Genomic DNA, 144,179 nt, shown 5'->3' on the forward strand with positions numbered 1-144,179 from the left:
CTTGTGTTATTATATGACTATTGTCACTATTACCCCCCTTCTACCTGGATAATGATATATGGCTACCAAGACCAATGAACACTGCAGGTTTTGGCACATTATACTTTTATTAAAGAGATTACTAGGGTTACACTATTCCTCTTATGTGCTTTCAAAGACTGAAATATGTAGATATATTCAAGTAGGCTCTTTTGACACTTAGTATTCTCTCTTGAAGTTCTTACAAGCATGGAACAGGATGTCCCAGATCCATCTAATTTCATTTCTGCCTCAAGCCATGGAACTAGTCTCCAAAGATTAGTTTTAGTAGTTTACAAATTGACATTACATATTGTTTTTTAATTGTTGCATTCCTAAATCATACTAAAAGCAAATGGATACTTGCCAACTTATTAAATTTTCCTGAATATATTTTATATTTTTAAAATATGAACTAATATTGGCAATTTTAATCAACACATACACACACAGAATGTTCCAAATTTTACTCATCCTTCATATTAAGAAGAAAAAAAATCCCTAGATTCAGAGAGAGAGGGAGAGAAAGAGAGAGAGAGAAAAAATTTGATATATTAATTCTAACTCTGGGAGAAAAAATTTACAAAGTAGATATAATGAAACTTACATCCTGCACATTGTAAATAACCAATTCACCAGGAAAAATCTTTGGATGACTGGCATCATGCTAAAGCAGACAAACAAAATACCAGACAGGAAGGGAAAGAGGAAAGGCGGGGGGAAGGAAGGAAAAGGAGGAAGGAAGAGGATGAAGCGGAGCACTAACTTTTTGCATAAAGCAAGAGGAATCTGCAGATAATAAGCAAGATATAAAAAACAATAAATAAAAGGCAGCTGTGGTGCTGATAGCAGCCGAGATTGTTAATGACTATAGGATGGTAAGCAGCAGACACAATTATAGAGTGGAAAATAGTTCAAGATAATGAGACAATAATCAGTTTCTCAGCCTGAGAATGGGGACACAATACTGTATTCTCAAATGTTCCCAGAACTCATATTGTCAATCAGAGAAGAGTGATGAGATAAGGCCCATCAGTTACTTGAGTCTTAACACTCAGTAAGGGTACAAATCTATCATCCTGGATGGACTTTGTCTAGTGATGCTTAGCCTGGAGATTAGGAATCAGTCCTATGAAAATTACCACAATGGTCAGCTGATTGTTCAATCCTATATTGCACATCATCTCCATCTACTTCAATGTTATATCGACAAATGTGGCATAAGAAAAGAAGAAGCAAATGTTATATGGTTCTATTTAATATTTTAGTGTGAAATATTAAAACATTTTAAAAGTTTTAAAAAAGTAATATGCTAACACTTAAATTTACCAAACTCTAATATCTTGTAATCCATCATATTTTCCTTTTTTGAACACACTTTTAATTGAAATATTGTATTCATACAAAGAGGTACATGAAATATAAGAATGCAGCTCAATGAAATTTTACAAAGTTGAATAGCCCCTCTATCACCTCCCATCCCCGCCCTCAAAGGAAACAACTTTTCAAAACATAGGTTAGTTTGAGTTGTTTATGAACATTAAATAAGTGCAAACATTAAATAAGTACAAACATAAAATATAAACGATTTTTTGGCTTATTTAATTCAACATTGTGTTTGAAGGAGTGATCCTTGCTATTGAGCATATCAATAGTTTACTCATTTTCATTACTATATTGAAATCTGATTGTCTTGTTTAAATTTTTATGCATGTGGTGATAATAACTGAATTTGGTACCCCAGATGAGGTTCAATAATGTGAAAGTATAGTTTAATGTTACTCAGTAGCATATTTAACTGATAATTAAATTTGATTTAACTGATAATTAAATCAAATGCAGGATTCTGGACACAGCACTTAATATTTCATGTATTTTATCTAATAAAATAACCCTTGGGTCCTGTATTATTGACTAATTTATTTGCTGTGTCTTTTTTAAAAAAATCATGTAAATTTTTTGAGAAAGAGGTAAATGAAATAATCAGTATACTTTTTATAAGTAAGATACTTGAATCTGAAATAGATCCAGTGAATCTGTGTTTTATGATATTCCTTAGAACAGTTTCTGCAAACGAATAGAAACAATAAGTGGGGGATTACGGAAGATGGACTGCAAATCATGGATTGGGCATGGAAGAAGCCAAAGGATTTAGTAATTTAAAATTGCTACAATAGGTATAGTTTAAATGATTGTGGTACCTGGTTGATAAGTCTGGACTTACAAGGGAAATAGAATGCATGACTCTGTCAACAGAAAAACCAAACTCTGTAAAATATTTCAAAGAGGTTTATTCTGAGCCAATCTGAGTGACCATAGCTCAGGGAAAACACAAATCCAAGAAGCCTTGAATAAGTGGTCTTGACCTGGTCAGGTTGCAATTCTGTTTTACACATTTCAGGGAAGCAGGAGTTACAGGCAAAGTCATAAATCAATACACAGATGTTGTACATTGGTTTGGCCCCCAAATGCATAATATCCTAAATGGGGTTTTACAGGTCATACATAGGTAGATTCAGAGATTCTTTAATTTGCAATCGGTTGAAGGAGTAGTGCTTTGTTTCACAACTTGGAGTCAGCGGAACAGAATTTTTCAGTTCAACATTAACATGTCAGTCAAGATAGTCAAGATAAGGAAGTCTAATCACCATGTGATGTTAGGCCAGCATCAGTTTGTGAGAGCAAGACACAATATACTGGATCAGAGGGACCTGCTGAGCAAAACTGATCTGCAGATATGACTTAACCTTTCCCTGACATGGCCTTAGGTCATGTTCATAATTTGATATCCTATTGCCACAAAGAGTCTGTTCTGTCTTATGATTTCTGTTTTAAATTCAATGCTGATCAATTCTTGTGTTTTAACTGCTGAAGGGAGGAGGTATAATGAGATTTGTCTGACCTCCCATCCTTTCATGGCTGGGGACTCAGTTTTTCAGGTTTTTCTGGGGTCCCTTTGGCCATTCAATCAGTTGTGGGGCTTAGGATTTTATTTTTAGTTTACAAATCAATCAGAAGGCTAAAGTCATAATAGAGAAAAATGAAAAAGTGAGGGGTGCACATGGTAAACTCATTGAAGCTAACAATGGGAAACTGAGACAAAACAGTCCTTAAATTTCAAAATTTTCCACAGTATCTGAAATGGTCTCAAAGGAAAAATACATACCGTGATGCATGCATATATCCACATATGCATATATACATGCATACATACACTGACACATGAATGCAGGGTGGTAGTCAATGCAGTGATTTAGGGGGTAAGATCTGTAATTAGAATGAGTTTGGATCCTAGCACAGGCATTTCAACAGCAATAGTTCTAATCTCATTCAGCTTAATCTGCTTAAAGCATGACAAATTATCAATAAATGGTTAATTATTATTGCTTTTATTAGTATTTATTATTTCATTGTCAATATAGTTATAGAAAATTATTAATATATTTCAAAATTCTTATTCTTATGATTTTTTAAAATGAAAAATCTTGATAATGTCATTGATGATGACAGCCCGGATAAGGGTGGAGATTAAAATTCATCTGATAACAATTTGGCAGTTAAAAGCCTTCATTACATGAATAGTCCAGGGACCAGTAGGAGTCAGCAGGGTTGGTTCTTCCTCAGGGCTGTAAAAAAGAATCTGCTCTATGACTCTCACCTAGCTTCCTGTGGTTTGTTGTCAATTTTTCGTGTTTCTTGGCTTATAGAAGCATCACCTTGAACTGTACCTTCATTTTCACATGAAATTCTCCGAATGTGCTTGTCTCTGTGTCCAAATTTTCCCCTTTTATATGAACACCACTCATATAGGATTAGGGATCATCCTAAGGACCACATCTTCACTTAACTAATTGCATCTGTACCAATTTCCAGATAGGGTTCCATTCTGCAGTATGGGTGGTTAGGATTTCAATACATGAATTGCGGGGGAACACAAGTCAATCTGTAACACTAGGTTTTAAATAACCCTAAGAAAGCGAGAGGACCAGTAATTGCACTTAAAATTTGAAATTGTTATCAGCGGTTGCTAAAAGAAATTGGAATCCTGAAAATATTTTTTTAATAACTTTCATTTCTCATTAAAAATAGATTAAGAAAATGATTATTACAAGACTTGTTAAAACATATCTCTTATCCTTAAAATATCTTTGTTTATATATGTTAAAGAACAACATATAATCAAGCAAATGCAAAGCAATTGTTACATGAACATTAAAATGTTAATGTTTATAACATTCTAAATATATTTTTTAATCTGAAGCTTCAAAATTGATTGCTTTGAAATGTCTTCTTTCTACAATAACTACAATAAGAAGAACATTCACTTCTCTAGCTAATACCTTATTAAATCAAATTTGACATATTTTGTGAGAAACAGAGAAAATACTTGCTTATTTATAATCAATGAATAGAGGGATAATTATGCACATAGTTTCCCAAGGGGTTTTAGAGGCCATACCTACCCTCTTTTCACTTTCTCTCCACCAATATCTAATCAAAATAAAAATCCATACTAATTCTACTTTGTCAATATCTCTCCACTCATCCACTCTAGACCAGTCTTCCTTTTTTTTTATTTTCTTTTTTGAGACAGAGTCTTGGTTTGTTGCCCGGGCTAGAGTGAGTGCCATGGTGTCAGCCTAGCTCATAGCAACCTCAAACTCCTGGGCTTAAGCAATCCTACTGCCTCAGCCTCCCGAGTATAGACCTGTCTTCCTTACTGCAACATTTTTCTAATTGCTTTCTCTGTATCAGTTCTTTACACTAAAAGTTTTTCCCTACATTAGAACTACATTGATTCTCAAAAATAGAAATGTGATTATGTCACCTTCTCAATAACAGTTCTTTAAGAGCCTATGCTTTGCTCGTTAAGAATGTGGGCTATTTAGAGGGGGTAAGATGGCTGACTAGAGACATTGCTTGCCAGACTGTCCCAGAGAGAAGGAAACGTTTTTGACAGGGAGAGGGGATTCAGCACAGGTAAATTTCAGTGAGAGAAGTGCCAGAGACTGCCCAGGACTTCATGGAGGAAAATTATGAAGCACAGAAGGAAGAGGATAAAGGAAAAAAAGATATCTGTGAGGACCAAACCCAGGGAGGATGGGAGCACAGTGAAGGTGTAAAGGGAGATCACTTTCTCCCTCTCATAATCCTTCAGTGATTAGCAGACTACAGAATTCCTGGGAAGCTTTTCCATCCCCACAGACCCAAGCACTGTGGCAACCGCAGAACTGTGGAGAAAACTTGCATAATCCCAGAGCTTGAAAACTCCATGTGGGGTTCCCCTCCAAGGAGAGTGAGGGGAGAGGCCAGAGAGCAGGCTTTCTTCCATTCATACTCTTATCTCTCCACACTCCTCCCCGACACACTGCAACCAAGAGAGTAGTTTGACCCAAGAATTTGTTGAGAAGGCCCCTCCTTCCAGCTTGTGTGTCCTGCAGTCTAAAGTTTCCACAGAGACTGGGGTCCATACCTCTCACCTTAGGGACCTTCAGGGGACCCAGGACACCTGATCTGGGAGCTCCCTGACTGCAAGCATTTAGCAGAGACACATGCCAGCGGGTCAGAGATACAGGACAGATCTTGTGCCCTCAGGAATCAAATGTGTCACTGGGGGATATGGGGAGAGAGTTAGGAACTGGACTTGGGAGGTGAGGGAGCCCAAGTGGGTGGAACTGACAAGAGAAAACTGTGGGGGTACGAGACATGGCAAACTGGGGACACACCAGTCCACCTCACAGGAAAGCCCCATTGTCACAGACTAGGGCAAATAAATCCTCCAGAGGGGAATATCCCAGCCTGTGGCACCATAGCAATGGAGTGCAGTTTGTGCTCAGGTGGGGAGGATCCCAGCCCATGAGGGGCACCATAGTAACTGAGCACAGGGAGTTCAGAGCCTGAGGGCAGGGACAAGCAAAAGGGGTGGAGCTCACTCTCCACAGCCAGTATGGGAAGTACAGCCTCTCCCTCACAGTCAGCCTTTCTGGCTTGGAGAGCTACCATGACCCTCATCCCAGCAGCTCCCCCTAGATCCCAGGAAGACAACCTCTGAGCCCTGCTGAGGCTTTGCAGAGCTTTCCAGACTCACGCAAACTAACCATGCCCAGCTTCACCCTTCCCACCTACCGCTGCTGTGCAGGAGATCAGGCAACTTGCTAGATGCTACAAGGCCCCTCCCACAGCCTGGAACATTCAAGTGCTCCACCTGAGGGACTAGAGCTTATTACAAGCATAAAAGAACATCTCTGCAATTGGCTCTCTCCTGCAAGCGTCAACCACTGACAGGGAGAACAACTCTATAGCTCATTACAGCATCTATCAACTAAATCGAAGAGGGTGTGGCTGATTGTTACTCACAAACATCACCCACCATCTCAGAGATTAATCTGAGGGGTCTCAAAACAATTCATACTGCATTGAAGAGGGAAGACAACAAGATAGAATCAACCCAAGGGGACACTGCTTTTTAGTAGAGACACAGAAGTTACAGGCAGCTCAATCTGTGAGGGGTCTCTGTCCTCCACCTCAGACCTCTGGGCTGAATGGGGAACTGGTCAGTCTGTACAGAGACATTTGCTGGGAAGCAGGTGCAGTAGCATGGTGGTGCCTGCCAATCCCAAGTTTATGCAACCTATGCCACCCTGATCATTCTGGAACATAGATCCATGTCTGCATGGGACCCAGCCTCACAGCAATAGCTTTTGCATCAACCCTGCTGACCCAGGGAGGGAACAGATGCTCCCCTGTGTAGTGCTCTGTCCACTTGGTAATCCTGGGGCAACTGCAACAGTGGGTCCTAGTAGTAGGGGATGAAACTGGGCCAAACAGCAGCTCCAGCCCAACTATGCAGACCCGAGGCCACTGAGACTCCATGACAGGGCATCAGCAGTGCCCATGCTGGTAGAACAGCCCCCTCTAAGGGTGGCTCTGTCCCTGAAATCCCGAGAGCCATCTCTAAAGCTCTCACTGTGGCCCAGTCCGAGCCTCTGCCCCTGTAGCTCCAGGGCCCCCACCAGGACTGTGACTCTGCCCCTGAGACTCCAGAATTGTGCTTGGACCCCAAGACCCCACCACTGAGTCCCCACCACTACCACTGGGTCAGCCGAACTTCCCCAAAGTCCAACACTTCACTCAGGAACCTCCAGCCCTGAGCAGCCATCACTCCTGGACTTGGTTCAAGAGAGTCCTCAGTAAAGGAGAACAGGTGCCCTTCAATCCTATTAACCCAGAGCTGAGAGAAGGGGAGCCAAAGCCAAATGAGAAGAAACCAGTTTAAAAAAAAAACAAAAAAACAAAAAAAAACAGCCCTGGCTTTACCCTGGCAACATGAAAAAAACAAAATACTTTGACACCCTCAAGGGAACACAATAGAGCTACAATAGTGGACTGCACCCACAAAGAAATAGTCGAAATGACAGAATGGAATTCAGAATATAGATGGCAAATAAGATGCATGAAATTGAAGAGGAAGTTGAAGACAAACAAAAAGAAGTCAAAAAAAATTCAGGAAATCAATGAAAAAAATGAAAAAGTCACTAGAGAGCTAGACAATGTAAGAAAGGATATAATAGAACTTAAAGAAATGAAAGAAATCATTTAAGGCTGTGATCCCCAACCCCTGGGCCATGGAGGCTTGAGGCCTCCAGTCTGAGGTACCAGTCTGAGGCCTGTTAAGAAACGGGCCACACAGCAGGAGGTGAGTGGCAGGTAGGAGAGCCAATGAAGCTTCATCTGTATTTACAGCCACTTCCCATCACTTGCATCACCACATAAGTTCTGCCTCCTACTGGATCATTGGTGGCATTAGATTCCCATAGGAGTGCAAACCTGCCTGTAAACTGCGCATGCGAGGGATCTGGGTTGTGTGCTCCCTATGAGAATGTAATGTCTGGTGATCTGAGGTGAAGCTGAAGTGGTGATGCTAGCACTGGGGAGCAGTTGTAAATATAGATTATGATTAGCGGAGAAGTTTGACACCACAATAAATGTAATGCACTTGAATCATCCTGAAACCACACTCCGCCCTGGTCTGTGGAAAAATTTTCTTCCATGAAATCAGTCCCTTGTGCCAAAAAGTTTGGGGACCACTGATTTAGGGAGTTTCAAAATGCAGCAGAAAGCTGTGCTGTCCTTGCAGTACAATTCACAATTGCAAAGATGTAGAATCAATCCAAGTGCCCATCAATTAATAAGTGGATTAAGAAAATGTGGTATATGTATACCATGGAGTACTGCTCAGCCATAAAAAAAGATGAATTAATACTTTTTGCAACAATCTGGATGGAACTAGAGACCATTCTCCTAAGTGAAGTGTGTCAAGAATGGAAAAACAAACACCACATGTACTCACTATTAAATTGGAACTAACCAGTGAGCACAAATGTTCATAGAGAGAAGTAAAACCCAGTGGAAATCAACCGAGGGTATTGAGGAGAAGGGCAGGAGCAAAAATCTACCTAATGGGTACTAGGAACACTATTTGGGTGATGGGCACACCTTTAGCTGGGATTCAAGCATTACAAAAGTGATCCATGTAATCTAAAACATTTGTACCCCCTTAATATTTTGAAATAAAAAAATTATAATAAAAATAGAAAGAAAAAAAAAAGAACATGGTCTATGATACCAAAATGCCAGCACTGGAATCTTGCCTTTAATGCTAATTAGCTGAGTGAACTTTACTTTAAAGAAATATGTTTATATTTACTACATATCAATTTCCTCACCTGTGAAGCAGTGATAATTAAAAATATTACTTGATTTATGGGGTTATTGTGAGGAATAAAATATGTGATATGTATAAAGCATTAAAGGACTACATAAATGTCATCAAACATTATTGTCATTCTTGAAAATGCCATGTAAAAGTTTACTTAAAAAGATGTGAGCAAATAATTTTTGTCTCTGAGAGCAAGAATATTAACATCAAACCCGGTACAGAGGGTGCAAGTTTCCTGCTTACTGAGGATAGTTCTAGTGTGCTTTATTCTTCAGCTAAAATTATCAATAACACTCATTTTCAATCTCAAAAGTGTTTCTGTTTGGGTAATGAAATATATAGTAGCCTTATTTATATACTCAGTTCTCATCTCACAAAGGTTACATGTACTTCCAAGTTTAAGCAAATTCATTAGCTAGGGGATGACATATGACAAATAATTTCAAAGTGAATCCCCTAATCTACCCTACTGCACCCCCAGATCCAGAAATAATAGTATTAATAGCAAACAAAATTCAGGTAGAGTCTGCTACTCCCTGTGCTTTACATACTATTTAAGGTCTTTACAGATGATAATCAATTTAATTATCACAATAACCCTGCGATGAAATATATGCTACTATTATCTCCATTCAAAAGAACACTGAGATCTGAAATATCTCAGGTCATATAGATAGTTTTTTGCAAAGCCAGCTATTTGATCCCGGGAAATTTACCCTTATGTCCATGCAGACAGTTTTCTCCTTAATACACTGTCTCTGTAAATGGCTTACCACTTAATGCTCTCTACCTAAAATCAGCGGCCATGGGTGTCAGGGTAGATACTTTCCAATAGCTGTGGCCTTGCCAAGCTCTTCTCTTTTTTGACCCTAGTTCCAGAGAAGATTTACTCAGGTGTCAAGAAACTTCTGTATGGCTTACCTCTTCTGTTGCTAGAAACTATTGATTCCATTTTCCTTTTAAAATTTAGGTATAATTTATTGAATTACTCAGAAATATAAAATATACATTTAATTTGATAATTTATAAATAAATACCAGTTTGCTATGTTTACCTGCAAACACCACATCTGGTAGGTATGTAATTTCTTCTTTGACTGCCTTAGGATATTCAAGACCTGATCACTTTTACCAATTGGCATCATGTATTGCTTTCTACTAAATAGGAACAGTTATGTACACCAGTGATCTGAGAATATTTTTTTTTCATTTACAGGACTTCCAAAATAACTCATATTTGGTTCTTACTTGCATTTCACCCTCTTTTCTTGCAATTACTTTTCCTCATGCCCCCCACTGAGATCTCTTTTTTAGTTCCTTGATGGTTGTGCTTATTTCTCTAACCACTGAAAGCTTGAACTCAGTTTTCTATCCTCAAAAATTCTCTATGACCTTCTTTGACTGGCTAACTTCTTTTCTTAAGTGTACAATGTACGTGTAATTTATTTTGTGAATTCCATTGGGTCTCAGTCAATTGGCTCCGTCCCTACTACCTAAGTCAACAGAAACACACATAACATGACTCTCCTATGTGATTTCTTCTTCCCAAACACTTATCACCTTGAGCAATTGCCCACTAACTTGTTGCTTTATTCTCTTTTAAGTATGTTATGCTTCATTAGGAAGTAACTATGCCATATTTACCACTGTTATAACTCCTATTAGCATGTTAATTAGTGGTCAACAGATGTGTAGCTGACTTATTCTAATTCTTTGTCAAACAGAAACATATTGCCAATGGTCCCTATATTTTTTTTCTTTGCTACTGAAGTATAAATTTTAATTTTTCCATTTTATTTTCGATCTGGATTTTTCCTCATTTTAGCATCTCCAAAAGATCCCCTTTTGTGGGACCTATGTCTTCTCTCAATTCTATTGAAGTAGCTAAGTTTTTTTTTCTTTCTCTCTTTTTTTTAATTTCAGCTTATTATGGAGGTGCAAAAGCTCAGGTTATATATATTGCCCATGTCCCGCCCATCCCCCTGAGTCAGAGCCTCAAGCATGTTTTTTTGTGTCCATTCTCCAGACAGTGTGCCTGGTATTCACCATGTAGTCATACCTCCATCCCCTCCCCCCACCCCCCACCTCCCCAAGTCAGCACCTTCAAACATGGCCATTCCCCAGACAGTGTGCAACGCACTCATCATGTAGGCATACACCCATCCCCTCCCCCACCCCCCCCACCTCAGTCTGATATCCAGTTGGTATCATTCCCCAATGTGCATTTAGGTGATGATCAGGGAAACCAATTTTCTGATGAGTATATGTGATGCTTGTTTTTCCATTCTTGGGATACTTCACTTAATACAATCGGTTCCAACTCTCTCCAGGAGAACCAAAGAGATGTCATATCACCGTTATTTCTTATACCTGAGTAATACTCCATGGTATACATATACCACAATTTACTAATTCATTCATGAGTTGATGGGCATTTGGGTTGTTTCCACATCTTTGCAATTGTGAATTGTGCTGCTATAAACATTCGGGTGCAGGTGTCTTTGTTATAGAATGACTTTTGTTCTTCTAGGTAGATGCCTAATAATGGGATTGCTGGATCGAATGGTAGGTCTACTTGAATCTGTTTAAGTTATCCCCATATTGTTTTCCACAGGAGTTGCACTAGTTTACAGTCCCACCAGCAGTGTATGAGTGTTCCTGTCTCTCTGCATTCATGCCAACATGTATTGTTTTGGGACTTTTTGATAAAGGCCATTCTCACTGGGGTTAAGTGATATCTCATTGTGGTTTTGATTTGCATTTCCCTGATGATTAGAGATGCTGAACATTTTTTCATATGTTTGTTAGCCATTTTTATATCTTCTTTTGAAAAATTTCTATTCATTTGTACATAACAGCATTACAATAATCAAGAAAAAGTAGATATTCAGGTAAAATTTAATGTTAAAATGAAATACAGTATAAATTTAATCTAAAATATCATTAAAAATGATTAATAATGTGCTGCATAATAGTCATTATAAAATGCAATGCTAACATAAACATGTGTGATCTCTGTTACTTTCATTTATTTGATAAAGAAAAGAGAGAAGATTATCAAGTGAAAATATGCTCTAAAGATTCCTATTTTCCTTTCATAAAGCCTCCTCTAACTGAAAACTGTCAGTTTGTTGAGCTTAGTACTTAAAGCAATCCAAAAAGTGGCAATGAGGCAATGAAATAATAAATGCATTATTCTAAATCCAGGAAAAGTTATACAAGAAAGAAAGATTTACAAATAGCAGAAAATAGCTCAAGACTCTGCCTCTTGTTATATCTGTGCTTTTAATCCAGTTTTTTTTTTTTTTTTTTTTGGAGACAAGAGTCTCACTTTGTTGCCTGGGCTAGAGTGAGTGCCGTGGCATCAGCCTAGCTCACAACAACCTCAAACTCCTGGGCTTAAGCGATCCTACTGCCTCAGCCTCCCGAGTAGCTGGGATTACAGGCATGCGCCACCATGCCCGGCTAATTTTTTCTATATGTATATTTTAGTTGGCCAGATAATTTCTTTCTATTTTTAGTAGAGACGAGGTCTTGTTCTTGCTCAGGCTGGTCTCGAACTTCTGACCTTGAGCAATCCACCCACCTCGGCCTCCCAGAGGCCGAGGATTACAGGCATGAGCCACCGCACCCGGCCAATCCAGTTTTGATTTTAATAGAAAAGTGAACACACAGAGAATTGGAGATGAATAAAAAGAGAAACTGATTCATAGTAAAAGAATGACAAATTGATAATGAAAAATGTGTGTGAAAAATAGAATATAATTCTCTACTTATTTTTGTTGATCTGGAAAATATTTGTTAGAAGATTAATATGAAAGTCATTATATAATATCTCATTAATTACTCTATATAACTACTATTTATTCATCAATATCAACATTTATACTGATTTTTAATATTAGATAAAACTGTCTACTAATCTCACTCTTAAGAAGGAGAATAATCCTTGCTGTTTCAGTCTTTGGAAATTTATCAGGAACCAGAAATCAGTAAAAATTTAAACTATGAATAATAATTTTTCAAATCTAGAAAATGTCTTATTGTAATCAAATTACATTTAAAAAACCACTTAACTTGGACTTTTAACTTTTTTAAACAGTATAATCAATGTATTTTAGGAGACACATTTTTAACATTTCACTTTATTCAGGATAAAATCAATTTTGCTTAAGTCAAATCTACAAAATGCATGAATTTATATAGAAAAGGGTATATCTCATTTTCATTAAAAATAATCCAAATTAAAAAATCAGGTTTTATATTCACTTTTTTAAGAAAAACTAGATAATGGGAATTTATAAATCACAAGATTAAATTTCAGCCATTACTAACAAATGTAGCTAATTATATTATGCCCATTAAACTAATTCATGAAAATTATGAAAAAGCTACCTTCTTCTACATTAGTAAACACCTGCACCACATTATTTAACTATCAGTAATCATACCGCTATTTTTTTCAATTAAAAGGGATAATTTGTTGGCCTGCATTGCTATCAGGAAAATCAATATCTCTGTGTATTTGTGACTTTAATAGTCTGAATTAGTGACTTAAATTTCAAGTAGAAAAATTACATCACAAGAAATAGTGTATTTTACATTTTTATAAGTATGTGGTATATGAGGTAATTTTAATATGCTAAAGTGATAGCATAAATTTGTTTAATCCTGTGACAGATATGCAATAGCTAGTTTATCTTTTCAGTGAGATGCTTACAGTGACTTCCTTCCCAAAGCATGAGAAAAAGAAGTATGAAAAGTTTGGGGGAGTAACTACGTTGGAGAAACTTGACAAACACTACCACAGCCACGTGATCAAGGTTAACACAAACAGAGAAAAGTCATGTTGACAGTATGTACCCCTGATATGATGTGATGAGAATCTCACTTTGCCTCTGTGGTCTTCCTCACCTAAATCCATAAACCTCATCTAATCATGAGAAAAATATCAGCTAAATCCCAACTGAGAAGCATCTATAAATGTTTGGCTAGTAACTCTCCAAACTGTTAAGGTCATCAAAAAGAAAATGAGGCCAAGAGAAAACCTGACTAGGCTTGGCAAACTTTAACCTGCCTTGCTTACTTACAACTTTTGTTAAAAATTACATACCAGCTAAATGTCACATAGCTAAGCAATATATCACAAGACTCCCTCCAGCTTCCCTATAGATAACATCTCTGACATGTGGTTCACAGTGCTAATGGTTGCCTAAGTTGTTTTTCAGGAACTTAAAGACAGCTCCTTGTTCAGTTCAAGCTGGTTGAGATGACCAACTGCATCTGTGAGAATGTCTAGTCGGTGATCCTTTTTTTTTTTCCTGTGCGACAGGGTCTCTCTTTGTTGCCTAGGCAAGAGTACACTGGTCTCATCATAGTTCACTGCAACTCCAAACTCCTGGGCTCAAGCAAGCCTCCTGTCTTAGCCTACCCAGTAGCTGGAACTGCAGGTGTGCACCATACCAGGCTAATTTTTAATTGTCTTTTTTTTTTTTTTTTTTTCAGAGACAGGATCTCTGTATGTTGCTCAGGCTGGTCTGAGATGCTGGCCTTAAGAGATCCTCCTGCTTGGGCTTCCCAAAATCCAAAATGCTAGGATTACAGGCGTGAGCCACCGCAAAAGCCCAGTGCGTGACCTTTTGATGTCAGAGGGCTGAAAACTGTACCCTCAGAGCATGCTAACACAGCTATTTTCTAAACTTGCATCCTAAGAAGAGACATAGAACTTGAGTAGGCTTACCCAGATCACCAATTATCTCGCTTATCTCAGAATGCTTTCCCCCATGCCCCAGACCACCCTATGTCTTCATCCCACTAATATTCCTAATGCCCATTTTCTGGGAGACAGAATTGAGACCTGTTCTCCCATCTCCTCACTTTTCTGCCATATGAATAAACACTCTCCCTGTTGTAAACATCATCTTTCAGTGTTTAGAATATTGCTCAGTGACCAAAAGGGGCCTGGTTTGCTAACAAAAATTATCTCTGAGAAAATTCCACATTTAAGGAGACATGATAAGTAAATGTAACATGGTATCTTGGATGGGATTCTTTTTTTTTTTAATTTCAGGTATCATGGGGGTACAAACATTTTGGTTACATGTTATGACTTTGCCTCACTCAAGCCAGTATTAGAGGCATGCCATTCCCCTGTATAATGCTCCCCCATCTATTAGTTGTGAGTTTACCCGCCCACCCCCAATGGATGGGATTCTTATAGATAAAAGAATATTCAGTAAAAAAATAAGGAAATATGAATAAAGTATAAATGTCAGGTAATAATAATGTATTAATATTGGTTACTAATTATGACAAATAAACCATACTAATATACTATATTAATGAGAATTGGGTATAACATATATTAGAAATTATCTGTACTATCTTTACAATATTTCTGTAAACCTAAAATTATTCTAAAATAAAAATGTCATTAGAAATATTATGTAAACTGCTTAGAATCCTGAATGGTAACTAGTAACCATTCAATAGCCATTATCTATTTGTTTTATTCTTATTAGTGTTCTCTTTTGAAAATACAAGTATATTGAGGCTTAGAGAGATTATGTGAAAGGTAATAAGAACAAGTAGTAAAATCAGGATTCGAATCCTGTCCTCTTAACCATTAAACCAAAATGTGTCTCTAACTATAATTATAAGGTTTTTATTCTTTCTCAAAACTAAATATAAATATTGATGCATAAATATTGAGACAAAAGTATGGTAATATTAAATTCCTAGGACCTGAGTTTTAGTAAAGGTTTAAAATGTGATGTCTACTTCTGGAATTATTTTAAACATAACTATGACAATGCTCCAAACCTAATTGTGTTAAAAAAGTAAAGGGAAATTATTATGAGTATTTTATTATCTTGAAGAAACTTTCAAATTCTCTATAACAAAAAATACATTCAAATAAATGTTTACTGGAGAAATTTGTTATAAAATGCCTAGACTAATATGTCCTTTTCTATCCATCTTCAAGTTTGATGATAAGCACTTAAGGTCCAATATAAGACGTTCAACCTATTTTTGATAATTTCTATGCTATTTTTGATGACTGAAACTTCACTGGTGTGTTGCTAACCAGTGGAATTATTTAATCATCTTTTAAACTCAAATACTTCCAAAATAAGAAAATTAGCCACTGGCACAAAATTAAATTATTTTAACATTAGTTAATTATACATTATACCTACCCCAGTCCCCAACTTACTTTCATCTAAAAGAATACACAAATGATTTTACATTACTAACTTCTAGCTTAGTGATAACAAAAAGGGATGGTGCTATTGAGAGAATATGCGTAAGCAAATCTTCTTGGATATCTCTAGAGAAATAGCTGTGGGACACAATCAACCCAGAGAAGCTCAGTCTCTAGGGTCTCAATCACTTCCTAAAGCAATCTACCTTTGAGCCATCAGAGTCAATTACACAGACATTTCATTGTCACAACTTGACTTGCAAAGCAGAAAAAAAAAAAAGAAAGAGAGAGAGAGAGAGGAAAGAAAAGAAAGAAAAATATGTTCATCTACTTTTCGCTTTGTTTTTCTTTCTCCGTCTCTCCATTCTTTTCTTGTTTTCTTCTTTTTTTTTCATTCTAGTTTTTCCTCTTTTATTTTTTTTCCCTCTTTCATTTCTCTTTTCCTTTACATTTCCCTTTGGCCTGTAAGTTGCCAAATATTTTCTTTTGCTTTTTGACATAGATTGGTCAGAAATCTGGTTATGAATTATATTTAACAAGATAATCAACTGAATGCTATACAGACAAGGAGAAAAAAAGATTTAAATTGAAACACACACACAGTCTCTGCCTTTAAAATTTCTTTTTTCTTTATTTTTCTCATGTATAGCCTCACACTGCAAACAGATCAAAATCAGTGTTTTTGGTCTTGAAATATATTTAACCTGTGTTATTTTTCTCACATGCTAGTATCTGAACTGACTCTGAGATCACAGCATTTTTGGTTGCACCCCCAAAACTACAAAAAATGCTATTGTAATAGAGGGAATGGTCTGAAAAAATAGCAAGGACATTTTCTGTCTCTTTAAAACTTCCCCCATTCTTTTTTGGGAGCTGTAGCCTGGCCTGTATCCCTGCCTCAGGCAGGGAGAATGTCTTTTGTTCTCTGTGTTACAGGAGATAGCTCAGCCATCCCAAGCCAGCAGCCAGCCTCCCAGGTGGGCCCAGGTGGGCAGAGGTCACAGGCTTTGTCTATGGCAGACATGGGATGATTAGAATCCTTAACAATAGCTTGGAACTGAGGGCAAACCCTTGAAAAGTTCTGTATTTCTGCTTATGTTCAGGAAAATTTGGATTTAGAGATGAGAAAGTCTACCATTTTTCTCCTTTACTGGCAAAGTAATAAACTTCTCTTCCTTCTCCTCAAACCACTCGTTCTTGTTCTTCTGATGTGGCCTTGAGGACAAGTGCCAAGCTTTCAGTAACACTGTTGTTGACATTCTAGGCCTTGTGACTCAGGATGTTTTTTTTTTTTTTTGAGACAGAGTCTCACTGTGTTGCCCAGGCTACAATGAGTGCCGTGGCATCAGCCTAGCTCACAGCAACCTCAAACTCCTGGGCTCAAGCAATCCTTCTGCCTCAGCCTCCCGAGTAGCTGGGACTACAGGCATGTGCCACCATGCCCGGCTAATTTTTTCTATATATATTTTTAGCTGTCCATATAATTTCTTTCTAATTTTTAGTAAAGACAGGGTCTCGCTCTTGCTCAGGCTGGTCTCGAACTCCTGAGCTCCAACGATCTGCCCGCCTCGGCCTCCCAGAGTGCTAGGATTACAGGCGTGAGCCACCGCGCCTAGCCGACTCAGGATGTTTATTGTATTATTTTTAACCTGAAATGGGTGGATCAAGTTTGATTTATATATGATGATAAAGATAGGCTTTTTTATGTATGGGTTATAAGTATCAATTTAAACAGATATTAAATGAATTATAGAACATTTATTCTATTTCACACCATCAGTTAATATGGAGTGAAATAATATTCACTCTAATATTCCAGCATTAATATTCCAATAATGTTATTATCATTGATGAAAATTACATTTTCTCTATAATATTATGTTGTTTTTTCAAAATGTGTTGAGATTAAGATAATATACTCTGGAAAAGGTCTTTTACAAATCTATTTCTTAGAAAAATATTCTAGTTACCCTGCAAAGGGTGTTTTTTAGTGAGGAAATAATTAAGCAAATGTGTTTCTATACCTCCCTGAAAATAGATTTGTTGTTATTGTTTGATTGACTTTATATTGGCCCTTGTACTCATGAAAAAAAAATTAAGTGAGAGAGAAACAGAGGGAACAAGCATATGACATAAAAAATTTATGTAAAAATGTTTACTTTTAATTCACAGGCTAGATAACATTTTCCCAGATAAAAGTGGGAAATCAGACATCTCCTATAGCTCTTTTCAGAAATGTATTCTGCCAGGAAGTTGAAGCAAAATATTCATATTGGTGAGATTAATTTGAATGCAGACAGACATTTCAAGAATTTGGAGGTAAATAAAAACTATTTTAAGAAGGTAACATTGCGGTATACCCTATTTTCCAAACTTGTAGAAATAATTGTTTTCCTACTAATAGCTTTCTAAAGACAACTTTGTATGTACTGTAGATTTTGAAAATACTATTAATAATTTTGATTATTTTGTTGTTGTTTTTTAATAGACAGGGCCTGAAATTAGAGGTACATATGGAAGACTCTATCATCTAAATTCAGTGGAAAACAATCTTCCCTTTCTGGTTTTAATTGTAATTTCACTTTCTCCCAGGATTGACTAAATATTCCTTTTTTTTTTTAAAGCACACTTCTTTGCTTCATTAGCTAAATTTTAAAAACATTCTTCTATGTTTTATTTCTCCATGTGGGAACACAGTTATCTTTTAGAAGCTGTGGATTTGCTCTACAGACTACCAAAAAATAAGAGTGATACTGTTCTATTTTTGGAAAAACACCATATGAATCAAATAGAATATAAGCCCAGTGATGGGTTTACAACAAAAGAATGGTGTTTTAGGAGGTTATGAACTATAATCCATAATTAGCTGAGATTTTGTTGAAAATGTAACAGAGTTCTGAAAAAGGGAAAACTGTTTTACAAGTTGTCTCTTTAAAACTCCCTACCCTTTTTGCAAATTAAAACCTGAATTCCCACCCAAGGCCAGAAATCAAAGGGGCAGGAAAATGTTTTTTGCAGTTTGTTTTCTAGTATATTAAGCCACAGGAGATGACTCAACAGAATTGTACAGACAAAGGTCACTAAATCATCTTCACTGGAGGTAAGGTCAACAGAAACCGCCAAGTATAGTTAAACAACAGTAGCCCAAAGTTATGACAAGTCACATAGACCTGAGCCCAACTGCCAGTCTCCACCCACTTTAAAAAGGCCTGTATTTCTGCTTAAAGGTGGTACAGTGGCTTTTCAAGATGCTAGTCTGCCATCCTCTTCATTTGCTAGCAAATTAATAGACTTCTCTTTCCTTTTCCTCAAATTACTTGTCCTCATTCTTCATTTTCACTGATTTAGACTTGGGGACAAGTTCTGAACTTATGGTAACAAAAGTAACTACTACATTTCATTGTCTTCTGTATTTGGGCTTTCTTTTGTGTAGTAATGATATATACAAGATAAGGTGATATACAGCATATGTTCACATACACTTATAAATAAATAACTAAATATTCTCAATAAAAATAAATATGTTAAAGTCTTACAGTCAATAAAATTTAAGCATCTTCATAAAAATATATAATCCAAAAAGTAAAAACGTATCAAGCGATTGAACTCTTATGTAAGATGTGAAGAGTTTTACTGACCTACTTCCCAGGGAAACTGGTGAAAATTAAAATAAAGCAACCATTTAATACCTCTGGAAAATGGTCCTAAGAGTAAAATAGAAAATTTAAAAACAAATCTATGTAAGAAAGTCTCCAAAAATATGATAAGAAGCTTGAGAGTTTGCAGTATTTTCACCAAGTGACTGCTGCATCTGTTGAAATAATTACTTGGGAGGCTATTAGACTGAGACAGCTTCAGTGCCCTGGGTTTCTATGTAAGCAAATTAAATCCAACTCAGTGTAAATGATAAAATGGAACTTAAACTTGACCAATCACAAACCACCAACTAACCTATAACTAGAGGCATTCCACTAGAATGATCCAAATAATGCTACTGATTCGCTTTAATCAATCAGATATTTTCTCTTCCTTGCTCCTGCATCTACCTTATAAAAGCTTTCCCTTCAAGCCTTTTTGGTCACTTAAGCTCTGGAGCACCCAGTTCACAAATAATTGAATGCTCAAATAAGGTCTTTAATATTCCAATATGCCTCAGTTTATGTTTTAACATAGCCATGAATACAGCATCCTCTCTTTCCTCAGCTTCCAAGTAAAGGCTTCTTCTTGGGAAAAGCAGGAAGTCAGTGTTTACTGTCCAGCCCCTAGTTTAGTATAGCTGAATGGTGGGGACTTCCTTCTTTTGACAAGTCCCTTCATGGAATGGTGCTCTACCTTGGACCCAGCGTGCTGAGAATTCTGGGACCCTGATCACCCTTGCCAGTGCATGCACTGCTGGTTCCACTACAGGAGAAGCAAGCTGAGTAAAACTTTCTGCCCACTTTCACTTGCTGAACACCCAGCCTTTAGATCTGGGGTGTTACTCAGAGAAAAGCTTACTGTTGTCTCTACTCAGAGCTCCAGATCCCTGGATGGAAATTTTGCCTGGGGAACATACAGACCATAAGACCACTTCTAATCTCTTCCCAAAACACCTGACTTCATTTGTAACAGAGCATGAACAGTTTAAGACCAACAGTACTCTCAAGAACAGTGGTTGTGTGATGAGAGGCATTTGGAGGAGAAAAAAGATGCAGGCTAAAGTGTAGGTCAGCTAGTTTGCAGAAGAGAACCTGGGAATAGACAGCTAAAAGAAATCTTCCTGGGGTCAGAACAAATATCAAACACTGACCTCAAAAGCCCCTATTTCAAAGGAGACAGAATTTGATTGGACTAGTGTGTAGAGCAACTCATATCTAGGGGATTGTTGAAAACAATAAAGAAATCACCAAGTAATTAGTGGAGTTTAACAGCTGGGTGTGGTCAAGAAAAGAGAAGAAAGCACTGACAAAACCACTGCCACCCAAGAGTGTAGGGTGAGTTTGGGATACCCAAAGCACTGCCTCACTTAGGAGCAAAAGAAGAATGAATATTGTCTGCGTTTGTTGAGCGGATAAGTTTCATTAATTTAAATTATCCAGGCACTAGGCAAATAAAAATGTAAATAAAAGTTAGAAGCTCAGACGATGGGGAGGAGAGAGAGTTGAATTTAACTTCTATATGTCTGTGTCCAAATTTCCCTCTTTTATAAGAGACCAGTCATATCAGATTTAGGGTGACTCAAATCTAGTGTGACTTCATCTTAATTTGATTACATCTGAAAAGACCTGATTTCCAATAAGGACATATTCACAAGTTGCAGATAAAACTGAATTTTTACAAGGAAACTATTTAACTGAATACGTTGGATAGGCTAGGCCATAAAATAAATCTCAGTAATGGATCAAAGTCCTAAATGTATAAGAAAAAAAAAAAAACCTTTTAAACTCTTGTAAGAAAACATAGGGGTAAATCATCATGAACTTGATATGGCATCAAAAGCACACGTAACAAAAGAGAAAACAGACAAAAGGGATTTTATCGAAATTATTATTTTTTTTTTTTTTGAGAAGAGTTCTCAGTCTATCTCCCAAGCTGGAGTTTAGTGGTGTGATCAGAACTTACTGTAGCCTTGACCTCCTGGCCTCATGTGATCCTCCTGCCTCAGCCTCCCAAGAAGCTGTGACTATAGGAACATGCCACCACATGGCTTTTAAAAATTTTTTTGTATAGATGAAGTCACAGTATTTCCCCAGGTTAGTCTTAAAGTGCCTTCTAGCAATCCATCTATCTCGGCCTCCCAAAATTCTGGATTGCAGGTGTGAGCCGCCACGTCTGGACAAAATTAAAAACTTTTATGCTTCAAAAGACACTATCATAAAAGTTAAAAGAAAACACATGGAAATGGAGAATGTATCTGCAAATGTTAGGTCTCATAAGGGCCTTGTATTCACTATTCACAATATGTAACGAACCCTTACATCTCAATAATAAAAAGAAACCCAATTATAAAATTGGCTGAATTTCTTTCTCCTATAAGGCTGAATAATATTCCATGTATATATACACCATATATTTTACCCATTCTTTTGTTGATGAACATATAGGTTGATTCCATATCTTAGCTATTGTGAATAATGCTTCAATGAACGCGGGAGTCCACCTATCTCTTCAACATACTGATTTCATTTTCTTTGGAATTATACCCAGAAATGAGATTGCTGTATGATGTGGGAGTCCTTTGCAGTACAAACTTACTGTTGTTTTCTATTTTTCTAGGTGAAATTGCAAGCGAATAGTCCTCATAAAATTTTATCCATATTTGGACCAGACTACCCATGCTAGGGCCAGGTTTACCATTTCACAGTTCTATGTGAAATTAAATCACCTAAACCGCTGCTGCTAAATTTATTGAATGAACTCTCATTCATATGGAATTAGTAAGCTTTTGCAAAGATAAACTTGATTTTTTTTCAGCTTGTCATGCTCTAAACTTCTGAGTATGCTTTACAGACACGCTTCCATTTAGTCTCTCTTTTTTTTTTTAAGTAGAAGGGTAATATATAAATAATTACAATGACATCTTGGAGTCATTTTAAACACTTGGTTATATAAACTATTGTGTTAAATTACATACCTAAAATCAAGAAAATACAGAGAAAATATCATAGAAACAATGAAATAGTTGTTTTCTCATATTCTTTCCTAAAAATAACTTTTTAAAAATTCAGAAAACAAATAAACCTATTAATGTGAAAGGAATAGGACATTCAAATGTTTGTTAAAATTTTTAGGCTATTATGTCAGTTACAAATTCATCCTCTGCTCTTACTTCTAGAACCAGCTTTACCACGTCCTATCTCCATCACGTTGATACCAACAGCATCTGGCCAGTAACTCCTTATAAATCTGTGTCACAGTTCCCTTAGGCTATTCCTCTAAACTTTTAGTTTCTGATAATTCCAACCTTTTCTCTTTCTTATTCCAGGCCTAGAATGGGTAGCTGCTTCCTGCAGTTATTATTGTCATATTACTTCAGCGTCCCATGTTACTGTTAGTCTTCTAGCACCTAAAATTTAAGAAATTCAATGATTCTCTATAATTAAACCTCCTTAGCCAAAAAAACAAAAGAAAAAGTATAGCTTTTTCCTAACTCTGGCTGATATAGTCAATATATTTAAATTATATTCTGAAATTAAATAAAACTAAATATTTCTAAAAATGTATTCTACATGTTTAATATAAACATTTGATGCAGTCATGTCACACAGTAGAGACAATGACAAAAGACTCTCATTAGAGGTCATAAATCACACCATTGTTTAGAATCATAGTACCAAATGATCATTTATTACATGAGATATAGAATTGCATTATAATTATATTTTGTGAAGATTTTTCTAAATATTCTCTTATTTACTGAAATAGAGGAGATCTTTTAGGTTTTTATGGTTTCTATATTCTATAGGACCAAAGTGGAAGATTAGAGGCATATGTATACTGCCATGATATGTATGTCAGCAGAGCTAAATGTATTCAGTTTGTCTTTCTGTAAGTCATTTGCATTTACACCAATAAAATGAAACTTCACTATGTCACTTTCTATTATCAAATCTCACTAATAGATATAGTCCAAAAGGTATCTGATTACATATTTCTAAGGACCAAAAGAGGTGTATTAGTTTTCCAGGACTGCCATTAACAAAATATCACAGACTGAGTGGCTTAAACAACAAAAATTTATTTTTTCACAGTTCTGGAAGCTAGAAGTACAAGATTAAGGTGTTGGCAGATTTGATTTCTTCTGAGTTCTCTCTCCTTAACTCACAGATGGCCTCCTTCTTGCTCTGTGTTCACATGATGGTCTCTCTGTGCATGCATGTGTCTGATGTCTCTCTCTCCCTCTCCCTCTCCCTCTCTCTCTCTCACTGTCCTAATCTCCTCTTCTTGTAAGCACACCAATAATATTGAATTAGGGCCCACCATAAGGATGCCATCTTAATTTAATTACCTCTTTAGAGAACCTATCTCCAAATATAGTCGCATTTTGAGGTACTTGGGGTTAGAGTTTTAGTAATGAATTTTGGGGGAGGAGAGAGCAAGTCAACCCATAATTAGAGAGACTCTGTCCAAGAAATAATTTAACTAATCTTTAAAAATGAAAAGGCTTTGAGATTAAGTAACTTAGTCAAATTCATTGAGATCATTAGTTGGCCAAGCTCAGCTAAGACCCCAGATCCCTGCACGTCCATTTTAACTGTGGTCCCCAACCCCGGGTGGCGGACTGGTACCTGTCGTGGCCTGCTAGAAATCCAGCCGCACAGCAGGAGGAGAGCAGCAGGCAAGTGAGCAAAGCTTCATCTGTATTTACAGCCACTCGCCATTGCTCGCATCACCGCATAAGCTCCGCCTCCTGTCAGATCCATGGCAGCATTAGATTCTCATAGGGGCACGAACCCTACTGTAAACTGCACATGCGAGGGATCTAGGTTGCATGATCCTTATGAGAATCTAATGCCTGATGATCTGTGGTGGAGCTGAGGCAGTGATACTAGCACTGGGGAGCGGGTGGAAATGCAGATTATCAATAACAGAGAGGTTGGACTGCACAATAAATGTAATGCACTTGAATCATCCTGAGACCACCCTCACCCCGCCAGTCCCTGGAAAAATTTCCTTCTACGAAACTGCTCCCTGATGCCAAAAATGTTGGGAACCGCTGCAATTTTAGGTTCTTTACATTTCACTATTTTTCTTTTTGTCCTTGTATCAAATGCACTGCTGTGAATTAGAAAGTTAAAACTAATATACATAGTTGACATCCCAAAAGTATTTCCTAGTTTCTTAGTATATATTATTGGTGTAACATTATTGTTAACTTCATAAAATTCATATATGGAAGTTTGTTGCACAGGTATGACACTTGTGAAGAACTCAATATATTGGTGTTTAGTAAATATTTTATCCTACATGATATTTAAAGATTCCTGTGCATTTCCAAAGAGCTCCACGTGTATTTTAAAAACGTTCACATCAGAATATTGCTAAAAGTCTCTACATATATATCTATTATCAGGAAACAAAAGTAAGGAAAAAAATGTATATTTTAAAAGCATATTTGTAAACCAGGAACAGTTCACCCTAGATTTGTAATATTATGAAAATAAGCATGAAGCAGAAAACAAGTATAAAATCTGTAATTTCTGAAAAACTGATTATATGAGAAAGGACCTAAACCATGATGTATGCCAGTAGAATATAAAATTCCTAGTAAATCATGCAAATGACAAATTCTTAAACATAAATACAATCAAGAGTAAATGAAAAGTGCTTAAAGCCAAAATGGAAAGAGCCAATGAAAATAAATCCAAATTAGCTATGTATGTTTTAGGTCTTGAGTTGGAAATAGTAAGCATTCTGTGATTCAGAATATTTATAAATAAGTGTTATCCCACATCATATTTAATTATACAAGTCATGTTTTCAATTGTACTTTCTTTAGATTCCAAAAGTTATTCTAATCAGCTGATAATCTCTACCATACCAATTTATTGGCCAATAAAACAAATCCTTGCCAGTTGAATGTTACTGAATCTGTGATGCTTTTATTCTGTACATCTGTAAATAGTTCTCTCAACAAACATATTCTGAAACAAAGACATATAAACCCAATTACATGCCTACTTTTCTATAGATTCTTGATTTTTCACAAAATGCCTGTCTCTTCACTTGGAATAAGCCTCTTGAATTAATAAATATTAGGAAACTCTATGCCATATCTGCTTGAATGTACAGCATAGAGTTTAATGGCAGTTGGTAGATAGACTAAAATAAGAATGTAGACTTATGCAGGGATCTGATTTGAGAATAAGGTAAAGGTTTTAGAGAGAGGACATAGGGTCACACTTACAAATAGAGCTTTGAGAGTAAAAAATGATTTACTGGTATAAAGAAGAAATCTGGCATTATTACCAAAACCGAAAGTTCCAAGTCAAAATCCAATACCCATAGATCTATATGACCAGGACCAAGCAAAGCAAGTATGACAATTCTAAAATATTGAGTCATTATTCCAGATTGGCAGTTAGCATCACTGAAGTCAGATAGTTGGTATTGTGATATAATTAAAATAAGAATGGATTTCAATGGAGAAACCTAAACAGTAAATCTTAAGAACAGAAAAATATCTCTTCGGACATGAGTGCAAAGGCAGAAACTCAGTTACAATCAGACCTATGGTGTGTTTATTCCTCAGCAAGGTGAATGGGCTTGTGTCTCAAGGAATACATACAATTTTATTTCACAGAGAACTTCTTGGATACTCTACTGACTGAGATGTCACAGATTCTGTAAAGGCTCTGAAGCATGACAATGGACACTGATCTCTTAATAAGTTATTCCCTTTGATCTTATCACCACAGAGAGAACAAAAAAAAAAATTATCTTTCTTGTTTTTGAGGCCAAATGTGTTGTTACACCAAGCAGATACAGGGTGAGAAATTTCTTTCCATTAGGGAATATTCAGATAATACATTTTCTTTCAGGTTGTCTTAATTTTGCAAAGATGCTGCAAGAGCGTATCAGAAAAATACCGAACAATGGTCAGCCACTTCTACTTGATATATCTTGATATGACTACTTACTACATGATCCCAATCACATGACTAAGTCTCATTTTTCACAGATTCTATAGCTGGGAAACCAAAGGCATCCGGTGGCTAAGTTAAATTGTTATGCTAACAACCTCTAATGCTTATGCATTTAGAGAACTCCACTAAGGGCTAATTTCTGGACTACACTTTTCTTGATATTTCTAACTATAAACATTGTTATAACTTATGTACACTGTAAAGTATGAGTAAAAAAAAATTCTTGATATTACAAAACTTAGGCTCTAATCAATAAGATAAGCATATTTCAGAGTAAAACAAGGGACGTAAGCCAGGGATTCAAGCAAAGAGAAAAATAAACATGAGATCTCAAAGTTATTTCTAGCTATCTCTTCTATCACTTTCTATTTAATCCTCACTTTTTTAATCCAATTCAATCTATACATTTTCTTTGATCAATTTGAATCACACAATTTAATCAAAGTTGCATAAATTGGTGATCTGAATTTTGAGCTCTTGCTAGACATCTATATCTGAATGCAGCATAAATACAAGTTGACTACGTCCCAGACTGAACTCATCATGTCTACTTTCCATTTCTCAAACCAGGTTTTCTTCTAAATCCCCCATCTCTGTCAATACTTCTTCATGTTTTTCCACAAATTTAAGACATTACAGCTGGGATGGAGAACCTGTGGTTTTAAGGTCACATGTAGTCTTCAAGGTCCTTAAGTGCAGCATTTTAACTGAATCCAAAGTTTACAGAACAAATTCTTTTATTTCTATTAATACATTTATATTTATCTTTTATACTTTTATTTTGTTTTGAAAATGAACATATTTAAAATGCCAAATAATAAAGTAAGTTTCAATGAAATAATCTTCACAGATTGACTAGCACAATTAGAATATTAGTAACTCATAAGGGCTAAATTAACAGCTGCTACACTCATGCTTTATTTCCAACTTCTCTCACCTGACTAGCACCACTACCACACAAGTCTGGTTGGCAAGAGTTTATGGGGGTCAAGTACGCCAATCTATTATCAGCATCTGATAACAGTGCACTGTGTATTTGTTTGAAGTAGAATTTGTGAATAGTTGCACAGTTCGACAGTATTTTTTAATCCTGTCTACTTGACAGCCCATCAAATCAAAGAAGACCAGGAGAACACCAGAGGAAGAAGACAGATTTTTAATAAAGATTGGAAATTGAAATATTATCTTCTTTCTGCTAAAGATAAGAGGATTTGCTTGCTTTGTGATCAATATCAATATTAAAGAAATTAAGTGCTCATCAGCATTATAACACTCTTAAGAACCACAAATATTTTAAATTAGAGGGAGAGGCATGAAAGTTTGTATTGCAGAAAATAAAACATGAAAAACAAAAGCAAAGGCCATTCTTTCAAGCAGTAATAAGACCTGGAAATAATGACACTGAAGCAAATTATAAAGTAGCTAATATAATTGGGACAAAAGGTAAGCCATTCAGAGGTATAGAGCTTGTAAAAGAATGCATTGTGGAAGTTGTAGGATGGTTAGACCCTGATAACATTTCAAAGTACAAACAACTTCCTCTTTAAAGGAGAATCATAGCTTATCAGCAGCATGAATTAGTCTTCAACTTAACAACTTCATACAATACTTCAAAAGGAAAATATACATTATGCAATTGCTTTAGATGAGTCAACTGATATTACTGATTCAGTGAAGGTTTTATACTTCATTCCAGTCATAATGGAAGATTTTCTTTTCTATGAAGCGTTACTCGCTTTGTACACTCTTATAAACAGAACACAGGGAATAGATATTTTCAACAATTTTCAAGATAAATATAGTGAGGTTGGACTGAATTTGGTAAGTTTAGTGAGTGTATGTACAGACAGTGCATCTTCCATGACAGGAAAATATGAAGAATCTATGTTGATCAGGGATATTGATCTGTGGTTTTATTTTTTTGTTGTTATTGTTGCACCCTTTCTTGCTTTTGATATCAGGGTGAAACTACTTTCATTGAACGGATTAAGAAAGATTCCTCCTTAATCTTTTGAACATTTTCAGTAAGATTTGTACCAGTTCTTCTTTGAATGTTTGGTACAATTTGGCTGTGGATTTGTCTGGTCCTGGAATATTTTTGTTGAGAGATGCTTTTATTACTGATACAATCTCACTACTTATTATTGGTTGGTTCGGGATTTCTATGTCTTGCTCATTCAAGCTTGGGAGGTTTTATGTCTCCTGAACTTTATCCATTTCCTCTAGGCTTTCTAGTCTGTGGGCATAGCAATAGATAGATGTTCATAGTTGTTTTAGATGATCTTTTGCATTTCAGTGGAATCACTTGTAATATCCCCTTTTTCATATCTGATTGAGCATATTTTGAATCTCTTCTTTTCTTGGTTGATCTAGTTAGAAATCTATCAATTTTGTTTATCTTTTCAAAGAACCAAATTTTAATTTTGTCAATTCTTTGTATATTTTTTTGTCTCAATTTCATTTAGTTCTGCTCTATTCTTTATTGTTTCCTTCCTTCTGCTATCTTTGGGTTTGATTTGTTCTTGTTTTTCTAGACCCTTGAGGTGAGATGTTAGATTGTTAATTTGTGATCTTTCAATCTTTTTGATGTAGGCATTAAACAATATAAGCTGCCTTCTTAGCACTACTTTTGCTGTTTCCCAGAGGTTTCAATATGTTGTATCATTAGTTTCATATTTTTTTACAAAAAATTTCATTTTTATTTTGTCATTGACCCCAAAATCAATCAGAAGCAGGTTTTCTTTAATGTTCATGTATTTGTATAGTTTTGAGAGTTCCTCTTTTAATTGATTTTTAGTTTTACTTCACTGTGTCTGAGAAGATACTTGACATGATTTTGATTTCTTAAAATTTATTGAGAGTTGTTTTATGTCCTAATATATGGTCTATCTTGAAAAAATGTTCCATGAGCTAATAAGAAGAATGTATATTCTACAGTTGTTGGATAGAATGTTCTGTAAATGTCTTTTACATACATTTGTTCTAGAGTACAGTTCAAGTTCAGTGTTTCTTTTTTAATTTTCTGCCTTGATTCTTTTTCTAGTGCTATCAGTGGGGTGTTGAAGTCCCCCACTATTATTGTATTGTTGCCTATCTCTTTTCCTACGCCTGGTAGTATTTTTATTTTCTATGAATCAAGGTGTTCCAGTGTTGGGTGCATATATATTGAGGACTATTATATCTTCTTTTTAAATTCATCCCTTGATAGTTACATAATGACCTTCTTTGTCTTTTTTTACTGTTGTTAATTTTAGATCTGTTGTATCTGATATAAGAATAACTACTCTTGCTCACTTTTGGTCTCAATTTAGGTGGAATATCTTTTTCACACCTTTACTTTGAGTCATAAGGGTCTCTATCACTCAAGTGCATTTCTTGTAGTCGGCATATGTTTGTGTTCTGTTTTTTAATCCATTTTACCAATCTATATCTTTTCAAGTAGGGCATTTTGTTCATTTACATAAAAGTTAGTGCTGATATGTGAGGTTTTGTTCCTGTCATAATGTTTATTATATCTAATTGCTTTGAAATCTTAATTGTGGCATCTGTAATTTTTATGATTTCAAGTGTTCTTATTGTGGCAATTGTTGACCTTTTGTTCCCATGGTTAGTACTTCCTTGAATATTTCTTTAAGAGCTGATCCAGTGGTAATGAATTCCATTAGCATTTGCTTGTCCTGGAAAGAATTTATTTCTCCTTCATTTATGAAGTTTACCTTAGCAGGATTCAAAATTTGTGGCTGGCAGTTCTTTTCTTTGAGAATATGGAAAATAGGACCCCAATCTATGCTGGCTTGTAAAATTTCTGCTGACAAGGCTTCCCTTAGTCTGATGGGATTTTCTTTATAGATAATTAGATGTCTTTGTCTTGCTGCTTTTTATTTTTTTTCCTTTATTTTGATTTTAGATAGTCTGATGACTATATGCCTTGCTGAAGACTTTCTTCAATATATCTTCCTGGTGTTTGCTGAGCCTCTTGTGTCTGGATGTCTGTATCTTTTACAAGACTAAAGAAATTTTCCTCAATTATTTCCACAAATAGGTTTTCCACAATTTTACTTTTTCTTCATCTTCCTTAGGAATGCCTATAATTCATAGATTTAAACACTCTACATAATTCAATATTTCTTGAATGCTTTATTTTTTAAATTGTTTTTTATTTCTGTTTGACTGATTTAATTCAAAAGACTTGTCTTCAAGTTCTGAAATTCTTTCTTCTGTTTGGTGTATTCTATTGTTTGAGATTTGAACTGCATTTTATAATTCCTTTAATGAGTCTTTCATTTCCAGAAGTTCTGTAATTCTGTTTGTTTGTTTGTTTTTAAGATATCTATCTCTTTAGTAAATTTTCATTCATATCCTATATTGTATTTCCAATTTGTTTTATTGGCTTTCCACTTTCTATTGGATGTCACTGAGCTTCTTTACAATCCATATTTTGAATGCTTTTTATTTCATTTTTGTATTTTTATTTTGGTTAGGATTTATTGGTAGAGAGCTGGAGTGATTTTGGTTTGGATGGGGGGGCATGTTACACTCTATTTTTTCCACTACCAGAGTTATTATGCCAATTTCTTATCAACTGGAGAGGCTGTCACCTATTTTTAAATTTGTTTGGATGGGATTTTTTTTTTCCTTCTTAAAGGTGTGACTGCAGCATATTTTAGCTTTGCTTTGACTTTGCTTATGTGTGCTTTCAGGAGGCCAAGGCTTTGTATGAATTCCTTAGTTATAGATAGCCTTATTGTAGTGGTTTTCTCAAACTCTAGTTATTTGTAGTTTGTAGTTGTGGTGTACTAGTCATGTGATCATGTTCCCTGCCTCCTACTAGGAAGAGGAGATGGAGGTCTCTGGAAGATTGTCTTGTTCCCTGGCACTTTGCATGTCTATCAGCATAAATTATATTGGCATGTGCAATTCACCCTCTAGTCTAGTGGGTGGCATTTGTGGGTAACAGTGGACCAAACACTGTACAATTGTGTTAGCAAATGTTGTAATGGGAACTTGACTTCCCATCCAGTAGGTGACACTAGAGCATAGTTGGAGAGAGCCAGCTGTGGTGGTATTTGTGGGATTTATGTTTGGCCTATTTCATTAGGAGAAGTATTCAGAAAATCCAGGCAATGAGTGGAGATTTGGAACTTCTAGGAGTCCCCATCCTGTGTTTCATCACCACCAAGGCAGTTGGGGGTCACAAAGCCAGGTGGGGCTGTGTCAGGCAAGTCTGCATTTAGGCTTTCCAATAGCAGGTACAAACTCTGACCCTACAAGGAGTCATGGGGCTATTCCCAGGCCACTGAGGCAAGCTTTCAGGGAGAGACAGGGCATCTCCACTGTGTCAAAGAGTCTGTATACGAGGAAGGAATCCACAGTACACCAAGTGGTAGTGGGACCTACTCAGCTCTCACTTCCCTGATGCGGCACATCAACCTTTGGCATCTGGCCATTAGTGTCTAACTAAACCAGCTAGGGCAATCTCAAGCAGTCTGTGTTCAGGTTGCAGATTCACCCCAGATTATGAGCTTCCCTGCCCAGGACAGAAACTGCAGATCTCAGACTACATCATTCCCAAGCTGCTCCTGGGAAGAAAGGGTTACTACCTTCCCTTGCTGCAGCAAGAACTTACTCTCCTCTCAGATATGACCATGGGATCTCCTTCCCCACTTGAAATCAGATCACAAAGCTCATCCCCATGACCCTGAATGACATGATTGAGTCCCAGGGGGTGGGATCAGGCCAGAAAACCAGTCCTCAGGCTCCCTGAGTTCAATTTCTGGCTATGATGGGGAGAGGTAGGCTTGTCCCAGCCTTCCAGTGCAATACTCACTTGGATCAATGGTGGTTGTACTGTGGTTCTGTCACTGAAAGGGTGGGGTCCTTTCTATGGGAGCAGCCAGCTGGGCAGCTTTGGGAGAGGCTGAGAGGCATGGGATGTGTGCTCCAAATGCTCACAGTAGCCCTCACTTGTGGTGGTGGAACTTGTCTTTGGGTCATGTGAAAGTATGGAGGTTCCCATCTCCCTTCCAGACCTGGCAGCCTGCCTTGGCAGAAGTGGCCTCTGGGCAAGGCTCAGGGCTTTGGGGGATGCGCTTCCAGATGACTCCACTGTGTAGCTGCCCAATGTTCACAAGCCTGTGGAATTCCAAGTGTGTTTGAGCAGTGCCTCTGCATGGTATCATGGAAGCTCCCTATCCTAGTCTGCTGGCCTGTAGGAGTCGAGAAGCTCTTCTGTAGCTAGAATTGTAAAGGTCCATGGCAGAAGTTTGGAACCCTAGGGGTCTCTCCTTTTCCAGATCTGGGTCTAGGAGCAACTCAAATCTCTCAGCGACCCTGAGCAGGCAGCCCAGCTTACCTTTCCTTCACTCTTGCCATCTCCTGTGGCCTCTCTGTTATATTCCAGAATTCTTTCCCAGACAATCCATTTGAAGTATTGGCAATCAACATTTTGGTTCTTCTCCAAGGAAGAGGCATGTACCATCTGCCTCCACTTAACCATCTTGCTCTCCTCTCAGTGCTTTTTTTTTTCCCTAAAATGTAAACTGATCATTTCAATTCTTGTTCCAAGTTCTTCCAAAAATTTTCATTCATAAATGTATAAAGACCTTCACATGGACTTTATGACTCATTGTCACATGGCCAGGTCCAATTGTCTAATTTTATCTACCGTGATGTCTTCTCTATTCTGTACTTAGCAATATTTGACCACAAACTTGTCCTGAGCTCATACGTCATCAAGCCTTTGCATATGCTATTCCCTTTAACTAGAATATGCTCACTGTGTTCAGCTACTAAATATATTCTTCTTCTGCAAAGGTTTCCTTAACTCTCTCAGGCAGAAGTACAATTTTTTTTTTCTGTCACTTTCACTGTTTTCTTATGTATTTCCATTGGAGCAATGATTGTATTTTATTGAAACAGTTCATTTGTATTTTTGTTGGTCTTGTCTCTAAAACATATGCTCTTTGAGAAAAAGGACTGATTGTATCATCACTGTGAACAAATACCTTAGCATTAAGTCTGTCAGTTGAGTGATGTTCACCAAAGCAATAAGTGCAGCTTGATATTTTTGGAAGGTTTTAATACCTCCTATGTGTAGAAATAATTTCAAACATGTAAAGTTAGGCAGTGGAGTAGGTAGGGAACCATATCATCTAGTTGTGGGAATTAGGGAAAAGAAAGTTCTATTAATCAGGATAAGCTAGGCTGTACTGGGCTAACATACCTTTCCCACCCACAACTCTGCAGTTTAATAATTAATATTTACTTCTCACTCACCACATCAGCTATGAATGAGAGTGTCTTTTCAGGGCAATTTTCCTCTATGTGACATCTCAGCAATCCATATTGATGGAGTCTCCACTATACAGATTTCTCTGTTTTCATAGTCAGTATGATAAGGAGATAGAGAATGGAAAATCTCCTATTAATTCATACATATTTCTGCCAGGAATTGACTCACTTTTCACTGGTTTATTTTTCATTGGCAGAAGTAAGTCACATAGCCACACTTAATTTTAAGGAGTCAAAGAAGTATAATTATCCTGTATGTCTAGGAGGAGAGAGGGCAAAAATATTGCTTTCTACCACAAAGATACAGGACCTAAGTAACAAATAGTGATTATTACAAAATAGATTTTAATGTCAAATATTTACATGCAAATTTAAATTAAACGGTGAAACTATTTCATACTGATATTAACAGTGATATGATTTTTTAAAAATGTATGGTAGACTCTTGTGATTCTAACTACTATAGATAATGTCTATTAGGATTAACTAATATTAATGAAATACTGTGATTTAACATGGTAGGATAGCTGTCTTTTTAAATAACTGACATAAAAATAGGTGACCGCACACTGATATGTGCGCATTAAGAAAATTCCATATTTGAACATTATTAAATATATTAAATATTAGTATTTGTTTATTTAATCATTAATTATACATTTTGAGTTACTCCCAATTTCTAAAACTCAATTTGAACATGTATTTGTATGGTTGTATCATATAACTGCTATTGAGAAGAGTTTAATCACTATATCAAGCCACAAAAGCATAATTTATTCTGTAAACATTATATGAATGTTACTATATTTATGATGCGTATTTTGAAGTAGTTATGGTTGCTACATAAGTATGCCAGTCATGTATACCTTCTTGTATGTGGAGTTGTCTTTCTACTGTCCAATAAGTATTTGTGATCTTACTGATTACAATTTTAAGACCTACTCTTGGCATCTTTTTGACTCTAATGAAACTACTCTTTTGACCATTTGAAAAACCAAATTTTTTTCCATTAACATCTCTCTGGACTGCCAGCAGTCAATCTTTGGAGTTTTTTTTGTTTTTTTTTATTTGATATTAATTCATTTGAATACCTGTTAAAGTATTCCATGCCCCCAAATGTTTGATTTGTAAAGATGACAGCAGATGTTCTGTTGAGTAGAAAATCCCTTTAGTTTTACTTCTGACTCCCTTCTCTATTTCCATCACATATCAAATACTCATGACAGTTAACTTTCTTTTTTAGACGGTAACTTGAGTTTTTTTCTTGCTAGCTGCATTTAAACAATTATTTCTTCCCCAAGATGAGGGTATTAGCAATTTTCTCTTTCTTTGTTCTTTATTTTCTGATTTAAGATATTCACAGATAAGTGCCATCGCACATCGTAATTCAACTTTGCATTTCAAGCTGAGGGAGAATTAAAGCAAGAGGTAAAGAATCTCTCCTTTAGGACCACTGAGAATGTAAAATGTCTCTGGAGACACAAGATCATAAAACTCTTTTAGAGTGATTCTCTGCATGATTCTCTTATTCTGCCTATTATTTATTTATATTATGCAATTTTCCCCTTAGTTAGCATTTAATTTTGAGTGTGTTACTAGGCTACAAAATGGTAACTTTATAGGCCCCTAGCCAGCTCTAAATTTAGTGAAATGTTTGATGTGTAGATAATCTAGTTCTTATTTAATATTAGCAGAATTTACTGGTAGCCTGAGAAACATGAGACAGATTTGCAATGTATTCAGCAAAGTAGTATTATCAGAGCTCTATCAATGAACTTTCACACTTCATTGTAGAAGGATCCCTCATTTTGAAACATAGTTATAAAGGAAAGACTAGAATCATGAAATATTTAATAGTTGTTTAGAAATTTATTTAACTTATAATTAAAATTTTACATTTATCTCTTGTGTTGTCTAAACATAGGTTTAATATAAATAATTTTAAAATTGGCCTTGGTAATTTAAAAGGAGATGCTGCAAGACTTTTGCACGTTTACTTATTCTTTAATTAAATACGTTTATATATGTGTATGTATATAACATCTATATAAAATATATGTACATATATGTGTGTGTTTTAAAATACCAGAGAATGGAAATATATAAATAAAAATAAAAATAGAAAATACCAGAGAATATAAATATGTATTTTTTGCAAAGAAATTAATATATGGATGTATGTATGTGTAATATACACATATTTATTCATAAATATACTATTCTTATTGAAAGTTGATAATTTTGCTCCTTTCTTTTGCTAATATTAACTAAGAGAAATGGTCAACTTTTGGGTCCTATGATTATCATCAGTGTTGAATTCTATCCACTGAATGTCTAAAAAGTAGTGCTATAAAACTTACATCTAATTATTAAAAATATTAACTTAAAAATTATCTCTCCTGATGTCCACGTAATAATGCAATGTTGTTCATTGCAGACCATCATGTTACTGATTATTTTAATACTAGCAAATGGAAACCAAAAAGGGGCATATCCTTATGGAAATACAACTGGAAAATAATCTAAGATTTTATATATATATACAATTTAAAATTTTTATTTAACATACAGAAAATGTTTCAACTTCCCACTTTATCTGTGAATTTTAAGATGGTTAAAGTAACTTGGATTAGGTCACGCCGGTGATCTGTATTCATTATCAAAAGTTAACGACATTCCATTGCAACAAATTTGACTAGTAAAAGAAAACATTCATTTTTTAGTGACGTTCAATGTTACCCTTTAAAATAATAAACCACAATTACCATTTACTCAACCTTTACTCTGAACTATTACACAAAATATGCTAACACTTTCTTTACATTATTCCTTTGAGTTAATTATTGTTGTACACAATTTTCATCTATGGAAATATTTTTAAAATAATTCCATAATGTTTACCTGAAAATGTCTGTAAAATCTTCAGAAAGGAGAGAATACAGCAAGTAAGTCTCGACTGAGGGAAATGATAGAGGGTGCATTATCTTCTGTAATAAATTTTTTATTTTATTATAGCAGCACACAAATAGACAACAAGGCACAATATGAGTAGTATAATAATTTGTGGTTTCCAATTCTGAAATGTTTCATGCTTACCAGAGAATCAAATTAATATTTTGATTTTCTATTTTCTTCATGATTCGCTTTTTAAACTTCTGAAATATTATCATTTTAATTAATATTTTCTATTGAATTTTTTTCTAGGTGACAAGATTGGGATACATACAATACACGTTTTGTAACAAAGCTTTGTTCTATTTTTATAGTTTGCTCATTTCCCTAAGAAAACTAATATGACATAGCTGGCAATGATTGCTGAGTAAAATTTTGTTATAATTAGTTCAAGATAAGACGTATTTTATAAGGCATCCACAGCATTTTTCTTTTGATAGATCCTTGAATTTTGTTGTGATCTTCTTAAATTTATTTAGGAAATCAAAAAATCTATTACAGCACTTGCTTCAATTTATCAAGCTTACTTCATTCTGACATTCCCTGCTACTGCCATAGAAACTGCATCTATCCAGTTAGTGTGACCAGTGAGGCTTAATTCACTTATTACCACCCAGCTAATAATTTTTCAATAGCTCAAATATTTGTATTGCTTGCATGTGTGCAAATTAAGTTACTATGTACTATAGTCTCTTGCCAGAAAAAGTTTGATAAATAATTATGTTTGAATGAATGAGATCCAACTTTCCAAAGATTATGAGATTTTTGTGGTCTAGAAGCTGCAAAATGGCAAATATGATCTCAGCAAGGACATTCATTTTGTGATTTTTTTTCTATACAGTTAATATCTTTTTCAAAAGCAATATTATGAAGAAACAGAATGTCTGATTTTCTTTCCAAAATAAAAATCTACTGAATTTGGAGTTTTTAAACACAATTCCAACTAGATTTGAATCAGCATCAGGCAACTTCCCCACAGTTTGGCACCGGCTACCAGAGTTGGCACCCTTTGCTCTTCAAAGGCCCAGAACTTGACAAGTGGTTTTGGACGAAGGTGCAGTGGCACAGCTGTTTGGGGGACCTGACGGAGCATGTGTCTAAAATATTTTTCAAGCCAATATTAGCCACTGCTCCTCTTTTTCTTTTTCATGAATATTCATCAAATTAGAAATAAACACCAAAGATAGAGAAAGAAAGTGATATTGTTGGAATTGATTACATCTCATTATCATTACAATTAAAAAGAACATTATGAATATTAATACAAGAAAAAGGGTAAAGACCAATATCAATAAAATAATGTAAAATAACTAGGAGTGTGTGTGTTTGTGTGTGTGTGTGTGTGTGTGTTTGAAACTTTAAGTTTTCTAGCATTCAGTTTTTTCCCCTTTTTGTTCTGGCTCAAGTTAAGGTCACTCTCAGGATATTTCTATTCATTTTCTATAAAACCAAAGGAAAAGAAAGTCAAAATAATGTCTAATCTTTCCACAGCATTCCAGAGTTATTAAAAATGTTAAAAAAATAAATTAGCTACAAAATATTAATAATTTATAAACTAGAACATCAAATATTTTGAAAACATTCTTTCAATAATAGGTAAATGTTTAAATGAGTATATGTGGGCAAAGACACCTTAGTGAAGCTTCTTGGAAAAGTAAGTAGAAGAATGATAGAAAATATGAGCTGAAAAATAAATTAATAATCTTTGTCCATTAAATTTGAATATAGTTATATGGCAAATACTGCTACCTTACTGAATGCTTTTTAAATGCTAACTAAAATTAGTCAACTTCAACTTTTAATGCTATTTATAATATATGACATGAAAATAAAGGTACATAAATCTAGTTGCATGAAGAAAAACTACTATCAAATCTGTTTAAAATCTCTTGAAAATAAGAATAAACCCTAATATTGGCTTCTTGGTGCATTAGTAGAATGTCTAATGTAGCAGACTACAATTCGTGTGCTAATGAAATTAGCATATTTTGAACATGCTCTATGTCTAAGTTTCTGCATTAGTTACTGGAGATACAAAGATGACAAAGACTGCATGCTTGCTCCCACCATGCCTGCAGTCTATGCAGTCATGTGAAATGAACATTTTGAGAATATTACTATAATAATGAAAGTATAAATAAACTTGTACCATAATACCTAAGCCATTATGAAAGGACAATATCTGAAAATGAGTGAGATTTAGTTTGAGTTAGAGACAAAGGTAATAAATTAAGAGAAAATAAACCTATGGTTGGATGGTAGATTGCAAAAATGGCCCTGATTCTTCATTTTACCTTGTGTCTACATCTTTCGCTGTACAAATTTACAGTTCCCTCACAGTATGACTCTGGGCCAGTCGGCCTCCTGAGTTACTTTTTCTGGTCGACTCAAACTAGACGCAAGCAGAGATTTGTTAAAGCCCTGATCATTTCTGACTTTGCTTTTGATTCTGCTTCTGAAATTGCCATGAAAATAAGCCCATGGTAGAATGCTAGAGGATGAAAGAAACATAGAGAAAAAACTATTTATTCCAGTGTATGACTGTAATTTCCTGTGGATGCTGTAATAAATTACCACAGACTGTGTGGTTTAAAACAGAAGAAATGTATTTATTCACAGTCCTGGTATCCAGAAGTCTGAAATTAGTATCACTGGACCCAAATCAAAGTGTTGCCAGGGCCACACTCCCTCCAAACGCTCTAGGGATCAGTCTATTCCTTGCCTCTTCCAGTTTCTGGTGGCTGCCAGCATTCCTTGGCTTGTGGCCATATCACTCCAATTTCTGCCTCCAGGTTTACATTGTCTTCTGTCCTGTGTGTATCTCTGTATGATCTTCCTCTGGCTCTCTCTTATAAGGACACTTGCGATTGCATTGAGGTACAATTCAAATAATTTAGGATAATTCTCCCATCTCAAAATCCTTAACTCAGTCAAATCTGCAAAGATCCATTTTCCAAGAAAGGCAACATGTACAAGTTCTTGGGATTATTACCTGATATCTTTGTAGTGTAAGTTTTTTTTTTTTGGTTTACCATAGTCTCACCTTTGGTTCAAAAGATTCACATCTGTTATGCAGGCAAAATACATTTCCCCCCATCCCAAGGTTATCAAATGTCTTAATTGATTATAGCATCAAGTTCAAAATCTCATCAAAATATCATTAATTTGGATGGACATGCTTCAAGCTCTGACTCGGGTGGGGCAAAGGCAATATATGTAACCTAAACATTTCTACCCCTGTAATATGCTAAAATAAAAAATAAAGTATGAAATCTCATGTTCAAAATCGTCTCAATAAAATATGTATGCAATGATGTATGATTTCTTCCTGGGGGAAAATTCATTTCCATCTATGTATTTGTGAAACTAAAAGACTGGTTGTCTTCTTCTAAAATAAACTTGTGGGACTAGTGGAGGATAAATTATATACATTCCCATTCTAAAAGGGAGACAATGAAAGGAAGAAAAAGGTCACCAATTCCAAGCAATTTCCAAATCCAGCAGGGAACATTCCATTTGATTTCAAGGCCTAGGAATAATCCTCTGAGGCTGGAGGTTCAAGCCTCTGGGCTTATGACTTTGCCCTCTGGGCCCATGGCTCTGGCTTCTCTTTTGTGAGGATGTTTGTGATTACTTTTTAAGCCCACCTGGATAGTGTACGATTATAACCCCATCACAAGACCCACAGCTTAATTATATCTGCAAAGAGTCTGTTTCCCAATAAATTGACTTACAGTTTCCTGGGATTAAAACCTAAAATCATGCAATATTCTCAGCCAAGGCCATTATAGAACAGTAAGTGCATCCAAAGGAGACCAGCCTAAATCACAGACCCACAGACTCAAGCACTAAAGTAGTGTTTAGCATGGATGCCATAAGGAGATTGAGATTGTGTGGTACGGCATTACTGTGGACATTGATATCTGTTACACAATGAAAGACTCAAAGTTTAGTGAGACCACCTTATGTTTCAGGAACTTGAGGAGATGCAATGTAATTAAAAAGTAAAATTTATGGGGTGGGGATGGGAATAGAACTTGGGGTGTGTGGCAAAAGATGAAGCAGGAAAGTAAACAGGAGCTAGATGTTAAAGGTGCCATATAAGCCATATTAAAAGATTTAAAATTATAATTATTACAAGGGCAATAAGAAAGCATTGAGGCATTTAAGCAGAAGAGGCATCTTCTCAAATATCATTTTAAAAAACAGATTGGTTTCAGTGCTAGCCAAACCTCATTATCTATTTATACTAGCTCTAGAAAAATAGTAACTTGATACCCTTGTAACATAAGAGAAGTCACAATGTATAGTTGAGAAGCCAGCTAGTATACCCGCTTATTTCTTGACTGCCCTAAGCAGAAAGTGCCTTTTAGGATCTATTTCTGAAGGTTTTTAAACATATGTCTGATTCTCAATGCCAATATTTTAATGAAAATATAAATAAAATGCTACATTCTACCTTTAAAGAAAACAGATTGGAGAAAAAAAAGACTGAAATTGGGGAAACCAATTTGCAAGATATTACAATAATGTAGGTCAGATATATTGGAGGCCATAATAAAGGGCATATTAGATGGATTCTGTTATCTAGGCCATGAAGTTGACTAAATGTGGTGATTAAGAAAGAAAATGAACCCTAGAGATGTATCTTCAATTAAAATTTGAAAACATTTAACCTATGGAATGAGGTATTAAGGATGAGAGAAACGAAGTTTTCTTCTAAAGCCATAAAATACTTCGTTAAATTTCAGATGTGCTGTTTTTCAGGCACCTGTGATATTTCCAAATAGTGATGGCCAATAGACTATTGGGTATGTGACCATATGTTTAAGAAAGAGAAATGGGCTGCAAAAAGGGTTTGGGGATTCACCAGTATATAGAGAGAAATTGAAGCAATGGAATAAATAAGCCTATTCAGGAAAATGTGTGAAGTGAATCCAGGACAGACTCTGAAAAACATTAAATTTAACTGGATAAGTAAGGATAAGAAAAAGGATCATTAGAGGAGATTGAGAGGAAGTGAGAGACATATAAAAGGAAAGCCATAAATGTATGTTTTCAAAATAGCAAAGAGAAGATATTTTTTTAAAACGGAAGGAATGTTCACAGTTGTCTTGGTCTATGACTTCAATTTGGCTACCAAGACAGCCTGACAATGCTTGTTTCCTTAGACTATTCTTAGTCCTATTTTTCCTAGCAACTATTTCAAACATTTACATCCACTTTGAACTTACCATGCTTACACCCACATGCATCTCATAACTCATTCTCAGAGATGGCTTTGTCTCCTAACTCAAGCGGAAAAAAAAAAATCTATTGGAGAAGAAACATTTTCAGTTTCCTGACTGTCACTGATTAGTTTCCTTGTGACAGAGTTTGCCTTGCTGGATATATTTCAGAGCTCAACATCTGTTAAAGGAGAGAGGAGGAAGTGAGATGGGGCAGAGGGAGAAGTAGAACTGTGTCCCTGGGCAGCCCCATGGAGAGCTCTGGAACATGTGTGCCTCATCAGGGTTGTCCTGTGTTGAGCCAAAATATACCCCAGCCTCAACTAGTCATTGATGTGGGCTGTTCTGGAAAGGTCATTCCTTTGAGCAAAGCGGCTTCTGTTGCTGAGCAAATGCTGAACCAGATGGCAGCTGTGACAATCAATGCTTCCTTGAAGGGAGATGTGGGTGGTGCATCTCGGTGAGCATATTAACAAATACACCATCGCAATTCTATACAGATGGATTTTCTTTTCTTTTCATTATATAGGAGAGATCTCCTCTCCTAGCCTAATTTCCTTTTCACCCATTTAGCACTTTCAAGTTTCTTAAGTTCTCCTTCTGTATTAGCTCTTTCCTAAATATATTTGTTTCCTACAATAAAAAAATGAATAAATAAAAACCTCACTTTCTACATTTCTCCTCCCAGCCACAACTCTATTTCTTGGATAAAGTACAAACACTTACATGACCTGTAAAGTCATATGTGACCATGTTTCATGGTTCTCTAATCCTGTGCACCTCTTTATCTGGTGCTCATTTCTGCAGCAGTCTTATTTGATTGTCATTTTTATGTTTCTTTTTCTTTCTTTATTTTTCTTATAGGACTTTTTATTTTTTGTTTCCTTTGCTAAAATATCTTTCTCACAGATATTTGTATATTAATATTTTTTTCTTTTCTTTCAAGATCAAAAGAGAACCTCATCACTTGCCCCCAGGATCTCTTTATTCTGTTTTATTTTTTTCAAAGAATGACAATCTACCTGAAATTATATATTCTTCACTTGTTTATGTATTTATTTTCTTATTCCTCACTGAGGAAGTTCCATGAGAAAATAGTCTTATTCAAAATGTATCACCAGGAATAACACATAAAGTAATAAGTTTATAAGACATTTTTATGTTAAAATGATGTCTTTGTTTTGCTATTTTTTCAGTAGTATATCATATTTTAAATGTGTAAAGGGAAATTAATGAATATAATAGATTTATCCAACAACCATATACTAAGTATATACTCTGTGGCAAGATTGTGTATTATTATACAAAGGCATTTACAATGTAGACTTCATCAGAGAATTCATAATCTCATGGATACAGATATATAAAAGGAAATGGCATCACAGCATGTCATTGAAAATATTCACAATTTTACATTAGGCACAATGGTGAAAGAAATCATCTCTCCACCAATGATCTGTGGTATTTTAATGTGTCCTAAGGTCATATTTCTAACCAACCACCTTTGTAGTAGAGTAAAAACTTTAAAAAAAAAAAAGCAAGGACTTTGAGACACATGAATAATTCTCACAAAGCCCTGCCTCTAATCTACCTACAATTATAACTCATTTAGAGACTTGTTGAATTGTTTAGCCTACACTTCATGATGGTGTGTCCTTCAGATAGGAAAACACAGGGCTGAAGGGGAGAAGCAGACCATGGTGCTGCATCTCTTGAAAAGAACATGTAAGCACCTGATGTCATGCTGAACGTTAAGCTAACAGTACATGTTCTCATCTCATGTCTGTAGCCTTCAGATGGGGCTGAGTGAGAATGACCATGAGGGTTGATAGCATTTAACAAAGGAGCTGTAGCACACCTGCCAACAAAATGGAGCTAGACTGATACTGTGAACAGAAATAGTAGAATGATACAGAAAATTATCACAAGATATTTATGGTAGGTAGCACACTATCTCCAAGCTTTAAGGTAAGAAGAGACTCGGGTTATTGCCTCACATAATTAAAGGGAGCTAAAAAAAGAACGTTTGTTTTCTCCTTCTCCCCCCATAACTGCCACTAACACTTCTGGAAAACAGGGAAAATTAGGGGAGATAAATTTCCAATGTATATGTTCAGGAGAAATATTTGTTCTGAAGTCCCACTGATGATCTCTATTCAGGCAAGAGGTGACAAATATATATGACGTGAAATCACCCTAATTCCAAACTCACGTCCAGAGAGAAGGTACCAATTAGGATAATGTTCCTGAGTTGACTCAACTAGACAATCTTCTGAGTAACTTTAGAAAAAGTATTAAAAACTGGCCCATGCTAATCTTACTAATGGTAAATTTTGATTATGGGGTAAATGAATATGTACTTTAAAAATCTTTATGGTGATCTGGTGATCAAAAAAATTGGGGACTTTCAAAGGTGTTGAAGGACTAAGAAGATCTTACAGACATGAAAACATACTTGTCTAACATGGAATAAAGAGAAAAATGAAGCCTAATCAGGGCTATCCAAGTATAGCCAAGCAGTTCAAAACATTTTATTATTTCTTGATGGCATCAGTTCTTCACGTTTTGTCAAAAGAATGCTCCAAATTATATAAGAATTCAACTAAGTGGGGATATAAGTTATATAAATACTCTGGTTAAGGAAGCAATGTGTTGTATGTTATATTTGAAAAATATTTCCATAAAATCAGTGGATGAAATTATTTCAAAGTTTGAAGAATTACTTACAAAATATGCTTCAGTAAAAGGCATTTTTCCCTGAAAATTTCAAATACATTATTCTAATCTTTATAATTTGTCCAATATTTAAAATTATTTTACTTGTAAAGCATTAAAAACATGTGCTTTAAAATTATGACATCATTATTATTTTTCAATTTTGGTGACAATAATATTCTTTAAAATTTATTGGGAGCACATTTTTATTTCATTTTAAAATGTTTTGTCACAGAACTAAAATATGTTGATTAACAACTTTTGTACATATTTCCTCAAGCCTCTGCCTTATGGGCAAATGGAGAAATAGCTTTTGAAAGTGTAAACTTTTTAAATAAAGCTGTTTTATTTTTTTCATTCTTCCCTGGTTGCATGGGAACCATTTTTATACGCTTCATTTCTAATAGCACAGAGTAACATTTCTTAAAAATTCTAATTAATCACTCTTAAGAATTATTATAATTTTTTGCTTAATGTTAGAATGTATTAAAAAGAAAATACAGGGAGAAATCACATTTTATAGAAAACTAGAGAGAATCAGATGCAATAATGCCTTCATCCGATCTTCTCACAGTTTAAATCATGACAAACTACGTATTGTGGCCAGATGTGAAATTTGATAATTAGGTAACAAAATTTTAAAGGGAGAAATGTATCCTCTTAAAAACCTGTTTTGAAGAACATTAGGAAACCAAAATGGTAAACCTACAAGTTTGAGGCAAGGAATATTGGACAATTGGGAATACATCAAAAACCAGCGCAAAGAGTTAGCAGAATGGAGAAACATTTGCCCAGACAGCAGCCCAGGATTGCCTAGGGGTTTGGTTGTGATAACAAAATGCACTAATTTTGATGAATATTTGTGAAAAAGATGATGGAAAAGAATAGTTTATCAGTATATAGCAGTGCAACTTTAAATAACATGTATTTGTGAGCCATAATTTACCATCCATCCCATGTCTATCGGTCTCAAGTCTATATACACTCAAGTAAAAGAGTGAGAGAGTAAAAAGAGCAAAGCAAAGCAAAACAAACAAATAAAAGAATACATATTTTAATGTGTCAAAGTTCTCAAAAATTGAAACACATTTTCTTGAACTATGTTTCTACTTTTTGAGACATTTTTGATTCAAAAGTTGTCATACTTTCTTTTCATCTTTTGCAGGAAAATCTTTTTCAAATGAATCTTAGCAGGAGTGATAAAAGGAAAAAAAAAGAATTGCTACGTGTTGGTTTTCTGTGAAAGATTTTTACTCTGTTCTTGATCTGAAAGAACAATTTTAAGTAACCCAGGGTTCATAAGAAAAAAGGTGAAAAAAATCTTGGAGCTATCACTATAGCTGTATATTCAAATATATGAAAGTAAAGAAATGCATATGGCCATGACTGAGAGACCTCAGAGTGGAGCACTTAAGGAAATCAGCATGAAAAATAAAGTGCCCATTACCAAGTGATGATTTAGTGTATAATTTATGGGAGGGTAGAGTATGCTTGAAACTGCACTTAGCACCTGGATGCCATGACATATAAATTGAGATGAAATGTGTTCATGAAATTCCATTAATAAGAAGTATGATGTTGGTTTTCTTTCTGTTTTGTTTGTGGTTTAACAGAAAGCAGATGCAAACCTAGGCAATATTCAGTAGCTTTTATTTGATTATTTCTTGGACCCATGAGATCTTGGTTATCAAAGAGAGTTTATAGATTATCTGATGTATTTTCTCTCTCTCTTTTTCTCTCTCTCATTCAACATCTTTGACAAGATGCAAACCTAAAATATCGAACTATATTCTAGAAAGTTTGTTATTCATTTATTCAACCACTATTGAACATTGCTATGTGCTGTGTACCAGACTCAATATTTACCACTTGGGATATATCAGTGCTATGGTCTGAATGTTTGTGTCCCCTCAAAATTCATATGTTGAAACCTGCAAAGTGATAGTATTAAGATGTGGGGCTTTGGGGAGATGAGTAGAACATGACAGTGGGGTCCCAATGAATGGAATTGTGTGTATGTGGGCATGCATGCACATGTATGCAGAAAAAGAGAGAGAAATAGATAGATTTATTAATATTTAAAGGAATTAGTTCATGTGCTTATGGAGGCTGGCAAGTCCAAATTGTCAGGGCAGGCTGAGAAGCTGAAGGCCCAGGGAAGAGCTGATACTGCAATTCAAGTCCGAAGGCTATCTACTGGATGAATTCTTTCTTTTCTTTCTTTCTTATTTATTTATTTATTTATTTATTTATTTTTGAGACAGAGTCGTGCTCTGTTGTTTGGGCTAGAGTGCAGTGGCATCGTCATAGCTCACTGCAACCTCAAACTCCTGGGTTCAAGCTATCCTCCTGCCTCAGCCTCCCAATTAACTGGGACTACAGGTGCACTATGACACCTGGTTAATTTTTTCTATTTTTTGTAGAGACAGGGGGTCTTTCTCTTGCTCAGGTTGGTCTTGAATTCCCAGTCTCAAGCAGTCCTCCTGTCTCAGCCTCCCAAAGTGCTGCGATTATATACATGAGCCACAGCATCCAGCCTTAAAATTATTTCTTGCTCAGGGACACATGAGACATTGTTCTTATTAGGGCCTTTAACTGATTGAATAAGGCCCACCCATGTTATGGAGGGCAATCTGCTTTATTCAGAGTCCACTGATTTAATGTTAATCTCATCTAAAAAACACCCTTACAAAACATCCAGAGTAATGTTTGACTAGTTAATATTTGGGCACTATGGCCCAGCCAAATTGGCACATAAAATTAACCATTGCATTCAGAAAATGGGGAGATTCAGGGTAAGGATACTGTGGAAATAAATGAAGACCAACCAAATAAAAATGATCAAACCTTACTTATTCAGAGCTTGCTGTACCAAAAGAGTCAGTCACTGTCAAGGGCAGTTTGGCAAAAACTCAAAAGCAGACTGAAGATTGGGAAAGCATTATAGGAGAAAACATAGCAGGCTTCAGATATTCTGATGGGAGGTTTATGGCCTGGGGAAGTGGAGGTAGGCTAACTAGGAGCAAGGGTCCTAAGTGCTTGGTTAGGGGTGCATAGCTGGCTTTTTTGGTTGGTCCTAGTTGGAAGCAGCATAAATATTAGGGAAGCCATCAGTTAGTAATTAAGTCCTGACTATTTTCGACTATTTGTTAAAAAAAATATTAGTTTCATTTCCTGTATTATTACTAGAGATAGTAGTCTTCTTAACCGGTCTGACTTACTACAGCAGGTGGGCTTCCTGGGCTGTTTATTATAGGTAAGGGGTTGAGTTCCTGGACAGGTTGCTGCAGATTGTCTGTCAGTGTTCTATTTTTATATTTGGTCTTGCCATTGTCTGTTTGTATATTCAGTCTTCAAATATAATCTAGAACAATAAATGAAAGATTGGGAGTACAAAATGGGGAAAGGCATGAGAAAGATTGCAATATTAAATTGACCCTTAAAAGCAAGATTCATTCACAAGGTGAGATTTAAGCAAAAACCTGGAGAAGGTGATGGAATTAGCCAAGCAATGATCTGGAGGAAGATAAGCCTAAGTGTATTAAAAACATAATGCTAAGTTTCTAATGTGGGTTGATATACTCGGTGTTTACAACATAGTTTAAATAATCACAGTGCCTCTCCCCTATTATCTTGAACTCAGCCTCTTTGACATGATATTTTTCAAAATCAGTTATACTTTGAATTATTACTTATTTAAGGGAGGAGATATTTGAAAAAATCAAAAATAGGAAAAAAAAACCAGAGAGAGGGAGAGTGACAGAAAGAACCAGAACAGAAATAAAGTCAGCAGTCAGAGATCACTGGCTTGCACTCAAATAAGGCTCATCTTTGGAATCTAGATAATTCTTATGTGGAAAAAAAATGAAGGAGAGAATTTTCAGACATTTTAAGTATCTCCTACATCATGAGGATAAGGCAGTGGAAGGCTCTAGCCCAGCCAAATGTATTAGGATAAAATCCTCAATGTGGATGTTTTGATCTGGGTTTCAAACTTAAATAGACATTATTACATGATTACACTTAAATGCACAATTTCATGACTGTTGGCCCCTGTATATTATAATAGATTGAGACTGTCTAGAGTCTAGAATGTGAAATGGGAGAGGACATTTTGAGGACACTTTGGAGGGTCTTTTCAGATTTCTACAAATCTAAATAAGATTAAAGTTTCAAAGAGGTGGAGATGTCTTTCTGCTCCTTCCCACAAGTCTAGTGAGGGGTGCTCAAGGGGTTTACTCAGAGGACTTCAGAAATATTTTCTGGAGTCTGAGTCCCATCCAGGAGGTCTGAGGAGGCAGCCTAGGAAAGATGAATTGCTTTTCCATTAGAGAAATAACTACCTTCATTATTACAAGATAATGGGCTTAAATCATGTTTGAATTTTTAATGTGGAATCCATGTGCACCACACAAGACAGGGAGCTGGTCTGAGCTATTTTAAATTGCATCCAAGAGGCTTTCATGGAAGAGTTAATTGAACTACTTTGAAGGGATCATACAAGTTTGAATGAAAGAGAGTCAGATTTCAACGTCTCCCCATCTTGCAAGAGTGTCACTTCAGCAAAGAACATCCCTGTCCTCCTACTATTCATTCTTGCTGTGCTCCAACTGCAGGTAAATGAGTAACAGAAGTTAATAATCAGAAGAAGGAACAAAAAAGAAGAAAGTCATTCTGTCCACATCTACCTTCCCTATGCCCCCCACCTCAGATGTCACAAGTAGTTAAACTGCATTGGTCACTAGCTAAGAAAGGGAAAACATCATATTTGCTATTTAAGGGTAACATAAAACTTTCTGTCATTTATATATTATATCAGAAATGACATTAAAAAGTGACCAAATTTTTAGCCACAGGAAGGTTAATATATTTCTTACTGGATAAATTTAAAAAGATCAGCAGAAAACAAAAATAAGGCTACATATTGATTAGAAGCCATAAGATGTGTGTTCATTTCTTTTACTAGTTATATATTCCATGCTTTTAAAATTGCATCTACTGGAACTCCTCAAGTTGAGCGGCTTAGAACTAGTATCTCCTTAAGTCTGTGGGCTAGAATTTCCACACCACATAGATAGCTCCAGTGTCAATCTTATTATCTACCCAAGACAACAAACCAGTTTGGGTGCTGTGCTGGCAGCCTCCAGGCTGAGCTCTCATGGCAAATTGCCTCCTTGCATTCACGTGACACCATGTGTAACTCTCCTCCCACGGAGGTCTCACCCCAAATGTTGCCCGAAAGGATATTGTGGGAATGATTTCATGCAACTTCTAATGACAGGTCATAGACATCATGGCTTCTACTCTGTTTCTCTTGGGTCACCTTCTCTAGAGGAAGCCAGCCAACATGTCAAAAGGCCTATGGAGACATCCACACGGTGAGGAACTGAGGCTCCCTGCCAATAATGAACCTAACATCTATGGATTAGAAGTGAATTTCTCACTCTAATGAAGCCTTCAGATAATTGTACTTTGACTTGTTACCAAGTAAGAAACGCGGGGCAAGGATCACTCAGCTGAGCCATTGCTGAGACTTTGACCCTCAGCTTATTATTCTTTTAAGCCAATTTTTCATGTGATCTGGTATGTAGCTATAGAAAATAAGATAAGTTCTAATCTTATCCATAGCACTCTTAAGGTTGTCCAGACAAAGGTAGGTTCCTATTTTTACAGATGATAGAACAATGTATTTCAGCTCCTACTTTATGCAAATAACCTCCTCTACCTCCCTGCCTTACATGAAACCTATGTTCTCAAGCATGGATTTAAAAATCTGGTTTCTAAGATCTAGAATTCCTAGTAATTTATAGTTGCCTCTCCAGTAGCAGATCCTTTTCATAACTGGAGTACAATAATTTCCATGTTTGTGCAAATATAACAGTCTGACATCTTGAAAAGGAAAGCCATATTTTGTAAGAATATTAGAAACATTTGTAGCCCCATAATATGCAGAAATAAAAAAAAGAATATTAGAGAAATTTTTAAAATTTTCATCAAGCCAAAGTTAGGTAGAAGCTTAAAACTGTTTATGCATCTACCCTCTGTTAATGAAATTTTCCAAGTCCAAGTATCCATCTTTTTAGTGGCAAAGTAATCTAATGCTAACATCACATATGACATTCCATCCAGGCTAACATTATCACTCCATGAAGGCTATTTTCCTACATTACTGTTCATTTCAAAAACTGGGATTCTGTCAGTCCTGTGATTCCAATGGAGAGTATTAGAAAAAGTGTTTGTAAAATAAATAACTTAATTAAAATAAGTGATTGTGTGTTTGAAATGCAGGTTCGTGGGCTCTCTTCCAAATCTATCAAATTGGGTTATTAAATTTTCTGTGTGTCAACAACAATGGTGTTTTAACTTAAATGTTAATATATTCTGGTGCTGTAGCTTAGAGAATCTGATTTAATAGATCCTAGTTAAAGCCTGGAAATCTGCATTTTAACAATCAAAACAAGGAATTCTGATAAAAGTGGAACTAGTGACCACACTTTGAAAAATATTGTTAGTGTTGTGTCTCCTATTCTTTGATCATTTTTTTTTCACATCTTACCATTGTTCTTTAAAAGCATTTTTATTTATTTGTGTGTGTGTGTGTGTGTGTGTGTGTGTGTGTGTTGTTTTTTCTTTGCTTGTTTGTTTGGTTTGCATTTTTATGGCTTCCATGATTGTGATAAAAAGTGGCATGGCCATTAGGAGTGAGCATAAATGCAAGAAGCAGCAGTAATCATCTATGCGTGGAGGCAATAGTAAATCAGGTTTTGATAAGTCAGAACCAGCTATAAAAAATTTCTAAAATAATATAAAATTTCTGGTGCAACTAAAATGAGTATAACACAACAATGCAAAATATTCTAGAATAAATGGTAATATAAACAGCAGCAGACATTTACATTTGTCTCTAGTTAACTGCATAATGCTAACTAGATTATAAATACTACCTTTAAAAGTCTGATATCAGGATTAGGAGTATTGGAACTGTTTCAGGTAAAGATAGAGATTTTTGATTGAGGTTTGGAGTTGGAAATATCATTTCAATTTATAAATGCAATTATGCCCCTTAGTTCACAGCAGGGTATAACAGGTTCACTGTAAGGAAAGTTATGCATTTGATAAGCAACTGAAAGTACATCACAGCTAATTTGATATGATGCTCTTAAAGAGATACACACATTAGATTTTCCCTTATCCCATTGATATAAATTGGTTCCTGGTCAAAATAAAGAGAAAGAAGATTTATATTCAGGGTAAGAGAATGTTTAACGTTTTTTTCCAGAGAAACATTTAAAAAATAATAAATCATAAACACATGTATACAAAGTTAAAAAACATATTCAAATGTCCTGATATAAGCAAGTCTTTGGGAAAATTACAGTAGGAAAAAATCAGTGAATATTTTGATGTGTTGGTGTTTGCTATTTTTTTATGAGCTACAATGAAGCTCTTAAAAATAATATTGTTATTGAGGAGTCTGCTTATGCACTAATACGTAGAGATACTAAGTAATTGATTAATAAAATTGGATTTCTCTTTGCTTTTATTATCCTGAGAAGATAGAATTTGGAATGTGGGATTGTCATTTAAAGATTGCACAGTGGTAGTTTCAGCTATCTGTGGGTAACCCAGAAAATTTCCGACTTTTCCTAATAGTTTGTGACTTTGCTGAGGTGAGGTAAAAACTTAATTGCTTGTGTTTCAAAGCTGGTGTGCAGGAGGAAACCACACAGGAAGAGAATGAACTTATCCCACAGGGTATATCACCATCTCAACCTGCTCTTTTGGCCTCTATTAATTATGAAGTACACATTACATGGGGGTAATGAGTTTGAATATTCTCAAAGGTTTTGGAAACATATCTTGGTTAATAGTCCTTCCATTCTGTTAGAATCTGCCTGAGACTCAGTTTCCTGTGTTAAAATAATGTGAATATTAATAAGATCTAATTTCAGAATACTCATGTGAGGTGGAAAAAGATAATGTATATGAAAAAATAACTCATAATGTCTAATTGCTTTACAAATCCCTATCATAATACTATGATTTGGAAATATACTCATAATGACTCATCAGTGATGCAATTGCAAAATATGCTCATATTTTCAATTATTTTACAAACTATTTATATACAAGTATTGATTCCAAGCAATAGAACAATATATTCTAATTAATTAATTGTCCTCATAGAACACTAATGGAAGGCTGGAAATTGAAATTAGATCAAATAAAACAGTATAATAAAATCATTATTTTATTAAAGCTAGAATCAAAATATAAGTATAAATAATTAATTGTTTTATAAATAAGTCCTTTGTCCATATAAATATTGATTTAAGATGTCAGTAGAAAGAGTTTCTCAATTATCTTACATATAAATATATTTAAAATTTTATAGAAAAAGCATCCTTAACTGTAGAGCTAATTATAAATATCAATCGATCTCAGGATAACAAAAATCTTTTAATAGATATTTTTACCTTTCATTCATTTTTCAAGAACCTGTTATTATATCTGGAATAAATGGTATATTTTTAAAAACTTCAGACTAATATATAGCAATACATTTCTGAGTAAAAGTAAACATTTTTAAAGTACCTACTATGTGTAAAGTTTTAAGCAGATAATGGGGATGTTTTGAAAAAGTTTTTTGCACCTAGATGAAAAAGATAAAAAGTCATGAAAAACACAACCTATCAAAAATGACACAACCTACCAAAACTGACACAAGAATAAATATAAATTCAGTATAATCCTATATCCAAGAAACAAAATAAACTTTCAATTCACAACTTTTTCACAAAGAAATCTCCAGGCCCAGATAGTTTTGTTGGTTGACTACATCCATTCATTTAAAAAAGAAATTGTAGCAGCTTTTAATAATTCTTCCATTTATTAGCCATTTCTCAACTATTTTATGAAACCAGTATAATCTCGGTAACAAAACTTTAATAAGGGTACACGATAAAAGATGATTACAGGACCATCTCTCTCACAAACAAAGAATCTGAAATTTAAATAGTAATAATAAAGAATCAGACCAAGCAAATTATAAGATATCCAATATTTCATAAACAAGTTGGACTTAACTGGGGAATATGATATTACTTTCAATAAAATCAGCCAAATAAATCTACACATTAATAGAATAAAAGAAAAAACACGGCTATCTGATGTAGAAAAGCATTTTATAAAATTCAAAACAAACTTAATGACCAAGATAACATACAGTTGACTCTTAAACAACATGGGTTTGAACTGTATGGATCCACTTTACATGGCTTTACTCCTCAGACAGCAAGACCAACACCTCCTCTCCCTCCACCTCCTCAGACAATGAGGATGAAGAGTTTTATGATGATCCACTTTCACTTAATAAATAATAAATGTATTTTCTCTTCCTTATTATTTTCTTAATAATATTTCCTTTTCTCTACTGACTTTACTGTGAGAACTTAGTATATAATAATATAACATACAAAATATGTAAATCTACTATTTATGTTATCAGTAAGGCTTCAGGTCAACAGTAGGCTATTAGTAGTTAAGTTTTGGGGGAGTCAAAAGTTATATGGAAATTTTCAACTGCTCAGGGATTTGGTGCCCCTATTCCCTGCATTGTTCAATGGTCAGCTGTATTTGCAAACTGCGAAGAGAAGGAGGCATTCTTAATCGGATAAAATTTTATAATCCTTCCCCGTTGAAGAATAGGAATGAGACAAAGATACTTGCTATCACTATTTCACTTTAAAGTCATACTTGGAGTTAAAGTGTCCAAAATGCAAGAAAAGAAAATGGATGAGATTGAATAAAATTTGTCATTTTATGATCAAGTGATTGTGCAAGTACATAATAGAGAAAAGCCTACAAAAGGAGTATTAAAATTAAAAACTGATTTCACCAACTTCATGTGATGTAAGATAATTAAAATTAATGACATTTTTAAATAGCATCAATATAAAGTAACAAAAAAATTTAAATTATATTTAAAATAGCATAAAACACATCAAGTAGACTCAATTTCCAGCTATAGTGAAGTGAAGAGATTGGCAAGTTGCTTCCCCAGAATATAAGAAAAGCTAAAAACTGGAAAATATCACCAACAAAATCTCCATAATTTCCCATCCCTGGAAATTGAGTTACATATTGATGTGTTTATTTAAGAAAAACTGTTAAATAATGAGTAAAAACAGTGGGAATCTGTAGCCTTCTTGCCTGGGGCCATTCTTTTCTATCCTTCTGCTGACCCCCAACCACTGCCCGGCCAAGCTTGATTTGGTAAATTTACTACAGTGAGGCTGAATAAAGAAACAAAGCTTTATTGCCAGAGGGGCAGATTTGATGTGGAGCAGAAGAGAGTATGCAAATATGCCTGCATGTCTACATTGTCAGTAAATAAAGCAAACGGTAGGAAACAATAAGGAAACTCATGACTCTAGTGGCATGGGAATAGCATCTTGTTGGCATCATAGATAATCCAGTCAGAAAATTAGTGGGCTCTTTGAATTAGACAGACATAGAAATCTGTATAACTCTCTGACTGAGAAGTTATACACATGGGCAAGAAAGACTCAAGTGGGCCCCAGGGGAGACTCAGGTGGGGCCCAGAAGAAAGCAATTGCTGAGAAAGAGGTAAAAATGGCCTGAATTTTGAATACTCTCTTTAACTCACATACAGATTTATTGGCAGAGACTGCAAAAGACCTTCATCCTAGGAAGTATGAAGAACACTTAAAGCTCAGTAAGAAAAAGACACACATTCCTCTTAGAAAATGTACAAAAGAATTGTAAAGACACTCGTTACAAAAGAAGATGTATGAATAGCCAATAGGCAACGAAAGATGGGCAACATCATTACTCATCAAGGAACTACATTCCAGCTAGAATTTCTAGAATTACTGAGTTTTCCAGACATCTAGAAAAGCTAGAATCCTCATGTAATGCTGGTGGGAATGTGAAATACTGGGATTATTTTGGAGAACTTTAGGAGATTTCTTATACATTTAAAAATGTAGTACATTTATTGTATGACTCAACTATTTTACAATTTCATCACCCAAGAGTAACGAAATATGTGTGCACACAAAGATTTGTTGATATACATTTATAGCAGCTTTATTCTTAATATCCATGAACTGTAAACAACCCAAATGTCCACCAAACAAAAGAAACCCACTAAATAAAAGCTAAATAAATGGGATTCTAATACTATGTCACTATAACGGATTTATCATGCACTTAAAATAAATTCTGAACGTTCAAAGAAAGCCAAGAACAAACTGATACTGTAGATATACCACCTGTCCAGTCAGCAATCTTCTTCTCTGTTCTTGGTGTGCTCTTGGCTGAAGAAAGACCAGACACATTGAAAGCAAGGAAAGTGTGAAAATGAGGTTTATTGAGGAAGGACAAGATAGGTTTATAGAGCAAGAGCAAAATACACTCACCACAGATGATGAGGGAGCCCCCTGTCATAACAAAAGGGTCTGGTTATGGTCTGGGGTCTTGTTTTATATTGTCCAGATTGGGACCTCATCATCCTTCCAATGTCACCATGGAACCACTTTGATGCACAGTTAATGATATGATAATTAGCCTTAGGTTACTCTAGGTCACTTTTCAGATCCTGCTGTGCCTGGGATGCCTGACCTACAGGCTGGGGAATTCCCTGCATTCTTTTATAGATAGGCAGGGTGCCCCTCCATGCCCCAGGTGGGGCAATTGCTTGAGGCAGTGCCAAGGGGGGCACTTACCTTTGTCCCTAGGAGAGCCAGAGGTCCGTTGGTATGTACCTACCCCATTCTCTATTCTAGAGGCCCAAATCATTGGGTAGGAGCATTGACTCATCTGGTTGCTTACTGCTGAATAGGGACAATGATTTCTATTAGGGTGGCCTTTTGCAGGTTCTCTGGGCGTCTCTCCAGGGAACTTCAGTATATGTATTTGGTAGATAGTTGTAGTTGTAGGTGCCTGGAGGAGATAGGCTCTGGGCCTGGTAGAGAATGTAGACCCATTTGTAGGTTGATGGCCTCTACATGGGATAAAATAAATTTAGTTTGAAAATTTATAAGGATTAGTCTCAATAAATTTGGGTCCTCACATTATGACAAACTCCCAGGATGCAAAGTAACAGAGTGACCAAGGAAATTACCAAGGACATCCACCAGGGCCTAGAGGTCTTGCCTCGTACCTGGAGATTGGAGGTGGACTCTAGAGTGACATTGATGTTGTCCTGAACCTGCCCAGACTTGTTAACAAAAAAGCAACACTGTTCTTTTAAGAATAAGCAGGTACCCTCTTCTAACTACTTATCTGAAGGAGCCATAGTAGGAGAAGTTTGCTTGAACAGGTACCAGAGATCCTCCAAGGGAGTACATGAGTATTTGCCTCTGGTATTGAAGTCCTCATCTGTGGGGGCCGGATAAATTTCATTTTGGTCCTTCCACGGTTTCACCCAAGAACGATGAATCCAAGTAGGTATCCCTGGGACCTTCACAGTGGTTGGGGTAGAAAGTAAGACTGGATAAGGACCTTTCCATACCGGGGTTAGCTGGGTTGTAGGGGATCCATCCTTCCACTGTTTGATAAGCACTAAGTCCCCCAGCTGACAGAGAGGACTAGGGCAAGGAGGGTCTCTGGGTGGTAGCTTGTGTTCTTGTAATGTCTGCAGTAACTGAGCTACTTGAAGAGGGTGTTGATGTCCAGCTATTTCCTAAAAATCAAAATCCAAAGTAATCAGAGAAAAAGTTCGGCCATACAGCATTTCAAAAACACTCAAAAAAGGTGGCTTCAGCCACAATACATAAGTGCAAAAGAACAACTGGGAGAAATCGTAACCAACTGAATCTGGTCTCCTGGGTCATCTTGTGGAGGGTGAGCTTGAGGCTCTGGTTAACTTGCTCCACCTGGCCTGATGACTGAGGCCTCCAGGAACAATGCAGATAGTAAGAGATCTACAAGGAATTAGAGACTCCCCACACTACCTGTGAGGCAAAGGCAGGACGTTGTCACTCTGTAAGGACAGGGGAAGGCCAAAATGAGGTATGATATCCTCCAGAAATCTTTGGGAAACTTCAGTGGCCGTGTTAGTCCTGCAAGGGAAAGTTTGAACCCCAAAAGTAAAAGTGTCAACAAACCCTAATAAGTACTTGAATTCTCTATAGGGAAGCATTTGAGTGAAATCTACCTGCTAGTCCTCCCTGGGTAGGTCCCCTTTCATTGAGCTGGAGAGGCAAGTTTTGTCCTCAAAGCCCCTTGAGGATTATTGGTTTGGCAAATAGTACAAAGTGAAGTGAACTGTCTAATAGTGGAAGCTAGTAAAGAAGAAACAAAATGTTGTTCCAGGAGATGTATAAGTGGCTTTGGGCCAAAGTGGGTAGCAATATGGGTGGCTTCTAACAAGTTTTTGATTTCTTTAGCTGCTAATAGGTAAAGGTTTCCTTTAACCCAGTGGGGCTCAAGTGGTATCCTTTATTCAACCTGTCAGATATTTCTGAGGTGGAATAAACTGTAATGGGAGAGTGGAATTACAGGGGACTAGGGCTTCAACTAGGTTAGTAAACACTTTGCCTGTTTTGTAGCCATATCTGCAGCCTGATTTCCTTGTGCTATTAGATCAGCTCCCTTTTTATGTCCCTTAAAATGGACAACTGCCACCTCAGCTGGTTCCTGAACAGGCTCTGAAAGCACATGAATCTATTTCCCATATTTAGTAGGCATTCCTTAAGTGGTGAGGAATCCTCACCCTCCAAACAGATGCATGGCATGTAGCACCAAGAAAGCATATTTAGAATCTGTATAGATGGTCATTCTCTTTTCTTTGGCCAACTGGAGAGCTCAGGTTAGGGATATGAGTTTGGGTAATTGGGTAGATGTATTTGCTGATAAAGCCTGGACCTCCACCACTTCTAGACTCTTGGTCACTATTCTGTAGCCTGTATACCATTCCCCATCCTTAACAAAACTGTTGCCATCAGTAAACCACTGATGGGCTTCAGGGATGGGGCCTGAGGATGGATCTTCCCAGGGAAGGTAGAAGTGGAGTATAATTTCTTCACAATTATGCACTAGCCTGCTTGGTTCCCTTATCCCCTCTTCTGGAAGAAGAGTGGCAGGGTTAAGTCCTGGGCAGGTTTCAATCTTAAAGTCAGGAGTTTCTATAAACATAGCCTGGAATTTTAACAGGCAACTATCTGAAATCCATTTTGTTGCCCCCTCCCTGGAGGAGCTCAGAGGCCCTGTGGGAGATTCTAACAGTAAGGGAAGCTCCAGTGGTGAATTTAGTAGCCTCTGGTAACAGTAAAGATATGGCTGCTATTGCCCTAAAATAAGCAGGTGATCCTATAGCCTTGGGTCCAATTTCTTTTACAAATAGGCCACTGGTTTTAACTGTGGCCCCAAAAGCTGTGTTAACACCCCCAGAGCAATTCCCTGTCTCTCATGGACCTATAAAAAGAAGGTTCTCTGAGGATGGGATAGGCTCAGGGTGGGGGATTGGATTAAAGCCTTTTTCAATACCTGAACAGCCTCTTTTTGTTCAGGCATGCATATTAGAGGTTCCTTAGTGGTGTTTCCCTTTAGGCTTTTGTAAAAGAGCTTAGCCAGAAGCCCATAATTAGGTACCCAAATTTGTAAAAACTCCATAAGCCCAAGAAAAGAGTGCAGAAGGGGCTGAGTGGTGGCATAGTCTTACTTTGGTCTGAGCACCCCTCACACCACCAAGAATTTTCTTGTTAACAATAGAAAGCCTGTACGTACGTACAGTATTTCATCCCATTTTCCTTCTGTTTTGCAAAGAGGTCCAATTGTATGATGGTGAGGTGATTTAGAGTCCCGTCTGGTAGCCATTGTTCTCTGCTGTTCAGCTTATACTACTACAAAGTTACATATTAAGTTTTCCATTCCCAATAATGAATTACTTATAACTCATTAAATAGTATCTTTCAATCAATAGGGGTAAAGTAAGTGGGGTTTCAACAAATGCTCAAATGGCATCAGATCATCATTGTAATAAATTATACAAATGAGGATGATGGGATTGCATTATATGCAGGGCATAAAAACATTGAAAAGTATATTTCAATGGTGTATTATGACTCTCTCTTTTAAATACAGCAGGCTAAATGGCATTTTAGAATGAAATTAGATTTTGATGACCAATGGAATATAATATCAAATATTTTCAGAGGTACTACTAAATATTAGATACTTGCCTAAGCAATGAATAGAGATAAACTTATTTTAATCTTACAAGACAAGAGCACTGCTCACATTTTGCAGTTGAAGAAACTGAGGAACAGAAACTTTAGAAAACGTGTCAAAGTTCTCATCATTAGTTGACGGCGAAAACGGCGAAAACAAATTTTGAAACCAAGCCACAGGATTCCAGAGTCCACAGTTTTTATTGCAGCTTCTGCTCCTATTATCAGATTTGGTTTTTTCTCTACAACAATTACCTATTTACTATGTGAATGAAGATATTGTATTTAAATTCTGCAACCATACATGGTGTTTTGTTAAATTAAATGAAAGTATTTACTAAATTCACCAAACATAATGCCTGATCCTGGGATTTCTTAGTTCCTCACTCCTCTTTTTTAAACTCAAGGATGAGAGCTCCTGTTATTTCACATTCTGTTTCTGTCTGGATCACGTTTCCTGTGGACTGTCAGAGCTGCTAAGTCAGGTATCTCTTCATACATGCCACTTAGAAGAGGCAGGAACACTGTCTTCCTGCAGCTCCTGGGGCCCTTTAAATACAGACTGAAAGGCTCTTGCCGGTCTCCTTGTGCAGTGCCTCACTGTCAGCGTTTCACTGTGGTCTGACCAGCACAGAAGCCTGGAGCTGGTTGATAATACAAAGAGAGAAATGTCTGCTCCCTGACAGACACTGATGGCAGGGGCCGCCAGTCCCAGCAGGCTGCGACTTGGGCCACAACCACACACAGCATGCAATAGGCTGAATGCACTTTGATGAAATCGGATTCTTTCCTCTATAGAAAGGTTGACTGGACTCATTTAAATTAGGTTGTAATTCTCACTGGAGCAGACAGATTTTGGTAACTGCTCTAACAATATTTTTTGTTATTCCTTTGAAATGCAGTAGGTTGTATAGAAATTTTATCCACAACTAACCATAACTGCAAATTGACTCTCGGCCAGAGATATATTCTGCAATATTTTATTCTGATTTCCAAAACCATTGTTTTACCTACAGTCTTACTGCTGATTTAAAGAAATATTTTAAAATGTCGTTTTCTTCCTCATCTCATCATTTCATACTTCTGTATAGTGGGTTTCCTTGAAAATATTTCAGATTCGCCAATATGATATTGTATTGAGTATATATATTTTTTTGTTTTCTTCAGAAACTCTAGTTAGGCTTAGAGATACACAGAACACATAGAGCAGAGACAAGTAATATTTAATGTTATTGCTCATTTCATAGATTAAAAAATGGAGGCTTGCCCTAGTTTGAGCTATTTGTTAATTCAGGGTAAAAATGAGGATATTCATGGCCTTCCCTTCAATAGGGTGTACTTTGCAACTTGTCACACATTTACATACCAGTAAAACAAAGGAAAAATTTCTGATGCCAAGCCAGTATAGTAACCAATACTTATGTAACTATTTCTGTAGTTCTGTAATCAAATCATAACATCTTTTGTTTATATACTAGTCAAGCTTTTTGTTTTGTTTTGTTTTTGAGATAGAGTTTTACTCTGCCTGGGGCTACCGTGCAGTGGCATCGTCATCATCATAGCTCACTGCAACCTCAAACTGACAGTCTCAAGGGATCCTCCTGCGTTAGCTTCCTGAGTAGGTGTGATTACTGGTGCATGCTACAGAGCTAAATACAGTGAGAGAAATTCTTTAGTTATGGAAGGAAAGACTTAATATCAGAATGGTGTCATTTTTTCCATTAAAATCTGTAACATCCAAGCTAATGAAATTAATAGTTGTACATGGATTTGATGGTTAGAATTGGTAAGCCAATTTTAAAATTTGCATGGCACACCAATGGTCCAACGATACTGCTTCAATAATTTTGAAGAAAGAAAGCAAAGATGTGGTAATAGTGGATAGTTCTAACTAAATACTAGATATTAAGTCAACAGCATGGTAATGGCAAAGCAATAGATAAGTTGACTAGTGGACAGAATGGGTAGAACACAGATCCATGTTCATACCTGTATTGCTACACTTCAAAAAAACCTCTGAATTAGCTCCATTTAAAAAAACTCTCTATATCTACTAATATAAGATAATTGATATTATAATATAACAGCACATTGTAATTTCAGTTGTAACAGAAAAAAAAAACCTGTTGCATTCATCCTTTTTTTCCTTATTATCTTTCAGTCCAAAAACTTTTTCCAGTGACTACATATATTTGATGATTTAAAACATGGCAGACTGAATGACTGAAAGATTCAAGCTTACAGAGTAGAAGAGCACAATAGGTTTATTTTTAATTACAGGTTCACCAGGTAATTTAACCTCCTTCATATGCAGTTTTGTCAACTTTGAAATGGATATAATAATACAGGTCCTATAAGAGATTACTATGAATTAAATAAGTATCTAGCACAATGCCAAGCTCATAAGGTAGTTAAATAATAAAAGTATATAGAAGTAGCAATTGACCAAGGCAATCTAAAATCAACATCAAGTTATTAACACTATATGTAGATATATTCTCTTGTTCTTTGATTATTAATTTTCCACTATTCAGTATCAAAGGTAAAATTGCTACATTGTCTGAGTTAACCAATAGGATATTGTGCACACATATATTTTCATGACATTTTCATCTTTATATAGACAGTGTTTCCTACAATCTTCATCAGATTCACACTAAATGCTAAATAAAATACAACACTGTGTAACATAACTTAATCAAATGTTTTGAGATGTGGTTCTCAAAGTTTAGACTAAAATAAGAATTATCTGAAGAATTTGTGAAACAAACGTTTCTGTGTTTCATCTCCAGGGATCATGATTCAGTTGGCCTAGAGTCAAGCTCAAGTATTTGCATTTCTCATTAATAGCCCTTTATCAGATGTATAGCATGCAAATATTTTCTCCCATTCTGTAGGTTGTCTATTTGCTCTATTGATTATCTCCTTAGCTGTGCAGAAGCTTTTCAATTTAATCAGGTCCCATTTATTTATTTTTGTTGTTGCTGTGATTGCCTTTGGGGTCTTCTTCATAAATTCTTTGCCTAGGCTTGTGTCTATAAGAGTTTTTCAAAACTCTTCTTCTAGAATTCTCATAGTTTCATGCCTTAGGTTGAAGTCTGTTATCCATTGTGAATTAATTTTTGTGAGTGGTGAGAGGGGCAGATCTTGTTTCAGTCTTCTACATGTGACTATACAATTTTCCCAGCACCATTTATTGAACAGGGATTCTTTTCCCCAGTGTATGTTTTTGTCTGCTTTGTCAAAGATCAGATGGCAATATGAGGATAGTTTTATATCTGGGTTCTCTGTTCTGATCCATTGGTCTATGTCTCTGTTCTTGTACCAGTATCATACTGTTTTGGTTACTATAGCCTTGTAATATAGCTTCAAGTCTGGTAGAATGAAGCTTTCTGATTTGTTCTTTTTGTTTAAGTTTGCTTTGGATATTTGGGGTCTTTTCTTGTTCCCCACAAAATGTACAAAGAATTCAAGCAAATCATCAAGAAAACATCAAATAACCCTATTAAAAAGTGGACAAAAGACATGAACAGAAGTTTTTCAAAAGAAGAGAGATTAAAGGCCAATAAGCATCTGAAAAAAATGCTCAACGTCTAATCATCAGGGAAATATAAATCAAAACCACAGTGAGATATATCATTTGACTCGAGTGAGAATGTCTTTTAGCAAAAAGTCCCAGAAAAAGAGATCTTGTGTGGATGTGGAGAGAAAGGAACACTTATATATTGTTCATGGGACTGCAAACTAGTACATCTATGGAAAGCAGTATGGAGATACCTCAAAGAACTGAAAGTAGACCTACCATTTGATCCAGCAATTCCACAACTGGGTATTTACCCAAAGGAAAAGAAGACATTTTATAAAAAAGACACTTGTACTTGAATGTTTATAGCAGCACCATTCACAATTGCAAAGATATGGAAAGAATTCAAGTGCCCAACAATACATGAGTAGATTAATAAATGTGATATATGTCTACCATGGAGTATTACTCAGCCATAAAAATAAATGGCCAACTAATGCCTTCCATAAAAACCTGGATGGAATTAGAGACCATCCCTTTAGCAAAGTACCACAAGAATGGAAAAACAAAAGCCACATGAACTCACTACTAAATTGGAACTAATAGATCGACACTCATGTGCACATATGGTAGTAAAATTCAATGGAAATCAAGCAGGTGGAGGGCAGGAGGAGTTGGGTAAATTCACACCTAACAGGTACAATGCATACTATCTGAGTATGCATTATACATACACTTGTAACTTTGACTCAGTCTGTACATAAGCAGTTCATGTAACCAAAACGTTTGAACCCTGTAATATTCTGAAATTAATTAATTAATTAATTAAGTCAAGGAAAAAAAAAGAATATGCATTTCTCCAAAATCCCCAATGATGTTAATACTACTAGTAATGAGACCCCACTTTGAGAAATATTGCCCTAGGGAATCTGTGTTTTTAACAAATTTTCAGACAATTCTGGTGATATGCCAATATATGGAAATATTATTATGACTTAACTCTAGCTAACCTCCTGATTCTCAAGCTTTTATATCTGCTGTCATCTGAACCTGTCCTGCCCTATTCCTACTTATATTCCTGCCATACTTCCACTCATATCAGAAAATGATCTTTCTGGAAAGAGTAATTCAATACAATCAGAAAAACAGAATTTGAAGATGTTAATTGTTTCTTTATTCACATGTCATCAAACCTTTTATGGTTTTTATAATGCTGTGTTTTATTTATTATTTTACTTCAATTTTGTTTAATATACTAAATTTCTACCAAGATTATGGTTTCAAATGTAAATGCCTATAAGGAGTAGAAAAACAAAATAAATCAGATAAATGGTTTGGGTGGGAACTCTGGTGAACTGGATAACGCCTGTCATGTCTAAAAGGAAAGCCATAATCATTTCTAAATAATTATTATTATAAAAGATATGGGCTTAATATGAATAAACAATAATTTTTTTAGAGAGAAAGGTCAAATATAGATGTGTGTGTATGTAAATATAAGTATTCAAAGGTAGTTGACTGAATGAATACTTAAAATAATTATAATTCTTACCTAAATAATATATGATTTTCCTAAACTTTTAATTTAAAAATAGGTTTAGATTTATAGAAAAGTTGCAGAGATAGTACGAAATTCCCATATTTCCCTTACCATTCTCCCATATTTTTAACATCTTATAATTTTCTCATATATTTGTCATAACTAAAGAGCCAGCTTTGGTATATTACTGTTAACTAAATTCCACATTTTTTTAAATTTTGTTAGTTTTTTTCTAATGTGTTTGGTTAGTTCCAGGGGCCCATCCAGAACTCATTATGTTTTATCATTATGTCTTCTTCTTTGGCTTCTCTTGGCTGTAGCAGTTTCTTAGTATTTTCTTGTCCTTGGTTACCTTGACAGTTTTAAGGCATACTGGCCAAGTATTCTGTACAATGTCATTCATTTGGGATTTGTCTGATATTTTTCTTGTAATTATATTTGGGTTATATGGTTTGGGAAAAAGACCACAGAGATCAAGGATCAAATTCATCACATTACGTGGGCTATCAACAAGGCTCATCCTTGATGATTTTAACAATTACCTGACCTAGGCAGTGTTTGACTGCTTTCTCCACTGCCCCCTTTTTATATGCTGCTCTTTCAAAGTCAGTCACTAAGAAGAACACATCTTCAAAAGAGGGTGGAATGGTTCCACCTTCTTGAAGGGAGAATATCTTCACCTCAGATAAGGGAATTCATCTGTAGGAGAGATGTGTCTATTATCCCTTATAATAATATCTTTTAATGAAAAATTAATAAGAAAGAATTCTTTGATTTGATATAATGTGACACTTTAAGAGAAAGTATACTATTCTTCATTTTATTCTAAGTGAGCAATCTTGATAATTAAAATCTCACTTTCTAAATTCAGCTACATTGTAACACCTTTTGCAAACTCGCCTGCTAAAATTGGCTGTGTATTGATGAAATATCATAACCAGAAATGATCTGGATATTACAGAGGAGCAGAAGCCTGAATGAGTTAGGAAAGCAAATCTTCTCTGAGATAAAGCTGGATAATGAAAGGATTTGAATAGTATCTACTACACAAGGTTCAAGAATAAACAATACATATTGTACTTGATTGTCTCAGACCTCTTTAATATACTGAAGACTACAACGACTCACATATTTTTAGATTTTCTTTGCTTATGATCAAAAAGAAAGAAAGAATAATAATAAAGAGAATAACAGAATTTTAGGCCAGGGAAGAATCTCAGCCATCATTAATTTAACAGGCTCATGTCATATACAGGAAAATGTTTAACCTGAAAATGTTGAAAGGCTTGCATTGTGTTATACAGCTATGAGAAGAATAAATATCATTATCCCCCATTTTTCTAATTCTCAAGCCAGTATTTTATTACTATGCTCTATTTTACTGTGAAGAATCAGAGGAGAAAATTAACCTTTACCTGGAGAGAATGCTGAATTGTCGTTTTCTTTGTTTGTTCTGTGCTGGTTTGTGTTTTTCTGATTTTGCTGAGGCTGTGAGTGACGTTTCCCTGAATCCCCTTCCCTAGGTTTTGGATTACAGTTAGGTAAGAGTAAAACCTACATAAGATTTGAAAGACAAAACTGAAGCAGCAGGCTGTAATCTTGGAAGATTTTCATAGTTGAACTCAGTCACAGACATCTGGTGAGGTGTCTTTGGGTGATCTCAACTCCATCTAGACAGGGAGCTGGCCTTGACTGCAGGTCCTGCTAATCCCAGTAGTCCTAGGCCAGCCATAGGTGCTTGGCTGGAGACTCACAGAAGAGGTAGTTACATAGAGGCAAAAACTTCCCAAGAGGTGGAAACTTCCATGGTCCTCTGTCTGAATTCCTCTGTACTGACTGTTCTTCAGTAGCCAGATGTGCTTGACTTAGATTTTCCTCCAAGCTCTGATTTGTGCACCAATATTATACGAGAACTGGCTAGTGACTCTTTCTCTGATTTGCTGACTTCCTCCATTCCAGACGTTTTTTAAACTCCCCCTGCCCCGTAGATTTGAATAAGGTATAATTCATATAACAGAGCTCTAATTCCCATTAATGATTCTATTTTCTTGGCTGACATCTAACTGATGCATTGTTTTTCCATTTTGTTTTGTTTTGTTTATGCTTCATCTCTCCAGACTACCAAATGAAAGAAAAAAGTAAGTATACCTTTGGAAATAAGGAAAAGCTTTACTATAAATACGGTGGTTTATAAAACAAAAAATAATGGAAAAAATTGCTGTCTGATTTATTGCTTGTGTTAATCTGCTTGGCCTGCCATAAAAAAATTTATGCCACAGAAATTTATTTTTTCACAGTTCTGAAGGCTAGAAATCCAAGATCATGGTTGGTTTCTGTTGAGAGCTCTTTTTCTAGCTAGCACAAAGCCACCTTCTCGCCATGTTCTTACATGGCCCATCCTCCCATGTGTGTGTCTGTGGGAGTGAGTGAGCTCTCTGATGTCTCTTCTTATAAGGAAACTAATCCTAGTTGATCAGGGCCCCAGCCTCATGAACTCCTGTGACCTTAATTATTACACTTCCTTAGAAGCCCCATCTCCAAGGGTTTCAACGTATGAATCTTGGGGAGATATAAAAATTTAGCCCATAACATTAAGCAAATAAAAACAAATAATAAATCAAATAAAGGTATAACTATATCAATAAATAAGTAAACAAAGGAGAGGGCCATTGATTTAAATATTTCAGACCAGCTATTTCTAAGTGTTGATCTTAAATGTGTATCAATTTGCCTTCTTAAATCTATTGGAGATTCTTATTAAAATGAAGATTCTCATTCATATGAAATCAAAATTTTAAAGGAGTAGACCTAGAAATTTATATAGATTATGACAAAACTCTCCAAATAATTCCTTAGAAAACTGATTTATAAGCAAATGGTTTAAAATATAAAATCTAACTCTTTGGTTATCTCTTTTTAGTTACAGGAAAGAGTTTAAGGCCAACCTTGGTCCTAATCTGAAAGTATTGAATGTGATCATCAGCACCTGGGCTTAGAAAGTTGCAGTGATAGCAAATATGGAATATGTGGGTCACCCTTGTTAAACGTTGAAAGAAGAAGATGGATAAGATTAATGTCTGCAATGTGCCACTCTAACTGAATATGATTTGTCCTTTAAATTTACCTAAAGGTAAATAAAAATGTTTGAAATCTATTGTGAACATTTATAGCAAAAGCTAAACCAAATATTCTATAAATGTCAAATGTACCTAAAGTTTTATTATACATAAGAGGAAAAAGATCAAGAATGTAATAAAGGTTAAATAATGGGAGATTTTTTTGAATAACACAAGAAACTATGAAAATTAAATTCCTTCAGTATTTAGGTATTCTTTTTTTAATAGAAGAAAAAGAAATGTAGCTTATTTATGGAAAAATTGTAGCTCCTAGAGTTAATAACTATTGGCAAAATGCAACCACACCTGTTTTTAAATGAAGTTTTAAAAGCACAACTAAATTGGGCAGAATAATTTGTCTTAGAAAAGAGCACTCAAGAAAGTGAATTAATGGTTTAAAAGCACATGAAGGATATTACAGAGAGAACATTGAACAGTTGTTTCTGTCTCAACTCTCAACTAACGTTATGACATAACCAGGTGATCCATTAAAGGAGAAATCTGAATGCTCACTGTGTGCCCAGTACTAAACTGGCTACTTTGGGGGATGATACAAAGGAAGATACAATGTGGCTTCTGACTTAAAAAATATACTAGTTATGTTAGGATAAGACAGTAGAAATAAACTAGACATAAATAATATGGTTAGAGCTGGAAGAAAATGATTTAAAGAAAAAGGTTAAAGTAGAGCAATACTAGGAGCAATTTATGAAAAATAGAATTTTATTGAAGCAAACGACTCTTCATCCAAACTAATCTATTTTTTTACCAAAGTATTATAATCTTCTTTTATATGACTAGTGTTAATATTTGACAACAAACAATGTAAATAAATGCGATGAAGATGCTTCAGGATTATCAGAACGGGGACCAGGTGTGGAAGTTAATATTATGCCATTAAGACAACAGCCTGGTCCAGTGGTTTAGAATTTTTAAATGCATTGCTTTGTTCATTATTTACACATGTCCATTGGCAGCTTGCCAATCATAATGTATGCATAAAGACAAAAGCCATATAATTAGCTGTGGGTGACCTGTTTTGGCTTGAAATCTCTCCTCAATGCGTCAGAAATGCTTATTTCAAAACAAATATTTTGTTAACATTTTTGCTGGAACGAATAAAACTATATATATATTAAACTGATGTCCATATCAAAATGCACCCATGTATTCTTTCTAAAATTATTAGTTTGCTGTTATGAAGTCATTGGCTGACGTGGAACATGTACATTACTATCTATTAAGTGTTCGCTAATATTGTGGGGAAAATATTTGCTATTGGCATCCAGATGGAGAGTAACAGTGCTGACTTTCAGTAACTTACAGTTGACTATATTTTCCCATTTTATTTTATGTGTATTTTGAATTGCATATGTACTATATTTTATAGTTGATTTTAGCACAAGACCCAGATGTTCCTCACACATCAGTTTTGGTATCTCCTTATAAATGAACTTGAAAATGATACTGGCAATTCTGGTAACTGCATTAGTCACAATAAAAGGTACATATTTTTGTCTTGTCTACATGAGGATCATCTATATATAAATAACTGTAGAGTAACTAGTCATTTTTCATGTATCTTTGGAATGCTGTTATTTACATATTACTGATTTGCTATGCCTGGCCATCTGGTTATGGATGAAATGCTGCAGTTACTTTTTTTTCTTTTGCCTTTGTTTAAAAGGACTTTCTAAATATTATCGATACCAAATGTTCTATGATTGTTTATGCTAAAAGCCTACAAAATATTATATATTTATTCCAGATTGTGGAAGAATACATTTCTAAATTTATATACCACTAGATTTTTAGCTGAATTTGTAAAATGGTAGAATTAAATATAATGTCTTGGGTGTTTTTATAGATGTTGTATGACACACATTGTTTATTAATAATGGCATGAAACTGTAGATTCACACCACCTGTTCTTTTACCAGTAATGATGCAGCCTGGTAGTTAAAATCTCAGGCAGAGTAGTCAGAGTATTTTGTGGCAAGAATAGTTATTGAATTTGCCTACTATGTGAATTTGTGCAAGGTACACTGTATACATACCTCTAAATCTCAGTTTCTTTATCTGTAAAGTAGGGATAATTGTAGTAACAATTCATATCATTGTGTGGATTAAATTAGATAATACATTTAGAGAATTTAGCACACCATCAAGCATGTAACAAGTACTCTCTGAAGGACAGTCATTTGGAGTTAATATGACTAAATGGACAGTAATTCACATATTGTATATGAATTTGAAGAAGTTGACTTTATCACTGCTTACATTAACTATTTTGCTAATTTAATATCGGAGATAAACTATTAATACATATATTCCTTTTGCAAAAAAATGTGCATGATCTCTGCACTCAGTAGCAATCTCATCTCATCTACATGTGAGGCCCAAAGAATAATTGGGACATCTCTTAAGGTTGCCTCTTTTTCAGGGGATTTTAAGATGAGATGGATCTCCTTTAGAGAAAGTAGGAAATTGCAGGTGTAGTCTGAGGGCAGAGGGAAAAAAAAAAGTCTCCTTCATTACAATGTACAGTGGTATTAAATTTATATCTTAAATCTCTACTTAAAATATTTGCTGGTAAGGAGTCAAAAATTAAAACGGCATTATGGGTGTTAAGAGGTCCTGAGGATATTGGGGTGGGCTGAGATATGGCCAACAAAATATGTTTGCTCAGAGAATTCCACAGCTTAAATAGAATTAGGGGTGACAGGTAGAGAGAAATCCTCTGAAGTGATGGTAGAGAAAGTCACACCAGTGTTGATAAAGAAGTCCAGTTCGGCCGGGCGCGGTGGCTCACGCCTGTAATCCTAGCACTCTGGGAGGCCGAGGCGGGTGGATCGCTCGAGGTCAGGAGTTCGAGACCAGCCTGAGCAAGAGCGAGACCCCGTCTCTACTAAAAATAGAAAGAAATTATCTGGCCAACTAAAATATATATAGAAAAAATGAGCCGGGCATGGTGGCTCATGCCTGTAGTCCCAGCTACTCAGGAGGCTGAGGCAGTAGGATCACTTAAGCCCAGGAGTTTGAGGTTGCTGTGAGCTAGGCTGACGCCTCGGCACTCACTCTAGCCCGGGCAACACAGTGAGACTCTGTCACAAAAAAAAAAAAGAAGTCCAGTTCTTGATATTCTATTTTAAGTTTAATGGTTGGTGAGTATCAAGTAAAGGATCAGCTGACCACATCATTTAATGGGGAATTATCTCACAAAGGGGGAAAGCAGGATCCTCTGGGGGCTCTTATGGTCTAGAGAGATTGTTATTTAATTTTGTTTAAGTGCAAGACAATTGTTTCTCTAATTTCCTGGCTTTTTATAGCATCTGCAAACATTTGGACACAAATAAGGGAGGCTTTGTGGTTGGCAAGAAAAATGAGTGGACTTTGAGTTACGGAGTCATACTTCTATTTTCGTAAAGACTCGATTTTCAAGGTGAGGACTGTGGATTTTCTTTAACAACAACAACAAAAAAAACATTTCAGTAGTTTTGTTTATGTTTTCCATGCTCCTGGACTTTTTACTCTGATACACATTTCTTTTTTTTTTTTTTTTTTTTTTGTGAGACAGAGTCTCACTTTGTTGCCCAGGCTAGAGTGAGTGCCGTGGCGTCAGCCTAGCTCACAGCAACCTCAAACTCCTGGGCTTCAGCGATCCTACTGCCTCAGCCTCCCGAGTAGCTGGGACTACAGGCATGCACCACCATGCCCGGCTAATATTTTCTATATATATTTTTAGTTGGCCAGATAATTTCTTTCTATTTTTAGTAGAGACAGGGTCTCGCTCTTGCTCAGGCTGATCTCACACTTCTGACCTCGAGCAATCCACCCGCCTCGGCCTCCCAGAGTGCTAGGATTACAGGCGTGAGCCACCGCGCCCGGCCCACATTTCTTTCTTTCTACTACTGACTTCAATGTAGGAACTTATTCTTTGTAACTGCTGCATTTATGAAATAAGAGAAGATATTACTATATGTATAGAATAATGTTACTATTGCCAAACCCTCTCAATATGAAGGTTTATTTTTTTTATTTCAGTAGGACTATGGATTTTAATTTCTTTTTCCTCCTGCTTTCCTGCAAGCTTTTTCCAAAGAATTGAGTAGCAGCTTCAATAATAACACTGAAAGATTGCCTTCAGCTAAAAATAATCAATATAAGAAAGGGGCATATTTTGGGGTGGCAAGTTCTGAACTCTTTCAATACCTTTTAAATTTACAGATGGCTGCCGTATTTATGACAGGATAATTGATATATGTTAAGCCAATAAAATGATCATGCATTTTAGCATGCAAGCATTATACAAAATTAATTTCTGCTAACTAGTATAATTTTCAATAATTAAATTTTTCCATTAACAAAATAGAAGAGTATAATTTTATATCATTCTAAGTTTAAATATTATTGTAATTATTTGAAATGGAAAAACATTAAGAATTAAGAAACATGTAAGTTCTTGAGAAATTTTATAAATATAAATGGATTTTAAATATATATATTAATTTGAATAAACCTAGTTAAATGTGAATCTTTTTAACTTATATTGGTGGTTTTGATTCATTAATGTTTTTCAATTTGGAAATAAACATAGATTTTCGAGACACTATCATAAGCAATTGTAATTGGATGCTGCTAATGAGGACTCTAGCAGCTTGAGAAGCAATGCTTGCAGTGGGCTTTCTAGTACTGTCTCCTCCCTGCCATTTGAAAGGAGAATTAGACCACTTTAGATTAGACTACACACGAGACACAAGACAAGATGCTTTGAGCAAAACAGTGAGAAGACAGGAAAAAGGAGACAACTTTCTACTAATGAGAATATGGAGAATATTGCAATTCATTAGTAAAAATTAAAAGGCATATGTGACAATATTTCTTATTTAAAGCTAAACATATGAGTTATTCTGGTTGTAATTCTACTGCACAAATGCTATTTGCTCAATGCAGGATTTGTAGTGTCCAGTGGGTTTCTCCTAGCTGGTTTTTATAACTCTTTCTTCACCACATTAATGTGGCATGAGAAATACAATTAAATTGATAGTATTGTCTGTATTTGCACATTTCTTCTTGGTGGTTAAACCTTGGAATATTTATTTCCAATGAAAGTATACTTTTAAAAAATAACCTGAGAAGCGTGCTGTCTGTAGGTTTCTACTTGAAGAATAATAATTATTCCTGTTTCCAAAATGGGAAAACAGTTAAACTGATAATTTGACTATTTAGGGGAAACAAACAATACCAAACAATGTCAACCACTTTCCTCACTATCCCTGTCCTTATTGTCTTCTTTAACCAACGGTTTTAAAAGTTTTCTATCTTTGATTTTTGTATTTCTCTTAGAATAATACTAGATTTGTTTTCATTCTCCCTATACTGATAAACAGGTTTTGCTCTTTTTTTCCCTAAAAAAAACGGTCCTAAAGATTGTCTTGTTATGATGTTTAACAGCAGTGAGGCTCTTTTGCATTCATCTTTGCCTTTGTGTCATTGTGAAGGTCAAAATCTGTCGGGCTGCAGCACATGTACTCTTAATAAGGCTGTCTTTCTTGTACTTCTTCACCCTCAGGCATAGCACATAATTCCTCATGAGTGTCTTCTGTCACAAAGAAATACCCAGACTCAAAAATACTTGAAATGAGGGGTTTGGTGGCTTAGTGGATAAAACCTCTGACCCTTTACCTCAGAGAACATAGCTTAAATTCAAACTTTCAATGTAAGCTAAAAGAGATTTATAGAGTTACTGATATTACCTGTGCAGAGTGTTCTAGAGTAAAACATAAAATTCCTGTAACAAAAAAAACTCAAGACTAAATTTATTTGAAACACCACTCATCTCCAGAGTGCAGGGTTTTGGAATTGAAAATTAGGATTTCTACTTAATCCTGAGTTATTTATTATCAATTCTGCATTTCAAATTGAGTGTATTTGCCTCTGAGCCCTTGTTAATTTCTTCAGCATCCCTGGAAAATATGAGATCCTTAATTACAACCAAGGCCTCCATCCATTTTAAAAAGAAAATCACCATTTCAATGACCAGTATTTGTCAAGTGTGTCACTCTTAGAACACCCTCCTTTACTCAAGGTCAGGAGAAGGGGTATATTCATCATAGGAACTGGACATCTGCCAACACATAATATAAAAGTTTTCCTGTGAGAAAAAGAGTCTATAATTGATTTTTTTGGTGGTGCCTGCGTTTTCTCAACTTCATTTTAGGCTATGTATGTGTTCTGATAGAGACTAAAAATAATTATATTAGAGTACTATGCATAGTACAACTTATTCAGCACAGTATGAGAGAATCTGTGTATCTGCAGATTATGAAAATAATATAGCAAGGATGAAATTAGCATATGAAATTGGTTATGGATTCTTGAAAATAGGTCAGACTTCTATTAATAGGGGAATGATAACAAAGAAGCCTGGAGTAATATGGAAAGATAGATTAACATGGTGACGTCATGTGCATGTATCAGCAACAAATATTAAACACTTTTTTCTTTGCAACTACTTTACATGCATTTGTAGTAACCTTAGATTACAACTGCAAATGAAGTAAATATATCTTTTACAGAATAATTGATGTAAAATAAGTGACATATTATTGTGTAAATAATTTTTAAAATATCAAGGTTCTGCATAGCTTAGAGTCATTTTATGAGATTAAACAAAATATTTTTGTCTGCTAGTTTCTCATTTAAAGTATCCTTCTTTATCAGCAAAAGATGTAAGACATAGCCATGTAGATAGCAAATATATTTTACCTACTTCTTTTTGAAGAGATAATATTATATTTATCTAAAAAGTTATATTTAGTTAAACACTGGAGACAGAGTAAATAAGATAAATAAGGAAAATGAGAACAATTTTTAGTGACAGTGTTGCGTTGCAACTGTTTTCACATTTTAATAAATCAATAATATTGAAAAATATATTTCAAGTTGTAAGAATGGATTCATTGAAAAAGTCATTCAGGTAAGTTGAAGGTTATCTGATACCATCCATTTCAAATCATCCCAAAATAACAATCTCATATAGTCAGTCTACCTCTAGCTACAGGCAAACCTTGTTTCATTGTGCTTCACTTACTGTATTTTTTACAAATTGAAGGTTTGTGGCAACCCTGCATTAAGCAAGTCTATGGGATTCCTTTTGCCAACAGCATGTCCTTACTTTGAGTATCTGTGTCATATTTTGGAAATTCTCATAATATTTCAGACTTTTCCATTGTTATTATATCTGTTATGGTGGACCATGATCAGAGATTCTTAATGTTACTATAGTAAAAATTTTGAGGATCCATAAACAGAGCCCATGAAAGAGGGTGAACTTAATACATGTTGTGTGTGTTCTGACTGTTCCATCAACTGGACATTCCTTGCTAAAGGCTAAAATGATTGTTAGCATTTTTTAGCAATAAAGTATTTTTAATTAAGCATGTACATTTTTTCTTTTAGATGTAATTATATTGCATACTTAATAGACTACAGAATAGTGAAAGCATACTTTTTATATGCATTGGGTAACCAAAAAATCTGTGTGATTCACTTTATTGCAGTATTTGCTTTACTGTGGTGATCTGGAACCAAACCCTTAATATCTCTGAGGTATGCCTGTGTTAGTGTTCTCTACAGAAACAGAATCTATAAGAGATATTTATATATACACACACATAAATATATAGTATATATAGAGATATTATATTAAAACATATACTACATAGTTATATATCCTATTATGCAATATATACATATAATTTCTATGTATTATATAATAGAACATAGTCTTATTTTATATGTATATATAATTTATTAAAAAGAATTAGCTCACATAATTCTGGAGGTTGGAATCCTATGATGTGCAGTCAATAAACCAGAGACTCAGGAAAGTAGATGGTGTAGTTCCAGTCTGAGTCTGAAGACCTGAGAACAAGGAGATTGGATAGTGTAAGTTCTAGTTCCAGGGCAGGAGAAGACTGATTTCCCAGTTTAAGCAGTCAGGCAGGAGAATTTCTCTCTTACTCAGCCTTTTGATTCCATTCAGGTATTCAATTGATAGGGAAGACAATCTGCTTCTCTCAGTCTACCATTTCAAATGTTAATCTCATCTAGAAACACCCTCACAGACTTACTCAGAACAATATATCATTTCATGAAATGTGGCCTGGTCAAGTTGTTGACACCTAAAATTAATCATCACAACAATTTAGAAATAAAAATGTTTCCCTCTCAATTTTGATTGGGTAATTATAAACTTATTTTCACTACATAAATGGTGAATAGCCTTTCTCAGGCTCAAGTTTCTATTTCTTGGAGATCTATCTCTTCTTTCCTTGCAATTTAACCTAAATTCAGGACCAATTTAAATGCTTTATTTCCTTTTATTATTTGTAAAATATTAATGTAGATATACCTTCTCCTTATATGTACAAATGCTAATGAATATCTCAAATTCTTTAAATATTTATTGAATAAAAAACCAAAAAACCCAAATCACTTATTGCAAACAGAAAAACAGATTACGACATAGTTCCATAAGAATGGTAATATATTGTTCTATAGCCAGAACAGCATCCCTTTTTTATGTATATAATGATTTCAAATGACATTATACACAATAAATTTATGGTGAAACAAGTATAGGTCAGGATTTCAGAAGACATTACTCTATCCTTAAGCACTAAAAATGTATTTTTGATGGTATGTAAGTCATTTTATGTATCTTAGCACAGCTAATCTCTGCTTTTACTTTGTTCCTATAGTTCTTATTAGTGAATTTTTTACATGGAATAATATTTGATTGTTCCCTCATTTAAAGCCTTATCTTGTGAGTGATGTTCAGGTCATATTTTCCCATTTATCTCTTTCATTGAATAGAGAGCACTGGCAACTAAAAAGTTCTCACCTGATGTTTGAGGAGGTGTGAAAGAATGATTATTTAAATTTAATAAATGTTTTGAATTATTTCAGTAGGTATCAAATTATTTTCAAGAAAACACTGATGACTTATTAATTTATAAATTGTTAAATGATATAGTCTGATGAAATTCAAAAATTGAGGTCTGTAACATATTTATAGGAAAGAAATCAACTAAACCATAGAATTAATTTAGTTTTTGGTTTGTTTGTGTTTGTTATAGCACTGCATTAAAGTTTACATATACCTGCAAAATGTTTACAATTTTCTGCTAAAAAAGTGTTTCTTATTTATATGTTGAAATTACTTACATATTGTAACTTTAAAGTATTCTAAAAGATCACATAATTCTCAGAGAACATTCTGGCTTCACAATATGTCCCTCATGCTCAAGGAAAACCAGAGTTCCCTACACACTGCCACTCCCCATCATAATTTTACAACAATAATTGGTGCTTTCCTCACACCATCAGGCTGAATTCCAAACTTTGATTCTTCCCTGAACATTTACTTCAAGATTTCTCATTGCTCTTTGAATGGATGCCAAGATACACTCCAGTTCTTCCTTTCAGGATGAAGGCAGTCCTTTATCCAGCTGCTAAAAGTGTGCTTTTTGCGAATGACTGTCAAGAACCCTGAAGGATCTGAGATTTTACTCTACTTTCAATCTACCAAGTTAGCCTGCCACAGTATCATAGATGCTGATAGAAGACACAAGACTGCTGGTTCACATACAAAGAACATGTTATTACCCATTGCAATAGCAGTAATCAAAATATTAATACCAATTCCCAAAGTGTGACATAAAGCAGGAGAGATTATATGTGTACAAGTATGAGATTGCATCACCTAAGAGAATCCTTAACTTTTGAATCTTGTGTAATAGGAAATAGTATGCCTGCTCTTGGCTGTAGTTGAAGGTATTATTTTATACTGGACAGTAAGCATCCTTGTATTTTGCTTCAGAAGGAGCTATAATCTCTATCTTCAAAGTGTATTCACTGTAAAAATAACTTTAAAAAATAGTCCAGAAAAAAATAGGAGTTAATGTCTCATTTACAAAACATGCAAAAACATCAGATACCCATAGAATTTTGAATTGCACATGGATAAAAACAGCTGCCTCGTCCAACCTTACCCACCTCACCAGGTACAGCCTATATCCAAAGTGCGGTTGATGGGGCAATTCAAAGATTCAACCTTGCCTCTCTTACCTCAACTGGAACAACTTTACAGTTAGTTACTGTGAGGGTGTTTGTGTGAAAATTTAGTAATTATATGGTTAAAAATGTTTAACTCAATCTCATCTTAGTTATAAACTTCTACAAATTTTCTTCAAACTCAAAAAAAGGTAAATAGATTTAAAGTTTTAAGTAGATTTTGACTGAGAAAAAAGATATGATGTGCATATGAAAACTGAAGATTTTATCTCAGTAGCGTAGCTACAGAATATAAAATGAGATGAAGTGAAGAGCTTTTCCAACTTTTCACAAATTTATAGCATATCATCCTTATCAGGTAAAAAATTGTTGGAACCATCATATTTCAGTGAAGTAACATCTTATGTTTCATCATCAGAGAAAAGACTAAGGAGCACAAACAAGTTACCAGTAAAACTGTCTATATTTAATGACTTTACAGATGGTATTGGACACATTTCTAACTTTAAAAATATTTTCACAGATATTGCAGAATATCACTGTAACCATGGTAATGGTTACTTTAAAAAATGATTTAGGTGGGGCACAGTGGCTCACACCTGCAATCCCAGTACTTTGGGAGGTCAAGGCAGGAGGATTGCTTGAGGCCAGAAGTTCAAGACCAGCCTGAACATAGTGAGACCCTGACTCAATAAATAAATAAATAAATAAACAAACAAATAAATGAAATAAGCCAGGTGTTGTGGCAGGTACTTGTAGTCCTGGATGCTTGGGAGGCTGAGGTAGGAGGATCTCTTGAATCCAGGAATTTGAGGTTTCAGTGAGCTACGAACATGCCATTGCACTCTAATCTGGATGACAGAGTGAGATCCTGTCTCTAAAAAAAAAAAATTAAATAATAAAGGCAAAGGAGAAGGAGACAATAATCCTCCAACACATGATATTTAAATAGAGTAGAATCTTCTGCTGATTGATTGTCAAAAATTTATTTAACACAAATAAAATACTTATCTAAAATTAGATCTAATAGAATTTGAACATTTCAAATTGTTTAATCAAACATGTTGCAATTATAACACTTGGTGTTCAGAAAAATGTTATTGATTTAATGTATATAAGTTTATCTTCAAGTATAGGAGAAGCTTTATTATGAAATGATTTTCAGATAAAAATTCTTCTTCACATTGCTATACTTCTTAAATTCCTGAATAGAAACTTTTATTTCCTTTACTTAAAAAAATGTGTTGTCCTCTGGAAAATGGTAAATGATGATGTACTGAGGAGATGTTGCAATAAGATGAACTGCATCATAACATGATAAGTAAGGAACAAAATATCCATTCACTTAACTTGCTGGGTATCTTTATATCCAGATTATTGAAAAAACTTGTGGAAATCTTGCTCAGTTAGCCAGCCATGAGTTGCAGCTTTCAACTATTACATTCAAATCAGGCCAGATCCTGCCTCCTGTTTATGCACCCTGTTGGCCCACTAAATGGAGTTTTATTGCCATGTGTGGTTATGAGGATGGTAGATACCAAGTCAAACTTTCTCCAGTTTAGTTTGGTGAGCCCTTTAAACACGTATTGTCCGTACTTCTTTGAATCTCTAGGAAGCTTGGGCTTTTGTACATTTTGCAATATGAATGAATCAAAAGACATACAATTTAGCAATACTAACACAAAATGTTTTAGAGAATTTCTTTGTGTAACTTCATAAATTTAAAAAAAGTCTTTATGTATCTACAATAATGAAGAGTTAAACCCAAGAATTGTGTCCATTGGCTTCATTTACATTTTTCATTAAACAAAAATCACTCAATATTTGATATCTCAGTTTATCTCCATTAAGGACCATTAACTAGAATCGAATAAACTCATTTCTCTTATTTCTTTGTTATTAATATTGCTACTGAAAAATTAAAAATTTCTTAGCACTGTATATAATAATTGTGTTGTGTGTTGAGATTTTATTTTCACAGCTACATTTTAAGATGTTTATGAGAGAATTTGTATTTTGTAATTCTTAGGTATGACCTAAGTGCTTAGTATAATTCTTGGAATATAATAGTTGATTAGTAAATATCTGTTGGATCATTTATTTATGTTAGATCTTAAATATGTATTCTGTGTATCTTTTTTTTGGTATTTGAGTATTTTACTTTTTAATTTTAATTTTTTTTGTAGATCTTCTTGGTATCCTCCACACCCCCAGCTTTATTGATGTATATTTAAAAAATAAAAATTATTTACATTTATAGTATACAACATGATGTTTTTATGTATGTGTACATTGTGAAATGGCTATCACAGTTAAGCCAATATATCCATAACCTCATTATCATTATAATTTTCTGCATATCTTCCTAAAATAGATAACTGCTAAAACCTAAATACGTCTAGAGTTTACTACTGTGAATTTAAAAATCTTATTACTTGAAAAGTGCAAATAGTGAAATTTAGCATTTCAATAATATTAATTATTGTAATAAACTTTCAAAGATTTGGTGTCATTTTAGAATATTAAGCAATAAAATGCTTATCTGACAAAAAGATTTTTCAAAAAATAAATTTATGTGAAGTTAGATGAAGAACAATTCTATTGTTGTCACAATGATTAGTACCAAAATTGTAATCTAAGACAAACATGTTCTGTATGAAAATAAGAGATCAGCATCGATTGTACTAAAGTAATCTAAATTACACAGTTACTTCAAATTAATTTTTTTTAGAAATTAGCATTTCTAAAAAATATTTTTATCTTGTACCTTATTATATGTGAAAGGAAGCGCCTATTTTCCCCAGAGTACATGTTTCAAGAGTTCTAAAGTGAAAATGCTATGTGTGAAGTTAGGGATGCATTGCTGTGATAAATACAGGAATATTTAAGAAAACATAATTATATAATGTGGATGTGACAAAATAACAGAAATAAATCAAGAATTTGTTTAGCAAAAAATAACATTTCTGATAAAGTAATATACTGAAAAAAATTCATTCAGAATGTGAGATTTTTCTCTCTTCTGATAAATAATAATCCCCATCACGGTACTAGAATGGCTAGCTTGAGTTGTATTAATTTTCCTCTTTCTCATTTTTGTTTTATAATATGCATATTTTATTTTGGTAATACATTTATATTGCATCTTTATTTATGTGCTGTTTGTACAATTAAAACATATTTATACATTTAAAAAATTTTTTGAACATACATGTATAGCCTTTTCTTATGATCTGAGGCATGACTGATATTAAATATTGTCAGCGATATAAATTAGGAGTCTATGAATATCAAGTTCAATAATGAAGTTTAATATCTATATTATTTTAAAGTTTTTCTTTATGTTGGTGCACACTTTTTTCACATATGTGAATGAGAAAGATATAGTGTTTCGAAGTTAATGGATTTAGATAATTATAACACAGTCGAATAAAATATTAATTATTTTTAACTTGGCTTTTGTAATTTTAATTATTTTTCCCTATATTTTCTTGTTCTGCTTTGGTTTTGATGCCCCATATTGAGAGACATGAATATTATTTATGATTACTCAGCATTCCTTCCCTCTCCCTTTTTTATTCCCTCCCTTACAACAAGGCAAATATATTTAAAAAAATCACATTTATCAGACCCTCTGTAGCTAAAAAGTAGCCTAAACTAAGTTAGGCTTTGATAATAAGTACTTGAGTGAGTTATGGAAAATAGAAGTGATGGAGAGGCCTCCTTCCTATGGCTGTGAAGGCTGGAAAGAAAGTTCTGAGGACGTATTATAGTTGTTTGTGGCTGTGAAATCCTTGTTCCAGGACCTGGTCTTCAAATTTATGACTATTAGGAAGCTGTGGCCAGAGAAGTGGTTTCTGATGTCTGGCATTCTGGTACAGAAGATTTATCTTGAAACTAATAGTCATACATTAGTCCAGAGATTTCCACTCAGGCTACCCTATTAATGATGCTGCAGGAACTTTACTATCTGTATTAAATAATTTCTAGGTTAAAACAACAAGATTGATTTCTATTTCTTTTACTAAGTCAGAGTGGTTTGGAATATTTAGTATGGCATCAATTTCTCCATTTATTCCTAAGATATAGATAGTCTCCTGATCATAGAACCAAACTTGCCTTTAACTATGATCTGAAGTAGTTATTTTTTAAAACTCTTTTTACAACCAAGGTTTATTTCCACTTTATGTTGAAAAAATCACTTCTTAGTACTGTAATCAATATATCTGTACTGAGGCAGAGTCTCAAGGGAGTCTTGCATTGAAAAATGTGACCATGTAATTAATCAGTATTATAAAGAATACTGAAACTACAATATCAAATCTTTTTTCCTGGTCATTTCTTTAAGTATAACTAAAACTTACCTTCCCCTCTCTAGGCTTCAGATTCTTCATGTGAAAACAAGGTGATTAGACTAGGTAATACTTACGGTCATGGTTAACTCTAGTATTCCATATACTGACAAGCTTCTAGTTGGGAGATACAAGGCTAGACCAGCTTAAAGTTAATAAGATTACATATTCATATAACAGTTCGAAAAAGAAAGGAAAACATATTTCTCTCATGTTTTATTTGTTTCTTTTATTGTTAATTTACTCACCTCCTAAGACTGTCCCTTAATAATTACACTGTGAATAAACTATTATAAAATATGTTATAAAAGATACTATATCATCCTCAAATGATGAAATCAAGAGTAAATTAAACAATACCTTTAAAAATGTTTAACTGCTGAAAAGGTTTTAATAGATAAAATAAAATAAAATCAAAATCAAAATTTTGATAAAATCAAAATAAAAATATGTAAAATTTATATAATATAAGAATTTGCCAGATTCTGTGTTGGCAAACAAAGTAATAGTGAGCAAAAATTGAAAAGTCACTGACTTAGGGAAGGAGGCATATACATAGCCATCTAGAAGTCTAGATTACAGTTTTAGCTCTAGCATCTATTTAGGTATTTAATTTTGGGTATGTTAGTTCATCCTTCTGAATCTGAATTTCTTCATGTAAAAAGTAACACTATTAAAATCATCCTGCAGGTGTTCTGTGAAAGTCACATAAGTATGCTGGCATATTCTACAACCATTAAAATTAAAGTAATATGAAAATGATGTGATTTTATATACATTGTCATTATTAGACTATTTAAAAATAATCAGGTAAGCTTTACTGTTACCTGAATTTCTATTTTGAAGTCTGTTTAAAACAGTATCCTCTCATCCTTGCCAGTCTGTTTATATTTATTAATGCTGTAGTTGTGTTGCGTCAGTATGGGAAAGGTTAAAAACAGCAATATCATTTACCTGCCATATTGGAATTAGAGAAAAAAAGTCAGACATAAATTAACCACAGAATTATATAGGAGTAGGCCATGGCTGAGAAGAAAGAAAAGACGCAAAAAAAAAAAAAAAAAAAAAGGTCTAGAAATGCTTACTATTGAGCTACATGGAGAATAGAAGTAAAAAAGAAAAAAAAAAATTGGTAGGGAACAGAAGGAAATACATTAGTTTTCTATTGTTACATAACAAAATAGCCTAAGCTTAAAACAACACGTATTTATTGTCTTACAGTTTCTTCAGGTCAAGAGTCAGGTATGCCTTTGCTTGGTTCTTTGCTTTGGGATCCCATCAGGCTGTAGCAAACTTATCAGCCATACTGCTTTCTCATTTATGGTCTTGACAGGAGGAGAATCCACTTGCAGAGTCACTCATGTTGCTGAAAAAATTTAGTTCATTTGCTGGATGTTGACTGGAAGAGTTCATTTTCTAGGTACAGTCTCCACCAGAACCAGTTCACAACCCATCAGCCTCTGTTTCCAGGACCAGGGGGGTAAGCAATACAGAATCCAGAGGAAGTTTGCTGAAAATTTAATTTTCCTTAACCTTCATATTCATATTTTTATTCTTGTATGTCATGAGTTATTTTTTAAGACATGGTCAGATATAATAAAGTAAATAATTAAAAAAATAAAATTACACATGTATCGTCATTGAAATTGTAGCTGTATATCAATATTTTAATTATTTTATCCTAAAAATAAATATTATATATTTTATATATACATAAAACTACTCAGTAAATACTCACTAGATAATTATTCAATTAGATATTTTACAGATATCTACAGAATGTGTTATTCATTTAATTCTCATGGCAACCTACACTGTAAGGTTGTTGTTGTTGCTTGTTTGTTCCACTTAACACATTAGAAAACTTAGGCTCATGGTGCTAAAATTAACTCATCCCAGATTAAAGCTTTTGTTTGAGTTAATCATCTTGGATTTAAACCTAAATACTTTTTTCATGGCTTATTCTTATAACTAATATGTGACACTCCCTATCTAGCTCTGTGCATAATTTAAACATTGGACTATTCTTTTCATTAAAAATTGATTTCTTTATAAATGTTCATGAAAGCCCTCTCTATCAATTCTTAGCATTTCTTTTGACTGCAATTTGCTTCAAAAACAGGGGAACAGTATCAAAACACCACTTTAAATCCTATTATACCCCATCACACACCACCTATTATCATATATGTACCATTATTCTAGCCACCACATTGAGTAGCAGAAATTTCAAGTCTGGGATATATACTTTGTTGACAGAAACATTTATATCTTTTGTTAATACACAACACTCAATCAATTCTATTAGTGGCTAGGGCTAGGCTTTGCTGTTTAATTTGTAAGAAAAGCTGGCATCAATTTTTTTAAATAGTCATATAAACAAACTAAAGATGACAAAAATATTAACACCAGAAGCTCAAGTACTGTGCATGGACACTGCAATATTGTGTCTAAATCAAGATTATCTTACCTTTACCCTTAATGCTAAAATTTCTTGAAAACCTTTTCTTTCACTTTTCTTTTTCTAAAAGATTTCTCTCTTTGATAGCAGGCACCCATCTCATGATCTTCCAACTATATGACAGGTAAATTCAGTAGTAAAACTCAAAGTTGATATTGTTATTATTGCCCTTTGCTGAAAATTTGGGAGAAGATAAACTTTCTAATACAATATTTTATAAATACTGATACATAGTTCTCACTTTATGAGTGGAAAAAAAAAAGAAGAGAGAGAAATGCTAGCACAAGAGTTAATATAAGGGATGTTGGGGCAGTTTAGCTCCCTTAATTCATGAGGAAATATTGCTTTTACTGTCACTGGAAGAAGAAAAAATCTTTTTTCTTCTCTGCTTGAATATATTCTCTGGCAGAATTAAGCCATACAAAGATGCATGTGAATATTTACTTTGAGTCTTCTTTTTAATAGAATGCAGAAAATCTTTCTCCAGTCTGGTCATTGTTTCATTTATCCTAATAAGAATGGTATATACTTTTTGAAAGAAAAATAATAAACTATAATGTTCAAATGATGCTCTAATCAAAACTTTGACAGGCACATTGGCAAATATAAACCACAGAAAAATCTTGAAGCAGTTATAAATATTTTCTTTGCCTACATATCACCTGGGTATGTATACAGAATTTGTACTCAATAATATAATTGATAAAAGTTAATATTTTTGAACATGTACTATATTCCAGAAACTTCACAAAGTATTTTATACTCTCTATTTGGAAATATACATTTCAGTAACCAAAAAATATTATTTGGGTACCATAAGATATTTATTTAAAAATAAATATTTGAAACTCAATTGTATTTATTTTTATTGTTACTTGCTTATATGCTGGTTTCACATGAGTCCCATTTGGGATATTTTCTACAATATTCATGTATTTGTTGTATAATTAAATACCACAGATGTTTTTATAGTAGGCATGCATATAAGAAATCTGAAATCTGAAATGTTTCACTGTGAATTTATTTGTACTAAATACAACTATTTAAAACTTATATTTGGTCATAATGCTTTTTTATAACAAAAGTACCACTGCAAATGTTTAACATTGTTAGTTTGAGTATAAAAGATTTTCTGTATTATCCAATTTAGTAATATTCTTAAGCAAGTTGGAAATTTTGAGAAAGATGGAAATTGTCTGAAAAATATTGATACATTGGTCCCTTTGAAGCATGTTCAGATCTATCTTCTTGCTATCCTAATGAATATGGAAGCATACCCAATGTGATTGTTTTTTTCTTCTTCTTTGTGTATGTGTGTGATTGGTTTTTAATTACTACAGAGTCAGAGGCTTTGTAAAGTATAAACCTGTTTGTAGTTCGCTAGTGGTAACTACAGTATGAATCTGAAAAAGAAAAATACAACAACAAAGCACTGTGTGTATGTTATGTAAGTACATATGTGTGTGTATTGTTTCTCTCTGTGTGTGTATATATACATGTGTGCATATTGTATATACATATATATCCAGGTATGTATATTGTGTGTGCCTATATATTCATGTATGTATATTGTATATGTGTAGGTATGTACATACATTCACATGGAAAATTCAAAAAAAAGGATTAACAAGAAAATTCAAAAGAAAGGCTTACAATACTATGTTTGAATGTTAAACATGAACTGTAAGATTTTATGCATTATCTTTCATTATATACAGCACAAAAATTGTAAATTACAAGTTATTTAGCATGTAGGGATTGTTTTGTTATAATAGGTTCCTGGGTTTTACAAAAGCTTGCATTGTAAGTATGTAAGTCATTTTTCTCAATGAAAGTGGATCCAAATATGTATCCATTAAAATAAAACAGGAAAAATTATCTGGTCCAGAATGTTTTGGTGTAAAAAAAAGTTGTACCATTCATAGATAAAACAATATGTTAAAAACTCACCAGCTTAAAAATGAGTGATCAATAGTTCATTTCTTTTTCAGCCCATAGGTAATGCTCATTGGTGAATAATTAGGAAGTTTACATAGCAAAAAAATAAAAGCATGTTACTTCTCAAGTGAGATTTGAGATTTGACTTATTTAATCATACCTTTAATAATGTATGAGGAAAAGAAATAGTATGTTAATGAAAAGAAATGTGGAATTTGAAAAATTTTATCCTAAATACAATGAATTGGGTCAATATTAGCTACAAGAGTTCAATAAGACATGCCATCTATGTTGTTTTTACTTAGACTTAATTCATTATACTAATAAACTAATTCTTGAAGAAATTGCATCTTTAATTTCCATGATGCTATTCATTAAGAAAATGAGTAGGTATTTAATGAAAAGAAGACAGGTCAATTTTAAATAGTAATTATCTAGTTAGTAGAATAAAAACACTTGATAGTTGTTTTCTATAAGCAGTGTTGAATGAAAATAATACTTTAAATGATGAGCAAAACTATATATATAACACTAGAATAGTGTGAAAGGAATTTCCGGTAATTTAAAATTCCAGTATTTCACATCTAAAAATGGCATAGACGGCATGTTGAGAAAATAATTGTAACTCATGAAATCCAGTCAGAATCAAATTCTTTAAATTTTATACAAAAAGTAGTGTGTATATAAAATAATTTTTCAATTCTCATTTTATACATCAAATTACAGGCCAGTCAGATTTTTTACCATACCATTTTTTGCCAAATTCTAAGGAAGTTAGTACTTTATTCTGTAAAAATAAGAAGGTATGGTAAAGTAATTTTCTAAGAATAAGAATAGTAAATATTCTTATTCTTAGAAAGTCAAAATACACATAAGTATGAAAGATTCTAGGAATAACTCGTGGGAGAAAAAAGGAACCTAAATAACAGAAGATCTTAAAGCCCTTCCAACATCATGATTTTAACATGGCTACTGTATTAGTCAGTGTTCTCCAGAGATACAGAACCAATAGGATATAGACACTAATACATGTATTAATAGATAGATGATATAGATATAGATGGATATATAAGAGAGGATTTATTAGGGGAATTGGTGCACATGATTACAGAAGCTGAGACGTCCCACAATAAGCCATCTGCAAGCTGGCAACCCAGGGATGCTGTCAGCATGGCTCAATCCAAGTCTGAAAGCCTCAGAACGAGAGAAGTCGGTGGTGGAACTCTCAGTTCAAAGCTGTAGGTCTAAGAATTAGGCGGATAGCTGGTGTAAGTCCTGAAGTCCAAAGATCAGAAAGCCTGGAGTTCTGGTGTTCAAGGGCAAGAGAAGAAGAGTGTAGCAGCTCTAGGAGAGAGAGAAAGAGAATTGCCTTTCCTCTGCCTTTTTCTTGTGTTTGGGCTCCCAGCTGATTGGATGGTGCCAGCTCACAATGAAGGCGGCTCTTTTTCTCTCAGTTCATCAATCTCTGGAAACAGCCCCACAGACACACTCAGAAATAATGCTCTACCAGTTCTCTAAGTATTTCTTAATCCAGTCAAACTGACAACTAAAATTAGCCATGATAGGTGTGTAACTCAATCAGAGCCAATAGAAATAAGGAGTTGTTTGCTGAAGTCTCTGGAGAACAAGTGTGATATAAGAATGTGGAGGAATCTTAAGTCATGTTGTAGGAATCAACATGAGTATAAAGATAAGACAAGGAAACCCAAAAGGCAGAGAAAGTGAACCCTGATGGCATAACTGGTGTTTGATCTTTCAGGTATAATATAATTTTAGATAAATTCCTTTTATTCAGCCTATTACAGTTGGACTTTCTGTTACCTCCAACATAAATCCTCTTTTGTTCAATTGTGTGCAAAAGAATATGACTAGATTACATGTCTAGAAAATATGTATGGAAAACCAAGCTGAAAATTGCAGATTCTAAATCAGTTTGTCACTTGTTTTTTGTCTTCATAATAGAGTTTTCAAAAGCAAAGCTATCTTTTCTATAAAACAATTAAATGATTCAAAATAATAATGAAGTTAGTGATAATTAAGACACAACTATACTATAATAGAATAATCTCAGGTACCCCATTTTTCTGTTTATCTTCCTCAGTATTTTATAAATTTTGATAAGGCAATTTTACAGCCCTGACCACAATCACATATTCTGGTTAAAATATGAATGAACCTTTATCACTTGTTTGGTACTTTAAGCCTCTTGCTCTCTATACCATATTATATAATTTTCTTAGTTAAAATTCTGTTTTATAAACATCTCCTAACAGTGTGTTCACTACTCATGGCATGTTATAGTTTAATCACTATTTTATTGTATACTTCTGAAGAACACTATAGTTGACAACCATTGCTCTAAACTGTAACTTAGTTTTGAAATTTTGCTTTGTATTGTGTTCCACAAATTGGTAATATTTCACCGACATCATGCATTTTTGTGCAATATTTTCTTTAATGTTTTCATTTTTAAAATGTATCTCTATATCTTCATGTAATGTCACAAATTGAGTTCTTAGTGACGATCAATGGCAAGCTCTATAATATTTTATGAGCTATTCTCTAGGCGTGTTAGAAATTTACCTGGAGAAAGTAAGAGTAATAAGGAAAAAATGTTTAGTTAAAATGAATGAAAACAACTAACGCTTTTAATTTCATTTGTAATTATACTTTATGTCCTCATTAGTATAAAAATTTTTAAGCATTGTTAGGAGAAAAAATAAAGACTGTTTTCTTTCTCACAGCCAGGATCATGATGTTGTGTATGGTCAAGGAATCCTGATTTTTAATGTGGAACACATATTAGATCCAATGTTCCATATTATTTCAATTCTAATATCTCATTTAAAATTATAGGGATAAATAAGAACATTAATCTTTTTAATTTATAACAAGAAATCTAGATATTTAGATCTTTTAACTGTAACTCAGAATATGCAATCGTGAAGAGCCTGCTAATTTTAAAGACATGATCCTTTACATATAACTTATTGACTATCTCTCACCAGAGCAATGAAATAGCTTTGGCAGCCAAAATCAGATATTACAATAAAAAATGGAATATTTTACATTATTTTTATTTTCATGAGCCTTCTTATTTTCTTGCTTTGCATTTATGTTTTTTTCTGTTTCATTTGAAGAAAATCAGAGTATGTCATCCCAAAATATGCTTCTTTGACATAAAAATTATTAAGAGCTGAAGGCAATTAAGCAGCAGTAAATACAGGAAAAGTCCTCTCTCCCCTGGCTTTTCTGCCTAAAGCAAAGTTATAGATCCTCCTTTACTGAAGATGACTTTAGTCTCTTATCAGCCCAAAGACCACAGGAATCTGCAAACAAACTTGCATTAGTTCCCCTATTTACCTTCCCAAAGTTTCCAGCCTGTGAAAGCCTTAAACTGTTTTCTTCTGTCCTGTCATTTCTCTACAAATTTTTTTTTCTTTGTTAAAGAGTTTACATAAGTTGGAGTTCTAAGCCAGCTCTTCGAGTTACTCTTCCTTGAGTTGAGATTTCTTCTGCACAATGTGTGCCCTATGTGTTAATAAACTTTTCCTCTTGTTTATGTCTTTTGTTAAAGAGCCCCCAGTGAGAACCTAAAATGAATAGAAGTAAAAATTTTGCCTGCTTTACACATTTAAACTTTAGATAAATGGAATTACTCTGAAGATGAAATTTTAATAAGTCCTAGTTATATGTACTTTTTATTGCATTTAGTTCTTAAAGTCACTGAAATCACTCCTTATTGGGGAAAAGAGAATAAAATTATTGCTTAACTTCTGTGCACTTTCATATATGAAACAAAAGGAATTTCCCAAAGAATAATTTTTTTATTTATTCTGCTTAAAATTTGTAAACAATTGTTAGAGTAACAATGCATGACACTCTATCCTAGACTGTTGTAACTTGCTTTCCATTAGATTATTAACCTTTTCATTAAATGTTAGATTTGTAAGAAATAAAGTATTTCTGATTATTTGAGAATAGCATGACAGGAATATAAGAATCTAGATATGCCATTACCTGTGGTAATATGATCCTAACAGACTACTTAAAAAGGAAAGGAATTTTATCAACCCCTTCCTGATTTTTAGACTCTCTTCTACTCTTGATAAGAACTCTTGACAGTAGTTAACCATGGTTTATAAGATGCTTGGCAAACTAAGTTAATGATATTCACATTTGCAACTTGATTATTTTCCCTAAATGCCACTTAAATAATCACTGGCAGCCCACCTCAAAAATTTTTTTTTCTAGAGTTGTGCATTAGAGTCAAGGCAAATTCTGGAGACATTTACAAATACAAAGTGTGTTCTAGGGATAATCAAATGCAGGTTTAAGGAGCACAGCTTTTACTTATATTTGTTTTATTTTCACTGTCAATTGAGAGGAAATATAATCATAATTACCTGAGTATAAACTAGGAAAGTAATATTTTATTCCCAGAAGACAAGAAACAGATATTGTCATAAATGGACAAATTGCTTAAGCAATTTTCTATAGTGCATGAATCCAGCCAATAGAAAACTAAGAACAGGAAAACGTCATATGAATTACCATATTTTCACAGTTTTAAGATGCTACAGCATGTGAGCAATATTAATGATTTGATAACAGCTTTTATTATCTATTTTATTAATATGGCATGTGGAGATGGTAATGCTAACATGGTAACTCACCAAACACATTGATTAAACAATGTCTTCTAATTATTAAGACATTAATAGATGAAAAAAATAACACATCAAAGGCAAGGTGTTATCCCAAACTCAGTGTAGGGGCTCAGCATAATCTATCAGTCATTGAAAGAAATACTGAAGTAGATATTTGTATAAATTTGATGACACACTGAAGGTGAATTGATAATAAAGATAAATTAATAATCTTATTTCTCTTTAGCAGTTACTATGTTATATTTTTCATCATTAATAGTTATTATTAATAATCAACAGTAAATACTATTCTAAATGTGGTCTAAGACATTAATAAAAATAAGGAGAGGTGAATGAAAAACTTACATTTTTAATTCTAGATACTTGATGTGTATACGTAATGAAACAATTTTCCTTTTCTAATTCTTAGCTTCCTGATCAAGAAAATTGATACAATGGTACCTGTGCAATTGACTTAAGGCTATTGTTACTGTTACATAATAAGTGACAAACATGCTTTACAATGTGATAGCAACATCCCATTCTAAAAAATAATATTAATACATACTTCATCAAGTTATTGAAAAGTGAAAAGAAGGCAATGTTTCTTTCTAGCACATTGTCAAATTTCTAGCACAGTGATTAACACAGTATTTTATAAGCATTATAAAACACATACACTTGTGCTATTGTGATTTTAAATGCTGAACACTTTCATGTATTAGACTACTGATTTGTAAATACATTTATAAACAAAACAATATCTTGTTGTTTTTTTAAAAATAATTTATAGTGCTATCATATTAATTTTTTAAGTTGTACCCATATTGTCCCCGTGCCTTTGACTTTGCAAACAAATAAATTATGAAATTATCAAGTAATGTATTAACAATACTGTTTGTTTAATATTTCTCAACTTGGTACAATTTTTGAGCTTCAAATGAGTAACTTTTCAAATTTTAACCTAAATATTTTAAAGTTCCAGGCTGCTGGAGGATATATTTTTTTTAAAAGCTACATTCTAAATTGCAATTAATTTTTCTACCCCTTTGAGCACATTTAAGTCTGAATTTGTTACTTTAATTAAACTGAATAATTCAAATATTAAATGAAACCTTGTAACCTCAACTAATCGAAAAGCAAGTGGGCTGATTACTGAATATGAAGTCAGACTTGAAAATGTAGAGTTCTGTACTAAACCCATATTTATTTTAAAATATCATTAAAAATTATATTTGTATGAATCTAAAATAAAAGAGAAAATCTACTTTTGGGGTAGAGATTGCATGTGTGTGTGTGCATGTGTATTAAACAAAATTAAGATATTACATCAGGTTTTCTGATTGTTATGTATATCACTTATGTGGATCCCCTTAAAAACATTCTTCAAATATATTCTGCCTTGCTTGATCAAAATGTGTAAGTTTCAGTCTTGATAAGCATCATTGATTAAAATATGATTCTAATAGTTAAGGTGAATTTGATCAAATTAGGATTTTTACATTTAGGAAACTTTTACTGAATTAATGAATATATATGGAGGAGCAAAATGTCAGACAAACGTCCATGTTGCTTTGTTTTTAATTGCAGTGACATTAGAATAGTTTGCCTAAATATGAAAGTGTCTTACTGAAAAGTTGCTGTCTAAAGTATATATAGTTAGACACAATAAGTATTATACTTCCTGTTATACAAATATATTAAAATATAAAAACATTACCTTTTACTTTTTTAATAAGCAAAATAACACATGTTAATTATTTATAATTTCAATAAAAACAACAAAATTTGTTTTTATTCTCACAAGGAAATTTCACAATGACATTAAAAAGTTGTTAAATTATTCCCTTCAATTTAGTATATGGCCCAATTGATCTTGTTTTCTCATAAAAGTAGTGCTGACCTTAGATATTTTGAGTTGCCTTTAATAGAAATGTAACACCTTAGCTACTTCTATTTCCTTGCTCATTACTCTAAAATGATTTGTCTTAATATAAACTCACTTCTATATGACCAAGTTCAGTCAAAGAATAGCTAAGAATTTTCAAATTCTACTTTGTTCCATTATTTTTCTAATTTCTTTTAATGCTGTTAATCAGATAGATGGAGAAATGTCAATATGCTATATCTATATGTAGAACCACTGTAGGCTTAGAAAAGCTCTAATTACTTACCTTGTTTACAATTTGACAAGGATTGCTCAAATCTAATTATGAATGCAAACCGGCTGTTCCTGAATATTGATTGTTGAGTACGAATTTATTTCTCTGTGCATATCAAAGTTGCCTCCTAATCACCAACAATCATTCACCCAAGGGCTTACAAGGTTTTCTTAAGTCTCTTGGACAATATCAATGGATATTCAACTATCATTTCTTCCTTTTGGTCCCATCACCAATGAAAGCCATTCAGTTATTTATGGTAATCTGGCATCTGTTTTTCATGTTCTAGTAAGAAAGAAAAAAATAAAGATTAAATGGCCTGAATAAAATTTGTATACTCTTCTAGCTTAATGATTTTTCAATAACATAATTGAATAGATTATTGAAGACTATTTTATACAATGAGATGATAAATTTTTACACAGATGGAGTAAACCCATTCATTAGCACCTTCATATATTGGTTTTCTATATTGTATATAGCATATTTTAACATTTTTAAATTTATTTTCTTAATTGGAAAATCCTGACACTTCTTTGAGATATATAAAAACAGATATTATTGGCATAGAGAGTAGAGAACAAACAGAAGACATGCTTAAATTTGCTAAATAATATTGCAAAACTTCAGAACACACCACCCTAACGTAGGCTTCTTTGGCATATGATTTTCAGATAAAAGCACTTGAAAAACAGCACATTCAAGAAGAACATGGGCTTTCTCTCTTCTTAAAAGCAACAGATGCAATTCCCATCTGAATTCCCTATCCCAAAAGGAAAGCATGGGTATCATTCTTATCATCAAAGACAGAAAGTTGAGGCTGATGGGGAATCTGTAGAAACAAACGTTGTTAAACTAACCCTTACCTTCCTAGTTGCTTCTCCATCCATTTAACTACCATAGTCCAAGCTCCTTTGCCTTGTCACATTTCTACAATTTACTACTCTTTGTCCAATTTGACATATAAGTGTTCAAATCTGATTGTGTCCTTGGGGCTTCATTTTCTTATGAAGGCTCCCATGCCATATAAAACTTATGTTAAATAAATTTGTATGCTTTTCTCCTGTTAATTTGTCTGATGTAAATTTAATTCTCAGGTCTAGGCAAAAAACCTAAGAGGGTAGAGGTAAAATTTTGCCTTCCTTGCAATATCTAACAGAGAAAGATTAATTTTAAATTTCTAGTCCTAGAACCCTATATTTTCTGTACTATGCACTCTTACCACTCTTAGTCAATGAAATACTGGAAGTCCTAGTCAGATCAATCAGGCCAGAGAAAATAAAAGGCAGACAAATTGGAAAAAAAGTCAAATTATCCCTGTTTGCTGACAATATGATTTAGCTAAAAAACCCTAAGGACTCCACCAAAAATTCTTAAATTTGAAAAATTAATTTATTAAAGTTTTGCGATACAAAATCAACATACAAAAAATCAGTAGCATTTCTATATAGTAATAATGATCTAGCTGAGAATAAAATCAAGAAAGCAATCCCATTTTCTATAACCAAACACAAAAAAGTAAAATTTGTAGGAATAAATTTAACCAAAGGGGTCAAATACCTCTACAAAAAAAGTACAAAACACTCATGAAGGAATTTGTAGATGACACTAACAAATGGAAAAATATCCTATTTTCATGGATCAAAATAATTATTTTTTAAAATTATTAAATTGCCAAAACCAATCTAGAAATTCAATGCAATCTTTATCAAAATACTAACATCATTTTTAACAGAGTTAGAAAAAAAATTCCTAAAATTTATATGGGACCATAAAAGACCCTGAATTGCCAAAGCGATCCTAAGGAAAAAGAAGCAGCTGAAGACATCATATTACCTGACCTGAAATTATACTAGAAGATATAATAACTCAAACAGCATGGTACTGTAATCAAAATAGACACACAATTCAATGGGAGAAAATAGAGAACCTAGAAAAAGGCCACATATTTACAGTGAACTGTTCTGTAAATATGTTCAGTAAATAAAACTAACAAGAACATACAAAGGGAAAAGGATGCGTGCTTCTGCAAAAATTGAATTGCCATATACAGAAGAACAAAACTGAACCCTGTCTCTCACCATATATAAAAATTAACTCCAGATGGATTAAAGACTTAACTGTAAGACCCCAAAGTATAAAAGTTCTAGAAGAAAACCTCAGAAAAACTCTACTGGACATTGCTCTAAGCAAAGAATTTATGACAAAGATCTCAAAAGCACAGGAAACAAAAACAAAAATAGACAAATGGGACTTAATTAAACTTAAAATTTTTTGCATAGCAAAATAAATAATAAACAGTGAACAGACCACTTGCAGAATGGGAGAAAATATTTGCAAATTATTCATCTGGCAGGATACTGATATCCAGAATATACAAGGATCTCAACAACAACAAATAATTCCATTAAAAAGTGTATAAAGGACATGAATAGACATTTTTCAAAGGAAGACACAAAAATGGACAACAGGTATATGAAAAACTGTTCAACATAACTAATCACCAGAGAATTGCGAATTAAAACTACAATTAGGTATTATCTTACCCCTGTAAGAATGGCTATAATTAAAAGGAGAAGAAGGAGGTAAACCTCACAAAAGTGTGCACCCCTTCTTATTACTTGGTCCCCTTGGAATTCCTAACCCTTAGACTTGCCCACACTGAGTCTCCAGAAATTATTAATAATCAATTACACTGCAGATTTTCATACCCTGGCACTTGTTCTCACAGATATTTTTGCTCTGGTAAGTTGTGATTTTCTATACTTGGCTGTCTATTTCTCTAATTTTAGGGGCAGCAATTTGCCCTATGACTTTATTTCTCTGATGGATCTGAGAAGAGTTGTTGATTTTTCAGTTTGTTTAGCTTTTTACTTATTGCTAGAATAGAGTGGTGACTTTCAAGCTTCTTACATGTGACACTAGAATTCCATATTTTTTAAAAATATGAAAAAGTTGTCACAGTAAACATTCTTTTATATAAATTTTCCAATGACATATGCAAGAAGATAGCTCAGATGTATAGCCAGGAGTAAAATTTTAGAGTGGTAGTGTATGAGCATTTTTATACAGCATAAAGGAATTGTCATTGCATCTCAATTCAAGATAATTGTTGACTTACATCATGATTTATTTTTAAAATAGTTATGAGTATTTTTAAATTGTCTATTGAAATGTCTATTTATTACTTCTTGCCATTGATTTTAATAGTATTGTATCGTATCCAGAGAATTTACATCCTTTAACTTCTAGACTATTAATGTATAGGCATCAAATTGTGTCCAGATATTTACTGATGTTGTTCAAATCTTTTCATCCTATATTTTTCTACTTGTTCTAGAGGTTACACATCAAAAAAATTTTAATGTGAAATGTTCTAAAATCTATCAGTATTGCTATCAATTTTTTCTTGAAATTCTGACATATACATATTTTTTCATATTTTAGGGTATTTTCCTAGTTTCATTTGAGTTCAGTATTTTTCATTTTGCCATCATAGTATTATCTTCTTTATCTTGATTAAAGCCTTTTGGCCTCATAATCTACTTTTTCTAATGCTAGCCTAGCTAAAAATTATCTTTATTGTCAATTCTCTGAATTTTTTTAATTACTTCACATTCAATCCTTCTTGTTTTTATTTACTGTGAGAAAGTGCTTCCAAATAGCAATAAATGCTATTTAATTTTATTTCAGTGTTCTAATAAGCACTGTGGATGGAAATGGCACAAGTACACAGGAAATGAATTGAAGCTATTAAAACCAGTACCCTATTGATTTTAAAATATAAAAGTAAGAATAAATTGGAACTCTTTCCAATTTTTCAATTCACATGAGGAACTCAAATAAGAAGTAAATATAGTTGATGGTTGTAAAAAAAAAAAAAAATATATATATATATATATATACTTACCATAAATTTGATGGCTTAAAATAGTAGAAATGTACTCTCTCAAAGTTCTGGATATAAGAAGTTCAAAATCAATGTGTCAAGAAGGCCACACTTTCACTAGAGGCTTTGGAGGAAAATCTGTTCCATGCCTCTCTCCCTAGCTTCTGGTTGCTGCTGAAATTCTTGGTGTTTCTTGGCTGGTAGCTTTATTATTATACTTCATTCTTTGTTTCTTGCTTCACATCTGCACTTTCTGTGTGAACATGTGTTTCCATCTGCTATTTGCCTATGTACCTTTCACTCACTCTTAGAAGAACATATGTTGTTGAATTTAGGGCACATAAAGATAATCTGGGATTATCTCATCATCATAGGATTCTTAATAAATTATATATGCAAAGACCCATTTTTCAAAAGGGTAACAATCACAGCTCCTAGATAATAGGGCTTTGACATTTTTAGGACCTAACATTCAAACTACAACAAAGTTATTTTCATAAACTATAGAAAACATTGTTAGTTTGATTTTTGTTTAAAAAATTTACTACATCATTCTGTTAGAAATTTACAATACAGGCACTTTAACCAACTAAGCCATAGAGCCCACTGTTTTTGGAAATATAAAAGTAATAATTCTGCAGGAGTTACATGGAATTATGAAGCAGAATAAATCCTACTGAGAAATATACTAAAAAAAATTCATAGGAAATGTTAGCTAGTAACTTTTCTATGGCACTCTCTTTCTTAACATAGTCAATCTGTATTGGGGTTGTTATTAAGGTAATTTATTAAATTATATTCAATCTATTGTTCATATTAATATCAAGTACATTCAAGAGAATTAATATTCTTAACTCATTTATAAATTGACAGCTCAGTATTTTATATTTCTTCATATTTGTTAAGTGACATCAAAAAAAAAAATCAAGACCCCCTATACTTCTTTTGCTGAAAATCCATGTCCACCTCCCAGTAATAAATTCGTGAAGATAAACTGATTAAACTCTCTCTGGAATTTAACCAATTTCCTGATAAAGTGAGCATTGTATCAGAATAGACTTTTACTCTGTGTGTGTGTGTGTGTGTGTGTGTGTGTGTGTGTGTGTGTTATTTTTATTTTTTTATTTTTTTGCCTACTGTTTCCTATAGGCTAATTCTGTTAGTTTTTATTCTTTCACTCAGGTACTAGATTTTGTTTAAGTGTTGTAATTTATGTTCTGTACAATGTGCTATCTGGCTTTGGGCAATGTGTATATTTTAAATAAACTAAATGAATAAATTAGTTTTGTTTTTTCTAATTGCCTCTTACCTCCAGTATTTCTCTGAAAACACATTGCTTTAAGGAATACCTAAAGATTTATATAGCTAGCAAATCTTAGTAAACAATGGGATGGTATTGTTAACTTTTTATGAAATATAAATATTTTTATTAAATTTATTTTTTATAATTTAATTTATCTCTACTAATATTTCAACTATGTAAAGTTGAAATATTATTTAAAAATAATAAGAAAGAACAAACTCTGAAAGCCAGTACATGGGGCAGGAACTAATAAAATAAAAAACAATATTGTGAATAAAAATCTCCTTTCTTTATCATTTATCTCACATAAGTACTTGAGTACAGCTATAAAAAGGATGCTATCAACTGAATATTTGTGCCATTCCTGAAAATTTATATGTTGAAGTCTTAATATGCAATGAGATGGTATTTGGAAATAGGAGATTTGAGAGGTAATTAGGGTTAAGTAAGGTCATGAGGGTCGAGCCTTTTTGATGGGTTTAGCGCCCTAATAATAAGAGTCAGCAGGGAGCTTGCTCTCTCTCTTCCAGTGGGAACGCAAAAAAGAAAGGTATGTGATCACACAGTAAGATGACAGCCACCCACAAGCAAAAAAAAGAGGCCTCAGAAAAAAACCAACCATGCTGGAACCTTAATCTCATGCTTCCAGCCTCCAGAACTGTGAGAAATAGATGTCTACTGTTTAAGCCACCAGTCTATCATATTTTGTTACAGCATCCCAAGATGACTAATATTAATACAAAAGACAAACTAGTTAAAATGATGCATTTGTAATGATTGCAGCTTAAAATCTTATTGTATGATATTTTATTTAATTGTTCTCATTTATAATAGAAGTTAAGCTAATCACTTTTCTATAAAAGTTAATTTAGACATTATTAGCATTCATAAAGCAGATCTGTACCAAAACATTATTTGCTAATGTCTTGTAAGTTCTTAATTTCTTTTAGCTTGATTCTAGGTAAGAGTAATAATACAGTTATCAGTTTGTTAACCAGATGTCTATTGAAGAGCTATAAAATAAAAGACGTGGATGCAAAGCCAAAAAAGATTCAGGAACCTTTTTTTCTTTTCAGTTATATAATATATTTTATGAGTCTGATAAGCCCATAAAACCTTTTAGTTGGTTTTGGTTTGTTTTGTTTGTTTTTTAAACATAAAATTAAATATTAGAAAAGTTTTCAAAGGAAAGGTATCATTGGACTTGCATGATTAATTCTGAATTAAATATTATAAAAGCAATAAACTGGGTGCAGATGCTCCTTGACTTATGATGTGGTTACATCCTGATAAACTCAAATATTGCAAGTTGAAAATGCATTTAATATACCTAAAATACCAACCATCATAACCTAACCTAGCCTACCTTAAACATTAGCCTACAGGGTGGGCAGAATCATCTAACACAATGCCTGTTTTATAATAAAGAGTTGAAAAGATCAAAATTAAAAATTCAAAGCATAGTTTCTACCAAATGCATATTGCTTTTGCACCATCATAAATTGAGCCATCTTAAGGGGACAGTCTGTACAGTCATGTCATGGCAAATGAATGATGACTATGACACTAGTGGAAAATGAGATAATTTTTGTATTAGCATAAATTATTCATTTCCTAGAAAATTAGGCAAAGCTGCCAAAAGAGAGACCAGTAGGAATTTGGGTTTAGATTCACCATATTTACAAAAAGTGGAAGATAGAATAAAACCAAGTCCTGCAGAAATGTGAAAAACAAACTCTCATGACCTGCTTTTTGTAAAGTTACACACACATACTTATTCACACACACACTTATTCACACACACAAACACCTGTATGTTTTAAAATGATATGTATTGTAATATAAAAATGAACCCATAAAAATTGAGTATACAGTTGATCTCTGAACAATGTGGAGATGGGGTGTACTAACCCCCATGCAGTTGAAAATCCACATATAATTTTGACTCCCCTGAAATGTAACTTCTAATAGCCTATTACTGACTTGAAGCCTTATCAATAACATAGAGTGGATTAACAAATATCTTGTATGCTATATGTATTATATACTGTATTCTTAGAATAAAGAAAGCTAGAATAGAGAAAATGTTATTAAGAAAATCATAAAGAAGAGAAAATATATTTACTATTCATTAAGTGGAAGAGGATCATCATAAAAATCTCTATCATCACCTTCATGTTGAGTAGGCTGAGGAAGATAAGGGAGAGGAGGGGTTGGTTTTGCTATTTCAGAGGTGGCAGAGGTGGAAAAAAAACATGTACAAGTGAATCTACACATTTCAAACCTGCGTTGTTCAAGAGTCAGCTACATTTAAATGCACAAAAATGTGAGTTCTGTCCACAGTATCCAGCCACATAAAATAAAAAAGAGACATTTATTGAAGAAGATACAAGAAACACTGTATGTAGGGCAATGATGCCTTAGTTTCCTTCAAAGTAGGCACCTTAGGACCTCACACAGTTCTCCCAGCATCTCTTAACCTAACCCGTATACGTTCAACATTCTCAGGTGTTCTGCTTGTTGCAGGCCTTCCAGAACGTGGATCACTTTCAACAGATTCTCGACCATCTTTAAAGTGTTTGTGCCACACTTATATTTGCGCTGCACTCATTGCATCATCCTTGAAAGCCTTCTGAGTCATCCGAATAGTTTCTGTGGAAGAATGTTGAAGCTTAACGCAAAATTTGATGCAGATTCTTTGCTCTAGTCGCTCAGTCATTTTAATGCCAAGGCCACACAGTACACAGGCTTATTCAATGGCATCTATCACCCCACTGACTAGTACAGTGAAGTCGTGAAAATTTAAATTGAACAAAATTTTTATATCAGTAAAAGTATACTGGATTATGCTGCTATAATATACAACCTAAAATTATTAGTGGCTTTATAATATACAAGGTTTTCTCATACAAAATTTGCTGTGGTCACAAGTATTTTTCAAGGCATCATTTATGAATATATTGCAGGACATAACATTTCAAGCTGGTTTGATGTTATTGCAGCCTTCGATTTCAATATTATAATGGAAGGAACAGCTATCACGGAGAATCACAATGCAACTCTTGCATATATTCACTCTTAAGGGATACATTCCCTTACATCTAACATTTTATTAGTTTAGGCAAGTCACATTTTTATTATTAATTTTAAGGAAGTAGAAAAATTTAATTTTCCTATTTGTCTGAAAGTTTGCTCCTAACCTGAAGTATTGGTTGGGAGCTGCACAGTCTACCTCAAATTCCTTTTAAGAATTTTTGTTGTAGAAAAATGGAAAAATAAAGTTTCTAATTGGAAATACATCATAGTCTGCATTCCTTACTGGGATCACTCAACATCATAGTTGATATTTCTTTGAGTTTGCATACATTAAATTTTACTCTTTGTTATGTCCAGTTCTCCTGGTTTTTAGAAATGCATAAAACCATAATTCCACCACAGAACCATCCAAAATAGTTCCATCACCTTAAAATTTTTCCTGTGTTGACCCTTGATGGTAACTACTTTCCTTCCTCCATCACTTAGCAATTACTAATATGGTTTCTGTCCCTATAATTTTGTCTTTTTCAGCATATAATATGCTTACAATTCTCTGATATGTGGCTTTTGGGGTCTAGCTTCTTTTAGTTAGCAAAATATATGTAAATTTCTTTCATGTTGAGTGAATCAATAGCATGTTCCTTTTTACAGCTGACTGGTTTTCCACTTTTTAGATGTGCCACAGTTTATTCATCTATTCCCTTGTTGAAGTACATCTTGGCGGTTTACAGTTTTTAATAGCTATAAATAAATCTTATATAATAATTCAGCTATGGGTTTTAGTGTGACCATACCTAGAGATGCTATTTCTGGGCCATATATTAAGTTTGTATTTAACTTTATGAAGAACTGCCAAGCTGCCTTCCAAAGCTTCTGCACCATTTAGCAATCGCACCAGTAATAAATGAGAATTTGTGTTGCTTTGCATTTGGTATTGTCAAATTTTGCATTTTAGCCTATTTAAAACATGTGTAGTGGTATAATCTCAATATATTTTCAATTGCTATATCTCTATTAAGAAATATCCTAGCCCTCTGGGAGGCCGAGACGGGTGGATCACTCGAGGTCAGGAGTTCGAGACCAGCCTGAGTGAGACCCCGTCTCTACTAAAAATAGAAATAAAAATTATGTGGACAACTAAAAATATATATAGAAAAAATTAGCCGGGCATGGTGGTGCATGCCTGTAGTCCCAGCTACTCGGGAGGCTGAGGCAGAAAGAATTGCTTGAGCTCAGGAGTTTGAGGTTGCTGTGAGCTAGGTGTCAAGGCATTCTAGCCCGGGCAACAAAGTGAGACTCTGTCTCAAAAAAAAAAAAAAAGAAAGAAATAATGTAGGGCGTATTTTCACGTTTATTAGTCATCTGTATATGATCTGTTTGTCCAGATCTTTAAACTATTTCTTACCAGATTGTTTGTTTCTATTATTATGTTTAATATTAAATAACAGTAGTATTAAAATTTGTTATTTATTCTTAATATAAATTCTTTATCAGATACCCAAGTTTACAATATTTTCTCCTAGTTTTTGCCTTGTCTTCTCATAATCATAATAGTGTCTTTTGTAAAGCGAAGGTGTTAAATTTTGATAAAATACAATTTATTTTTTCTTTTATTGGTAGTATTTTTGACATTGTATCTAAAGCCTTACTGTCAAACCAAAGCCCGTATATATTTTCTCCTATAAATTTTAGAGTTTAACATTTCACATTTAGGTATATAGTACATTTTGTGTTCATTTTGGCATATCATTCAAAGCATTATTGAGCTTTTTTTGCATATTGATATCCAATATTTTATGATCATTTGTTGACAAGATCCTTTGTACATTGAATTACCTATATTCTTTTGTCCAAAATCCATTAACTAACTTTGTGTCACTGTTCTTTTCCCTTGATTTTATGTATAGACTTTAGAATGAACTTGCCAGTATCTAGAAGAAAATAAAACTGGTATCTCGATTCATATCACACTAATTCTTCTGTCATTTATGTACTTCTTGTTTGATTTGCCTTACTGGTGTTTTCCATAAACATATCCTACATATATTTTGTTATGTTTGTACCTAAGTATTTTGCTTTTGATGTTATTGTAATCAGTTTTTCTTTAAATTTAAGTTAATTGCTAGCATATAGGAACACCATTGACTTTTCTATATCACCCTTTTTCCTCACAATCTTGCTAAACTAATTTAGTAGTTCCAGAAGTGTAAATTATTTAGAATTTTATAAATCAGAGGTTATCATCTTTAACACTATTGACATATAGAGCTAGACAATGTTTTGTACATGTAGGATGTTTGTTGTCATTGGTATCTAGCATTTGTATTTACCAACTAGAAGCCAGTAACACAATCCCGGTTGTGATGAACAAAATTGTCTGCAAACACTACCAAAAGTTCTCTAGAGGGTAAAATCATTCATGGTTGAGAATATCTCTTCTACATATTTTTATCAGAGTTAAAGTTTATTGTTCCTATGGGCACAAATTATTTCAAATTCCTCTGATAGTATCTTATTTTTCTTCCTACTTAACTTTGGATCTTCCCCTGGGGCTACTAGCTAGAAAGCATTTTTCTGGTAGTCTTTATAGTTATATCCCTCTGTTATTTTTAGTCAAGGCGTAATAGTGATGTGGAAGGGGGCTTTCTGTTGTTATGATTAAGCTTAGTGTTTGGAAGCCTCCTTCAATTTGTGTGTCAGTTTTGGCTTTTGCAATTGTTCCTGCCTCTTATCCAAGTATGTTTCTCCGCTTCATTCCATTAATTTCCCCTGTGTGTAGCAGGTAAACATAAGGATCCTTATGCTGCAGCATTGAGGGCATTCCCTGTGCAGATTAAGTGTTTTATTACTTAGAAGAGATAGGATAGATGGATCAGTAGTGTTCTTCCTTTCCTTCTTCCAGTAGTTCAGTGAGCTATAAACTTTGGTGTCCTAATCCTGCAGATTAACTCTTTTGTTCTGTAGGGCAATAGAGGAAGCAGATCTCATAATGATTTCTTTCCCTCATCACTACCCTACATTAAATGGGGTACCTTATCCATATCCTCCCTAATCCTCCCTGCAAGAGGCTAGCAGGGTTTCTGGAAGGAATAGCTATATATGTTCAGAATGTTCTCTATGTTTTCTGTGCTAAGGAGTGTCACACTCTCATGATAATCAAGCAATTTGTCAACATTCCTGGCCTATTTTATTCAGTTGAGGCTGCTTTAGCAGAGTACCATAGCCTAGGTGGTTTATAAATAAACAAAATTTTATTCCTCACTTGTGGAAGTTGGGAAGTAAAGGTCAAGGCACTAGCAGACTTTATCTGGTGAGGCCCCACTTCCTGGTTGCCCTCAAGAAGACAGCTATCTTCTTGTTGTGTCCTCATTTGATGGAAAGAGAATGAGTAGCTCTTCTCATAAAAGAATTAATTCCCATTCATGAGAGCTCTATCCTCATGACTTAGTAACCACCCAATGCTCCACCTCCAAATACCATCCATCATATTGACAATTAGATTTCAGCTTTTGAATTTGAGGACAAAAACATTCAGTCCATAAAATGGTTTAATGTCCTATCAGATTATATGGTGTCTGGTGACTTTTGCTTCAGGTAAGTAAATGGTCTAGTTCTGTCTTTGGACTTCAGTATTACTCTTTTCCTGGGACCTGAGTTTTTTGAGGAATTCATGAATAGTCATTACCTTACACCCTCCCACTTTTTCTTCTCTGTAAGAATGGTAACTATTTATTTTTAGCTCTCTTCATCTCTGAACTGAAACTGGGCTATTTTGTTGTTTTTGTTTCTTGTTTTATTTCATGTTTTTATAATGCAAGGCCAATATTTTATATATTTACTGATTTATGGAGCCTGATAAAAAGATTCACAACAGTGGATGCACATCAAAATAGGTGATGTGTGTTATGCACTGGTGGGACCGGATACAATCAAGCCTGAGTTTAATGGATTCATAAAGTTTGTGTTTTGATATGTAGAAAGACATGACAGTGGATCACTGCTGGAGTAAGTGATAAGGAAACAGCTTATGTGTTAAACTATTAATAAATGATTGCTGTCACAATCCAATGATAAATATTTAACTTTAACTCTTTAAATATTTAAAGAGGTATGTACTGTGCAAGGTGGTGCAAGGCAAGGGTTATCACGTCAATATTATTTATGATTTTTTTTAATGTAAACTAAGGAAAAGTGCTATCCTTCTAAATATCTTCATTTTTTATGAATGTCTGAGAAATATAAATTGCAAGATGTTGGAGAATTAGCTCACGGTTTTTAGATCCCAGTTCCTGAGTTATACTTCTTGGAAGTTATGAATAGATTTTTAGATACCAGGATAAAGGAGTAGTAAGATTATTGGCACAATTTGGATTGAAATATGATGGTAATGATATTTATTTTATTTTATCTTCTTTTTCTAGTTATTTTTAATGTATATCTTTTATTTTTTTCAGGGATGTACAGTTTAGAGCAAATAAAAGCTATTAACTATGGGCTTGTTCAATTTTTAAGTAATACAGCATTTGAATAATATTAATATTAATATTAACAAATCATTCCCTACTTTCTTAAAACACAAAATTAATTTTGAAAACAGTCATCTAGAAATTTGTCAGTAAATTTACTTATTTTTAGGACAATCAATAAATCATGGCTCTCACCTGGCTTGGTGGTGGTTCACGCCTGTAATCCTAGCACTCCAAGAAGGCAGAGCCGGGAGGATCCCTTGAAGTCAGGAGTTTGAAATAGAAAAATAGAAAAAATTATCCAGGTGTGGTGGTGTATACCTGTAGTCCCAGTTACTTGGGAGGCTGAGGCAGAAGGATTTCTTGAGCCCAGGAGTTTGAGGTTGCTGTGAGGCAGGATTATGCCACAGCACTCTAGCCTGGGCAACACAGCAAGACTGTCTCACAAAAAAAAAAAAAAAAAAATCATGGCTCTGATCTTCTGGTTTATGTAAATTTCTCCCATTATTTCTTACATGGTCTACAATTGTAATCTTTGAGCTCAAGAAGAAGAGGAAGAAAACTCCATAGGTAATTTGATGTCCTCTTCTAAATGATAAAAATTTTCTGTATTGATGCTTTACTGAAACACTATCAGGGACTCTAACTTACATGTGATTTTGTTTTTGTATCCATTTTTTAAAATGAGGGCCACTAGCAATAGATTTTAACGTTCATCAAAATCTTTTTCATTGCTGGGGCTCAGGAAACAAACTGAATATGATGCACTGACATGCTGAACTAAAGATGCAGCCTCAAGGTCTCTCTCTGACCTTCCTCCACCTCCTTGCCTCTCTGATCCTCTTTCCTAAAGCACCAGTGGGAACTTTCTCTGGAATTGCTTTATCTGGCTAAGAAAACTTTTTTCCAGAAGGAATGCAATTGTCTTGAGACTGGTTCCTTAAGAATCTCATGAAACAACGAGAAAAGATTAAACATTGAAGAAGACACTGGGAGTCTTCACCACACCCAAACAGACTTTGTATCTGTTCTTCTGAGGGCATCATCAAGAGATTCCCTGTGGTACTTTACGTGCATAATAAGACAATCTTTGATCACAGTGAAGGTCTATCCCTCCTCTTACCACCTCTTCCCCCAGAACTCAGAGGAAATTTGTCCCAGGCCATTGTTCTTTGGGCTTATTCATTTTCCCTGAAAATCATTTACTCCTACACCCTCCCTCTCACCTTCCCCTATAAAGAAAGGATTATAGGCATCTCTATCATATTGGGCTATTGGGTAATAATTCTTCTATGATTCTGCTATGCTACGCATGTTGAATAAATCTGTATTTTCCCCTATTAATCTATCTATTGTCAGTTCATTTTCAGTGAACCTTTAGAGGGCAGAGGGGAAGCTTTCCCATGGCCCCTATAGATTTTGCATTGTGAGCAGGAAACCTCAAAACCCCTCTGTTCTTCTGGAAACCATAGCCAAGGGCTGTGGAGCCAAGGAAACTGACAAGCTGGTAAAAAGGGTACCTTTTTTTTTTTTTTTTAACCAGTCAGAGTCCTTGGCATCTGTCTGTAGAATCTGGTAAAGCAGATGGTAAAAATCACTATTTGTCTCTTTTCCCTTTCTAAGTTGAGATGAATGGAGAAAAAAGTAATAGACTAGTTCTTAGGTTTAGTGACTCTGGTGTATTTTTATCACAGAGAATGCATCTTCTGCACCTGTTTTGAAAATGTCACTTATGTCCATGGTATTCTAAACCTGGGAAGTTACCTCTGAGACTTTTCATGAAAAAGGCTTATTGGCTTGAGTTGCTTATAAAATAAATTAGTTATGCAAAGAAACAAACAAAAATTGTCTTTAATAGCAATCTTGCTGATACCTATAAAATAATTAAAAAGGAATATAGCGTTAGAAATTCCCTTTGCAAGATTAAAAGAGAAGAAATTAGATGTAAAATAAAGTTAAAATCCTTTGAACATTCAGACTGCCTGCTTTAGATTCCCTGTAGAATTTACACAAAAGGCACCTCAATCTATGATCTAGTGGCTAGGATCTGTCTGGTACTTTCACCACTGCTGCCTGGGTTCAATTCCCAGTCAAGAAACCAGTCCCTTGGAGATATAAAATTTTTTACTCAGGAAAGAAGATAGACACATTTGTAAGAATTAGTTTGAGTTGTTTTGAATTTATATTTGTGCAACTCTTCTTGACTTTTGGGGTACCCATTCATTTATAATCCTTTCTTCTCTCACGGACAGCTTTTGATTTCTCGCTTGTCTGAGTGTCTCTTTTAATTTTCCATCTGTTGGGGCACGAAGATTGTTGGACTTTTATGTGCAGATGGCTAGCTGAGAGGTGGGAACGGGCCATAGGGAATATAGCCAGACCGAAATGTGCATTGCACTCCATTTGCAGCTAGCAAAACTTTCCTTCCTTTAAGCTGTTATTAGGTGCTGTCTGGATCGTAGAATGATTGCAGCTTTTTGTTTCCCTTTTGGAGACCTTAGTTGATGCCATCAAGGACTTCATGGTTTTGATATTATGCACACTTATTTGTTCTGGTTTTGAATCATTTGAAGCTATACCTTTGGTTTAAAACTTAGGTTAACATTTAGAGTACAACAGCAACTTTTAATTTTTTTCATTTATCTTGTTTTCTCTACTGGGCCAGAGAGACAGGCTTCCCGCTGTCACTGAGGGCTGTGAGCAAGCAGAGTGGCCTCCTCCCAGGCAGTAGGCATGGGGTGGGGTTTTGCCCCCGCTAGTCCCTTTGCACAGGTGAAAATCAGTTTTTTAAAGAGCTCTATGATCAAAAATTGGCTTAATTGAAAATTCATATTCAAACGCTCTCTATCTATCTATATAAAATCTCCTTCACTCTCTTGTTTTTCTCTGTTGGATTTTTTTCTCCCCATAGAAACTTCTTAGTCAACAGAACCTCTTTTTCTCAAAGCCCTAGCTAACCAGAACTTAACTGACCTTTTAAAGAAAACTTAAGATTTTTATCTTCAAATTAGCTCCTCTAAAACTCCTCCATTTATTTCTGCTCCTCCTTCATTTTACCACTTTCTATATTCCATCTTGTTCCCTTGATGTGAACATCTTCAAGCTAAAAGGAAACATCAGAGTTCTGAGTATCATGTCAAAGGATCTAAAGGAGAATTACTCTAGTGACCCTGAGACCCCTTGAGAAACATAAGAAAGGCATCATTGACTCCCCTTTTGAGGGTCATCTGTCTGTCTCATTAATCACAAGGGCTATGGGCAGATTCCCCTCAGGTCTGAAACTCTGCTCCCTTTTGCATAGAGCACCCCAATCTCTTTGGCTTTAGGGGTCCCAAGGGTTACTTCATACTGTGAAATAACACTTAAAATTTGGGTATGCAGTAACTTAACAAATCACTGGTCAAAGCTGTAATTTTAAAAGTAACTGACAACAGATGTAATTTATATTTATTACCGCAGCGGGTTACTCATTTTTTTGTACACCTAAATCAGAAAAACTTCGGATTTCTGACTGAGTCAAACAAGAGCTGACAGTAAATGGCAATTTGATACAAGAAAAGCTGTTGGCTAGGTCGGTCAAAGGGATTTTGGAGCCAAGGCCATGACCTGACAGTGGGTGCAGTTTGGGCACCTAGAGGCTGTGGGAACACTTGCCACCAAGGTATATAGAACTTTTATGGGAGGCAATCTGGTTACAGAGTGGGCTGGTTGATGTTGGGTCACCCACCAGGCTTAGGAAGATATCTTTTTTTTTTTTGAGAAAAATCTCACTCTGTCAGTGGGTCTAGAGTGCAGTGGAATGATCACAGCTCACTTTAACCTCAAACTCCTGGGCTCAGGTGATCCTCCTGCTGCAGTCTCTCTAGTAGCTGGGAGTGCAGGTTCACGCCATCACACCTGGCTAATTTTTTTCTATTTTTTTTTGTAGAGATGGGGCCTTGCTATGTTTCTCAGGCTGGTCTCTTAACTCCTGGACTTGACTCTTTGACATATTTGACAGGCTTCCTAAAATCAAATTTCCAATTCTAAATTACGACTTTTTGACCCCAAACTCACGTTGTGATGTTCCAGAAGCCACCTGAAGCATTCGAAAGAGAGATAATAAACAGGCTTATTTGATTGCTAAAAGATATGGGCAGTACTGTCAAATAAGAAATGAGGTTTACACTATTTTTTGAGTAACGTGTATGAATATATTATTATCATGTGTTCTAAAATTATATAAGATTCCTAAAACTCTGTTATGGTATATGTTATCAGTCATATATACAACTATTACGTTAAATAGCTGTAGGCCACAAAAATAATCAAATTTCCTTGTCAATTGTTTCTTTAGCCATGGCCGTTTTGAGTCTTGTTTTCCACAGTTAATTGCTGTATTCTGATGCGTTTTTTTCTCCTGAAAGCTCTTTGCAAAATCCTAAAGTGTTGTGTTTTTAAGGAGGTTTATAAAAAGATGAAAAGAACTCTGAAAAGTACAGGTTTCTAGTAACTTTGAGATCATACCATTGGACATTGCAAAGATATGTTTGAAATTCAAAACTCAGCAGATCAAGAGAAAGTGCTGAATTCTTGGCTTAATTTATTCTTGATCATATTAATAGTGGATAATGTAGATATTGTGTTTGTTTTTGTTTTGTTATGTTTTGTTAGGGCTTTTCTTTGGTTTTCACACAGAATTTTTCTTTATTCTTTCATAAACTTCATTATGTTTTCTTTTTGATTACAAAATAGTACTAAAAACAATAATTCCATAATTCCAATATGAGAACATTAAAAAAAGTTATCTTCAAAGCCAACATTTTGCTGAACTGATTTAAAAACAACTATCATCTTTAAGAAGCCATTAAGCATGCCTTCTTTTTTCATGTTTAAACAGCAAAGAAAATCTCTTCCTGGTAAGCATTATTGGAAGTCATGACTGTCTGGAAGTTTATTTCATTAATAAGAGCTGTAATTAATTTTTTGTTTATTTTTACAGATGCCCCAGCAGCTGTAATGTACTATACCACTTACATATGTTGATATAAGAAATTCAGGTTTATTTTTATGTTGAAAATATAAATGACATATTTTTGTTTTTATTTTGGGAAGTAGAAATCTTTTTCTTTTTTTTTCATGAAATTTCATCTTATGTTTAAACTTCTGTTGAAGTCATCATCCTAATATAACTTTTTTTTTTTTTGTTATGTTCACTGGATTGGCTGGATTATCTGTTTTTCCCTTATTTAATCCATAAGGAAGACATGAAGGGATATTGTTTTCTTATTTACATTTTCATTATACAACTTTCAACTCTTTCTATATCAACTTGTTTCCCAATTTAAAAATAGTGATTATTACTCATTTATATATTATATATGATGCCATCATATATAATATGTAAACACATGCACATATTTAATCAAGGTATATATATGTGTTTTTACATAATATACATATTGTTATATGAATACACATATAATCTCACTGGAAACAAAACTTCTCTTGCCTCACCAAAGATAGTAATTACACATTTTTTTGTTTTTTTTTTGCAGTATGTTTTGAATCTTCTAAGCAACTCTAAAACCAAAGATACTCTTTACTAGTTAATTAGAATTCTAATTCTTCTTCTTTTGAAGGAAAAGTTGTTAATTTTTATAGGAACTTGTGTACCTTTCTTTTTTAGGATTTGGGGAAAAAAAAACAAATTCTTAGAAGAACTAAGCATTTCTTTATACTCCTTCATTTAGATATATGAAGAATTTTCAATTGAGGAAACTTTTAATTCAATTTAATCAAAATAAAAATAGGAATATATAAGTACAACACTTCACTCATTTTAAAGCACATTTTCACAGGTAATTATTTTTATGAAATATTTCCAGATTACCTTTTTACTTTTTTGAAAGTGGTTTGGAATAATCAAAATTCTGAAAACATATGTCTACCTGAAAGTTATGGTAAAACATTTAGCTAATGTAGCTAATGAGTACAATTTATCCAAAATTACTCCAGATAAAAAAGATATCCTGGGTAACTATCTTATCCATTTTCTTCACTTGCTATTTTTGTCATTAGAACTCTTAAGAGAAACCAGGACCTTTAAGTGCTTTGCTTTTCAAATCTGACAGATTTACCTTGAAGCATAAACCTAATTCTCCTCCCAGATACATCTCTAGTGAATCTACATTAGCACTAGCTGTTTTTTCCTTTTCTAGCATTGACTCTCACATAAATCATGGCTGGTTTAAGGGACAGGGCATCATAACAGGTGTCCACTACTTATCTCTAATGACAGCTAATGTGTCCTCAAGCCAAGCATTTGAAATATGACAAGGTAGGAAAAGTTGTATTTACCTAAAACTGTTCAAGAAGATGAATGTACATGTTGGATACCATTTGGAATGGTACTCTTTATGAGAACAATTGCCTAGTGCACACACCCTACCACCCATTCCTGCATCAAGCTCTAGGCTTTGGTAAGAGTAGATGTTTTCTATGGCTTGGAGTGTTTGGCTCATGCCTGTAATCCTAGCACTATGGGAGGCTAAGGCAGCAGGATTGCTTGAAGCCAGGAGTTCGAGACCAGCCTGAGCAAAAGTGAGACCCCTATCTCTACAAAAAATAGAAAAGTTAGCTGGGGATGGTGGTGTCCCACTGTCATCTCAGCTACTTGGGAGGCTAAGGTAGGAAAATGATCGCTCATGCTCAGAAGTTTGAGATTGCAGTGAGCTATGATGATGCCACTGCACTCCAGCCTGGGTGATAGAGTGAGACCTTGTCTAAAATATATATATATATATATAAAATATTATATTTATAAAATAGATGTTTTCCACACTGATTTCTGAAAAGAAAGGATCTAGGTAATAGTAAAGTTATGATTATCTAAATATGATTGTCAATTGTCAATTTGAAATCAGAAAACTTCAGTAATTTACTTCCTCTTGATGTTCCCCACATAGTACTAATTTCTCCCCTTAAAAATAAACAAATACACAAAAATATATTTATGAAGGTGAACAAAATTAAGAAAATATTTTGTGTACTAGCATATTCTGATCTGAGACACTCCCAGGAGTCCCCAGGAGAAAAGGCACTGACATTCATAATCTCTTCCAGACCTGTATTCAGGTTAAATAGAAAACATGAAGACAGTATTAAAAAAATCAGGCTGATGTATCTTGTATACCATGTTAAAATATACTTAGATTTTTATCATCAGGAAAAATGGCAGCTAGTTAAGGGTTGGAAGCAGGAATGTGAATGAATTTATTTACATATTAGAAAGTAACTTAGCTATAATACTAAGAATTCACTGGAATAACCAATTAAATATACTACAGAATGAGTAAAGAGTTTGAGTCGATGAAATAAAGTGTTTTCTGCTTACTTTTGGTATTTGAAAAATGTCAAAACTTTCATTGTTTTTGATGAATAATAAACTACCCTTTGTATATTTGGTTTCCTCTTATTGAGGTAACAGTTTTAGTATTTTCTCTTTATCTTTGTTTTTTATGAGTTTGACTATGATATTACGGGGTATGGTTTTCTTTGTATTTATTTTTTAAGAGGTCACTAAGCTTCCTAAATCTGTATATTACTGTTGTTTTTTTTTCAAATTTTAGAAAAAAATCAGCTATTATAGCTTCAAACTTTTTTCTGTCCTACTCTAATTCCATTCTCCTTTTAGGATTCCAGTTACAGAGTAGACCTTTTGTATTGTATCACAGATACCCTGAGTCTCTGTTACTTTCTTCAGTTTTGTTCCTCAAATTTGATCTTTCATATTGACAACTCTTAAAGATCACTGAGTTTGTACTCTGTCAATATTCAGTCACTGAACTGTTCATTTTAGTTATAATGGCCTTAAATTATAGAATTTTCACTTGTGTCTTCATAGTATCTGTTTCTATGCTGAAATTCCCTATCTGTTCATTCATTAAGATCGTATTTTTAAAGTTCATGAACATATTTATACACAGCTGACATGAAATCATTTTCTGCTAGGGTCAATATCTGTGTATGTCAATTCGGAGCCTTTTTGTTGACTGCTTTAATTTTTGAGTACAGGTCACATTTATAGGTTTCTTTGCATATATAACTTTTTATCATATACTTTATGTTAGATTATCTATCTGGGTTGTCCTATTTTTCCTGAGATGTGTTGCTTTTATTTTTAGTTACTTGAATTACTAGCTAATCATCTTGATCTTTTTTGTATGCTTAAATTAAGGATTTGGGTATGAAGATGTATTAAAAAGTCCCAGGTGTTTTCAAAACCCTTCTAAATTGGCATGTTTCAAACTTTAATCTCTGTTTTCTGTGACAATTTTGTGAAGCCTTGGTTTTAGGACCTTGTTTGAGCAGGTCTAGAAGATGAATTCTCACATATGGTCATCTGATCCTTACATGTAAGCAAGGTGTCATAGCCAGATGTCTTTTGTGATAAACATATTGTTTTATTCCAGATGAACCCCAAATCTGAAATCTCTCATTACTGTTTGGCCTCTAGTACATTTTCTTGTCTCTCAAACTTATAGCAGGTTTGATGAATGAATACCCTTTCTGATAAATATTGAGTTTCTCCCTGTACATATGCAGCCTAACTATCATGCTTGGATTCATGGGTGAACTCCTACAATGATGTCTGAGGTCCCCTCTGTCTCTGCAAAGCCTCCAGATGCTTCTGCTTCTCTGCATTCTAACCTCTGATCATTTTACTCAAGGGACAACCATGTTTGTTTGGACAAACTCAACGCAGCCTGGAGCAGTGCTGATCATGTGGTTCACCACACGCGTTCTCCCTCTATCATGGATTAGAAACTTGAATTATCTGTTGTTCAATGGCTGAAAAGAATTACCTCATGTAAGTTGCCTATATTAAAATTGATTTACAATAGTAGGACTGATGAAGTAGTGTGTAATCTGTTGTAGCTGGAAGTGGATGATTATATCACATATTTTTGAAAAACAAACAAAAACAAAGTGAGAAATAATTTAGCCTAATAAAAGTAGCATACAGATTTTTTCCCCTAATTAACCCATCACTATTATATTATATTTCAGCAATGCCTCTCTTTATGTCCAGAGAGTTCACAGATGGATTTGAAATAACTAGGGTCCCTTTATAGGTACGTGAATGCACAATGAATTTTGCTAACATATAGTACTTAAAGCTTTCACTAGTCCCTACTATTTTTGGTGAGTAGAGCACCATTCTTTGTCAGTTTAGCTGGGCTTCCAACCTAGCTGAGCTTTGCTCACTCTATCTCAGCATCATTTTGTTCTGCTCCAATGCTTACCCAGCTCAGTTTATTTCCTTTAGCACTCTCTAAGCTTAGCTCTGTTCCCTGACCTTTCCAAGTGTGTACATTTATACTAAAGACATGACTGGATATGATTCTTCAGTAGATTTTATTTAAGATATTTCACCTGACCTGGAAAATGGTTTAGACTGATGAAATTTAAAGGAACAAATATATTCATTAAACTAGTAAGATAGCAAATGTACAAAATTAATTTTTACAATTACCTTAATAATCTCCATGACTGATAATTTAGATTTGGAAATACAATGTTTGATAGGAGATTAAATGATTCTGTCTAATAGTATGAGAATAAATAAGATTAAGTTGGACACTGTAAGAATATGGGTTCTAAGCAATTGATATGTGCTACTTTTAATAAGAATTCACAAACTACATTTAGACATATTTTATTTTTTCGATATTACTTTACAATGAGAAGCTTTCTTCTGGTTCAGAAAAGCTTGTAAGTATGTGGCATTTGAGGTTGATTAGAATCATCTACTTATTCATAATATCCTGGCAACAGATGATAATCCCCACAACAGGAATTTGATCCTAGCAAAGAAGCATATGGAGACCAGCAGGTCTAAAGAAAACATCTATCCAGGTTGCCTATTCACACTGTTCAGGTGCAACAAAAGGCTCGCAGATGTAAATTCTCACTTGAGCTTATTAAGGTTTAAACTGATAATTCTGATTCGAGCAAGAAACTATGGTGAATGAAGAATACGTACAATTAATCCTGTAGGTTTCTGATAGCCTCTTTTGATGATATTTTGATTATTCATATGAAATAAATGAACAATTAATGCACATGAAAATGAAATTGTTTACCATATTAACATTACTATTTCAACTTTTCAAAAATATTAGAAAGATGAAAGTATAAGCTTTTGAGACATACTTTTATACTGTGCCAAACATTATTTCCCTTTAAAGTTTTGCACTTTATAAATATCTTAGTCGTAAAATTCCAAAAAATTGCTTTTTTCCCTCTATTTTAGGTGATAAATCAAATTCAAGTTAAATAAAAACTCAATTTATGCCTCAGGTAGTACATCAAATTCAAGGTAAATAAAGACTCAATTTATTTCTCAGTTCACTTTAGAAATGTTTTTTCTTAATATTTTAAATCAACATCTATCCTTGATTTTCAATATCAGCCAGAACCATGACACAAGTAGTAATGAGTGTAATAACAGAATTTTTTATTTTACTGGGTAGCACATTGAAGCTGATGCACACTAGAACCGGAAACCATAACTTCTGGTATGCATCGGTTACTAAATAGATAATATTGGAATGTTCTCTTATTAGAAAAAAATAGAATGTATTACTGGATATTAAAATTGTTTCTAGAAGTTGTACAATACACTAAATATAGGTCCAATTTAACACTAAAAATGTATCAGTTACAATTATGCAGCAGTTGAATAATTTGTACTGGATGAAGGTGATGACTTCTCTATTACTGGAATCACTCAATCAAGCAAATACAAAGATATTTATCAGGAATATTATAAAGGCATTTCCTGCATAGTATGGAATCCCTGCCAATCACAAACTCTACTAATAATATAGAGTTTAAATCACTGTGTTTATTCCTGGAAATAAATTCAATGTGACAATGTTCTGCTGTCAAATATTAAAGTACTGTAAATTGCCTTTATTAATATATCTCTAAATATAATAATTAGTCTGCTTTCCAAAGAGTTATCATAGACCAGCTAGTAACATCATTTTCTTCTTATTCCTAAAACTAGTAAGAGGAAAAAGAAAAAAGATAACTAAACTCTTCTTTATCCTATACTTAAATATTTTATATTTATTTTTTAAAAACTAGCATTTCTAAATATCCCCAAAAGTGGGTTTCTCATATGGACAATATATTCAGTAAGGAATAACTACCAATAACAATACCAAATTAAAATCATATCTGAGAGCATTGCTTTTTATAAGAGAAAAATATTAATAAGAAAACAATTCTCAATACACAGAATTTTAAATTTCACATTCAAAGCAGCTATTTTTATTTAAGTTGAAGTTCTAATCCAGAGATTCAAACCACAATCGTTATAAATGCTAATTATACAAGATATTTCAACTTTTAAAAAATGTTTTCTAATCAATAGTATCACTTAAAATTGTCCATTTGCACTTAAAATTAAAATTTAGAAAGTTTTATATATAACAGATTATATTCCATCACAACTAGAATATCAATGGTAATAGTTACTTTATAAAATGTACTGAATAATCATTTGTACCTTTAGCTTCTTAGCTAATGAAAAATATAATTTAATGTATACATTTTACCAAGCATTAGAAAAATATAATTTAATGTATACATTTTACCAAGCATTAGAAAAATTGTTTGATGTTTTTTTCTTAATAAGTACATTTTATAATTAGCTTATATATTAAAGTTATTTAATAAACTATATGTTTGGTCTATATTCTGGGCTGTGATAGTATTACAACTCCTTTAGCACAATGAGAATTTATGTTGTTTTTTGTTCTCTTTGTTATAATTTTTTAGTATTCATGTCAAATGTGATAGATTTAATAAAGTGTATGTTTATATGTAATATGTGGATGTGTGTGTGTCATTAGGAGATACTTTACTATGGACCTTTCATGTTTCTACACGACCAGGTAGTAACAGCCAATTCCCTTCTGCTTATCTTTTGTTGTTTGTTCTTGTACAAGTGTATGGAAAAAGAGTCAGTAACTCCTAGTGAAGCAGATTTACTTACCTTCCCACATCACAAAAATAAGGAAAGGCACTCTTTTCACACAGAAGGTTAAATTGCGTTCCAAGGTATTAAGATAATGTTTTTCTCCAGGGGGGAGAATAGGCAAATTTACTAGAAGCCACCATAGGATATCACAGTTTCTTAATCCCAGGGTTCATGTCCTGCAATGCACCCCACTGCACATACAGGGAACTCGCAGTCCTTAGTGTGTCACCGTGGGTGAACTGGAATTTGAGGAACTGATCCAAGATCTTAGTCTGGCTTTTGCTATTGCTCTCTTTTGTCTCTGACTCAAAGGCCTGTCTCTTTCTGTCAAGCTCTGTGAAATTTTGACAGACTAACTTGTGAGCCTACAGTTAGGGTAAAATCTCAGATGCTTCAAAACTCCTGACTTCGACATTTTAACACGTGAAAATAGTATGGACCAAAATGGCCTATTTTTATAAGAACGATATTAATAAAAAGTATATTAGAATACTTATATTGTATATGTTAATATATATAACCTATAAACATGACATGTAGATTCTTCTAGTATACTGCTGCCACCAGCTGTTTTGTCTCAGAAGTAGGATGGTCATTCATTCTCTATAGGGAACTTCGAACTCTCTCAGTTTTCCCTAACTGGGGGAACTCTTATTCTAATATGTTTCAGGAGCAGCATGTATTATTCTGAACACTGCTTCTCAGCATTTATTAATTTTTGAAATAAACATGACTTCAAATAATTAAGACACATTCCCTTTTAAATACACAGCTAACAACTGAGTGCTTTTTTTTTTTTTTTTATTGAGACAAGGTCTTGCTATGTTGCTGTCCTTCAACTCCTGGACTCAAGAGCTTCTCCCATCTCAGCCTCCCAAGTAACTAGGACTACAGTCTCTTACCAGTGCTCCCATTTTGAAAAATTTAAGTGTACTTCTTTCATTTTATACTCTTTCTTATCTTACTGGAGCTGGAAATCTAGGAACTGTGTTTTCTAGACTCTCTCACCTACAGAACACCTCATTTTTGTTCCATGAATGAGATGAAATTGTGTCAGATCTGGAAGAAGGGAGAGAGAGAGAGACAAGTATTATTCTCCAAGCAGCAGCAGAGAGATGAATGAGTTTGGCAGATTATATTTCTACAATGGTTTCCAAGCATTTCCTTCTGAATTGTCTGCCTGAATATGGGAGGGTGTCGTGTGTTACCCACAATGGTATCCTGCAATTCCTGACCTGAATGAAAGGAACAACGTCCTGATTCTTTGAAACCTATAGGTAAAGCTGAGAATTAGTGGCAACCATGTCTGACTGCTTATTTTGCCCATTTAGTAATCTGAAACTCCAAATTTCTGTGCTAACTCCTATACTAATTAAACAGGGTGGAATTCTGTATTCCTCATGGAACCCTAAATGAAGTAAACATATTTGTGCCTGGTACAATGTTATAATCCCTGCTCAAAAAGTATTGATAATCCACTTGGGAAGACTAATTCTTTTCATATGAATTGTAGAAAAAATATTACATGAGATAACCTTGAGAAAATGATGATTTGACATTGTACAGAGGAGATGTAACTTCTACATGTAAACAATGTAAAATCAACTAACAAAAACCAGCTTAGTGTAACAAAAGTTTCACTTTGCAAATAAGTGAGATGTATAATTGGACACAAAATGAGGCCGGATTATGAAAGACCATACACACTTCAAAAAGTAATTTAGATTTAAGTTATCACTTTAGGTTTCCAAAGTGTCATTTATACATTGTGATGTAGCACCATCACCATAAAAAGACTTCTCCAATAATTACACTAAATAACTGGCACATGAAAATTATTTCTTATTAATTTATATAATCAGATATCCACCTCTGAAATGTTTAATCTCTACCATTTTCTCGACCACCATTCCCCAAGTCATTCCTGGACACATTATTTACTGCTAAGATTAGATATAACATCTTTTTTAAAAATTTGTTTTCAAGTACTCAGAAAAGTATATGGTACAATAAAGCAGGATCATGATATCTACTTTTATTAATATCACTGTCATTAACTCCAACTGAAATATTAAAACTAACCAACCAACCAAACAGCCACACATATACCAATAAAATTCCCCATGTTGAAATACAGTCTTTATCAAAAAATTCCTTTTTTCCAAACAATATTGATTTGTGTGTTGGAAGATAGCTTGGTTTTCATCCAAGTGTTATTTTTACAATGTTTGTTTATTTCTTAAAGTACAGCAGACTAAAGGATGTAGCAGTGGGACCTCCAACCTGGATTATCAACTCTAGCTTCCCAGTGACTCGAATTTCTCTCTTAGCTCTCTGCACTTCATGCGGAATGACCACTCAGGTCTATGTTTATATGTCTTGTCACAGTTGGAAATCTTTCTCTTTTTTAGTGGACTCTCCCCATTGATATCCCACCACTGATTTTTCTACCGATCATTCGCTACTCTAACACTTATGTAGCAGATGGTATGTGTTTGCTGAGTGAACATAGGGAACACTGCCACTTGGCTTAGTTTTTTTTCATTACTAACATTTCATCATTAATGCTTAGACAAGACAATGTTTGATGAAAATAATAAGACCTGAATTTTTCTGCTTTCTAATATAAGGTAATTAATTTTTATATCCGTTGTTGTGGAAGACGTCTTTATGAAAGCAGTGTCCTATTTTTAAATTTTTGTATTAGCCTAGTAATTTTCAGTTTTTTTTATCGTTGCTTTTCAGATTTATGTTTTTCCCTCCCTCCCTGTCTTCCTTCCTTCCTACTTTTTACCTTTCCTGATTTTGTGTATTACAGTTACACAATTTTATTTATCTCAACAATATGTTTTTGGAAATTTCCAACTTGCAATGGGCATAAACAATTAAAGAAGGTGTTTCTTTGCTTGGCTTGGTCAATAAATAATACACCAGGGTGGTGAGTCAGAATTGGAAAGGTGAGGAGCAAATGTGATTTTTTGACTTTCTATAACCAAACTTCCTATATTTAAGTTTTAAAAATAATGCCATATAAAGCTTCATATTAGTTACATAAGAAGAAAGAGAATATACACATGTATCTGGTAAATTTTAAACAAATTTATTCTCTAATGGAGTGCTCTTCTATTTCTTAGGGCTGTTTTTATTGGGAAAGTTTATGTTTGATATTTGTTTTCCTATTTATCTTATTTCCTTTTCAAATCACCTAGTTCATAGCATTTTTTTAAAAATTCTTTTTGTTTAGTGTTTCAACTCCTCATTTTAGTACTCAACTAGAAAAATCAGTCTATATTTAATCTTTAAAAATAATATCAAAAAGAAAAAAAAACCTAATTGTTTTATTACAGGAACATATTTGTACTAACGTATTAGAACAATATAAACATGTGATAAAAAATATTTAAAGGAAATATAAGTATGATATGAGCAACCAACATTTTTCTCTTAATAATTTCTTTGTTGGGATATTATGTGATGAATGAAAATAAATTGTTGTTTTCCACAAACAGTTGGGAGAGAAAAAAATATATAGATTTAGTGCTCACTTAAAAATGTGAGGTAAATTATCATCTTATTACTTTTTTAAATGACATCAATTTAAACTCTTTGTTGTGAAAACTTGTTTAAAATTATTTTTCCTTCCTTTAGGACATACATTGACACTTAAAGTAGAATTGTGTTCAAAGAAAGTATAGCATGCTTTTATTTAATCCTTTCTTCTAACTCTGCCTTGTAACACCAGAACTAATAAAATCTTTCTTAGTGTTCTCTCCCAGCTTTTCTGTTTGTGAACTGTCTTCCCTTGGCCTATTTAGCTTTAGTATTATCTTTGTCAGCTCGGTCTCTAGGGGAGATACTGTTTCCAATTTGTGTATCCGGTTTTCCCCTGAGTAAAGGCTGTCTTCTACTTGCAGCCCACTAAACGGGTTCTGCTGGTGCTTTTTCACAACTCATTCTGTTAGGTAGTTAGCAAGGGATTACAAGTCTCCTGGGGACAAAAGCAGGTGTTTTGCCTTGGTGCAGTTGCCCTATCTGGGAAGAAGGACAAGGGTGGGCCACGACCCCCATCTTGGTCCTGTTCCCAAGCTAATGCAATACCTGGGGTAAGAGGGAACACCCTACAAATCTGCCAATCAGACAACTGCAAAAGAATGCAGAGGACTCTCTAGCCCATGGGCCAAGCAGCATTAGGTACAATAGAGTCTGGAAAGTGACCTAGAACCCACATGCATAGTAAAACTCACATCATATAACTCTCAATTGTCCAAAGTGTTTCCATGGTGACATCTGAGCCATAAAGAAGGTTCCAATCTGGGCACCATAAAACGAGATGTAGACTATAATCAGACCCTTTTGCCTCTTCCTGTTTCTCTCCCTTTGCTGTGAAAATGGGTCCAGTCATCATCTGTGGTGTATGTATCACACTCTGTAAACTTGTCTTGCTCTTGCCCCATAGTCCTATCTTTCTCTTCTAAATAAACCTCATTTTTGTGCTTGCCTTACTTTGGTACATTTGATCATTCTTCAACCATGAGAGTGCCAAGAACTAACATTTTCAGAGTAAAATCTGATAATTCCTATCAGTTATTAATAACTTTTGGCTAATTTTGTTGTTGTTGTTGCTGTTGTTGCTAAATTTCATTGCTGCTGCTGATGATAATTTAAAGTTGTTATAGTTTTAAATTGATTACAATCTTAAGTACAAAGCAAATATTTTTAATCATTCTGAAGCCTTATTCAATAAATGGTGCTAGGAAAACTGAATAGCCACATGCAGAAGGATGAAACAGGATCCCTATCTCTCATTACTCACAAAAACTGATTCAAGATGGATAAAAGATTGAGATTTCAAGTATGAAACCATAAGAATTCTAGATGAAAATATAGGAAAAACTCTTCTAGGTATCTGTCTAGGCAAGAATTTATGACTAAGACCCCAATGGCAATTGCAGCAACAATAAAAAACAAACAAACAAACAAACAAACAAATGGAACTTGATTAAATTAAAAAGCTTTTGCACAGTTAAGGAAATAACCAACAGAGCAAACAGACAACCTACAGAATGAGAGAAAATATTAGCAAACTATATATCCAATAAAGGGCTAATAATCAGAATCTACAAAGAACTCAAATTAGCAAGGAAAAAAAATAAAAAGTGGGCAGAAGACATAAACAGAAGTTTTTCAAAAGTGGATAGACAAATGGCCAACAAACAAGAAAAAATATTCAATGTTGCTAATCATCAGGGAAATGCAAAATTAAAACTACAGTGATATATCACCACATGGCTGTCAGAATGGGCATTATTAAAGAGTCAAAAAACAATAGATGCTGATGTGGATGCAGAGAGAAAGGAATGCTTACAATGCTGGTAAGACTGAAAATTTGCATAACCTCTATGGAAAACAGTGTGGTGATTCCTCAAAGAAATAAACATAGACTTACCATTTGGCCCAGCAATCCCACTACTGGGTATTTAACCAAATGAAAAGAGATCATTTTATCAAAAAGACACCTGCACTCAGATGTTTGTTACAGCACAATTCACAATTGAAAAGATGTGGAATCAACCCAAGTGATCACCAATTCATCAGTAGATTAATAAAATGTGGCATATGTGTACCATGTAGTACTACTCAGCCATAAAAAAGGATGAGTTAATGCCTTTTGCAGAAATTTGGATGGAACTGGAAACCATTCTCTTAAGTGAAGTACCTAAAGAATGGAGAAACAAACACCACATGTACTCTGTAATAAACTGGAACTAACTGATGGACACAGAGGAAAGTAAAACTCATTGGAAATCAAGTAGTGGGAAGGGGAGAAGAGAGGAGGGACAAAATCTTAATGGGTACAATGAACAGTATTTGGGAGATGCGTACACTTATAGCTGTGACTCAAGCATTGCAAAAGCAATTCATGTAACAAAAACATTTGTGCCTACTTAATATTCTGAAATTAAAAGAAAGTGTCTCATCTTTGAATATAAATATCAGTTTTTAATTTTTATACACCCCACATTTATCAAAAACATATAAACAATTTAATAAAAGTATATGCATTTTGGTAGCTTTTTAATTATGAATGACATATTTCACTTATGTGCTACTTCTTAAGATATTAAAGAACATGCAAATTTTTATGGTATGGTTTTTCCAAACCAGGACTAAATTTTTAAACACAAAATTGAAAATATTTCTAATACTAAGGAATATATTTAAGAAGAAAAAAATTAATTTCTTCTGAGATATATAAACCATATAAGAGATATTACAACTGTAAAATTTATAAACCAAGAAACATATGTATCTTATATATATTAAAAACACTAATATTTATCATATAAGTAACTATTGGAAAATATTTAAGTTTAATAATGTGATATTAGTGACATTGTCATTCTGTATAATTTTTAAATATTATCCATTATTTTAAGAATATTGGGTATAATAGCTAATATTTATTGAGTATTAAATCAGGGACTGAAGTTATCTTAAGTGATTTTGTATATTTTTCCAAATTTTCTTTATAAAAACCTTCACAAGGTAGAAAATACGTATTTATTTTACAGATAGGAAATTGAGATTTATTTCTTCATCTAGGTTCACAGAGGAAGAAATATGTACTCTTAGCCACTACATTACACTGATCTTTTACTTCAATTAAATAGAAAATATTATACTACAAACATAGGTAAGGCTCAAAGCTAGACAAAGTGCTAGACATAATCTTCTGTTAATTAAAGCCCATACTGAATGGATGTGTTAAATATTCTAAGTAATACTGAGTAGCAATCATTGTACTCTTATATACCAACTGTTGATAATATTTTGTACAAAGTTTCTCATAATGGTTAAAGAATAAATCATAAAACATGTCTACAGTCAAAACAAGCATCACATTGATAGTATAAAACATTATCAATGTAGTACTTCTATGAGAAAAATATTTTCCTATGGCTTATTTCTGATTGTCCAAAGTGAATCAGTGGGATTCACTCAATTAATATATGTTTATTTTATTTCAAATGCAAGGGCTCATAAGAAAGTAAGCATGAAACTTTGTCAGCTTCCTTGTTTTAGATCTATTCATTCTTCTTGGGAGTTTGAGGACACTGAATTCTTACGGGCCTTAAAACAAGTGAGAATAACTGAAGAGATGGTAAGACATTGGAAGAGAAGATAGCGGACGTCTCTGAAGTCACTTTACCTAGTGTACTATTTTGCTTAGACCTGGCCCTGTTGAAAACCAAATAAAGCAGATGAGATTACTACTTTACATTTGTCCTATCCACCTCTTTAGACTATAACCACCATATAAACAGTCTCTAAGTTTTGCTGCCAATATGTTAGCAGAGATTTTTTCTTTCCTGAATATTGTCCTCAATATGGCAGAACAGACTTGTTCAAAGCAAAGTTTTGATGAAATGTTTTCTCAGGAAAATCTGTTTCTGCTGCTAAGAAACTGCCACCTACAACCATCTGTAGTTTTGTGTTTTTTGCCAAACTTTTCTGTTGTCTTTATGTAGATGCTGTCTTTGTCTCTTTTGTGGTATCCAAACATGGCAAGGATTTCTATCAGTTGCATTCCTTTGCTAAATGTGCTTTACCCTTCTACTAAATATTACAGTCTATGTTCACACACAAATATACACAAATTACAAACTTTAATATATTAGACACTATATCATCGTAGCTAACTTATCCAAATATAAGCACAGCACTATCTTAAGCACTCTTACTCCCAATGTTGGCAACAAAGATTTATATAAGCATTATGAATCATAAAAAATTAAAAATCACAAAGAAGATACAGGGAAATTTTACAACAGGTCCAGACATAGTTATAACGAAACAAAATACATTACATGGCAGGAAAGAAATATTTGAAATGATAATTACTAACAGGTTTCCAGAATTGAAGAAAGACATGTTCTTCAGTAAAAAACACAAGCCAATTTCCAAACAATATAAATAAAAAGAAATTTTCAGCTTGATATAGTGTAGTGAAACCTAGCATATCTAGAAAAGGTGACAAAAGGCCATTAGCTACAAAAAAAGAAGTAAAAATTATCTACACAGAAAAAAACAGATTTCTACTTTCAGCTATAATAGGGTACTTATATTAAGCAAATTCCTTTACATAGAACACCTTAAAAGTTAGATTATTTGCCAAAAAAATAACCCTCTGTGAAGCACTGAAAAACAGCCAAATTAGACAGAACTAGAGGAGCTATATCATAAAAAATACTAAATATAAAAGTTAGTTTCTGCTGATTTTTTAAAGGTATCTGCTGATTAGTGGTATAGGCCACAGTGACTAAACAGAAGAGAGCAACCTAGAATTTGGGGCAGTTACAATAGCCTGGGGAATATAAATTGAAGTTTAGGACTACCAAGGTATACAGGGATCAGATAACCTAGATCCTAGAGAAAAATAATGAAAGACATGAAGCCACAAATTCAGAAACATCGATCACCTTTAAAAAGAATAAACACACACAAATGAGTCACAAGTGAACCATAGTAATGAATTGAAATTTAAATACAAAGAGAAAATATTGAAATCACCAACAGAGTTTGTTTTTTTTGCTTAGGGTAAGTTGTTTTATTGCTTATATTCTTACTATAATAAGAAAAATACGTATAAACTAAATTAAATTATAATTTTTCTTGATCCCATCAGAGTTGCAAGGCAGCCAATTAGTCTGAAATTTAAGGAATGACAGGTCTCTCTACAGGAGATAGTATGCAAGCAATTATTCCTTGTGGCAGAGCATGAGAAAAAGAGGTGCTGGGCGCCATGAAAGGGGGTAAAAATAGTTTAGCTAATATGTTATCAATTGCTAAAGGTTAAATGTGTGCTAGCATAAGTGAATAAAAGCCCTTGAAATAAGAGATACAAAAAGTTGTCTATCTTTTCTGTGAACCTCTATGTGGTACTCACATAAAGAATGCAGAACAGGATTCAGATGGAGGAGGGTTTACTACACAATGCGGTCTTAAGGTACAGGACCCACCCTCTGCTACAGGAAATACACAGAGTCCCATACAGACTCTTTTTCATTATGAATCAAAAGCCTCAAGCCACGGGGAGTAAAGGAAAAATGCTGTAATCGCCAGGGCAAAAGGTAGAATGACTATAGCTGGGGCAGGAATAAAAGGAAACAAACATTTACTCATCAGGGTGGGGTAAGAAAGAATACTGGAGATTCTGTGCCAATACCTTTAGAAGTCTCCTGCCACTAGGGGAGAAGCAACAATACTTTCTTCTATAAGGCTTACCAAACTTGCAAATTAGATTTTATCTGCTATGGATAAAAGAGACGGGATCACTGAGAATGCCTCTCCTTTGAGACCTGGGCACAAGTTTAGACCAGGACCGCAGAGAACTGCACCTGCCCTTCACCAACAGCCTAGAATGCGCCAGGTAACCACAGCACCAGTCCAACACTGGAGAAAGAACAAGAATGTAGAGTGAACACCTCTGTGACACGGGCACAACAATCTATTACTAAGTCAAAACAATCAACAGACTCAGACCCTCAACCAGGTTCAGAGATGTCTCACATGTTGGTTGACATTAACAACACAGAATATAACATGAATGTGACTATATACTAAATGCTCTAGCAGAAAAGGCAGGCAACATAAACTAGCAGAGGGTGAATTTAAGCCAAGCAAAAAAATAACTGTGAGAAAAACTCAAATTGAAATGCTAGGAAAAACAAAAACAAAAACAGGGTAACAAAAATAAAGCATGCCTTATACAAGCTCATCAGTAAACTTAATTGCCGTTTACAGAATACTCTACATAACGATAGTAGAATACACATTCTTTTCAAGTGTGCATGATTCACTAAGATAGATCATATTAACACATCTCAATGACTTAAAAAGACTTGAAATTATATAAATAATGTTCTTTGACCACATGGAATTAAATGGGAAAACAATGCTAAAATGATGTCCTGTTAAGCTCAGATATTTAGAAATTAATCACCAAACTTCTAAATCACCCATGGGTCAAATACAAAGTTATAGATAAAATGGGAAAGTATTTTCTATTGAATGAAAATGGAAAAAAAAAATGGGGAACATATGTAAAGTGCTAATAGATGCAGAAAAAGCACATGCAAGATGAAACATTTATTCACGATATTCAAAAAGGCTGACTAAATTTGGAATTAAATGAAACTTCTTTAACACAAAAGTAGGCATTTACAAACAAATAAAAATTTTCTACAGATAACAGCACATTTAGTGGTGAAAGACTGATTCTTTGCCTCTCCAGTTAGGAGCAAAGCCAGATTGTCCACTCTCAGTTCTAATCAAATAACTCTAGATCCTCACGAGTGCAATAAGGTAAAAAAAGAAAAAAAAAAAAAAAGAGGTTGCAAAATAACAAATAAACCTTCAAGAGAAGAAACATAACTGTTGTTATAAATTTGTTTAATATACTTGCCTACTCAGCATCCATTTAGAGACCTGGCATAAGTTATTTGAAATCCAGTTGTACCCTGTCACATTTGACTTAGTTAAAACTTCTCCTCCCTGGGTGGTGGCTTGCAATATAGTCTGCTTGTTCCTTATCTCACCAACCCAAAACACAATACATCCCACAGCCACTGACCTCAATAAAACATAATGGCCAACATGAGACTCACGTAAATAAGTTTTCCCTTTCACATGTGTTTTCCTTAAACTAGCCAATCCACAACTCTATCAGGAAAATCTAAGGGATAACACCTGTGAATTTTAATACATGCATCACCTCACAGGTTCTCTCTCTCTCTTTCTCTTTCTTTCTTATTCTCTTTCTCCCTCACACTCCCCATCTGCTGATGATCCTGATGTCTCCAGACTTTCCATTAGTGCTTGGGGGTACCCTTCTTATCTTGTGGATCTGTGAATAATAAAATTATTCTATTATTTCATGTGTTTTGTTGTGCTGCCTCTTCTGTCTCACCTGACTAACAAACTCAAACTTAACTCTGCCCCTGGTTAGGGCTCTCGTAGAGAGTGGCTATGTTGGTAGAAACAAACTACACACAGGTGAGACAAGAATCACAAAGTCATCTACCTGTATAAAGTTTCCTATACCAAGGAAACCTAGTTAATGGTTGGATACCTAGATATTAGGCTGTCCTCCAGGATAAAGATGTAACCAGTGAAAGTCACAATGTAAACATTCACAACCACTTCTTCTGGAGCCCTGTTGGTACAGGACTAGAATTTGTATCCACTCTGGACACAGAGTCCTCAAGACAAAATTATTAAGAAACCATAACAATAGAAATCACAACAATTTTCTACCTGTAAATTTCCTAACAAATCTGCAACAAAAGCTACTAAAATTAAAACGTTAATTTAGCAAGATCACATGATATAAGGTCAATATACAAAAATTAGTTGTATTCCCCAATACTGACAATGAATAATTAGAAATTAAAATTGGAAAAAGTTTCATTTGTTAAATATTCAAAATTATTTAAAAGCTAGATATAATTTTAATAAATATATGTAGTATCTGTGTACTAAAAACTGGGAAAACTGATAGCAGAAATTCAAGGAGACATAAATTAATGAAAACGAAATATCATGTTTTGGAAAACTTAGAATTTTTAAGATGTCCGTTCTCTCTAAATTGATTTGCAAATTCAATACATTCTCAATTAAAACTCCAAGAAGATATTTTGTAGAAACCAAAGGTTATTTCTAAAATATGCATAAGAATAAAACAAAATGGAAAATCAAAACAATTTAAAATATAATTTTTAAAGAATAAAGTGACAGATCAATGGGACAGAGTAGAGCATCCATAAATAAAGCCACTCATATATGATGAATTGATTTTCAACCAATTGCCAAGGCAATTCTATGGGGGTTTGGTATGCTCAATAAATTGTTCAGGAATAGACACCATATTCAAATAGTATATGCAAATATATGTGCAAATAATTATTTCTGTGTATATATCTCTCAACATAAATGTATGTGTGTATGTATATGTATGTGTGCATGAAATAAATATGAAATCTATAAAATATAAAGATTCTAGAAGGAGATACAGGAAAAAATATTTGTGGTCTTCGGTAAAGCAAAAATTTCTTAAATATCACACAAAAAGTACAAAAAACATAAATTTTTCTTAAAAACTAAAAATATCTGTTTTTCCAAATCTATTTAGAAGTGGGAAAAGATTGAACATAAGCTTCATAAAAGAAGATATAAGCATGGTAAGTAAGCAGACTAAAATATACTCAACATTATTAGTCATTAGAAAATCCAAATTAAAACTTCTATGTTATTATCACTACAAACCTTTAGAATGCCTATATTAAAGGGTAGGGATGCAAAAATAAACAAATAAAACCCAACAAGATACTAGTGAGAATGCAGATTTAGTATGGAACTTGCATACATTTCTGGTGGGAATGAAACTTTCCTGGTTATAGTCACATTTCACAGCAGTGTGTCCATTTTTTATAAATCTACACCCACACTTACCTTATAACCTAGCAGTCTCACTTCTAAATATTTATCCAATAGAAATAAAAATGTACATTCCAACAATACATGTATGAAAATATATAAAGTGTTCTTCTAATTAAAACATTTTGGAAATAATAAATATATTCTTTAACTGGTAAATAAATAAATATAATTCCTATTCATACAGTGAAATACTATTTGACAATAAAAAGAAACCAAGTAATGATATGTACAATATTATGGATGATTCTTACATGCATTATCCTGAGTAAAAAACGTCAAACTCAGACAGTTACATTTTATATTTTGCCCTTTATATGACTTGCTGAAGAAAATTTGCTACATGACCAGAATACTGATAGATCAATTATTACCATGAGGTGTGAGTGGAGAAAGGTGTTGTCTACAAATGGGCATTTGACTAATGAAAAATTTATATATCTCTATTATGGTGATGGTTACATGACTGCATGAGTTTGTCAAAACTCATTAAATAGCACACTAAAATGCATGACTTTTTCCTAGTGTAATATACAACTCAATAAAACTACAATAAGTTGATTGCTGAGTTTCCATAAGAAGGGTTGAATGCCAGAATACAAAGCAATAACATCATTAGAGATATAAAAAAATTCTTAATCTAGAAGTATATATGCAGCAAAATATATATTTCCAAAATGAAGGCACAATAAAGATGTTTTTGACAAAGAGAATTTGAATTTGTCACTAAGAGACTTAATCTGGAAGAAATACAAAAGGTACAATGAATATGACCTAAAATAGCATCCAGGTAATGTATAAATCAACTACAACAGAAAAAGTAAACAGAATAAAAATAAATATATCTATGAATACACAATGTATATATCAAAACATGTAAGAGAAATGTAAATTGGCTTAAAGAACTATAGATTGTTATATTGTCTCTAAACATTTAAAGTAGTTCCTTAAGATATTCTAATAGCTAATGATGCCTATTGTAATTTCTAGACAAACCAATAAAATAATAATATAAAGAAGCATGAATAGTAAGTTAATAGCTTTAAAATTTTTGATTAACCCAAAAAAGGCAAAAAGAAGAAAAAATAAATTAAAATCTGGCACAAATACAACTCAAGATATTGAATTTAACTCTAAATATGTCATTCATTGAATTAAATGTAAATCAAGTAAATACACTAATTAAAAGCAAATATTGTCAAAATTTAAAATATATAGTGATAGATATAAAATATTAAATATAAGTCCATTAAGTATTTAAAAGTTAAAAGAAAAGATCTTAGAAAGCAAGATATATATTTTTATGCATCCAGCATACAACAAGCTAAAATCAACAAAGTTTGGCATCCAATTAAAAATTACTAGGCAGGTAAAAATTTTGATGAATATATCCCATAATGAAATCAATAAACTATTCAAAGCTGATGCAGCAATAGCATAGATAATACAATTAGGAGATAAGGATTATAAAGCAAATAATATGAAAATATTTATGTGATCAAAAAGCTAGAGGAAAGATTGAGCAGGGTAAGAGGAGAAATGGCAACTATAAAAACAAGAAATAATTAAAATGTTAGAGAAAAAAAAACACAGTTCCTTATATGAAAAGTAAAGAAGATAGGAATATCAGATATTAGACATTGTACAAGAAAAATTACTCAACATGAAGATATAGCAATAGACAATATCCAAAATAATAACATATGGTGTGGGGGATGAAAAAAATTGAGAGAACAAGTGAACTACGGGACAACCTTAAGTATCAAAGTGTATGTGTTACTGGAAACCATGAAGTAGAAGAGAGAGATGAGATTGAAAAAGTACTTAAGGGTCAATGGTCAAGTATGTCCAAATTTGATTAAATATAAACTGACAGATATAACAGACTCAATAAAGACAAACACAAAAGGTATAATAAAACTACAATGAGATTCATCACAATCAAGTTGATCAAAAAAAAAAAAGAATATTACAAAAGCATCCAGAGAAAAAAGCTACTTTATGTGCAGAGGAACAAAGAGATGGATGCAACAGTAGATTTCTTGCAAAGAACAATGCAAACCAGTTGACAGTGAAGCAACAACTTGTAAGTATCAAAAGAAAAAAACAAACACCATCAACATAGAATTATATTCCCAGCATAAATATTTTTCAAAAGTTAAAGTGAAATAAATCTTCTTCAGACATACAAAAGCAGAAAGAATTTATCAACAACGGATCCACACTACAAGAAATATTGAAGGGTTTCTTTCAAGCAAAAGAAAAATGATACCAGAGAGAAACCTGTACTTGTACAAAGAAAAGTTGAGTACCTGAAATGAGTGAATATAAAGATTTTATTACATATTATTAAATATGTTTAAAATATAACCACTTTTTAAAACAAAAGTAGTAATAATAATTTGTGGGGTTTATAAAATATCTAAAAGTGATATTTATAACAATAATAGCACAAAGGCTAGAAGCAAAGAAATGGAAGTATACTGTGTAAATTTCTTAAACTATATGTGAATTAGTATCATATCACATTATTGCAGGCTGTGATAATTTTAATTTACACAGTATAAACCATAAGGCAACTTCTAAAATAACTCCACAAAGAGTTGCATCATATAAACCAATGTCTTAGTCTATTTTGTGTGACTATAACAGAATATCTGATAATGTTGTTTGCCCACTTTGTATTGGCAAATTATAAAGAAATTTATTTGCCTTATGGTTATGGAGGTTGTAAAGCCCAAACATGGTACTTGCATCTGGCAAAGACTTTCATAGAGTGTCTTCTCATGGTGAAAGGTGGAAGAGCAAGGGAGGGTGACAGTATGAGCAAGAGGGATAAACTCATTTATATAACAAACCCACTTTTGATAACTAACACCCTCCCATTATAATGACATTAATCCATTCATGAATGCAGAGCCCTCGTGATCTTATTAGCTGTTAAAGGCTACACCTCCCAAAGCTACTGCATTGGGGATTAAAATTCCAACACATGAACTTTGGGGGACATATTAAAATCATAGCAACCAATAAGGTAGTTAAAATTGAATTATAAAAAAAAAACACCTCAATATTTTCAAAAAAAGTCTCCTCCCTCTGAAAAAAAAAACTAATTAAAGGGAGAATGATGGCAGTGCACACCATTTGGGTGATGGACAGGCTTGAAGCTCTGACTCGGGCGGGGGAAAGGCAATATACGTAACCTAAACATTTGTACCCCATAATATGCTGAAATAAAAAAAATAAAAAATTAAAAAAAAGAAGAATGACAGATAGGTTATATAAAAAACACATAGCAAGATGGTAGGTTTATAGCCAAACAAAATAATAATTGTATTAAATATAAATGTCTGAATACACAAATTAAAAAACAGATATTTTAAAATTCAATAAAAAGCAATACAATTATCTACTGAATATAAGAAAACTATTTTAAATATAAAAAGTGACATAGGTTAAAAATGAAAAGATAGAAATATATACTTGGGTCAAAATATCACATTGAACCCCATAAATATATGCAATCATTACTTGTTAATTAAAAATAAAATAAAATTTAAAAAGTAAAGATCTGGACAATATAACACAAAAACGTGAAACAAAAAATCATTAGAACAATTGAATTAATATCAATGTAGAATATTACCAAGAATAAAAAAAGATATTGCATAACATTAAACGGCTCCATTCACCAACAAAACATAATAATCCTATGTGTGTATGCACCTAATAAGAGTGATTTAAAATAATTGCAGCAAAACTTGATAGAAATTCAAAGAGAAATAGAAAAATTCACAATTATATTCAGAGATTTCAGCTCCCCTTTCCCAATAATTTACAGGACAAGTACACATAAATATAGTAGGAATATGGAAGACATACACAATAGTACCAACTAACATGACTTAATTGATAAAAATTTGTCCCTAATAACAGCAGAATAGACATTCTTTTCAAGAGCATACAGACTATTTACCTAAATATAATACTATATATATTACATATTATATAATATGTGTATATAATGAATATATATGTAGTATGTGTATATATTAATATATATAAGTACATATATATACAACATTCTGAGGCCTAAAACAAGGGTTGATAAATTGAAAATATTCAAGTCATCAAAATATATTCTCTGATTATACTGACATTAACTTAGAAATCAATAAGAGAAAATGTGAAAAATTCTCAGACATTTAGAAATAAAATAATATTCAGAGAGTAAAAAACAAAAAGAAAATTATATTTTGAACTGATTGAAGATGAAAATGCCACTCGTGTGGGATGTTGGTAGAGAGAAATTTATAGTATTACATGGCTGTATCATGAAGAAAGTAATGCCTCAAATTAATAACCTCAACTTCTACCTTAAGAAAGTAGAAAAAGAAGATCAAATTACCTTCAAAGTGAGCAGAAGATAGACATAGTAAGCATGATAGTAGAAATCATTTAAATAAAAAACTAAAACACAGTATAAAAATTAATGAAAACAGAGTTTATTCTTTGAGAGATCAATAAAATTGATTAAACTATTAACTGGACCAATAGAGGAGAATAATGAAAGAGAAGGCACAAATTTCCAATAATAGAATATTTTCAGAAATTAAAAATGTAATCTGAAAATATTAAGAACAATTTTATACCATAAATTTGACAACTAAGATGAAATGAACAAATTCCTTTAAAGACACAAGCTTACAAATCTCATTTAATTAGAAATATATAACCTGAAAATCCCTGTATTCAATTGTCATATGTTAAATTTGCAGGTAAAGACCCTTCCATAAAGAAAACTCTAGACTCAGCTTCAGTGATATATTCTATGAAATTCTTATAAAGTAAACAATACCAAGTTTATAAAAATTCATCCAAAAATTGAAAATGAGATTTTTTTTAAACTTATTGTATGAGGCCAAAGGAGACCAGAGTTATATGACAACATATCAGATAAATTTCATTACAAGGAAATTACAGTACAGACCAATAGAATTTTTAAATTAGCAAATTGGATTTAACAACACATTGAAAAGATAATATGCCATTATAAGTTAGTTTGTCTTAAGGGTGCAAGGTAGATGTAACATTAAAATTCAATTGGTACAATTTACCAAATTAACAGTCTTTAAGAAATATATAATTTTCTCAGTAGTTGCATGAAATCATTTGGCAAATCCAACATTCGTTCCCAATTAAAAAAAATAATTCTTTCAACAAGCTAGGAACAAAAGGAAAACTTTAACCAAATAAAGAGCATCTATGAAAAACATAAAATCAGAGATAAGAGTAGCATGTCTTCTCTCATTACTTTTACTTGGCATTGTAACAGAAGTTCTAGGCAAGGTATCAGGCAAAGAAAACATTCATCATCTAATTATAAAGAAAGATATAAAACTGTCTTTCTTCATGAATCACATGATTATCTATGTAGAAAATTCTACAGAATCTACAAGTTTCTACCATTATAAAATTATATGTATAGCAAAGATGTAGTATATAAGGCCAGTATACAAAAATCAATTATCTTTTATATACTTACAATGAAATATTGTATATTGACATAAAAACAATACTATTTCCAATATCATCAAAAATATTAACTACTAGGCATAAATCTCATGAAAGAAGTATAAGACCTACACTAAAAATTGTAAAACATTGCTGAAACTTAAGAAGGTATAAACAAATACAAAGACTTACCATGATCATGGATCAGAGACTCAATATTATTGAGATTTCAATTCTCTCTAAATTGACATCTAGATTTAATATAATCTCAAAAAAAAACTAGCATTTTTGTATACATTTCTATTCTAAAGTTAATGTGGAAATAAAAAAAAAATGAGAATAGACCAAGTAATTTTGAAAAAGAAGATCAAATTTGGAAGATTTTCACTACCTATTTTGAATTTTATTTTAAAGATAGTGTGGCAACTATCAAAATAGACAAATAGATCAATGTAAAGGGAAAGTCATTGTTGAGAGAATAAAAAGACAACACACAGACTGAGAGAAAGTATATGAGAATAATATATTTGATGAAGGATACATATCCATAAATATAAAAGAACTCTGGAAACTTAATAAGAAAAGAAACAACTCAAGAAATAGGGTTAATTTTGAACACATACTTCAGCCTAAAATGATATATAAATGACAAATAAGGTCATTAAAAATACTCAATATCATGCCATTATATAGTCAGTAAAGGTTGTAAATAGAGTACACAAAATTTGATACTCATTCTTAATTTTAAAAACATGTCATTTGCCAAAGTAAGAAGAGAAGGAGACTTTTAAATTTGATAATTTACCAAGCTAGCAGCAAATATCATATTTTAAAATGCAGAAACATTTTCATTGAATTACAAATAAAAGTTGCCTTATATCCTTGCTACTAATCAACATATTACTAAAAGTCAATAAAAGAAGACAAGTAAAATAAATGATCACCATAATGACTGAAAATTAGGAAACAAAATTTTATTATTTTTTGGCAACAAAAGCTTCTTTAGACAAACTACTAAAATTAAAAAGGCTATCTAGCTACAAGATCCACATATAAAATAGCATTCCTTTTCTCCAGACAGTGACAACATTAATAATGTATTAAATAATGTAAAATATCCCATTCATGATTATTGTAAGATATCTATACATTTGTCTGATGAAAATTGTTCAAAATCTTTAGTATAATATGACAAAATAACTATGAACTAGACTAATGGAACAATTGACTTGAAGTAGAACCTAGAAATAGATCCAAACATATACTGCAACTGAAACTAGAGGTTACATTACATTTCAATGAGAAAATAATTAACTCCTGTTTATGTTCTTTTAGAGATGACAATAAAATTAGTTTATCACTTAACTCATCACATCTTTAAGATATTATATATGTAAATCCATATATAATACATAAAGACACACTAAATGAAGAAAAATGCTTTTAAATTTATACCAAAATTGAAATTAAGGCATAATATGATACCATAAAAGTCATTTATCAGTAACTCAATGATAAAATAATATATTTGTAATATACATAATAAATAAAAAATTTGAATCCAGAGTGTATGAAGAAACAATATGAGAAAAATAAATACCTATTACAAAATGGGAAAAGGAGATGAACAGTTTGTGAAGAGAAAATGTGGATGTCACTAAATACGTTAAAAAATATATGTGATTAAAATATTCTACATAATTTAATTAGCAGCATATTGAAACAAAACTCTGTTTTAGTTTCATATTTATTCAGCTAATTAACTTAAGTAAATAAAACAAATCTGAGAATTGTTTCTATTTACCTTTAAAGGGTAGGAAAAAGAGGACACTAAAGAACATAAAGTCAGAGCTTTCAGAGAAGTAGAAAAAAAAAACAAAATCCAACAAAGGAAGCATTGGGAAGCTGTCAATAAGAAAGTTGGTTGACTTGGATCAACGTGAATGATTTTCCAGAAATCTGAGGCAATATAAAGGACATGAGGAATGATATTTTTGCACTATAATATTTTAAAATAAATATGAAATACCATGATTACTGATTTGTCCTTTTTGTTCTTTTATACTATTCTAAAAGAAAACTTTCTAAGCAATCAAAGAATAATCTTAATGTATAATTCTAACAACAGGAACAAACAGAATCAAGAAAACCTACCTGCCATAAAGAGATTCTCATAAATATTTCAGTCAGAATTTGGCATTAGTGAAAATTTATTTTTATGTAAAATAAGTAAAGTTCCTCAACTTTTGGTGGAACAAATATATGTAAATGCATGATTATTTCAATTAATGTTTTTGAGATTTTCTGCATTTTTTGATACCTATATATTTAATCATTGCTCAAATTTCCAATTAGGGTATTAGTTCTATAGCAAATGAATTCACACAAATGTACTCAAAATAAATTAGATAAGAAAGAGGCATTCTTTATTAAGAACTATATCCCTCACTTCTTATGCTAGAAATATCTCCTTACCTATGTTCATGTAACTATAACATTAATTTATATTATAGATATATATTTATATTATATAAATAAATTAAAATCTATATTTTAACATTTTTATTTAATGCATGTTTAGGAGAATGTAAAATAATCAAACACTTCCAAAAATCTACAGGCATATTCTAAGATTCTAAAACTGTGTATGTTCTTTCTTGGATAGAATTTTTGACATCAATAAGGCTTTCTAATTAGATACTATCCTTGAGGACTGTGCTTTATGAGTGCCTGACAAGTGTAGTTGCATTATTTTAGGGACATTTTTTTTTGGTAATTCAGAAACAAAATATGTTTAGTTAGGATGTGCATAATATTGAAGTATGGTGAGCTGTTATACATACATTCATATATTTCTATACATGAATATAACTGCAAACCAGGGGAAACCTGACCAAAAGATTCAAACATTAGATAATTCTTCCTGCCCTTTAGTACGGGTGAACTCTTTATTAGGTGTTTCATAAAGTCCAAAGATGAAAGAGAAACATTTCATTTCCTCCACTGGGTTTATTGAACATATGTATCTTCTTTACTCACAGGGCAGTTTATGAAGCAGAAGAGTAATGACTCAATGGCCAATATGCCTAGGTTATATACTGCAACACAATACCATCCTAATCTCCACAATTTAATAGCACTGTAGGCAATTCTGGAAAAGAGATTAGGAAACTCCGAAATCAAAGCCATTCCTGTTTAGTATCTAACTTGAAAGCAATGTAACATCAATCTATGCTAACATTTACTTAAGAGAAAATATATTTTAAAGGCAGTAGCTTTGATTTTTGTATCATCTTTGTATAAATTGATTGACGTTTTAGGACAGTGTTTTTCGATGAGTGTGTGTCCTCTGGGGAACCTCTCTCTCACACACTAGAAAATGCTTTCCAGGTGATTTTTAAAGATATACCAGAAGATATATCTACAAAATATTCTCAGCTGAAACTGAAGAGGTAAGGACGGCCTGGAAGATTTTTCATGAGAAGTAACTATACACACACACACACACACACACACACACACACACACACACACACACTGTTGCCTTGGTAAGAGGATATGCATGTTAGCCTCAAAAATGAAACTCCATCAAAAGTGGTCAGATCCTCTTTGTAGAAGATATAGATTTGCTAATCATGTGGTTCTAAGTCTGGCAAAGGGAAGCATCATGATCTTAGTGACAGGAATGTTTTATTCTATGTTGATTATATGATTGTGACAAGCAATCAAGAAGATCAGTTACTAATGTTGCAATTGTAGATATACATCAAGCTTTCTTAAACATATGTAACATAAAAGTCTATCTATTAAACACATAATGTAATAGGAAAAATAATGAAATATTAAATAACCTGCGAGGAGAAAATGTATTTGTATATATGGTGGAAAAAAACTAACAGCTATAATGTTTTTAGGGACTTTGCATATTAATAAAAAATAAGACCTGTGCAGGAGGGTTGCTTGAAGCCAGGAGTTTGAGACCAGCCCGGGCAACATAGTGAGACCTCATTTCTACAAAATAAAAAATAATTCAAAAAAATTAGCTGGGTGTGTGTACCTTTATTTCCAACTACTCATGAAGCTGATACAGGAGACTCACCTGAGCCCAGGAATTTGAGGTTATAGTGAACTAGGATCAGGCACCTGCACTCCACCCAGGGCAGCAGAGTGAGACCTTGGTTCTAACAAAAAAAAAAAAGTCCCTATATAATAATAAAATAATTGAAAATAAATTAAATACATATGACAGTATACAGAAAAATTTATAGTATCAACTTTTATCAAAGGAAAATAAATTAAATTGAAAATCATTTCAAAGTCTAACAATTACTATCTAAAAAAATTGTCTTAAATCAAAATGACTTAGTTTAATGAACATAGAAGAAAATTGGTAGTTCTGCTGGTATGAAAAAATAATACATACAATTTTTATGAGACAAATTTTGAGAAATAATACCAGTAGATTTTAGCATTGATCCCATCAAGTAGATACTAAAAATTTACCCTAAGGAAATGAAATTTGTATCTTCAATGATATTGATCATTGTGATATTTATAATAGTGAGTCCCTTGAAACAACTTTAATATGTAAAACTACAGGATTAGATTAAATTATATGTATATGTAAAACAAATAAAATTATATCTACCATTTGTTATTTGGGACATAAAGTTTCACACATCTATGATTTTTATTGATTTAGCAAATATAAATCGAACTCCGATAATATTTGAAGAGAATTTTAAGCAAGAAAAGTAAAATGCCAAATATAGAATATTTACCAATTTAAATTGAATTATGAAAGATATTGAATAATCTGAGGAAAAATTCCTAAAAATACTATGATATAAGGAGGAAAAATATCCACAATGATTATAAGGAATATTCCCTGTAAAGGAAAGAATTATACCTTGTTCATGAACTTGTATCTATTGCCTAGGATAACAGTTGCAAATAGCAGCTCTTGGTAAATATTTGTTGGGCAGCTCCATTATAAAATGCTAAAGGGATTAGCTTTTGTGGATAAATTTAAGAGTACTGGGTTTACTATAGTTTTAAATTTAGTTAATAAATTGTCACTAGTGAAACCAGAAGACAAACAAAAATTAGAAATACAATCTATGAGTTCTGTACATGTTTCTGTATGTGTTTCAAAAATTGGGACACACAAAATTTCATTAATATAACATGTCTTTGTTAAAAATGGATTTTATTTTATTACTGAACAAATACATTTGTGTCAGATATTCTTTCAGGTGTGAGAAGACAAATTTTAAACATCATAGACACATACCCCTGATTCCTCTTAGACCTTATCCTTCAGTGTCATAAACTATAAAATTAAGAAAGTAAAAAATAAACTACATATCACATCATCAGATGCTGTGGCAAAAGACAAAGCAAGAAGGCAGGATAGAGAATTGAATAGCAGGGGGAAGGGACCTACTATTTTAAAGAAATAATTGAAAAACTAATATTTCAAGATGGATATGAAGGAGCTGAAAAGGGGAGTATAGAATAGTTGCCTTTGAGAAAAGTGGCTCAACTGGAGAAGTAAAGAAGATCTCTAATCTTTCTCAATGATTAAGATTTTGCTACCTTCATCATCTAATGGCTTTTCATCTCAGAATAAAAGTTAAAATTTTTACAAAAATGTATTAGATCCTACATCATTTTCCATTTGTATCTCATGATCCGTCTTAGTTTATTAAACTTCTCTTTATCTTCTTCTCTCTTTCTTTCTCTCTCTCTCCCCCATCCTTCTCTTCATGATTGTCTCCCTGCTCTTTCTGCAACATACCAAGAACTTGCAGATCAAACATAACTCCTATTGTGTAAAAAAATATATTGGAGAGGCAAAGGTAGAAGCAGATAGACCAATTAGGAAGTTATTGTAATAATTTAGGTGAGAAAAGATAGTGATTTAAGAAATGTCATAGTGGTCTGAATGATTTGGATATATTTTGAAGTCAGAAGGAAAATTCAACACATCAAAGGATTTAATGTTATATAGGAAGTGAGCTAGATATAAGAGAAAGATAAATGAACAGGATAGATCTAAAGTCTTTGGTCTAAGTGAGTCAGAACAAGAGATTGATGACTATAGATAAGTCCTAACATATTTTTATACATTTTTATATTAAAACAAATGAGGCTATATTGTGAAATAGAATGAAAAAATGTCATGAACATTGTTGTAACTGAAATAGGAGATTTCACATATGCCTTGAATTATGTAATGATGAATTTAGAACAAATCTAAATCTCTCATAGATCTTCAAATATCCTCCTTTCCTTTATTTTTGCTGAAAAGTTTGAGAACCACTTCTGTGTAATACTTCGTGAAAAAAGATATTCTATTTATTCACACTTTTTGATGTGTTGAAATTTTTTATATAAATCAGTCCATTAGGAAATAACTTATTCTGTATCATTTTATAAGTTTCAAAGTTACCTGATTTATACATCAATATATATAACACATTTAGTTGGAAGTAATTAATTTATATTTCCATACCCAGATGAATTCAACACATATTTACTAGTAGTTTGACACTGACAAGATTTACAGAATAAAATGAGGCAAAGCAAACTTTGGAAAGTACAGGTTTGTATATATTTTAAAAAGCCACGGAGACTTTTGATATTGGTATAGTTTTATAACCAAACCTTTTTTCTCCCTCTTTTTTCTTCGTCTTCCCTTAAAAAGAAAATAATAAAAGCAATAAGGAAAATGAAAATAAATAAAAAAAAATCCCCCGTAAACTCCATTTTCAATGAAATCTGGAGCAGATATAAACATTTGTAGTAGATCCAGTACTATGCCACTCAAATCAAACTGAGGCACTCATTTCTCCAGTTTCCAAGAATGTTGGCTTCTCACAATGTAATGCCCCTAGAATTCCCCTCCACCAAAGAGAGTTGCCTTAGCCAAGTTTACAAACCACTGCACAGAAATTCAACTTTTCCATCTGCCAAATCCTACTACTCTGACTTTTTTACAGATATTAATTCCCCAAAGCAATTTCTAATAAATTTCCAGCACACAAATCTGGATATCAGAATCCGTTTCCTAGGGAACATATCATAAAACAGTTGGAACAAGAAGCAGCCCTATGATGCATGTTTGTAAAAATGGGATACAGGAACTGCACTGCCTGTTGTCTGCCTGTCAGTGGAGATGGACCTCATAATTGGTGGAACGTGAAACGCAGATAGCTTCTGGCAAGGTGTAATGGTGCAACTCATGTACTGTACTTTAGCTGGTGCTGACCTAAGGCTGCAGTCCCCAACCCCAGGCCACAGACTAATAGTGGTCTGTGGCCTGTTAGGAACAGGGAGCACAGTGGGAGGTGAGCGATGGGAAAGCTCCTGAAGCTTCATCTGTATTTACCGTGCTTCCCACCACTTGCATCACTACATAAGCTCCGCCTCCTGTCAGATCAGTGGTGGCATTAGATTCTCATAGGAGCGTGAACCCTACTGCAAACTGCACATGCAAGGGATCTAGGTGGCAGACTCCTTATGCAAATCTAATTTCTGATATCTGAGGTGAAGCTGAGGCAGTGTTGCTAGTGCTGGTGGGTGGCTGCAAATACAGATTATCATTAGAAGAGAGGTTTTACTCCACAGAGACAATAATAAATCAATTGCTGTAGACTCATATCAAAATCC

This window comes from Lemur catta, chromosome 1 (genome assembly GCF_020740605.2).
Source record: "Lemur catta isolate mLemCat1 chromosome 1, mLemCat1.pri, whole genome shotgun sequence".
Taxonomy (NCBI): domain Eukaryota; kingdom Metazoa; phylum Chordata; class Mammalia; order Primates; family Lemuridae; genus Lemur; species Lemur catta.